Here is a 105,006-nt window from a genome sequence, read left to right on the forward strand (position 1 = left end):
CCCTTTCCTGACACACATTGGTTTCCTGCGCACCGCTCTCACCCCGCCTCCTACCCCTGCGTTAATTTCTACAGTGCGGTTTGTTTGGGGGGTAAAAAGTAAAAATAAAGAGAAAGAAAGCAGGTTTTTCTTTAAGGTCACTCTGGCAGCTGGCAGCTCCCAGGGATGCCCAGGCACCACGGTGAGGGGCACTGCCGCTGGCGGGGACCCTTGGGAACATCGTGGGGCAAGGCAGGGTGGCTGCAGCCCCTCTGCATGCATCCCTGGGGGCTGATGACATCCTAGGCACTGCTTTACCTCTAGCTTCGATTCAGCCGAGGCGGTGTCACCTCCCCAGCTGCGGCTGCCTCTGGTTTGACACCGAAGTGCCGCGGCCTGCAGGGCGACGGCCTGATTTGGGACAGCAGCAGGTGCTCTGCTCCCCTGCAGGCCGAGCTGCTGGGGGGGTTCAGAGGGTCCCGGGGCTGCCCCCCCTGTGTCAGCATTGCTGCGGCACAGGGCGCTTCCACGGGGACGCTTCCAAAAACCCCTTTCTGCCCCTCCAGGAAAGCGGGAAAAGTGCTCAATGGCCGCAGCCCGTCTTTAGAAAGTGGATTAGGGCTGGTGAATAGGGCCCGTCTCTCTAATGAAGTGCTGTTACCGCCAGGCTAATTGAGTAATGACATAATGCAGGCCCGCCGAGCTCTTTGTACGGGCCGTGACTCCGGGCCGCCGCGCACCACCACTTCCTCGCCGTGCCCCGTTGGGCCTCCGGCGCATTGTCGGCGGGCGAGGCTAATGTGCAACACCGTGGGCTTTATGGGGGCAACAGACAACGTGTCGCCAGCATAACCCTGCGTGGAAAATGCGGAGGTGGAGGGGAACCCGTATTAATTAGCTCGGGAGACGCCAATCTCTTCGCATGTGAAACGTGAGCCTTTTTATTGGGAAAAGTAAAACAGGCCTCACATTGCTCTCAGCGAGCCCAGTAAAACAGAAGGTGATCCATAAATATGTATGTTATGCCGGGTTTAAAATACTTTCTGATGATTTTCTAGGCAGATCTCCAATGAGTTACAGCACAGCATCGCTATTGTAAAGCCGCGGTCCCAGGCTGGTAGAGCCTGCGCTTACCCTCGCAGGAGGACGAGGGGTTTGTTGTGCGCGCTTTTCTCCCTCGTGCTGAGCTGTTAATCCTCGGATGGAGAAATTAAACATAACCTAACGGGGCTCGTTTTTAACCGGCCGCTGCTGCAGGGAGGATTTACAGACAGATCGCCCCTCACCCGCACGCACAGGGCATGGAGCTGGTGCCCACGAAGAGACAAGCACAGCCTGTGCCCATGCCATGGTGGTGCCGCAGCGCAGACTGCCCGCGCCCACGAGGATAAATCCATTTTCTTCCAGTCCTTCAGCCTCGCTCCCCTTTTCCAGGTCTCTCCCGCTCCCTTTCTTCGCGTTTGCCCTGCTCTTTGTTTCCCCGGGAAGACCCGCACCTCCCCAGCCCCGCGTTATCAGTTTATCATCCGATTAAAGATTAATTTGAGATTATTGCTCGTGTCAATAGCCCAGAGCCAGAAAAACAATAGCTACACCTGCAGCTTGTTTGTGAACCCGACTCCTTATGGCGAGCTGTTAATGGATGGAGGCTTTTACTGGGCCCGCGTGTTGACACGGGCTGGCTGAGCCCCAGCCTGGCCCTGCACCTGCTGCCCTTCCTGCAGCCCGGGGATGAACACACAAATCCCCCAAAGCCCCCAGGAATCTACAGGTATCTCGGCTGGGAAACCCATGGGCCGTGTTTGCTGTTGCTCGCCCCTTGTTCTGCCTCGGCTTCTTCTGCAAAACTCCTGTTGTTCCCTTCCCCAACTCAAAGCCAGTCTCCCAGCGATCGATTTTAATAGCGGGTCTTTCCCTGGCTCCTGCCCCGTCTCTGTTTGTTTATTCAGCATCGTGCACGTCCCTGAGCTGGGAACAGAAAGGGCTGAAAGGTGGTTTTGGTAACGGCATCCCCCGAGCCGATGAAGCCTGGCCTTTGCAGAGGTCGCCGCAGCCCCCTGCCCTTCTTGTCCTGCCTGTCCCCTGCACGAGAGTGCGCCGGGTCGCTCCGGCTGCTCAGAGAGCCGGGAATATTTCAAACAGTGAAACAGTGGCATGGGAAGGCTGAAGCTCTGGTCAGCCCAGTATCTCCACTGGGTCTGCCCCAGCTCTCCGGACCTTGCTGCCCTCCCTTCCCCAACCCCTCAACTCAGCATCAGGTCAGAGTGGCGGGGGGGGGGGGTGAAATAAAAATCCCATCCTCTCTGGGAAGAGAACGAATGTTGCGGTTTCCCCTTGAACCTTTGAATGGGCTCCAGCAGCCGGGGGGCCGTACGTGCTCGCTTAAAGGTCCTGCGGAGGCCCGTGGAAATGAAAAGGAGGAGTTCAAAGCTCGACGTCGGCAGCGTGCCGCCCCGCCGGGCGCGCGGAGCCAGCACAGCCCGCGCCCCGCGCCGCGCCCCGCCGGCAGGGCCCCCCCGGTACCTGGGGGAGGCTGATTGAATCCCGGCTTTTATGAGCGCTGACACCGTAATCTGTTACAGATGGTCACACAAGGTGGCCACCAAATGGTTCCTCCCGCTACGAGCAGGCTTCTCCCCCCCCCCCCCCCCCCGCCCCGACCCCAGCTCCCCGCCACCAAAACTGCAGCGGATCTACCTGGATGAAACGCCCAGGCTCCGGGCAGCAGCTTTACGGGGTGTTTATTTCCTGTGGCATTAAAATAGAAGGGGAAATAACAGGGAAAAACTGCTGGGGCTTTGCCATGAACCCTCTGGCTTCGCCATGCGGCACCAGGCAGGGACCAAGGGCAAGGGACAAGGGGACAAGGGCAGGGGACCATGCCGCAGCTGCTTCTGTGCCCCCTTGCAGCCAGGCCTGCCGCTCTGGGGATTTTCACGTGAAAATGAAATGGGAAAACCACTGCAACTCCTCGTAACACCAGCTCCTGGGTGCAATCCTTCACCAGCCCGATGGCATGCAGGTAGCAGAGCGCGGTTAGCCTGGTTTTGTGGGAAGGGCAGAGGGGACTTGTCCACGTCTGCAGGGTTTAGGATGGAGCTGAGCGCATCCTCGTCACGGTCCCAGCCCTGTGCTCCCCACGCACCCCAACACACCTCAGTGCAGAGCTCAGAAACATCTCTGCAGTAGAAAAAGGAGCAGCTGGTCGGGAGAGGAGGGGCTCAGAGCCACGACCATCACCCTGTCGGTGCCGCAGCCCGTCCAGACCCGGGCACACCCGGGAGCCACTGGGGGTCCCCAGGGCGCGGGGGCCAGGCTGCCGCCCGGGCAGGGCGAATGGAGCAGATGCAGCAGCAGCACAAGTGCCAGTGGGCTGCTCCTTTGTGATTCAGAGCAGGCAGCATTTCTTTTTTCCCCATGTTTTAAGGCTGCATTTGTGTTTGAAAGCCAGCGGGATTTGTCAGTGGGAGCCTCGGCTGTCCTCCACCCATTTTGTACCTTCTCTCTGAAAGCCTTGCGGCCCAGCCAGCCTCTGGACAAAGCCAGGAGCACAACTGGGAGCAGCAAAGCTTGCTAAAAAAAAAAAAAAAAAAGTTTTTTTTCACAACTCTCATTGCCTGCCCGACCAATATTAATCGAACCCCATTGAAACGGAGCTGGCAGGATTCCCCGGGTCGGCGCCAGCGCGAGGAAGATGCAGCAGCCTGAACAGGGAGCATCCGAGCAGGGCCGCAGCATCCCACAAGGTGCTGCCCTGCCCAAATCCCTTCTCCGAGTCAGTGGCAGCAGTGAAGGAGGGGAAAGGAGGGTGGCACAGCCCGTGCATGTGGCTAGGTGCACGCTGTGGGTCCTCGATGCCCAAAGGCAGCAACCCAGGGCTCCTGCCTGCTGAGAGAGGCGCAAAGCCAACAGCGCTGTGATCCCAGCCCGGTGCCCGCGGTTCTTCCCCGGCAGGAAGGGCTCTGCAGGCTTTGCTCCCTGGTTATCAGCCCCCTGACCCTCCTTCCCAGCTCCCGCAGGTGGTCCTTGCTCAAAATTGGGCTTTTTTTTTTTTTTTTTTAACTGTTTAGCTGCTTTTGCGAAGCCAGGATTTTATGGATGGAAAGCTGAAAGTAATTAGTGCCCTTCCCCCGCTTCCTGTTGGGAAAAGGAAGAAAAAAGCACACACGAGAACAAAACCCAAAACTTCCTGTCCTGCTTAATAATAAAGTAATGAATCGAACGCGGCTGGGAAAGTCAGTTTATACCGGGAGAGCTCTTAATTAAAGAAGGGCCAAGCAGCAGCTCTGCTCCGTTTTACAGCCACACACATCTTCCTGCTCCCTAACAGCCCCTGGGAGACGCGGGGAGCCGGACGCGGGCGCCGGGGCCAGGCCTCCAGCGCGCAGAGCTGGGGGGATGAGAGCTGGGGGTGTCTCCTTTATCCTGCTGGAACACAACGCCCCGGGGATGGCACCGAGGAAGCGCAGGGCGAAAGGACAAACTTGCAGCCCTGCGGGGAGGCAGGAGGAACGAGCGGCCGCGCTGCGCCACGTGCCCCAGATCCAGCCGTGGCTGGGCGGGTGCAAGGTTTGGAGCGGTGGCACGGCTTCGTTAAGTGAAAATCCCACAGACAGGCTCCTGGGGTGGCCTTGGAGCACCTGTCCCCCACGGCTGCGGGCAGTGCAGGGGGACAGCCCCACGGTGCGCGCCGACGGGCTCTGCGGTGACAACAGGATGCGCCACCTCCGCCGCCACACCGCCCACACCGGCTCACCGCGGCGCCTCGTGCCCTGCTCGTCCCCACGGCGGCGGCGTTGGGGAGCGCCAAGGGACAGCAGGTACCCACCCGGCCACCCGCGTGCCGTTCCACGTGGAGCCTACGGGACGCGTCACGGCCCCCCCTTGCCTCCCCCTCCGTCAGCCCGTGTCTCGGCACAGCTGCCCCCTTCCCCCAGCCCCGGCACATTTGGCAGGAACTGACTCAGCCTACCTTTTCCTTCCCCAGGAGGCAACCGCTCTGCAGACCCTGCCGTGCAAACAGCGTTGTGGTTCACCTGCAGCCGGCGGCAGGAGCGCGGTGTGGGAGCAGGAGGGCTGCCAGCACCCCGCTGGAGCTCAGCACCCCGCTCCCCAAAATGCGACCCCGGCCCGGGATGGAGCTGGAGCAATCCCCCCTTGCACCCTGCTCAGCTCCAGCCGTGCGTCCACCCAAAACACCCACGAAAGCCAGATTATAAATTAACCGTTTTATTGAATATCAATAAACTGTATATAATTATATAAAAAGTTTCATCAGTACAAAATCGTGGCACAAAAATATAAATACCAGTGTACCTTTGAAATGTAAACATCCTCTTTGTTATGATTCGGTGAAAACAAGGTCCAAAGAAAGATGCATTCAGGAGGCACCTGTCAATAACCATAAATAGCACTTTTGGCACACACCTGTCGATGGGCAGCCTCTGGACAGGCCACTATTGTATCAGCTGACAAGTGCCTGCTATTAGTCACAGTTCTCTTGAAAAGCAGTTGTTAAGAGTCATATTAACAGGTGCTTGAGTGCATAGCTGCTCTGTAAACAGGATTCTTGTTTGAAATGGCTACCAATGCCTTTTATGGACACCGTTAATCTTGTAGGCATTGCAAATTGTCATTGTGCTGGGGAGAAGCAGCTGCTTCACAACTAATGTGATACTGTATTATTGCATAGTTACACCTTCTATAGGCGGCATATATACAATCGGGGCGGGGGGGGGGGGGGCTGCGTTAACGCTCCTTGTCCTTCGTTACAAAAATATCGGGTCTTAAAAGTTACCGAGTGGTTATGGTAAAAAAACAAAAAAAAACAAAACAAACAAAAAAAAACAACACAAAACCAAGCCAACCCCCAAGGCTTCCCAGTCGCAATGCTCCACACCGGTGGCACGGCCAGGGCTGGGGGCTGGCCCTGCACGGTGCTGAGCGCCTGCAGCACCGGGCACCCAGCGGCATCGCCCGCACCGGGGGCTGCGGCTGCGCGCGGCTTCGGGCTCTCGTTTGCCACCCAAGCACGAGTCCGGTCCCGTGCCCTCGGACGTCCAAGGTGGGAGAAGGATCAGGCCTTAGGATTGCACAGGAGGCACCAGCGGAGGAGCGCGAGTCCCTTAGGGCCCGGCGGGGCTGCGCGCGGCCCGAGGCGGCGGGCAATGGCGACAGGAGGCAACTAACTCCTACAGACACTAGTTACAAGATACGAGTTGTGTGTTAGCAGGGCGCCGGGGCCTCAGCGCGTCCCAGAGCAGCCCGTCTCCTCGTGCTTGTGCAGCAGTGACATACGGGAGAAAGTCCGGGAGCAGGTTTTGCACTGGTACTTCTTTACATCTGAATGGGTCTGCAGGTGGGCGCGCAGATTAGAGCGGTCAGCGAAGGCCCGGTTGCAGTGTGTACAGGAAAAGGGCTTTTCACCTGTGAGACAAAGAGAAACGTTCCCAATTAACCAGTGCATCAACACATGGAGAATATCAAAGACCAGGGCATTCATTAGCCAAAGTTTGCGAGGAGCGGCGTGAAAAGGAATGCAGGCTGTTATTATTCGCCCGAGAGCCAGCGCTGCCCGGCCTGCATTCACTCAGAGGAAAGCCTCGGACTTGGGAATTTCCTGCTCACAGAAAAACCTCTGGTCGCAACCCCAGAAAAACGACGCCAGGAACATCTGCGAGCGGCGAGGCAGTTCGGCTTACAAATGCAGCCACGACATTGAGCTCCGGCCCTGAGCTAAGGGAGCCGTCTGCGGGGCGGCAGGGAAGCGGAGCTCTGTTAATTATATCATAGCGGCTGAAAGCCGCCGGCTCCAGGGTGAGTGCAGCTATTTCCTCCGCGCCCGCGCTCCCCCTTCTCCTTCCCGGCTCGCATTGAAAAGCCCGGCCAGGGTGAATTCCCCTCAAAGGCTCTTTTGGAGGAAACAAACGCCTATGCTCAATTTGGAAAGCACAATCGAGTCTTCCCGGCTTCCTTCAGCCGTCATCTTTAGTACGCTGAGAGGGTGTGAAATCAGTGCCAAGCGACAATTAAACTGTCCCGGTAGCGCCACAAAGGATGCTCGGGAGATGCATTGTAGGCGCGGGGCGGGCTGCAGCTGCGGCCCCGCACAACAGGTGCAGGGGGCGGCCGCCGGCACCTGCCCCACGCACCTCGCGCCCCGCAAACCTCCTGGTGCCCCGGGGAGCGCACGGAGCCCACGGTGGCGGGCTGGGTGTGCAGGCGGGGATGCTGCTGGCACGGTGGGGAGCACCCCAGTGGTGTGTCACAGCCCCGGTTCGTGAAATTCAGGGTGAGCACGTGCCGTCAGCTCAGGGCTGGCTGGCGCGGCACGGATTTACGGGCCGAGCCTTGACCCCACGCTCGGTTCCAGCCGGGAGGATATTTAAAGGACGTTTTAGAGATGTGCCGAGGGGGTTTGGGAAGCCCTTATCTTCCGAGATAACACCCCAACCGCTGATTCGCTTCGGGCTGCGGAGCGGGGAAGCCGGGGGCGATAAGGGAGGGAGGGAGAGGGGCGAGAGCCAGCATTACCGGTGTGCGTCCGGATGTGGCCCTGCAGCAGCCAGGGCCGGGAGAAGGCCTTGCCGCACATCTTGCAGACGCAGGGCAGCGTGTGGCTCCGGATGTGCATCTTGAGAGCCCCCAGGCTCACGTACTCCTTCTCGCAGTACTTGCAGCTGAAGGATTTCCTGGTCTGGGCGTCGCAGTGCAATTGTTTGTGCTTGGAGAGCCCGGCGAAGGTGGAGTAGGCCTTGGCACACTGGGCGCAGCGGAACCGCTCGGCGGCAGCGGGGGCCGAGGCTGGGCTGGGCGGCCCCGAGCTCTTGCCCTCGTCCTCCTCGCTGGAGAGCGCCGTCAGGTCCAGGGCAGGCGCCGCGCCGCCCGCTGCCTCCGCCTCGGTGCCCGGGCCGGCCGGGAAGAGGCTGGAGAGCAGCCCCGCGTCCCACACCAGCGGTGGGTAGTAGGCACCGGGGCCGAGCACCTCGGGCGGGGGGATGACGGACAGCGGGCACGTCTCGTACAGCAGCGGGGCGGCCAGCACTGTGGGGACAGGCAGCGCTCAGCGGGGTGCCCAGCCCCTGAGCGGGGCGAGGGGACCCCAACCCACCCCACGGGGGGCTCCGCACCCAGCAGAACGTGGTGCCTGAGCCCCGCTACGGGGCTGTGCAAACCCCCCTGGGGCAACGGGACCCAACCACATCCCACGGGCACCCCCACGCCCCAACCACCCCAAAGCCAAAGGAACCAGAGGGCCCCCAACCCACGCGGCGGGGCACAGCAGCCCACCCTGGGGAACACAGACCCACCCCACGGGAGCTCAGCACCCCATGGCAAGGGAGGTGGCAGAAGGGTCCCTGCCCATCCCGCCCCACATCGCGGGGACCTCACCGCACCCACCCCACGGGGGGAGCCCCCGGGGTCGGGTCCCCGCTCCCCCACCCACCCCACGGGGGGACTCCCCTGGGGCAAGAAGCACGGGAGACCCCGGAGCCCATCCCACCCGTGGCAATTAGCAAATTAACCCCCCCCAGAGGGGGGCAAAAAGCCTCCCGGCCGCTCCCCCCCGGGGACAGGAGGCGCCCCCGCGCCGTGCTGCAGCCCGAAGCCCTCGGGGGCGGCTCGGCACGGCTCGGCTCGGCTCGGCACGCACCGGTCTGGCTCTCCAGCTCGCTGTAGTTGGGCTTCTTGCTGGCCGAGAAGTGCTTCTTCACCAGGAAGGAGCGCGGCATCTTGCAGCCCCCGGTGCCGCCGCCCGCCGCGGGGCCGCCGCGCCCGTTAATATGGGATCGGGGCCGGGGGGCGGTGCGGGGCCGGGGAGGGCGGTGCGGGGCCGCCCCCGGCTCCCGGAGCCAATGGGGCGGGCGGGGAGGGAGCCCGGCAGGTGCCGGCCCCAGCCCCGGGGCCGGGCCGGGGGGAGCGGAGGGGCCGCGGGCGCCGGGACCGGGATCGGGGACCTGGGACACGCCGCTGGTGCCCGCGGGGAGGGGGTTTTGGGGTCCTCCGTGCGGGCTGCTGTGCCCCGCCGCGTGGGCTGGGGGCCCTCTGGTTCCTTTGGCTTTGGGGTGGTTGGGGCGTGGGGGTGCCCCCACTGGGATGTGGTTGGGTCCAGCCCAGGATCCCTGGGGATGCTCCCCGGGGAAGCCGGGCATCAGACCTCTGTGTCCCGTCCTGTCCCTTCCCTGCTCTCCCCTTCTCTTCCCTTCCTATCCTTTCCCTTCTGCCCTTCCCTTTTTCCCCTTTTCCCTTCCCATCCCTTCCCTTCTTCCTTTCCCCTTTTCCCTTCCCATCCCTTCCCTTTTTCCCCTCCCCTCCCCACTGCCCAGCCCCAGCTCTGCCCCCCCGGGGCCCGGCACCTGCTGGGCGCTGTTTGGCCGCAACCCGCCCCAAATGCAGAAGTGGAAGCGAAGCTGGGGGGGGGGGGGCACACACAGCTGCAGCCCCCCGCCCCATTGCTTGGAGCCGCATCCCTCCCTCCTCTGCTGCAGGACTGCCCTCGGCTTCCCGCGGGTGTTTCCCCCTGGGATTTGCCCCCGGAGGATCAATGGGGGGGGCCGGGGCCCCCCCGTGGGTGCGGCGATGGGGCTGGGGCCACTCCAAGACGTGGGGTTTTCTCTGTGGGAAACCCCTTCGTCCCGCAGGGTGGCGGATGGATGGTGGGAGCCCTCCCCAGGGCTGCACGTGGGGGAAAAAAAAAAAAAAAAAAAGGGGAAAAAAAAAAAAAAAAGGAAAAAAAAAAAAAGGAAAAAAAAAAAGGAAAAAAAAAAGGAAAAAAAAAGGAAAAAAAACCACCAAAGCCAGACAAACAAACAAACAAAAACACTTTTACCGGAGGGAAAATCCGGATCCCGGAGGACGAGCGGCAGCCGCCCCTTGCGCCCCCCCGGCCGGGGGGAGCGGCCCCGGGAGCGGGGTCCCGGCGGCGCGCCCGGGGCTCCCCCTGCTGGCGGCGCGCCCCCGCCGGGGCCCTGGAGAAAAGCCCCCGGGGCGCAGCGCTTCGGCAGGCCGCCAGCCTTGCCGGGCCGGGGGCAGCTGGCAAAGCCACGCCTGAGTTTAGCAGTCCTGACCGGGCGAGGCTAATCCCTCCCGTGCCGGTCTCAGCGGCGGCCGCGTGCCTCTGTCAGGTTGGCTGTGCCTTTGTCACACGGGCACCGGGACCCAGGCCACGCTGTTAGCGCCTGACCACGGGCAGGGGCCTTTACAAGAGGCTGTTCCCCAGGGCAAGGAGCCCAGAGGGATTTAGTGCGGGTATTCCAGATGAAGTGATGCTGATCGTGTTAGGCAATTAATACCGGCATCAATTTATCAGCAGCTTAAGGCCACCGTTTGACCAGAGACAGATTCATAAAAAAAAAAAATAGCCTAAATGCATGCTCGTCTCCTCCCCTCTTGTCCCTCTCCCTACGTGCTAATTTTGCTGGCTCCCTGTGCCAGACGCTGGGCATTTCACAGGCCAAGGCAGCCCGATTGCATTACCGCCAACAATGGGCCTTTGGGACTCAGCGCGGCCACAAGATCAGCTGCTGACGAGGTGAAAGCAGCTCCTCTGGCAGAGCACTTGGCTCTCCTGCAGTCATACTTCACGGGATTTAGGAGCCCAAACCAGCCCCTTCTGCAATAAGGCCTTTAAAATTGAGTTCCTGCACACCAAAGAGATGAATCAAGGTGGAACAACACACATGCCTCTCACCAGAATGGCTTTTAAAAAATCAATCAGCAAATACCACTAAGAGATATCCCTGCGTGTAAACAAGTTTGTATTTGTTAGGCTGATGAAGTCAGCAGCACAGACACAAAGCTCCTCAGCAGTTAAGTGGAGATCTACAGCTCGCTTTCCCTGAGTGGTTGTATGAATGACGCTCATCACAGCAGAAAAAGCAGCGCTATAAATTCCGCTGCTATCAAGCTAGGAGGTGCCAAAACATCGCTCCTCATTCGCACACAAATGTAATCAAAGTAGAATTACTGTGCATTTTCCAGCCAATCGTTTTGGTTTGTACCATGTGAAATAATTTCCAAGCAGTAAGGTGAAGGAAATCAAACCCGAGCTGTGTAGTCGGTAACAGCTCTGTACAGACAGGGCACCACCACTCTGCCTGAGCAACTAGATGGATCTCACCCAGCGGTGCTGCAAGCCAATTCTCACCTCCTCGTCACAACACAAGGACATGAACATCACAAACCTGACAGGCAGAGGAGTTAAAGCCATAGGAGTTGGAAAGATTTCCGCTAAAAAGCAAAGCCCTCCTGGACAGCCGACCTTTCCCGACTCGCCAAGGCAATCCAGGGGTTTGTTGCTCTGGCTTACAGGAACGTTAGCCTACCAGACCCCACCTGCAGTGTTCTGCCCAGCTCCAGCAGCGCTTGCTCTCAGCCAGATTAGAATCGCATGAGCTCATTTTCAGATGGGTTACTGGTTTTTATAACCCATCTGGTCCATTGTTTGGAAGATTACAGAAGAAGCTGCTACTAACAATGAACCCGTACAAAACGGCCCGTTGAGATAAAGGTGAAGTCTCTGCAACGTTTCCCAGTTCCTAGCGTGCTCTGTGCAGCTTTACACAGCCAGCAGGAGCTGCTTTTAGGGAGGTGCTAAAATGAAGTCTATGGACCAGGAGGAAGAAATGGCAAAAGCTGACATGAAGGTAGGGTTTTTATAAGTTAAATGAACTTTATTTATAACTTGTCTTCAAAAGTCAAAAACATGACAAAAGTAATTGCTCAGAAGCTTCAAACTGCTCCTTAAACATTTTGTCAGAATTGCGTGGAAGTGCACTTAGAACAGTAGCAGAAATCTAGACTCGGGCCAATCTTTATCACAAAACTTTGTTTTAGCCAGAACCCAGAAATCCCTACCCAACCACTAGCACATTGTAATCTCTTCACAGACCAAGCATTAGAAATAACCAGCCCCAAAACACAGTACTTTTCCCACACTGATGTATTTTTTTCCTAAGACTAAGATTCCAGTCACCAAGCGGATACCTCAGTGTGAGTCTATACCAGCCTTACCACGTTGGGAAAAACACACCTAAACCGAGCTAAATATATTAGAAGACACAAACTTGCTGGACACAAAGTTTAATCAAGATGTTTTAGCTGGGGTGCGTTTCATTTCTTAAGGGTAAGGCTATGCTGCAGTCTGCAGTGTGTGAAGATATTAAGTGTATCGGTCAAATAAATTAATTAGTACTCAGCTCTGTGGCGATGCAGGCCCACTGCTCCAATCAGGCATGCCAAGTTAAATTAGACCAGACATCTCAACACTACGACTCCGATTTGCAAGTTCCGTTCAGGTCTCTCACATTGCTCGATCTCAGCATCTTGATCGTGCAATTAGTGTTAAACTAAAAAGGAAGCTCTACAGTAAAAGTGTGTAACTGAGTATCAAGTATCCATTTTCTATGAATTCGAACTTTTGTTTATATTTTACTTTTTCTTCGAAAGCTATACCTCCATACTCTCTCTATGGAAAACAATCTAAGTACAGCTTCAGCCACCTTAGCGACATTTAAATGAAAACAGGAATTCAAAATACTCGTTAGAATCTGTAACGCAGAAGGCAGTGCTGTGCAAGTGCTACGGATTATAAGTTTTGCTACCAGCTTGCCTTGAGGGATGGAACAACTAGGAATATATAGATATATATGAAATTCTTAGTTTAAATAGAAGACGGATATTGAGAAAGCTTCTGAATTCCCCTATAAGCGTAAGGCTTAAGATTCCTAGAAAACCAATTTTTTTAAACACTGATTTAATAATAGGGCCAACAAATATGATTAATATTTGCTATACCAGTTGAAAGTTATGCATTTTAGCTAACACCAAAGCTCTATTTTCCAGGCTAGAAATTATGATCAAAGTATGGAACAAAATCATAATCAGGTGTAGAACTAAAATGTTTTGAACTAGTTTCTTACACAGCTGCAAACAGTTTTGCTAAGGAAGGTTGTAGTTTGAAGACGCATACTGAAGACATGTTTTCCATATAACCGAGAGGCTGCCTGTAAGAATTCAAACACTGGTAAACATGAAATCACAGGCCACTTTAAATGGGAACTGATCTGATGATGAGTTAGCACCTAGGGGTCTCACTAAAGGAAAACAGCCACAAATACACCTCTTATACTATCATTTAAGAAATGTAAACAAGATCAGGGAAGAAGAGATTTACCAGCTAGTTTATGCCAGTCAGTTTGCAGTATTTCTGGCTTTAGTCAAATGAACACAACTGGAAAAAAGCAATCAGAAGACAGGCAGATGTGAATGAAAACAGACCTGTCTCCTCCACGCTGACCTACAATTAAGTTTTGTGTGAAGCAAATAAGAAAATTAGCCTTACGTGGTTGAACAGCAGAGTCATGTTACTAAAAAACCAAGAATGATACAGAAAGATCAAATGGGGATTCAAAACTAAGATTAAAGTCTTCCACATTTCTGGATGCCTGAGTTCATCTTGGCATGGACAGGGAGAAGTGCAAGGATGCTGGCCATTTCCCTCTCATGGAAGCTTGGTTTGACAATTAGTCTTCTTTTTTATTTATCCCGCAAAGAACGCATCAAAACCTGTGCCATCATATCATCTTCATCAGCATCGTAATCCTATGAACAAAGGGTACAGAAAGTCTTTTACTGCAAGAGCCATATTGGTTAACACGACACAAGAACAGCTGTCTCCTCTGACTTGCCAGCAATCCAACTTCTCTCATGATACCATCTGCACGGATTACATTTTACAGTAGTGGCTACATAAAAAAGCTGGGTTTTAAGAGTCATCAGGCTCACGTATTCCAAGGGTGAGGAAACACGTACCACAAAAGTATCATATGAAAACCGGTGTCGTCTCTGAAGGTGCTCCATGAAGTTAGCGCTCCTGTAATTTGGATCTCCCCACGGCATTGAGGCACAAATTGGGCAAACCTTCGAGAAATAAATAAAAAAAGCCAATTAAGCCCCAACAGTTAAGTGCTTCAACATTTATACTAGAAAGGGTAGGACAAAGTGTGGAAAACCGAAGAGTGAGATTCATAACTATCACTATTCTGAACGCAAAGTGACATCAGTTACTTTGCTGGGTCATTCACAAAAGCCTCTGGTAACCCTGAATTATTTAAATTCAGATCTTAGACCTCTGAACAGGAACAGTTTAGTCTTCTCTCTACATATTGGAAATTAGAATCGATCACAGCTGTTTGCTTTAGAAGATTTCAGGCTTCATTTCTCAGTGACAGAGAAGTTTCCTTGGTCACCTTTGCAAAGATCACCTCTCTCCAATCATTTTTTTCCCTAAATAAATTTGGAATTTCAAAGAACTTTGAAGACAAATGAAAGCTTCTAATTCAATTCCAAGTTTTGCAACTACTTTTATAGGAGATACAGTATCACCAGATAAAGACTACTAGAACTAGATATATTTTTTTCAATCATTTTTTCCACAGTAGTTTTTAATACCTTATTAAGGAAGACAGCAGAGAGAAAGTTTTTTAATTACACTGTATTAATTGTATGTTTGTTATTGCATCTAGTTTACTTCGAAAGCCTACCATTTTCCAAATATGAGACGAATATGTAAAGTAGATGCAATAAGAATTGAGACTAGTCACCTTCAGAGAATGTACCGAAAAGCAAGATTAAAATTACGTAGAACTGAAAATGCATGAACAGCATCCCCACATTTGACTTTAACAGAAGCAATTATAAACATGTACTTAACTTCAAGCAGTAAGTCTCTAATTCATTGTTTCAAAGGGATTTAAGACTAGACTTCATTGCAATTCCTGCACCAAGACTTTTTATTACCACTTGTTTTGCATCCATGCTGTGCAATGTTTTGCAGTGTTCAACTAGTCCTTCTTGATCAAAGTTTTTCTCGCTGCAATACGGACAAGGAAAGGTAAAGCGATTGGGGAAGTTCCTAGTTGAGGGAGAAAAAAAAAGAAGTGATTTATTATTTCCATGGAGTTCAATGTACAAAACAATCTATCATTTTAGCAAAGTTGAAAGATTTGGGATTCACTACTCTGAAGTTATCTTACTAGCTACTAAAAATAAAAATTATTCTATGCAATTAAGACAAGCAAATTTCAAGAATCAGCCTTTTAATCCCTAATGATACCTTAAGGAACTCTTAATATCATACATTTTTACATAAAAATATTCCTTCTGCAAAGCCTACAAGCGACACGTATCACCTTCTTTTATTTTTTACTTTTTAAATGCACGGGGTACCACCCAGCATGCTAAAACAGAGATAAGCAAACTGCAGTCAGCTCCAGATTCCCTCCGTTATAAGTTACTAGCGTTAAGAGACAGAAAGACAGTTATTATTAAAGAAACGTTTCTACCAGGTACCCTGATCTTGTCTTGTGCATAGACTACATAGAAAAGGCGAAGAGTTTGCTTAGGCACAGTCAGTCACAGGATTAACGTTTTTTTTTTTGCGAAAGGATTAACAATTAACAAACAAACTGTGTGAAGAGGTAAAGTCTGCTTTTACTGCAAAACTCTACAGTTTGCATGAAAGACCGTAACGCAGTTTAAAACAACAACAAAAAAAGCTAAAAGGCCTCTTCTCAGAAGAGGGATCAAGTTTGAGACTTTATAACGATTTTTCAGCAACAGCCCTCTTTTTGTGATCTTAAGGGCGAGCGCTTCCAGAGAAGAGCAGGTTACCTGGCGTTGTGGAGTGGTTCTTTAGTCACAGCTTTCACACCCTCCATGATATAGCTCTGGTACTTTGAACAAGAAGCTGCATGGCTGCGCATCTTTGAGAGATACATCTGTGGAGGTAACAATCACACAGCAGCGTTAATTTAAGTTACTTGCACTTACTTCTACAATTCTAAGCAAAAGTAAAAAACGCATAAAGCAGCTTTCTGCAGACAGTGCTAAAGCAGGAAAAAAAAAAGACATTTCAGCTGATAAGGTGGAAAGCTTTAAGATTACAGATAAGTTAACCTGTAACTTTGCTGCCTGTAATAGTCTACCAATACAGTACTGTTTAGGACAGCCTACTTGACTTAACCCACGCTATAACATGAGAAAACGTACTTTATAAAAAGCCTGCTTACCTCATTGCTGAGGAGAAGAGACAATAAATGAAAAATAATTTGGCTTTTAGTACAGATTGTAGCACAGATTCAATTACAGGTTGAACAACTGGTAATCAACACACCACGGTTTTCTATTGGCTGCAACGATGAAAAGAACACTGCCCAGAAATTAAAAGTGAAATCAACCAAACAGTGCTGCTCTCACTTTGGTGTCTAGTTATCCTTTTCTTGTTGTTTTGCCATCAGTTAAAATGCTCTGTTCTAGACTCAGTTAGTGCTAAGTAGCCTAACTTTAGAAAGAGGAAGGAACCAACAGGAAGATGCCGTGCACGTATTTGACATGCAGGACACCAACAGCACCCCTACAGAACATAACTGCCCAAATAAGTGAAGTTGGTCTCTCAACTGTTTTAAACGAAACAAATAAGCTTCTGTTTAAGAGCTTAAGTGATCACTATCTAAAATCATATCCACTATTTCACTGTGATGGTCCTCCCACAAGCTCACAGTATCAACTTCAGAAGCAGTACTTTACTATTATTTTTATATCAACATCTCTCACTTGAAATCCACTTCCTCGGCAGGTAATACCGAACATAAAAAACTGTTGCAAGAACATCAACATTTGGGTGCTGCCAATATAAAATACCAGCAGCACTTCGCAAAACAAACAATTTGACCCAATTCCATAGAAAGCAGAAAGCGATTCACCTCCCTGGACGCAGCAGTGCTGCACAGGCACACCACACACATCTCATCCTGATGCCCTCCCGTACCTTTTTGTTGCAGCCATTACAAGTGGTTTCCGTCGCTTCGATCTGCTTTTCCAAGTCCAGAGCCCTGCTGCCGGGCGCCAGGGTGCTGCGGCAGACGCCACAGACCGGCTTTTTGGGCTTGAGGCACTCCTGCAGGCACGGCGTGCAGAACCTAGGGTGGGCAAAGGGAAAGAGAAACCAAGATGAGAAGCGGCAGGAGGAATGCTCCTGGCAGCCCAGTCCCTGCTGGCACCCAGCCCCAGGGAGGGGCAGCACCACAGCCGGTTACACTCAGCCTCCACATCCTCCAGGAGAGGAAACTACGGAAAATATTAACTAACAGTAGATTTTGGTGGTGTTGTCTCTCACGGAGGCCTTACTGCAGCCACAGGTGGGGTGAGCTGGGGATGAGCGAGCCACGCCTGCCTCAACCCCCACGGCCCCCCAGGCCGAGGCGAGGCGCTGAGGGCCCAGCCGGGAGGGCCCCAACCGACCCCGGGCCTGGGCCCGGCCCCCGACCCCTATCCCCTAGGCCTCAGCCCGGCCGCAGCCCCCCCCGGTCCCGCCCCCGGCCGCTCACACGTGTCCGCAGGGGACGCGCACGGGGCTCTCGAACACCTCGAGGCACACGGGGCAGGTGAGCCGTGCCAGCGGGTCGGGCCGCTCAGGGCCGCGGGCGGAGGGCGCGCAGGACGCCGAGGAGCCGCCGCCGCCCCCCGCCACCGCCATCTTGCCGGCGGCCGCGGCACGGCCACGCCCCTTCCGCCCTCCCGAGGCCACGCCCACTCGAGGGCGGGGCCGAGACAGGAGGGGTTAGGAGATGAGGGGGTCGGTTGCTAGGGGGCGTGGTCTGTCACTAGGGGCGTGGCCTAACCATATGGGTGCGGACAGTTGCTAGGGGTGAGGTCGGTTGCTACGGGTGCGGCCTGTTGCTAGGGGCGGGGCTTGTTGCTAGGGGCGGGTCCCGTTGCTAGGGGCCTACCCCGCCTCCCGCCTCCCCGGCCGCCCCGCCGCATGACGTCACCCGCCGGAAGTCCCCTCACAGCGGGAGGCGGGGCTTCCCTCCCCCGCCATCCACTTCCGGGGCGCTCCCCCGCCGTGGGCCGGGCCGGGCCGTGCCTGGGCCGCCCCAGCCGCCGCCTGCAGCCGCACGGCGCCGGAAGCCGCCGGGGGCGGCCCCGCGTCTGCTTCCGGGTCACGGCGCGCTTCCGGCAGAGCGGCGGCGGAGCGGAGCGGAGCGGTGAGGGACGGGCCCGCCGCGGCGCGGCGCGTGAGGGGGCGGCGGGGGCGGGCCTGGCCCTGAGGGGGCCGCGCTGAGGGGGCCGCGCTGAGGGGCGGGGGCGGCGGGGCGGCGTCCTGGGGGTGAGAGCGGCCGGGGCTGCGGGCCGGGGGTGCTGGGGCCCCGGTGCCGCCCGAGGTGCCGCCCGAGGTGCCGCCCGGCGCCGCGTTGGGTCTGAGCGGCTGGCCCTTGGGTCCCGGTGAGCCGAATCCTCAATTAACCGTTTGGCGAAGGCCCGGTGCTCGCGGGTCTATCGGGGCGCGGGGGACAAGGGCCTGCCCCGCGCCCCCTCCCGCACGCGGGGCTGAGCCGTGCGGGGCCGCGCAGACCGGGCCCCGTCGCCGCTCCTCTCGGCGGGGCTCCGACCCGGCAGCGCCGCAGCCCCGTTGTGCTCCTCGCAGGCCCCGGGCAGATCGCTGCTCGCGCCTTTCCGCAGGATTCCGAGGCTTTCCGTTGGTAATCCGCAACAAAGCCCCCGTTGCTTCACCCGCTCCGCCAGCCGCTGCGTTCGTAGCGCCGTACTGATCCCCGCCGGCCCCGTCACCGCGGCGGGTGGCCGCGTGCGGGCTGCCCCGGTGAGCGCGGTGTGCTCCCGTACGGGCAGAGGAGCAGCCCTGCGGGGGCTCCCTGCCTTGGCTGTGGTGCCTCGCCTCTCGGCCGCGTGAGCTCTGGCATGTGTGCATTGAGCAGGGCTGGGGCTGGCAGCGCCGCTGAATGTCACAGTTCACGGGGTCTCGCTAAGGCCCTTCCTTTCCTGCGGGGACTTTCCTCACCCTGAGGTCTTCTACACACAAGCAAGCTCTGTCGCTGAGTAGTTATTAACGTTGGTGACGGCAGAATTGTAGCATTTAATCCAACTCCTTGCCAGCACGAGATCCCTGCTTACCCTCAGGGCGTGTTAGCGATGTGCCAAACGAGGATTGTTCTCTGAAGCTCTCTCGTAGAGCTCTTCTTGCTAAGTAGCAGAAATGTGGTTGGTTTTGTCCACAGACTTCATCTTGTACAATCTCAGGAGGAGAGAGCTAGGGGAGAGAGACAGAACTGCTCATGGAGGGGGCTGAACTAACTTCAACTTCTGTGCTCTCCCTCTTGGTTCACGGTTGGGAAGTGCTAGGTTGGGCTTATTTAACAATGAAAGCCTGTGGTCTGCTTTTTAATCTCAGGGTTTTCGGGTAGTTGAGAGTCTGTTGGCCTGCTGCTTACCTGCCTTTGGGACGGCAGTGTGGAGAGGCTCGTTTGGGCACCAGCTTCTTCTGTGTAGTACGGGAGCTCAGTAAGGTGAAGAAGCAATTGGACCTGCAAACAGAAGCCTGTGCGGTGTTGAAGCAGGAGTGGCTTTGCTGTGTTGTGATAAAACAGCTGAAAACGGCAGTTGTAGTTGTCTTTGTTGGAAAGACTGCAATCTTTGCACCTGCTAGCGCTCAGCTGAAGCTTCGGCTGCACTTCAGTGCTCGGGGCAGCGCGTTCTGTAGGGTGGCCACAAAGCACTCGGCACAGGGATGGCCCGGGCATGCCATCAGGTGGATGAGCAGCAGTCAAAAGCCTAGAAAATGGTAGAAATAAAAAGGTGAAGTGCATTAATCTGCTCGGTCTGTGGGCTGTCCTGTGCTACTAGGGGAAAAAAAAAAAAACAACACAGATGCTTTCCCAATATGAGCAAAATGAAACTTTGTGGGATTTTGTAATCTCTGTATTGCTGTGCAGGGCAAAAAAAAAAAAAAAAAGAAAGAAAAACTGATTAAAATCATGTTTGCGTAAGTTGTTTGAACTGAAAGGGTGAGGTCAAACGAGAGAAGTCCTAAAACAAACGAACCAACAACAAACCCTCATTTTTTCCTCTCAGTCCTTTGCTGTGAGTTAGTTTTGCCTTGTCTCCCTAGCCCAAGGAATCTTCAAGCTGGACACGCGCCTACACGGACTTCCTTTCATCAGACGTTGATTTAGGTTTATTGTGCTCTGTTTTAGGCAGATGACTGGAAAAAGCAGTAGCGAATGCCAGGGAGAAGCAGGACACCAGCCTTCCTGTAGGTGCCTGCGCTTTTTCAGAGACCTGGAGAGGCTGTTCAGGGAGCTCCTGCTCTGCGAACCATTTTATAGAATCCTGTGAAGCAAATAGATGCTGGGGACATCTGGGATTTATGCAACGGTGATGACTTGTCTTTGTTTTCAATTTCTGTTCCAGAGGAGTTGCTGTTACTGAGGATTCTTAATGCCAGATAACCAGCCCACTGCCGAACAACCATGAGAGAGGCGAGGTAGCTTCCCAGGCGTGAGACAAAAACTGATTTCAATGGATACAAAATATAAAGACGATTTATTTAGGAAGTATGTACAGTTCCATGAGTGCAAACTGAGTGTCTCTGACAACAAGCAGCGTCCTATTAATGATGAGTATTTGCGAGTGGCAGCGTCCGCCTTATTTTGCCTTCCCAAAATTGATCCCTTTTATAGATTCCGGTTGATAAAATTTTATGAGATGGCTGAAAACTCACTGAGAGCTCTGAAATCCTCAAGTTTACATTCTCTCCATAATGCATTCAGCATGCTCGAGACAGTTGGAATCAATCTCTTTCTTTATCCCTGGAAAAAGGAGTTCAAAAATATTAAGGTAAGACATCTTTTGTGTGACAGTAGTGAGAACGTGATTTATTTTTCTTTTTTAAGACATTCCATGCATTTCCCTTAAGATGACTCTTTTTCCTGCACGTTAGGCTGATGTATGTGTGTGACTGTGTGTAGAGCTGGTAAACAGAAGCTGTAAGAAAGGTAAAAGGCAAAGTTTGTACTGGTGAGGCTGTCCCGACAGCAAAGTACAAGCTCTGTCTGCATTTCTAAAGTAATTATAAAATAGAAGAAGAGCTTATTTTAAGGTTTTTGCTCACCTGTCCTGTTACTGTCCCTAACATCTACTCAGAGATGCTTTTACTAGGGTGAGTGATTAAGTTGTGTTTAAGCTCACCCATAGTTTTGGTTTGATGTTGCAACAGCTATTAATGCAGCATGAGCACTAACAGTCAGTGCAGGCTTTCAAGCTGACGCTTTGCTGGGGTTCCTGTGTGTAGCTTGTCAGTTCTCAATTAATGAAATTTTGATTTTAATGCACTTTTAAATCCTTCATGCCAGGACCTCGCAGTGAGGTGTAGGAACTCGTGCATTGCTCGGCTTGACTGCTGGAAGTCAGCTACGAGTTCTCTGCTGACGATTTTCTGTTTTATCTGTGGCCTGTCCTTACGTTCTTACTCAAAGCTGCTGCAGCGTTTCCATAACGGATGCTGCAGGTGACTTGAACGTTTGAGGCTTGCAAGTTGGATAAAAACATTTTTGGTTTATTTTAGTCTTTTGCAGGTTGTGTGCGCCAGTGATGGGTATTTTTGCTTTTTTCTTAAGACGCTTTTGCAGTTTAGCAGAGAATTTGAACGTTAATGGTGCATTTCATAGATCCATAGAATGGTTTGGGTTGGAAGGGACCTTACAGATTCTCTAGTTCCAACCCCCCTGCAGTGGGCAGGGACGTTTGAGAGTCTTCTCTCTCCTAAGAGAAGGCTGTGCCTTTCTTCGCTGTATCTGTATCACTGTGCTTAAGTTCTGGCCTTTTTGGTGCTGGCTGATCCAGCCAGGGTATGTCTTGACGCGCTGCTGCTACTGGCTTCAGTTGTGCTTTATGGATCCGGTAGCAGTTCTTTACAAAGACACGACGGGCAGGCTATTCCTCCCTGTGACCCCGACCAACTCCAGCTGTTAACAGCGTACCTCAGGTATGGCAGGTGCGAAGGGAACTTCGGCTCGTGCAAACTCCTCTCCGTTTTTGGGCTTTTTTAGTGGAAACTCTTGACCTGATACTAGATTAAAGAAAACAGGCACTGGAGTTGCATAGTAATTATACACCCGCAGACACCCCCACACAGAAGAGTGCATCTGAGTATATTTAAACCTGGATAGAAGAGGGTTGCGGTGCTCTTGCAGGAATGCCGAGCTCTTGTTATCTTCAGCTGTCGCATGTCCAGGGGGAATACATTAAATCTCTGCCTTTTGGCTTTTATGCTAGACTTCTAAACAGAGACATTGCTGGTACGTATAAGAGTTAATGTACAGGATAGTGAATTAAATCGGCAAGGAGGACATTATGCTAATCAGGCTTTCAGCTTGAACGAAAGTTCTCCTACTCTGAATTTGCCTCATGCAGAATTTCCATCTGCTGAACAGGAGGGATGCAGAAATGGGAGATGCATGTGTTCTCTGTCGTCGTTCTGTTTAATTCTGTAGTATCTGTCACTGAACTATCTGAACATCTCGTCCGCTGAATTTGTAACCTAGTTTTCCTTTTATTCTCCCCCCCCACCTCCTTAGACCTACACTGGACCCTTCGTTTATTATGTGAAGTCTGCTCTAACTGAAGATGATGTAAGGCAGATTCTGAACTACATGGGCTATGTCCAAGAACTGGGAACAACGTATAAGCTCAAAGAGCAGGTTGATGCCATTCAGGTGAAAATGGTTTCATTTGAGCTCTTTTTGGCCAAAGTGGAATGTGAGCAGCTTCTTGAGATTCATTTGCAAGTGAAGGATAAAGGCTACTCGGAGATCGATGTCATAAACGAACGGAAAAACAGCAATGAAGATGTTAGAGGCTGCTCAGAAGCCATGAAGCGGCGTGCAGAGTGCAAGGAAAACTTGAACACCTCCATGGCACGCATGGTGCTTCAGAAGTCAGCAAGCGAACGGGCCTCTAAAGATTACTTCAAGCCGAAGGTGAGCAAGCCTTCTAAATCAGTAGACACATACGATAATTACTGGGAAAATAAGAAACCGCCTTTGATGAGCTCTTTGAGTCTCAGGAAAGAACCAATTCTAGTCGATGCGGAAGATGACATTAAGGACGAAATCATCCGTCCGTCACCCTCTCTCCTGACAATGTCAAGCTCCCCACATGCATGTTCTGATGAATTCTTGCCAACTTCATCTCATCACAACGGCATGTTAAGAACAAATGTCCCTTACAGCTCCTATTTTTCTGCTCAAGAGGACTTAGATTTATATACTGACCCCGATTCGAGAAGTATGTTAAATTTTAAAAGACAAGAAGCTATTAAACCTGATGTCTGGCTGCTAAGAAACGATGCCAACCCTGTTTACCACAAACGCGCCCATCTAGCCAAAGAGACAGCTTCCATCAAGTGCCAAAACTGTGGTGTACCTTGTGGCACTTCTGTTTGCCAAAAGTGTGACAATCTGTTCAACTCTAGGCAGGATTATCCAGCGGTGAAACAGAGCACCTACTCCATCAAACCGGTTCCAAACGACGGCTTGTCTCCTGCATCTGCTTTAAGAGAGAAATCTCAGTACACGTCACAGACTCAGAGTCAGGAGAGGGCTTCTCAGTTCAGTTCGAAATCCAAATCTTCAGGCACCTCACGCTGTGGCTTTTGTAACCGATCCGGAGCTGCAAACACTTGCACGTTTTGTTCAAAAGTCTCATGTGACACTTGCCTCAGTGCTTACTATTACGATCCCTGCTGTAGAAAAAGCGAGCTTCACAGATTCATGCCTAACAATCAGTTAAACTATAAGTCGGCCCAGCTGTCCCACGTAGTTTATAGATAGACTCGATCGGTCTGATTTGCAGGGGAAGGAAAAGGGGAGGGGAAAGGGCTATCACAACTTACGTTCTGACTCCACTGATGAGAAAAAAGCACTGACCTCTTACGGAAATGACATGCCCAAATATTTGGAACCATGGTTCAGTGATCGGGTGCCAGTTCTTGATTTTTGTGGCTTACCAAATGCTGCAGATACATTAGATTTCATGCTGCTATAATTTAGGTAACTCCTAAATAAATCATCGTTCCTTCTCAATTGAAATGGGGGAGAAGAGCACATTTTTCTTTAAAACTTGGCAGCTGTTGCATTTTAGAAAAGTGACATCACACCTTTCACACCATTTTAGTCATCTTGCCCAAAGGAAACCATGCGAGGCTTTAAGAAATAAGATTCTCATTTTCTGGGGGTGATGGAACTACTGCCGGTTTTTGGTAAAGTATGACTTTAAAATGTGCAAGAAATATGTGAATGGCTTGTTTTGCCAACAAGGACTATTTTTCAAAGTGTGTCTGCATTTCTTGATCTCCGAAATGCAAACACCACAGCATCTCTTCTTTTCATCTTCATGTTTCTTCCTTCTCCCCTTATGTCCCGGTTGTTTATCTCAAGCTTATATAATCCGAACAATATGTGCTTTATTTTCTAGTGTTGCCAATATCATCCTGGTTTTTACTGTATGGTATTTTAAAAAGGTGAACCTGTGTTCATGTCACTTAAATTATGCCTAGAGTGTCGTCCTTCCAGATGAGTACCGATTTTCTTCACTTTCTGTTGCACATGTATTAAGTACTGTTCTTTGTACTGTAAATAGGTAATTTGGAAACAGTTTATTTTTAATAAATATTTAATATGTTGAGTTTTTAAAAGTGGTAAAATCATTATAACTATGAAGTCTCTCTGGGTTATTTGTTCAGGTGGCGTTTTGTTTTTACTTGTACTGTATTTCACAGCTTGTTATGGTCACTGTGGCAGACTGATGTTATTGGCTCTGACCAATTTCTTTTAATCTAACATTTTTTTTTCCTTCTGATAAGGTTGCCACTAAATTAGATGGAGTCTTGTCTAAGAACTGCAAGATTTTGGTTCTTGGTGCACGCTTTTTCTTTGTGGTTATGGGAATTGTAAGTATCGATGTTATGCTTGTGTCCAAATTCACTGCAAAGTCTGTAGTGTAGTCCAGCAAGTAAAGCACTGGCCTGGTTAAAAATCAGAGCTCATTTGTGAATCCTGTTAAAGTAAACCTAACAACTATGGATGTGAATCAGATAATAGTATTTATCTGTATTATCGTAGCACATAGGAACCCTAGCTGAGAACCAGGACTCCATTGTGCTAGACTCTGTACAGTTTGACCCCCCCAAACAACACCCAGTTATGAATAGGCTTTAGTTTTTTTTCTTTACAGAAAATCCACAAGAATCCTTCTAACTTCTTTTATTCAAACTAGCTAGTTAGATCAAACTGTCAGGCAACCTAATCTGATGTGCAGAATTAAATGTGTTTAAAGTATCTGTATAAAAAAAAAACAAACTCTAGCTGAATTGTAAACTATGTAGTCCACTTTGCACTAAAATAATTCACTTAGGGTTTTTTTTAAACACTGTTAGTCTAGGCTTCTAAACTTTAAATGTTCATTGATCCCTGTGTGACAGAGACGTGCATGAATGGTCTTTTTTTCTTGATTTTTGGGGGTGGGGGGAGGGCTTGAGGTAGGTTTAGGGGGAACTATATAGGCTAATGTTGTAAAATAGCTAAAATAATTTTAGCCATAAATGGGTCTCAGAAGTATTATGGAAAATAAGGTGAAACCTGAGTCTTACAGGGGGCTAAGAACAATAAGTCACTGTACAGTTTGCACTAAGAAACAAAGCGAATGGTGTGTGTTTAGCAATCAGGGAAATTTCTGAATCAAGTGACTGCAGCTGAACGTAATGTTCTAGGCGAGCATTGCCTTGCTGACCCTGAAGGTTGGGGGTAAATATTGTTTAGGTGAATGATTTTAAGGTTTTCAAATTCTTGTATGTTTTTTTTATAAATATATATATATATAAATATAACACAAATGTAGATACATCATGTATATAATGAGGAATTTAAGAACAATTTTACTATTAAAATTCAGTCTAGGGGTGGTTTTCATTTCAGTGGTTATTTTTTGTTCATCTTCTGAAGTGTCATGCCCGTATGGCTGTTCTGCAGTGTATCTTCTAGTTCACTAGTTCAGTTTCCATATGGCTACTCACACTACAGTGAATAACTAAAACTGTGATGCCACGTAATTTTTACAGTGACTATAGCAGGGACTAGACTTGCTTTGGAAAAGAAAAGTCCTGTGTATATATGTCATGGAATACTGTATTACAAAACTGTGTTGAATTGAAGTGATACCATGCTCTATTTTTGTGTATCTTACTGTATGAGGTTGCTGTGATTGATACAGTAAAATATATATGCTAATTGAAAATGCAGGTGTTTTGCATCTGATTTGTTAAAACTAATTTATGTTTTGAAGGAATTTAAAAATAAAGAGGCCTTTAAGAAAAGGCTTAACTTTTCTTAAAGTTGAGTGCATGTAGCTGTCTGTTTCGCAACTGTGTTCTGCATGCGGAAGTGAGGTGGTGCACAGAGGTAATCTCGGGGGCCAAATGGGCAAGTGTGTCTGTATCGTGAACCTCAGCTGTGTGAAATGAGATGGACTGCCTGCAGAACGCAAAGCTTTTTTAAAAAAGGTTTATTTTTAAGCCTTAGCAGCATGCCTCTTGTTCCCTAAGAGCACGTAAGCCAGTGTCAGCAATCTGCAGCAGTCAGACTAATGTGGGGCAGCGAGCAGGTTTCACATGCCATGTGAAGCTAACCTACATTGATTTCCAGCCTTGACTCTCGATGTCACATGCAAGGTTTCTAACTAGCTTCCTGACGCAAGCTGTACCTCGCAGAAGATGCGATACTGCTGCTGTACTTTTTGGCACTTGAGCTAGACCTCCTGCCTCCTCTTTCATCCTGCTACCTCCGGAGCAGGATAATTTCTCAAGTTCCGAGCTAGATTACTTTGTCTTTTGTTCCTTGTGTTAAAAGCATGTCAGCTGAATGTCAGGTGAACGCTTAAGACGCCTCGAGCTCCATTTACACAAGTCTGCTAATCTTGCAATCTGTTGAGGTTACTGGCAGTATCAGATGTTTATAAAAATCAGGCTCCAGATAACTGCAGCATTACTGCAGGAAGTCTTACTCCTCTGTGCTTCTTGCGGTAATGCACTGCTGGTGCATATAAAACAAGATGATGCTGACATGGTCTGACATTTCCAATGACAGACCTGGGTGTCTGCTCTGTCTTTTGCTCCGAACAGAAGTTTAAAGGTTCTGTACGTTGTCAAGTAGCTTAAACTTGATGGTTTGAGCCAGCAGCTCTTTAAACTTTTCTTTTTCTGGACAGTGACTTTGGATTCCAAGCATTTAGTATGTGTTTCTAATTATGCTGCAGCAGCTTTTTAGGGAAATAGATTCTCCTTTCTAGCATTTGTTTAGAAAGGGGAGATAACCTGAGTACTGTGTTAATTGCAATGACTGAGAGAAAAGCAGGAGGTGACTACAAATTAAGATGCTGATGTACCTGGTTTGGGCTCTAATTGAGTTAGTACTTCTTTGAAGTCAGGGGGAGTTAATTAGGTCTCTTAGCACAGCCATTGCTATCTAAGCAGCAAGTGCAGCTACAAATGTTCCCGGTTGTTATTTGTGAAGGAGATTCCATGCTCCCTTCTGAAAACAATGGGATGTGGTCATATTAGTCTAAAGAGTCTGTAAGCATGTAAACGTCTTAGATCTCTTGTATAAAATTAAGTAAAATTGGGCATTGTGGTTACTTTTCATTACTTTTTTTCTCCAGTTGATAATATTCCTCTAGAAAATATTTTCTATGACTTGTCTTGCCAGTCTGAAAGTGAACGGGCTAGGAATCAGTAATTAAAGAAGCTTTCTGTACTCCTACACCCCTGCTGCAAATACCACGGAGGGCAACCTTCTGCATCGAGCTACCGCGTCGAACGAGCAGACTTAGGGCATCAGACCTTCTGCAGCGCCGAGGAAGGCAAAAGGTTAAAATGTGCGATATGGCAGCAGCTCTCTCAGCTCTACAATCCTGCAGACCTGCCGCACAATTGAAGCTCTTCCATCTGAGGAGAGGTGTAGGAGAGCCAGAGAGCAGCTGCTTTGTTTGACAGGCTTGCTGCACAGATTTCAATGTGCTAATGTGTGGAAAGCCAGGCTGTTCCTCCCAGCACCCAAAGCTCTGCGCGCTGAAAATATCTTCGCATATTTTGTGCTGTGTAATGGGCCCCTGGTTCAGAGAGGGATCTAGAGCCCTGCTACAGCAGCACCTGCGCGGCGGGCGGGGATGTCGGCGCTGGTGGGCAGCTACTGCGGCCGCAGACGGGGCTGGAGTCCCAAAAGGCAATTGCAGCACCCAGCTGCCAGGTGAGCAGCAGGAGCAGTTGACCTGTAACCAGGAATTTAGAGCACATAGCAGTGCCCAAAGTAGAGCGATCCTTTATTTTCTTTATTTTTACCCCTCTGGCTCTGCCCTGCTGCTCTCGCAGTGTGAGATAACCTGTGGGAGCCCTGGCTGTGTGGTGTTGGTTGTTCGGGGAACAGCAGCCTTGCTGCCCTGACCTCTGCAAAGGAAGGTGATCCACGGCAGTCCCTGCAAGCAGGGGAGATGCTGCCTTGCTGAGAGAGAATGGGGTGCTCCCACTTGGTTTCTGCTTTCCCACCACAGTAGTGGAGGCAGAGGGGCTCTGACAGTCCTCCTGCCGCTAAGCAGCTCCCGAAGTTGCCTGTGCTCAAAGCCAGGCATGGACTTGTACTGAACTCGGGAAGGCTTGGTGCAGAAAGAGGTGGGCAGGTGGAAATGTTCCAGAAAAAAATGAAGCAACCTGCTCTGATTTTTTTTTTTCCCCCCTCAGTATCAAGAAGAAATTTCTCTTCCAACTTGCAGAATCTGGGAAGCACTGAAGTAATTTTGCAGGGAACTTGAGATGAGGTTAGAGGTGGTTTTAGTTACTAATATTTCTTTTTGGTAGGATCCTTTCTTAATGCTGCAGATCCGGAACGCGGGTGGCGATGGTTGTGGTGCTTCGCTTCATAGTGGTTCACGCTTTGAGATGAGGATGTGAACTGCTTTCTGACCTGCGTAAATACCACCCATGTGTTTTTCTTCTCTTACACAGGGCTTTTAGTTAATTCCACGCTGAGCAATTCCCTGCCTTGAAGACAATGTCAAAGCTCCAAGCAATGCAGGATCAGACCTGCAGCAGTGTGTGGCTGACAACTTGCCTGTGGCAGCTGCTGGTGCTGTTGTGGGTGTGGGGCTGTCATGCTTCCTGCTTTAGAAATCATTCTCATGATAGTCATACTGCTCTGAGATTTTTCATCATCAACCTGCTTTAAAAAAAGAAAAAGAAAAACCAACCCACAACTGCTCATCAACTCCTTAGCGAAAAATACTGCTTTCCCCCAGAGCGCGTAGAATCTGCTTTGTAGCTTTATGTGCAACACGCTCTAATTAAACCGCCTTACCCAAAATTTTCGGAGACCAGCAATTTATCTCTAAAACCTAGCCCGTGCTGGTGAGCTGCTGTCACCTAGGCAGTGCTTGTTGCATGTCTCCCCATCGCTGCACGCGTGGAAATCCTGCCCTGCTGTTTGCCTTCCAATTAGGCAAGGCTGAGCTGCTGTAGTGACCTCGTTGTGGATCCCTGCCAGCAGCCTGTGCAAACCCCAAACCCTAATAAATTAACTGGTAATCAGAACAGATGCTACCAACCAGCAAGTCTAAAAAGGAGCAGCCTGTTCGCATGCCTTGGTGCGGTTGTACAAATCGGTGTATTCGTGGTGAGCCTGCCCACGAGGCGGCTCTGTGATGGAGGGGGGAGGCCCCTTCTGCTCCTGTGCGGCTGTCCCCAGCACCCTGAGAGCTGGGGGCGTGTGGTCCCGGAGCGGGGCCGCAGGAGCGCGTAGGAACGTAGTGACGATGCGAATCTGTGTGGTCCCTTAAAGGGTAGAGGGGAAACCTGCTGGGCACCCACATCAGGGCTCCTCTGCTTTCCTCGGTGGAGCGTAGCTGGGTGGGGATGCTGAGTGCAACCCTTGGAGAAAGCTATGTAACTATTCCTCAGCACTTCCTGACGCCAGCAGCCCCCTGACAGTGCTTTGCCCGCGTGGCTGCGATGTGTAGGCTGGGTTGTCTACCTCTGAAGCACGGGATGTTTGTTTGGCTGGGGGTTTTGGACGAGTATTTGGTTGTGCAGCGCTGTCTGTTGCAATTACATGGGGAGGGTGTGTTGTGACCCCGAAGAGTGCTGGAGGGAATCTGCAGAGAGCTGCTGGCCGCTCTCTGTGCCTGGCACGCCGAAGCAGGAGGGTGGCTGTACAGACTCACTGGCCACGGCTTGATTCGGCGGCAGAAGCAGAAGGGGACAGGGATGCCATCTGCCGCGTCACCTGTCCAAACCCCGTCTCCTCAGGCTGTGTTGCTGGGGTTGGCCGCAGCCCTTTCTGTCCTGAGCAGGCAGCTCGGCTCTGCTGCGAAACACCTCCCGGAGAGCTCGGGCTCCGTGGGGAAAAGCCGCTGGAGGTGGCTTGTTCCCCGGCCCTGGGGCATGCAATGAGGGCAGAACACCATACCCAGCACTTTGCTGTGTGCGTGGTTCCTGGGCCTGAAATACAGACCTGTTCTGGCATCTTTTCGCACAGTGTTAGATGAGAAGATACATCCTTCTGTCTGTTACAAGCCTGGCTTACGAGCTGGCTTTGGGCCACCTCAGCAGAAAGCAGTGGGCTGCCTGCATATGCTCTGCCTCTGCTATTCGGGGGGGAGCGGGGAGAGGGGCTTTGTTCCCCGCGCTGCGCCTCCCATCCAGGAGAAACCAAGTCCCTCTTAGGCCAGCTACCGTTACGTCTTTCATGTGATTGATTCTCTTACCCTCCAGACCTTACTCACAGAAGACTCTCCGAGAGGTGTTCCTGGTGCCAGGAGGGGAAGCGCGCGCGTGCCTGCTCAGTGCTCCGCTCTGCTGCCAGGCGGCGAGGAGCAGCCGTCGGTGGCACTCCGGGACCGGGGACGGACGGTGCCCGGCCCTGCTGCCACCGAGGGCATCGCACCGCCGGGCCTGACCCAGGGGAGCAGAGCCCATTTGTGTGTGCAATGGCTTCTGCAACACATGCACCCTGAGCAGCAGGCGAGGGCAGAAACGAAGCTCAATGTCACAGGAAGTCTGTTCTCTGCTACACAGGCTTTTACAGACAGTGCTTCAGCGTGGATGGTTTGTGTTGATTAGGTTTTAAGGAAACTGTTCATGCCTCCTTCCAGGGGATGTTTTACTTGCTGCCTGCCAAGGCTTTCCAGGCCCTAAGGACAGGTACTGGGAGCACGGTGCCCTCCGGTGCCCACGGTACAGCCTGTAGCTGCAGAGATGCAAAATCAGGACTTCGCCACCAGGAACTCTCTCTGCTAGGAACGATCAGACCAAGCGTTTCTTGTTTTAGTACAGCTGCAGGGTATGATTACTGTATTTTGGTCCTTGCCTCTTCCTCAGTTTGTAGTCTCAGGGCAGGATATGGGCAGTTTTCGGTGCTTGACTTAAAAATCCTCTTTTTCTTTTCATTGTACTTCATGCTGCTTTTCAACAGGCCCAAAGCCTCTCGGCAAAATGACTTGCTGAGCTCAAGTAGGGTGAAGCTGCTTACATCTTGGGAGCAAATGCTGGTTTGATGCTGATTTGATCCTGTTTTTCCTGCCTGCAGCTTATCACTCAAACTCTCCAGTGAAGGACTTTATTTCTTCAGTCAAATATTTTCCATATGACTAGGTAAGAGCTAGAGGCAGTGATTTTTTTCTGTCACTGCTTGGCACTGTGGATTTTCTCTTCAGAAATTGTATGGCCATCTGAAAAGTAGTCTTAAAAACAAGCACTGCATTTGTTCAGTGACAGGAGAAAACGACAGAGGGTATTTTTATTTCCACAGCACTTAAAATTTGTCTTTTTTTTTTCCCCACAACAAAGCTCAGAGTCAGAGAGAGGTTCATTCATCATCAGCAGACACCTTCCCTGTCACTGGAAGTCATGTCCCAGTTTCTCTGTTCGTACTCTGTGGAACGTGGTGCTTCTGCAAAGCACCAGCCTCGCTGCCGGGGGTGGCCAGATTGCATCCGCCTCCCCCAGGGGCTGCAGCCGAAAAGCTTCTCCTGCTGCACCAACGTCGTGACACCCGGCAGCTCTGCCCCAGAAGAGGCTTCAGGAAGGGGAGACGTGCTTCCAGGTCTGTGCAGACTACGTCTCCCATCCTCAGCAGGCAAAGCACTTTGAGTGGTTTTGTGATTAGGGAAAGTTGTTGGCTAGAAACCGAACTGAGACACCAAACTGGCTTATGCACTCATCGCCGAGGCACTATATTTACTATATTTTAATCACGGCGGAAAAGGTTTTATATTGAAAACAAAACCAGCACCAGAATCTTTGTGCTGGTTTTATGCTAGTGGAGCACCTTTAACTGCAATGTGTTTAAACCTGATTTGCCCAACAGGGGTAGGAAACGAGGGTACGGAATTAATACTAGATAAAAACCCAGGTGTGAAAGGCTCATTAAAACCTATCAACCCGTAGTGTAAGGAAACGTGGGAAAGAAAGAACGCCAAAGTCAAAGAGCTGTAGGAATAGTGAGATAAGGGGAGAAAGTTATTGCCCTGGCAGTCCTTTAGAGAGAAGCAGAAAAAATTGGTTTAAAAACTGAACTAGATAACAAAGTGGTGTCTAATGGCTCCACATGCAAAAGTGACTTTTCCTTTGAAATAATACAGTTTCAGATTCTAATGCAGAAGGCAAGGTAATAACAAAGGCTGTCGATAGATTTCAAAGGGAATATTAATTAGGAACAATTTGAAAGTCTGGCCAAAGATCTATTTAAATTGAAGCATTTCTGCTGGAAATTCATCTGTCATGTGTTTTCCTAAAATAAAATAACTTGATAAAGCGCTAAGTTTGGGTGTGTTCAAAGTAGCCTTTGAACATCAGAAAAAAAAATAATTAAAGGAACTCAACTCCAGAGCATGAAATGTCCAGGCTGCGCCGCTGCCCGGCCTTTGTGGCCCTCAAAGGAGAGGGGAGAAGGTGTTGGGGGTATCCGTGTGTGATATGTGGCTGGGAAGGAGGAAGACAACAATAACCATTTTTCTGGTTATGTGTCTGCCTCATGCTTGGATTTTGTGTTATGTAGCAGCTTTTGTCAGCTGCTATTTGTTGTTCCTCCAGTGTCACTTAGAGCTCTGTTTGATTTATGCCAGCTGAGAGTATTTACCACCTCATTGCCACTACAGAGGTTGTGTTTCTTGCCAGGTCATTTCACGCATGTAGACTCTCTTACAAACCCACGGAACATGGATCTCCACGTGCTTCCATTTGCATGTGGTGCTGTTTGCTTGATTTGTCAAGTGGCCATGAGGTGCTAGCAAACCGGAGCACGATATCCAGCATCCCGGTGCAACTGAGACCCACGTCCCCCTGGTGACCTCTGGAGGAGCTAAAATATTGAGAAAATGAGCCTTTGGAGTTGCTAATGAAACAGGGAGCCTTACAGAATCGTTTGGTGAAGTGACAGGCCGAAGAGGATTTTTAAATACTACGCTTTTCCTTTCCTGGACCCACAGCAAATTCCTAAAGCCTTACAGTGTGCTGATCTCTGCTGTTCTGTGAGGAAAAGCAGGCAGGTGCGTGGCGTAAAGGAGGCGCCACGAAGACCACAAGGAATCGCTGAGCTAGGAAGTACTCTTTGATCGCAGCACGTCTATTCCCTTTGAGATCACTTCATGAAACACAGACCCTTCACGCCACCCCCACAGCTCAGCCCTTATGGAATATGGTATGAAATGCTGTGCTGTGAGCTGGAGGAGTTTCCTCAGTTACGTTTAAAGGCTGTCAGCTATCCCCATTGTGACTGGGCTAGCTGCGTGTATCTTGGGTCCTGAGCTGCTCTGAGCACTGCCTGCTTAGCTGCGAGTTTGTGCCCTTTGCTTTCCAGGCTGCTATCTGATCCTAGGAAGGTCGCCCCAAGGCACGTGCTGACCCTTGGCTCCGTGTCAGAGTCTCCTCCAGGACCTTCAGCACGCTCCTCCACACGTGTCTGCGCCGCTCCCCTCTACCTCAGCCTCTTCACTGACGTTTAACTGCTGAGAACCTCAGTGGCAGGGGTGAGATGAGCTCTTCGAGGCCAGGGAAAGCGGGCAGGGAGGGAGCCCCCTGGTTACGGCACCGGCTGCTTCCCCTGGCGGGGTTGGCAGTGGGTAGGATCCAGCCCCCCGTGCACTGGGGACACCGTGGCATCCTGCCCGTGCTGGGGGGCTGAGTGGGGCTGATCTGGGGAGAGGGGCTTGGAAGCTGGGGGTTAAACCCCGGGCAGCTGCACATTAAGTAGCAGGCAGCATTCGAAGCACAGCGGCCAAGTGGGATGTGAGAAGCCAGAACACGCAGGCACCAGGAGTTGTGGGTGGCACCAAAGAGCCGAATACAAGAACAGAAGCATATTTTAATATATATTTCCATTACAGGCACAAGCACAATTTGTGAGGGGGGCAAATGCATCTCAAGAGCAACATATGTGTTATCGCATGCCTCCAGCTAAGTATACAAGCAGGGATTAATGTCTATTTAACATAAAGCTAAAAGCTTGCTGTGCAGATGGTGGGAAGTTGGGCAACAGCGTGTGCAGCTCATAGCACGGATCTATCTTAACTAAATGCCATCACCTAGCATTGTTTCTTACACGATATTACCCACCGAATCCATCCGTAACCCACTCGCAGAGCTGCCGAGCTGCCCGTTCAGCGCGGGCGGGCTGGGGAGGTGACAGGGCAGCGAGCCCGACCTCGGCGCATCTCGGTGAGGTCGCAGTGACAGTAATGAGAGACGAGGACGCAAAGCAACAGGAGGAATGAGATTGCTCTGACAAGATTTAGCCGTGCTGGCTGACTTCTACCCGATGTCGCAGGACTCTTCCCCCCACCTTGTGACGGTGCTGCGAAGGGGCACGCAGGCAGCGGTGACGCAGGCAGCGGTGACACGGGCAGCTGCAGGACACCAGGCACAGCACTGATGGGTGGGATCAGCAGGTACACAGCGTGCCTGGGAGATACCAAGGGAAAAGTGTGACTGGCATGCTGAGAAGCTCATTGTGTGAAGATTTCAGAGCCATGCACGGACAGGTAACAAGTGGACTCCTGTGCCACACTGCCTGCATAATAAATACTATTAATGCCATTTGCAGGCAGGGAAACGGGCCCAGTGAGATGACGATTTAACAAAGGTGAGAGCACTGACACTGGAAGTGCATCCTTCCAGGTTCATTTCAATAGTATGACGTACTGTAGCTGTTTTGCGGCATCCCTGCTCTAGCCAAATAACAAAGCTAAAACTTTCTGCCTGCCACTTGCTTGCCACTTCTTTAAAATTACCAGTGGCAGACCTGAGTGAAATGTCCCTGTGCTGGTTGCTTTAGGGTTTCATGTTCCTGGAGCACTCTGCAGGCAAGTCCTGTTGCTGTTACCCATGTTTTTGGGTACTTACCAGTAAATGGGTTTAATTGCAGGGTTTGCACAAGGGGCTAACGACCACCTCTGACAATGAAAGGTTTTATCTCTAGTACAAGGAAGCACAGTGAGGACTTGTACTGATCTAACTCTTCATCTGAGTAGTGGCCGGCAAAGCTTCCTATCACCCCGTGAGCTGGAAAAGAAGCACTATCACTGCTGCACAGTGGAGGTAACAAGACAGACTTTCAGTCGCTTGCCTGAAGTTACAAAACAATTTAGTAGCAGAGCTTGGAGTTCACAGACCTCCTGTTCCTGTGCTTGTGTTTGATGAGATCTGTAGCTTGCTGTACAATGGGCAGGACAATACAGAAAGCAGCTGGGAGAGAGGTCTCTGTCAAGGAAAAAGAGTTCCCAATACAGGACAAAGAATGCTGGAAAAAGCGTTTGTCTAATAGTTCTGTGAAGGTGGCAAATGTTAGAGGGAATTGGAGTGCAACTTGTAGCTCTGGAATTATGAGGGAAATCAATGTCAAGGCAATGATTTTATGTTTGTTTAGCTTCATAAATGAAAACTCCACCTTGGCTTCAGCTGGTCTAATCTCTGTGGGCTTCTGTCCCTCAAAAAGCAAATGACTTCTTACTGCCCTTTGAGACAGGATGCTTTAAGGATGCAATTCATCCAGAGACTGGAAGAGACACCCAGGAGCTGGGACTTCGGGTGGTCTAAAGCCACCCTCTCCCACTGGCTATCTCACTAGCCCATTGCCAGCTGTTTTCTTCATGTTTGGTCAATGAGGGCATTTACTTTGTTTGTTTGCACCTCAGGAACAGTATGTGAGTAGGTAAGTGATTATTTAGAGTGGTATATTTAGTCTCACATGGCCTTTTTGCACATATGATGTGCTGACAAAGGAGCAAGTCCTCCCAAGAATCGCTATTTCGTCTGCTGCCACCTAAAGCTTCTCCCCATTAGCTCAAACAGATTTGGGTGACGGTGAGGAGAGTTGTGCTGATGGCTGCGTACAAAGAACATGAAACAAGGGCAAAAGTGAGTCGTTAGCAGAGACATTTTGCAAGGTTCGCCCTTTGGTTGTGATGCTGCGCAGTGTTGTGCTGTGTACATTATTGGCAGCACAGGTAAGCGTGCCTATCTGCACATCGAAGCCCTTCTGCCCCACCCGTGGCTGTTCCTCATGCTCAAAATAGAGCTGTCTCTTAGGGAACTCCCCTTCTTGCAGCCGCCAGTGCTGGCCTGCGAGCTGGAGATAGTGTTTGCATCTGGTACTGAGCCTTTTGCTGCTCGCAGATATCCTCAGTATCAGACACAGCTGTTTGGACAGTTCTCTGAGTCATTAATCCAGGCAAACGTTGAGATAGTTTCCTCACAATTGTCTCCGTGCTGCCTTGTCCCATGAATACACCCACTGGCTAATTTTTCACCCGGCTGCAGGACGAGGCTGCTTTCAGCTCCCTGGTGATGCAAGACGTGTAGCATTCGGCCTGGGCAGCGCAACAGGCTGGCTCGTGCTCCTCGTGACGGCCCGTGTCCTGGCCGTGAGACCTTTCTGAGAGGCTGTGCTATTTCTGGTCGCCCTCAGATTTGCAGCTGTCTCCCCTTTCGCACAGAGGTTGAATTTCCACCTCCTGGGAGGTGCTGCAGTGGCCTCTCCGTGCTGCCAGCTCCGGCACATTCGCCCTGCCCCAGGCTCCTGCCCCACAGGCGGGCGGCTGCACGATGACACCTCCGAGCACTCCTTTCCCTGTCCCTCTGCAAACTGGATGTACAAGAGAGAAAAGTATTTCCATCCTCTTTGTATGAGGTTGAGCAACGTGCTTCCAAATCTCTGCACGCGTGTTGTCATTGATCCGTGTTTCTGAGGACAGCTCTGCCATTTGCCTGCAAACAACTGAGGGTCTTCCAGGCTTCGCTGCCCCCTAGGTTGCAGCTGGGCTCCATGTTCATGCTGTGGAACATGTTCCCAGCCTGTATCTGTCACTGTTAGCTAATGAAAAAGCTAAACGTCGCTTCTCTTGCAGGCTCCTCTAGCGGTGCAATTTTAATTTGCACGTTACTGACTGATTTTCTGTGTAGGCTATGATAAATAAAAATTAAATATTCAGAACAGCTCCCCAGGCAGCGAACCCAACACGTTTTGCCAATTTAAACTTTGTCTCAGAACACCCTCTTTCTCCTGAGAGAGAAGCTGAAGCAACTAGAGGTGACCAAGGAAGCAGAGTCCCAATGCTGGGAGCAAATCTGCTGCATCTCTCTCTGCTGCCAGCACAGCGGCACTGGGCTTCGTCCCCTGTGGTCCAAGTAACACCTGGGTGTGCCAGGGGCTGGTCTGAGTTACCAAGGGCATTGATCAAAATCTCTGGAAAATCTAGCTGCAGTGCTTGAAGGCAAAATCATCCACAGCTGCCTGCTCAGCACGTCTGCCAGGCTTGAACGTCGCTGCAATGGAGACTGCCGAAAGCAGCACGCTCCTGTGTGTCGGCCCCTCCAGGGCAGAGCCTCACGCTTGGTTGTAAACTTGTTAGCTGAAACCCCCAGCCTTGCGGTGGGATGGTTCGAGTGTGGTAGAAGTTCTTCCCTCTTGGCTTTGTGGTGAGTGGCTTCTCATTTGAGAGTTTTCTGTAAGACTTGGCACCTAAAAGTCATTGGAATGAAAATGGAATGTTTCACCGGGTGCTTAGATGTGCCCCTGCTGCTGGGGTGCGTGCAAATGGTGCTTACACACTGTTATCGACTCCCGACATCACATCAGTGCTCAGTGCATTAAAAGATGTTAACGTGTAACTCAATTTTATGCTGAAGGGGAACGATTTTGCTGCTCAACACCTTATTTGATTTGCTGCTCAACCCCTCAGTTTCTGACATTCCTGGATGCACATGTTGCTCTTAAATAAGGAGAGGTGAAGCAAGCAGAGGCATCGAGTGTTGGACACCTCCAATGGATAGCTGATCCATGCAAAGGCAATGCTTCCATTCTGGGGGATAACTGCTGGGTTATTCTTCCAGAGACCAATGCCACAGAAACAAGTACATGGAGGCATGACTGCAGCCCCCCCAGCAAAGTACAGAGGTGGTCTGTGCCGGGCAGTTGGTGGGGGCTGCAGTGACCCTGCAGGCTGCTACATCTGCCAGAGCAATAAACCCTCAGCACCCAGCTCCGGGGCCAAGGAGATTATTAGGGATGAATTAAATGCCATTACTAATCAGTAACAGGACTCAAAAAATTCTGTAGTCCCTGGAAGTCTGTGGATTTCAAGATAGTTTCGGTCTAATGATTGACTGCAACGACATACAGTCCTTCCTGCCTCTTAGCCAGCCAGTGCCTGAACAATGACAAGCACTCACAGAGGAGTACTGGATAACCTCACCGAATTATGGAATAAAACATTTGTACCACCAAAGCACTGAAATCCAAATAAATTCACAAATTGCCTCCCAGCCACAGTGCTGTAAAAATCCTAAACGGAAATCTGAACTCGGTCACCCCTTTGCTTCTTAAAAACAGGATAGATAAATACATGGGAAGAACCAGTAACAGTTTGGCAGTGTAGGAGGTCTGTGCAATGAACCTGGCACTTGGTGCTTCAGAGATGGATCAGTAACACGGAGAAGCCTAATAGCATTTTTATATAGCTGAAGCAGCTTGCGGATGCGTGTAGCACTTCCACAGAGCTTTCTGTTCAAAAGGCAGAAGCCAAAATCCCAGCCTTGGCCATCAAAGCAACCATCACGGACTGGATGGGCTGCTTAATTTGTTCTCTGAGCAGCACGGCCCATAAAGGATCCTGCCTGGCTGTGGTCAACCCAGCCACCAGCTGCCAGCCCGACATGTCATGGGTTGCAGGCTGGGCTCTCCGCCGCCAAATGGCGGGTGCTCGCCCTCTCCCGAGGGCTATCTTGAGCCTCTGCTGAATTCCCCACTGAGTCTGTTTCCAAATTTTCAAGAATTATTCTGTGTTTCGTACTTAAAATAGCACGCAGGTGCAGCTGGCCTGGGGGGAAGCCACCAAGTGAGGAGTGGGTGCGGGCCGTGTCCCTGCGGGGCCAGCACGGGGCCTGAGGCCCAGCAGCGCCCTACAAGTGGGTGCCTCCTGCACTGCAACAGGGGGCTGTGTTCTGGCCCTGCATAGTCACGACAACTCCATTTTACTCCATTTTACCATTTGTCTGTGGCTTTTGATGGACAAAGAGCAAGCTGTGAGGAAGGGGATAGAAATTTGAGCTTTAGGGGCAAGGTGCACAGTTTGTGCTGTCGTCTTAGGGATGCTGGTTTAGTTAGACCTGTCTGTGGTCATGCAGGTGGGCTGGACTTTTGTGTTGCTGAGGAAATTAATGGTTTATTAAAAATTCTTATTTAATTTAATACCAGATGTTTCACAAAGCACTGTTACAAACATCTCCGTGCGACTGCTTAGCAAAATCCAGTCTGATAGTGCAGAGTCCTTCCATTCTTCAGTTTGAGAATACATGCTTAGTGAAGTCTGGATTTTGGACCAACTTTATGTAACCATTTAAATATTTATCATATTAATAGCACCTTGCAATAACTCCAGAAGCACTTTTGTACTTCCTGTGTACAAACAGTGTCTTTTTACACACAGCAACAGTCTGGGAAGATGGATGGCAGCTCCCGGTTTGATTGTCAGTTAGATGTTTGTGCTCTGTTTGACAGATAGTATTTTCATGGTGATTTACTCTTCCTCATAATTAGATATAACAATTAGAATATCTTATATATTGCACTGGAATTTTCTTCTAATGATTCTGAAGCTGGATGGTTTCTCAGACACCTGTTCCAGGCAGAGCAAGAAAGGAATTAACCCTCCACCACACCAATCCGATTCTTTATTCTTTTTCTTTTCCTTTTTTCCCTTAAACCGTTTGAGTCTCCTGGTACTGGGAAACCTGCACTGTTTCCCCAGCATATTCCCTATCCCCAGTCAATGTTTGTCATCTTATCTTTCAATGTCCTTGCAGATCCGAGCAGCTGGCTTGGTATCTTTTGCTGGGTGGCAGAATCCCAGCTCCTTTGTCTCTGAAAATAGATGCTCTGCCATGTCCCTTCGATACCCCAAGGAATGTTTTTTTCAATAAATGTGAACACCATCAATGCAAATAATGGCCAGAGATGGGAGAAACACACAGAGGACTGAGCACCTGACAGCACTGGCTGTGTATCCTCTTGTCCTTGGCTCCTTAAAAACAGCTTCCCCAGCTCACTGTGGCAAAGCACATGCTGCGGTACAGGTACGAGTTCCCAGTCAGGGACTGCCACTTAGGGCAGTGCTGAGAGTCAGGGTTGATATGCGGAAGGGAGGCACGGCTGCGTGTCTGTTTTCTGCATATGGTGATTACACAAGTAAATTAGCTGTAAACACACATCTCCATAATGAATATTTGTGTGTCAATAGTCACAGTTTGCATGGAAAAGGTTGCAGTATTTGCACATACAAATGAGGTGCAGAATTATATAGTTTAAATGACTAAACACCCTGGTATGCTTACAAATTCTTGCAGTCAGTGTCTTTCAACATAGGGATGAAACCACAATGAAAGAAGTCCGACCGCAGACAGACTGGTGGTTCCTGAAGTCTTATCTTCTTATCTCCAACACTATCAGTGTTGTGCAGCCAGCATTCTGATGCGGTGCTCCCAGAGAAGGGTCCTGTATCTGGTGGTGAGCTGGCAGTTAAAAGAGGGATATGAGCTTCAGGTTGCTTCCCATCTGGACTTCAGAAATGCGAAGCTGAGGTGGGCAAGGACACAGCACTCTGAAACCTCTGATGGGAACAGCTGGGCTGCACCAACACTTCTTTACGTGGTGCAAAGGTGATACCCATGTCCTCGCTGTGCCAGCTGGGGAGCAGGAGAGCCGGGTGCATGCGGGGAGCAGCAGCCTGCCCAGAGGAGGCTGCCTGAGCAAGCAGCAGTCAGTATAACGTTTCAGTGGTGCAGCTGCAGCACAAGGCAACTTTCATAAACTTTGTCACTCAGACAGAGCTGGCTGAAAGCTTTAGGAGGTGAGCCATGTTGTATGTTGGCTGCAACACAGCTTATTGGCTTCCTCTGGGCAGGAAAATGTGGTACGTGCACACACCTGGGTGTTCAAGTGCATAGGTGTTTTCTTCCTCCACCAGTCTTCCTTGGCTGAAGGTGAGTGCAGATTTTGAAGAGCCGTGGATATCTGTTGTTTGTTTCCCTTTTCAAGTTCTTTACAAGGAAAAGGACTCACAAGGATTATTTGTTTGAAAAGTGAAATTAGCAGTGCTTGCTGCTGGGTCTGGAGGCCGATGGTGTTACAGAAGAGATCCTGCCTGCCCTGCAACCTCTGTCTGGCTCAGCAGTGAGCCCTGTGCTCACTCGCATTGCCCTGAGCTTTCTACAATTATGCTGCATTCTGTGTTCGTATGCTTAAAAGCATAAATGTTTAATTATTCAAAGAGGGTTGTTTGTTTTGATTAGCACAGGCTTACAAAAGAACGTAGAGGAAGTATCTTCCAGCAGGAAAGCTGTTTGCTCTTCATAGAAGGGGGGGGGGGGGGATTAAACAGGCATTTAGTGAGTTAAACCCTGGTCTCTTTTTGAAGTGTAGCTGGAACCAAGACCCTATATTAGTGGGATCAGCTGTGCAAAGCCTTCTCAGCTGGTGCAAATGGGCTCCGATGGATTAGGAGCAAAACTAAGGCTTGAGTACCTACAGCCTCAAGACTCAACACAAGGTAGTTCTCTTTGGGATATGACAGAAGAGTACTAAAAAACCCTTCTCTTTAGCCTTAGTCTGTGCCAAATGGGACAGAGAAGGAGAGACAGAGAAAAATGAAACAGGATTACAGTTCCAGCTCTATGATTAATGTGGGTGTTGAGAGGGGAACGGGACTCCGAACTATGTGCCTAATCGCAGGCTGTGACCTGCCTGGCCAGTCCTCTCCACTTCAAACGCTCCTTGTTGGCAGCCAAGGATATCAGTTCTGGGACAGGTGACGCTGTGTAGGTTTGACATAGCTCGTCTCCTGTTGGCTTTGTAATGCTTCCAGCATCTCTGGTAACTTTCTGTCAATTGGGCTCCTGTTCCTTTGGAGGGCTGATAGCTCAAATATTCTTCTTTTCCCTTTCTCTTTGCTTTTCCTTTTCCCTTTTCTTTTTCCAGGGGAGAAGAGGAAGAGGGAGCTTAAAAACTAAAATTGGATGCTTGAGATAACAATGGTTATACTGAAGTCTCTAGGATTCACGGCAAATAATAGGCTTTTAGTCAATCGTGATTTCTAGGAATCAACCTGTTGGTTAAATCCCAGATCAAAAGTACTCAAGACTTGCTCTGTGCCTTGACTGTTGCTGTACGAAAAGAGCATTGAAACAGTGTGCTGGGGCTGGGTTTAAGCACAGCTCACCACATGCTTCAGTTTTACAAAAAAACAAACAAAAAAACCAAACCTGTTCTGTGTACAGCCAGAATCAAAGTCCAGTTTCCTGCAGGTCTCATTTTGTCTCATCAGCTCTGTAACCCCCATCTCTCTGAGGAATCTCTTCCAGACAAGAAGGGAGGCAGGGAGCCAGGAGGGTCTGTGGGTGCTGCTGGATCGGCTGCTTGCTGCGTGGCATCTCAGCTGAGCCCTCATCCCTCTTCCAAGCAACTTCTGGGCCTTCCCCCCTGCACAAGACCAGCAGGAACTAAATTATGTCAGAGATTTCAGTCTCTCTTCCAAATCTGGGTGAGAACGGCTGATGGAATTAAATGTTTGGGGAAGGAGAGGCGCTGCTGAGAAAAGACAGAGCGAGATGTAGGTCTGTTTCCCGAGGAAACTGAGCTGAAAGAGTAGTGCAACTCTGCAGACCGACCCACAAAGTTTAGTAACGTTTGCAGTCCCCGCACACAGCATGGAGTGGGAAGTGCTTCTGTCTGTGTCTGAGCTTTTGACTGAGTCCTGTGCCTCGGGTCCATCCCGGGTAAGAGGGGGAAGGTGAGGCACGTCCCCTGGGGATGTCAGGCTCCTTGGGTTAACCGTGGCCACGCAGAGCAGTCTGCGTGATGGGGCCTCAGACTTGGCCGAGGCCTTTGCGTGTCTGGAACACAAACAACAAATAAGTTTTAGTTTATATTAATCTCAGTACATATCTGTTTACATAGCTGTTCGGTCCATAGATGTTTCTCATGAAGGCTCTTGCCAAAGCAAGTAGAGCACATATGGCAATGCTGTGCATTTCTCCAGCTTTGGGGTTCCTTTCCGCAGCGAGTTTAGGCACCAGCTCCAAGCTGACCGGCAGCCCTGACGACACTTGGAGCTCTAACAATGAGCAGTAGGCTTTTTGAAACCGTTCCCATTTATCCCTGGCAGCCAAGGGGAAGCTCTTGATGTGGAGAGAATGAACAAAGCGTGCGGCTAAGTGACGGCCGTGACTCGTCTTCTGCCGAGCAGAGACAGGTCGAGTGGTTCAGGTGGAAAACAAACCCCAGCTCCGACCGGCAAGGGGCTCGGCGCAGCGCTCCCCACCTCCTCCCCTGTCGCTCTGAGGATGTCCTTGGAGCACCTCGAGGCGCAGCATGGGGCCGGGCTGGACCCGCGGGGAGAGGTGAGGGCACCGCCGGGCACCGGGGGGACCGTCCCTGCTGGGGCTGGGGGGGAAAAGGGGGAGCCTGGGCATGCCGAGCCCACAGGGGGTGGTGGTGGGGGGGGGGGGTTGAGCTGCGCTCCCCGTGCCTCAGTTTCCCTCTGAAAGCAGCTCCGGGGCCAGCCGGTGGGGGTGCCTGGATGGGGAGGAGGGGATGGGGCTGGGGGGGTCCCAGCCCTGCGGGGTGGGAGCTGGGCAGGGCGGCTCGGGGCGGCTCGGGACGGAGCTGTCCGCAGCCCCGGTGCTGAGCCGCGGGCACGGAACCCGCCCCCCCCCCGGGACAGGGGGTCCCGCTGCCCCCAGCACCCCCCGGCAGGACACGGAGCCCCCCCAGCACCCCCTGCCCTGGGTTCGGGGCGGGGGTCGCGGTCCCCGTCGGATGGGGTCCGGCAGCCTCGGGGGCTTGGGGGTGTGTAAGTGACACAGCTTTCTGAGAGCCCCCGGGGGGGCGTGGGGCTGCCCCTCTCAGTGGGCTAGCAGAAGCCCTGGATGGCTAGCGGAGGGAGGCAGAAAGCGGGCTGGTTTGTGTGTGACCCAGGGGAAGGGCAGCCCGGGCACAGGTCAACTTTGCGATCTACGAAGCGGTTTGTGGGGGGGGCAGAGGGCTGCCTTTCCTGTAAAATCTTTGCAGTCTGTCTTTCAGATATGAGCAGTCTCTCAGCTGTGCTTTTTTGCCTTTCTGTGAGTTTTTATGCGCTGTATTTGCTAGGCAGGGAGCGGCGTCTGAGCTTCCCCTGCGCTAGGAATGGCACTGATCGATTCCTGCCACTCACTATTGAAAGAGGCTGGAGGTCAGCTGAGGTTTCAGGCTCATCAGGTTTCCTCCTCCTCTCCAAGAAAGGCTCTGACTTGTGGCACGTTGGCTGAAAAAAAGCAACTGTTGAAGGCTGGAGAGGGAAAGGGCAAAACCAACAATCACACAAAATACACTGTAGGGTTTTTCAGGCAGACAGCAGGAGTGCATGTGCTCAGGAGAGCCCAGCCGTGTCGGAGTCCTCCCGTGTGCCCAGATACCCGATGTGGACCTAGGATGTAGGCTTAGGCTCGGTTCTTCCTCTGAACACAAGAATAGGGTCTGGATGCAGAATATGAGGGCTTCCTGCTAAGGTACCTGCGGCAGCAGCTGTTTGGAGAACTTCACCTCATTTTGAAGTCTGATTAAATTGAGGGGAAAGGAGCTTTCACAGTCTGTCTCTTCTTAGAACAGAGCCTGAGCAATGGAGCTTAAATCAAATTCAGCAACAGCTTTGTATGCTCAAAGACTACGTGGCCAGGCAGTTTGATTTTAAAGGGCTGCGTCGTGCCCGCTGGGGAGCCCACGAAGAGACACTCTCGACTGAAGGCCCTCCCAGAGGAGGTAAAGATGTAGTCTTGATTGAGCAGAGTCTTGTTTTTTTTGAACCTCTTTGAGCTGTAACAAACCTCCAGCAGCTGTTTCTGTCAGAAATGAGCGTGAATGTGTTTAGTCCGTGCGCTGATGGCTGTGCAGCTTGTGATTCTCCCCGCTAACCGTGACAGCGCAGGCAGCGGCTCTGCAAGCTGCCCTCTGTCACACGCTCACCTGAGGGAGAGCAGAGCAAGGGACGGCTCTGTGCAGGCTGCCAGCAGGCAAGCTGGGCCAGCACAGGATTGTAACGTCGGCAGGGGGGCGGGTCGCACACTGTCTTGCTTCAGAAGGGTAAAGGCACAGGTAAGCAGCAACTAGGGCCGGGTGCCAGCGTCCCGCACACGTGGGCTCAGACAGTGCACCACCACCAACTTCATCTGGGGAGGAAAGGCGTTACAAGCCCCAAATGAAACAGCATGGGGAAGTCTGAGATTTGTGCAGTAGCTTTTGTGCTGGCCCTAGCTCCACTTGTGCGTGCACTGCACATAGCTAAGGTAAGTGTACAGGGGCTGGCTGGTGATTTACTTTCAGACACAAAATGACGATTTATTTCTGTAAAACTGATTTGTAGTCCCCGTGTCGATGACATCAGCATGTCTGTCAGTACTACCAGTACAAGAGATGCTGTTTGATCATTTTCTGCATTACAACAAGCGACGTGTGTTTTGCAAATAGCTCAAGTACAACCATAAAAATAAAGCCTGTCCCAAGTCATATACCAGAAACAGAAGTTCATCTCCCCTGGATTTTATTTACTTTTTACCAGCCTGTTCTCACGGGACACCCGCAGCTCCCTGCTGTACCGCGGGATGGAGACCTGCCAGGGCTCTGAAGGAAATGAAGTCCTGCAGGCTTTGCCAGTTCTCTCCTGCCTTTGCCACACGTGTGAGGAGCAGGAACAATTCCTTCCAGACTGTGCTGGGCCTTGCCCTGTCTCGTCAGCAGTGCAGCTGTGTGACCACAGGCCCTCCTTCCTCCCCGCATTCCTGATGTACGCTTTGCTGAAGGGTCGCAGGCAGGCGGTGTGCATGCGCTGTGTTCAGCATGACTGCTCCCACAGGCTGCTGGGGAAGCATGAAATATGGCCTAGAGGAGAACTGTGCATTATGAGAGTTTCAGGAGTGACTTGCTCGGCCCCAAATAAAGGTTGTTTGCAATTAGGTTAATAAAGGATATCATTCTCATGGCCAGAGCCACTCAGTCTGGAACAGGGAGGCATAAATCACGCGTCCCCGTACCACGGGCACTCTTTATCCTTTAAAGAGCACAGGAGGGCAAGGGAGTGAGCGCTGTGAAGCGCTGAGCGTCCAGGGTGCAGACGGGGAGATGAGCCCAGCCGGCCCCTTTCACCACAGCCGTTAAGTCCTCGTGTGTCCCCCCCCGGGCAAGGGGACCACCAGCACCCAGCACCTCCGCGACCCCCTCCACTGCACTCCCTCCCCCTGCACCAGCTCTGCTCCAGGGGGGTCATTCCTGGCCCCGTTCCCAGGTGCCCCTCGGCAGCCTGGGGCCGGTACGGGGTGCCTACAGGGGCGGTGGGAACAACCGGCGGCACTGAAGGCGCTGGTGTGAACACGTGCTGTAACCCCGTGCCCCAGACAGGGGGGCACCCACCCCCAGCGCGGTGTGCAGTTATCCCAAAGGCTCCCGTCTCAGCGGGCACGTCCAAAATGTGACCGGGAGCTCTGTCCGTTTTCTGTGTGTTTACAGTTAAGGGGAAAGTAACAGTCACTTCAAGAAATTCTGAAGAGAAATGTGAAAGGTGAGGAATATGTAGCAAGGCCTCCTCCTTCCTTCCCTTTCCACATTCACGGTGCGGGTCCAATAACCTGGTGGTTTTCTAATAAATTTGACCTTAGCAGCAATTAAAACGTTTTGGCATGCAAGGAAGGGAGAGGTGGGCTCTGCAGGACATTCATCACAGAAAGCACTTTGAGACTGGATTTCTGTTAGCTGTGATATTAAATATTCTGAAGCAGCTTTTTCTCCCTGGCAATTACCAATATGTGGCAGGGGGATGTTCTCTCCCTGCCCTGCTTGCTCCTGCGTGTGTAGATGAGGAGCAATTCCCATTTCCTCACAAACCTCTTAGGAAGTGGCCTGAAAAAGGGAGAAGCTGGGCGCCAGTCTTTTCTACTTCCTTGTGATGGAGAAGCCTTGTTGGAGAACTTTTCTGATTGTCCTTCTGGACATAAAAAGCTTTAATTGCAGAGACCGAAACATCAGGAACTGGCAAACCAGCACTGCAAGAACGAGGAGGGATGGACGAGGAGCTGCTGAGGAGGGAGGGCTTGTAAGGGGGGTGAGGGCTCAGAGCACTCAGATTTTTCTGCGTTTTTAACAATTTCTGCAACATCCTGTCAATTCCACCTGCTCCCTTCAGTTTAAATCTTAGATCCTCTCCTTGCCTTTCTTGCCGCCAGCTGTCTTCCACTGAAGCCCAGATTTGCCATTGCTGCTTTTTCCTAAGATAAAATGACTCACGAGGTTTTAAACAAAACCTGAGCACAAGCCCCACTGATTTTGGTATCCTTTATGAGTCACGGCACCATACAGCAAGGAGTTGAGGCCAGGGACAAGTCTTGCACCAAGCAGGTGAGGAAAGGTTGGGAAATGTTTGCAATTTTCCTGCAAGGGGTTTCCAGCACCTGTGCCCAGCAAATCGGGAATGCCAGTGAAAATCTCCAGGGAGAGCCTAAGTCTGCACTGAGCAGGCGATAAAGGGAGGGATTCGGCCTGAATGCTGGGTGTGAAAGCACACGGAGTGCTTGCAGGGGGCTCACCTCGGGGTCCTGCTGCCAGGAACCCAGCGATGGTTGAGCTCTGCAAGGAGACACAGCAAGCATCTCCCCGCCGAGGCCCCTGTGCTCCCCCCGGGTGGTTTTGTTGCCTCCCCAAAAGCAAGCAGTGCCTTCTCGATGCCCAGCCTGGCATGCCCTGCAGTGTAACCCCCGGGAGAGCAGCGTTCAGGCAGGTTTTCCTGCAGGCTGCCCGTGCAGAGGGAGCACGCTGAAGCCGCAGGGTCCTGCGGCTGAGGACACAGGAGGGGACGGTCGCCTTCAGCCTAACCCCTCGGGTTGAATCCTAGGAGCAGGTTAGGAGCTGAGCAAGCTGAAGTACTCAGAGGTGCCTTTAGTGGGGTGCAAGTGTAAAAAGATCAGGTAAGGAACTGCCTCCCTGGGTATCCAGCTCCGGCTGAGGACCGGCGTGCAGCTTCCCACCTTAACGTCAGCTGGGACGTCGCCCTGCCTGAACCCTTTGTTGTCAGCGTGGCTGACATCTGCCTGCGCAGTCACACCGACGGGTGCTTGGGCCTCCAACCCCACGGGCCAGCAGCCTCGTCCGAGCTGGCAGGTGAGAGCCAGGGTCTCGTTCCTCCATACAGCACACGCTGCTGTTACCTGAATGCTTTGCTGCACACAGAGGAAGATTGGAAAGATCCCAGGTGTGGCTGTTATTTCACCAAAGTGAAAGGTTGTGGCAGGAAGCAGTTTTGCATTGGGAAACCCAAAGAGAAGTGGTCAGACCTCCTGGCTGTGCACGCTTGTCTTCACAATGTCCGTCCAGCACCATGGGGCAGCCTTCCAGAGCCAGGCAGGAGGACGGAGCGTTTGAAGCAGGGCAGTATCTCCTTCTCATCACCCAAATCCAATAAGTGAGCCGAGGAAGGAGACAAGCGTGCCACACAGCCTCCTGAGAGCCTCTCAGAGCTTAGCAGGCTGATGTAAGAGGAGCTTAATTTAAAATCACGTTTGCATCGAGCTGTCAATCCAGTAACCTGGGCAAAGCACGTCTCAAGGGTGTGGGACTCTGCCAGCAGCACGAGGGCTTTGGCCACGTCTACACGAGAGAGCGAGCCCAAATCCATCCTGCTGTTGCTCCTTCTGCCCGCAGGGCCCCACAGCTCCCTGCGCAGCACACCCTCGCCAGGACAGTTTTGCACAGACCAGCTCCTGGCTTCCCACTGTCTCTGCTCACTGGGGGAGCAGGAACCACCCGGAGAGGCTGGGAGTTCATCCGAGCAGACTGAGAACCACCGAGGACGTTTGCAGCTCCCATTGACTGAATTATCCAGCATCCTGTAGAGCATGTAGGCACTGCTCCAGCAGGAGAGATCCAGTCATAAAAATGTTTGATTGCTCGGCACCAGAGGCCTGAGATGGTCCCACCTGCTGCCCCTCAGTGAGCCCACGTGAGCTGTACACATCCCGTGGGCTGTGTGCCCCCCTGGCCCCCCAAAACCATGAAGCAGGCCAGAGGAGCCATGGTCTGTCGGCATTTGGCAGCGCAGGGCAGTAATACACAGAGCAAGGAACTACTGGCAGGATCTCCTGGCAGTTTAACACCAATTAGTGCCCTAAAATTTACAACATTTACACTCCATGCTAATTTACTCGTTACTTCAGGTAATTACCTCCATCTGTCTGAATGCGGCCTGGGATGTGGGGTGGGCACTTCTACCTGGGTGCAGGTAACAATTGTAGTTACATGTGAGATCCACGGCAGTGGTACCGATGGAAAGAAATGCTCCATCTCCTGGGAATGTAGCTCCCAAGTAGGATTGTGGCTGGATGGAGAGGCAGGGAGGGATGGTGCTGCCTGTGCCCTTGTGCTGCAGCCCAAGTGGGACCTGGGGCTGCAGGGACTCGTGCTTGAAGCCCCTCTTCCAGTTTGGGGTAGCCTCCGTCTGGGTCTACCGTGCCGTTTGTCCCCGCTGGCTGCAGCGTGGCACCTCCCTCTTTCTTCCTCCTTCACTCTAGCGGGGTGCTTTCGGAGCCTGGGCCAACAGCGCTCTCCTCTCCCAGCCCTATTTCCCCCGCCCTGCTCTCAGGATGCAAACCCCCAGGCACCAACCCCCAGTGAAGGGGCAGCACCTTCGCAAGCACCATCCACGTGTGGTCCCTGAGCTGTGCCGGGACATTAACCGGGGAGCTGCGCTGGGTGTATGACCTTTGTTCATCCCCTTCCCACGAGGCCAGACCAGCTCCCTGCTCCAGCACGCCAGGATACGGGGCAGGAATGAGTGTCCCGTGGGCACTGCCACTTGTCAGCACGAAGCCGAGCCCAGGCTGGCCCCAGCTGCCTCCCTCTCCCAGACCCGCGGTCTCCCGGCAGGGCAGCGTCCTCGGTTCTCACCCAGCCTCGGGGGGAGAGGCAGGCCTAACGCGTGCCTTAAACATCCCAGACAGCAAGCTAACAGCTATCGAAACACATAATTACATCCTTATTTTCTCTCCCCCCTCCTTTTTCCTCCACCTGAAGGAAATACTTTTCCATTTATTTGTTATCAGTGAAGGGAGTGAATAAGTTGAAACGCATCTGCTGCTCCGCTCCACTCCCCCCTGTTAACTTCCTGAGCACTCGGGAGCCTTTAGCTCAGCTGCACGAAATAGCAGGGAAAGCAATTAGGCTGATAAACCGCCGGGATTCGGTCAGGCACCCCAAGAAAGGGACTGGCTTTTTGCTTCCTTTTTTTTTGGTATTACATTTGTTCACCTTCAAGTTCTGAGCTGCTAGCAGTGGGGCTCGGGTTATAATTATAATACAGATTATCGGTGTAATCTGTAATTAAAGAAACGGTAATCAAGTGGGATTAGCAACCCAATCTTGTTGCCAGCCCCCCAGTTGTCTTGGTGCGGTGCCCAGCATCGCAGCAGCCTCCTGCAGCCCACCCCGGGGCACCCTGGGGTGCTGGGTGCTGCCGAGCTCCCCAAAACGCTCTCACCCCTGCCTGTACCTTGCTTTGCAGATGGGAAATGTGTCCAACGCCTCCGTGTTCACCTCCACCCTGTCGGAGAGAGAAGACCTGATTTTTGGCACACTCTACTTAGTCTTCGGTAAGGAAAGGCAGCCTGTTGCACCTCTCCCCCTGCTGCCGGCAGCGCAGGGGTGTCACAAATAGGTTTTTACCCGACTTCCCTTTAGGATTTATTTCACACTCTTAAAGTAAATCACAAGATCAGGTTGTATGATTAGCAATACTTAATCATCAGCCAGTTTGACATAACAATTCAGTGGACTTTACTACAATCAAAACAGCGACTTCGTTCAAGATTCAAGAATGCACGTGAGACACCCTGCAGGGTATTATGGGGTTTCTAAACTCAGGTGCACTTACGAGATTTTCCCTGTTCTGGTGAATTGCTCACCCTTCTCCCTCGTTGGTGTCCGCCCATGGGCGAGCCGTGGTCCTTGAGGGGTCACCCTGAGAGGCCCCTCAGGGAGACTGAGGCCGCAGCCCGCTGCGATCCCTGGAGAGCTCGAGGGGCTCTTTGCTTAGGACCACTATTTACAGGATGGCGAGGTGACTGACTGTCAGTCAGTACTTTTCCATCCTGGCTGTGGTTCCCACAGGGCAATTTTTGGTCTCTTCCACCAACCACGACATTCTGGTACCTTTCAGGACGTGCAGCTCTGGTGCTTCCCGGCCTGGGCTACCACCCAGGGGTGATCGGGGAGCACCCGTTTGTGCCCACCCCCATGCCTGTTGCCCAGGACCAACAGAGGGTGGCGTGACATCAGTTTTCAGTTCAGCCAACAAGGGGCAGAAAGGTCCCCAGGACCCCTGTCCCCTGGTGCCCATGCTGTCCGTGCCCCCCACGGCCAGGCATCGCAGCCCGCAGGGGGCAAAGCCGCCACCCCTCGCCGGGCAGCCCCAGCACGTGGGGCAGGCGGCAGAGCCTGCGAGCCCTGGGGACACCCCACATGGGCTGGGTCGGGTCACCCACGCTGCGGGCACGGGGAGCCCATGGGATGCTCCTGGAGCCACTGGGGCACCAGCGGTGCCCCACGTGCTAATGCTCCCTGGAGTAAATCTGGCCAGCTGTGCTCAGTGCAGGCGCGAGCAGGGAACCAGAGCAGCTCTGCGGGGAAAAACGCCTCGTGAGGCTGGGAACAAGGGCATCTCGCTTCCCTCCTGGGACTCCAAAGCCTGGGATTTGGCCAGGTCCTGTTTCAGAAAGGAACTTTGGTGTTGGCCGCTCAGCAGCTTTGGAAGCCGGCTGTAACCACAATATTTAATTTACAGCCGAATCCATTAGGGAGAAACTCCAGTCCTACCCGAGAGCAGCAAAGATTCCCCTTCAGAGGAGACAGAAACTCTTCTCAATGAAAGCACCATTACACAGTATAAAAAAAAAAAAAAAAGAGAGGGAGAGAAAGCCCTTGTTATGAAAAATTAATTGCCACTGTTGTTTTAACCACATTAATAGCAAACAAAGAGCTTCTTTTATTTAGTCTGGATTTTCCTTGATCTTTGCAATGCCTTTCTTCTTGTTTATTTTGTTACCGTGATACTGGACAGCGCAGACCCACACTAGTGACACTGCCAGGAAGAAATTAATAAGGCGAGTGGGCCTGGGTCCTTGGCCTCACATCAGAAGAGCGATGACACAAAGCTCCCGTTATTTGTCTAGCTGGAAGGAAGCGCCCCCCGCTCCTTCCAGCTGGAAGGCCTAAATCTGGCCAGGTCCTGCACCATCATTGCCTCTGCAGGATCTCAGGAAGGGGAAAGGATCAAATTCGATGGAAAGCAGCTCCAGATGTGCTCACAGAGCTCTGCAGGTCCCACGAGCTCCCCTCCTCATCCTGCTCCGGAGGGGAAGCCCAGAGCCCTCTCCCCCCGTGGTGGATATCTCCGGGGTTTGCTTCCAAACCCCTCCAGGAGGTCCTGGCTCCTGCCCTGCCTCTGGAGGTTTGTCCCCTGGGACGAACAGGCAGGCAGGCTGGGGAAGACGAAGATGCCCGGCTGCCTGCCTGTGCCCACTCCCCTGGGACCCAGGGCCACCTCCTGCCCCGCGGTGCCGGGGAGGGGACGCCCCTTGCCCCGCACGCGCGGCACAGTTTGCCTGCCCCTTTTGCAGGCCTCGTGTCTCTCTCGGGGAACTCGCTGCTCCTGCTGGTGGCCTACCGCAAGCGGTCCACGCTGAAGCCCGCCGAGTTCTTCATCGTCAACCTGGCCGTCAGCGACCTGAGCATGACCGTGACGCTCTTCCCCTTGGCCACCCCGTCCTTCTTCGCGCACAGGTAGCTCGTGGACGTGGCTCTGCGCTGGCTGATGGAGCCGGGAGGGGTTTTCAAACCTTGTCTGGAAATGGGGATTGCCAGGGCTCGGGCTGGGACCCCAGGAAGGCTGCTGGGCGGCAGCGGGGTGCCGCAGCTCCCCAGGTGTTCGTCCCACACCGGGCTGCTTTGCTGGTCCTCATCCCACACGGTGTGGACACTCCTTGTGCTCCCAGCCCCTGTGGCGAGGACATTTGGGGACCAAACCAGGGGTGAGGTGGTGCACGTGTGTTTTTGGGGATGTCACGCAGCTGCCCCAGGCCCAGGGGAAGGGCTGGGCATAGCTGGAGGCTTTCCCTTGCAGGTGGCTGTTCAACCAGGCGATGTGCACCATCTACGCCTTCTGCGGGGTGCTGTTTGGGCTGTGCAGCCTCACCAGCCTGACGGTGCTCAGCGCGGTGTGCTGCCTGAAGGTCTGCTACCCGGCATACGGTAGGTGCTGGATGCACCAGCTGTGCCCACACCCCTCTCGGTTACCGGAACCCTTTTTCTGCCTCCTCTTATCGCTCAGATCCACCTCTCCTGGGAAAGCTCTGCCCCAGGGCAACCTGTCGATACGCTGGGTCTCCAGGGGCTTTTATCACTTGTGTGTTAACCCCTCCGTCTGCGGGGAGGTTCAGAGCCCCAGCACCCTGCTCCCTCTGCATGCATCCGGCAGTCCCTGCACCCAAAGCCTGCTTCATGGCAGGGCTCCAGTGCAACACCCCAAAAGGTGCCAAGGGTCTGTCCTTCCCATGGAGAAAAGTCCCAGCCGCTGCATCACAGGGGGTGTGCAGGCAGTGCGAAGCAGGTCGTGGGGCTTCGGACAGATGTGGGCTTGGAGCAGAGCAAAGTGCAGCATCTGGGAAGCCACACGGAAGTCTCCACATCACAAGCTCTGTCAGTGCAAGGAAATGCCGCTTCCCCGTGTCCCTGGTGGTAGAGCCATAAGCAGATGCGTTTAACTCACTGAAACAATTAATGCAGGAGGGCTGGGTTTGCGGTGCTGTAGCTCACTTTTGCAGCCCTGTTCTCACCTGGACCTCCTCTGCAGAGCTAAGGGGAGTGCAGCTCTAAGCTCAGCCCCAGCCCTTGGCTCAGGACAAGCAATGCAGAGGGTAGCCGAGAGAAGTGAGGGGACCCAGAACCCCCCTGTCCGCTCACAGCTCCTGTTTGGAGTCACTTCTTCATTCCCTCACTTCGGCTGCGAATCCTCCACCTACCACGCATCTTCAGCATCAACTTCGGATTAAAGACCGAGGATAGAAATAAAATTGGAAATGAAATCAAATAGCGCGATTTGCAGACCAGCACCCAAGGTGCACCCTGCCCTCCCTCTCTCCTGGTCCCTGCCCCGAACCTGCTCCTGGCCGGGGGCTGCTGCCGGCTGCAACGTGCTGTGTGCCCGGCACCTGCCACTGCCTCAGGGGCGATGCTGGAGCAGAGTCACCTTGGTTATGTGCCAGCACGTCTCAGGAGATAACTAAAAGGTGGAAGGAAAGATAAAGATTAAAGGGGGCCGTTAGAAGGCAGCCAGGTACCAGCGCCCTTTCCCTGCGCAGGTTCTGCTCCCGAGCTCGGCACCGAGGCGTGTTGAGCTTATCTCCCCTCGCGTGTGTATCGTGAGGAAATGGCTAATCTCAACGTATTTTTAATTGCTTGGTTTCAAAGGAAAACGTTATTCCTACAGGTGGCTGAAGATTTAGCACTTTACGCTGAGCTCTGAGGGGATCAGAGGGTTTTAGGTTTGCAGGGGGATGGGACAAAAAGGAACCGAGTCACCTCCTCCAGGCTGTAGGAGGGGAGAAGTCCTTGGAAGGACAGTGCCTGGGGCTGTTTGGGGCAGCCCCGGAGCCAGCTCCCCCTGCCCCAGGGCAGGCTGTGCCACCCTCCCATCCTCGTCCTGCCTGTGGGTGCAGCGCCCCTCCACGTGCCACCAGCGGCCACCCGACCTTCCAGCGATGCCTCTCGATGCTGAGGGGCATCTCAGCACTCACTGCACAGCTTGGGGGAGACCCCCGCGGTTCTCCCGCCTCCTCGCTCCTCTGCCCCTGTCCCCGAGCCCAGGGGTGCGGGTGGCTGCAGGTGGCAGCCCCGTGCCTGCTCCCCCTCGCCTCCCTGCCCCTCGGGACGCCCCCCTCTCGCACGCCCCTCCGCAGGTAACAAGTTCTCCCCCTCCCACGCCGGCGTGCTGCTGCTGTGTGTCTGGGCGTACGCCCTGCTCTTCGCCACGGCCCCCCTGGCCGAGTGGGGCAGCTACGGCCCCGAGCCCTACGGGACCGCCTGCTGCATCGCCTGGGAAGCCTCCAGCCGAGAGGCCACGCTCTACATCCTCGCCCTCTTCGTCTTCTGCTACCTTCTCCCCTGCCTCCTCATCCTCGCCTCCTACTCGCTGATCCTGTGGACGGTGCAGGTGTCCCGCCGAGCCGTGCGGCAGCACGTGTCCCCCCAGCGCAGAGCCGGCGGCGTGCACGGCCCCATGGTGAAGGTAGGGTGCTGCGGGGAGCCCAGCGCCAGGGGGGCCTCGCTCGGAGCTGCTGGGCAGGGTGGGGGCTCCCAGAGCTGGGACCCAAACACCTGAGCACATTGTCTTGAATGCTGGAATCAGCTTGTGCTTTATAAATGGCAGCAAAGGCAGCCCCGTGCTCCTGCACCCCACAGCAGGAGGGAGCAGCACGCACCGCGCAAATCCCGGTGTGTGACCGGGAGCACTAAACAGGAGAGGCTGATGCTGCTGCCACCCAGCACGGGGACACAAACAGAACCCCCAGGATCAGGCACATCGATGATTTTCCTGTTAGATGTGCAACAAACAACCCGCGTGTGGCTGCCGCCCGTCCCCCCCGGGCCCCAAACGCAGATGCAGGAAGGAAAGAGAAGAGCAGGCTGAGCTGTTGGTGGGACTGGCTGCACGCAGCAGCGACCAGCTGCTCCGCATGGCCCCGTGCTGGATGTCCCGCGCTGGCACCGCGCTGTCCTCGCGGGGTGGAAGGGGCTGCAGCAGCACCGTGGGGCTCTGCTGCTCCCCGTGAGTTCTCCGGGTGTTTGCATCCGTGGACAATAACAGATTTCTCCTCGTTTAAAGCCATCAGGTGGAGGAGTTTTCCTTTTAAATCACATTGGAAAAGATCATAAAAGGAGCTTGCATGAGTCATTGTTCCCCAGACTATGAGCTAATACTATAATTTACCAGGGATATGTCAAAAAAGTGGATACCCTTTAAAAAAAAAAAAAAAAAAAAGCTTGCAAGCCTGACCCTGAAGGAAATGTTTGTGCCTCCTTAGAGGAGGGGGTCTGAGCATGACCCATGTCTGGAGCCTTTTGGTCGGTCAGCACAGGTTACAGAAGGGATTTTGGGTGCTACCAGAGGCTGCTGGAGTCTGATGCTGGCCTGATCCCAGAGGCTGTTCGCAGCCAGGTCTGTGCCACGAGGGGCTGAGGCTATGCCTGCATTCCCAGGTGGGCAGGGGTGTAACCCGCCTGAAACACAGGTTTGTGTGTTCGTGCTGGGATGCGCAGGCTTGGGGCTGTGCCGTCTGACACCCTGCTGTGCAGCACGACAGCCCCAGAGAGCCAAGGAGCTTTTCCAGGGGTGCGACCAACAGCTCGGGTCCCATCGCACACAGCAGCTGTGGTCAGCCTTGGGCTGGGTTTTGGGGAGGGTCGGCACCTCAGGCATGCTGCAGGAGTCTCACAGCACCTCCACCTCCTCCTCTTGCAGCTGAGCATCGCTGTGTGCTTGGGCTTCCTGGCTGCCTGGACCCCTTACGCCGTCGTCGCCCTGTGGGCAGTCTGCGGAGGCGCCGGCCAGGTGCCAGCGCTCGCCTTCGTGCTGTCGGCCGTCTTTGCCAAGTCCTCGACGCTCTACAACCCGCTGGTGTACCTGCTCTTCAAGCCCAACTTCCACAAGATCCTCTCCAAAGACATCGTGCTGCTCCAGGCCATCCGCGCCGTCCTCTGCTGCGGCTGCCCGGGCACCGCGCTCCAGCCCTTCTCTCCCGGAGACACCAGGACCCGCTTCTCCCCGGGCTTCAGCCGCCACCGCGGGGCCTGCAGGAGCTGCAGCGACACTTTTGAATGCTTCAGCAACTACCCCAGGTGCTACAAACTGCCCCAGGGCCCCGGCCCCTCGCCCGCTCCCCTGGCCATCCTGGCCGACGGGGCCGCTGCCCAGCCGGGGCTGAAGAGCGCCGTGCAGGTCATGGTGCTGGTGACACGGAGGAGGTCAGGGCTGGGCGCTGCCAGCGTGGCAGGGGAGGTGCTGCCGTCGGGGGTCGTGAAGGATCTCCTCTGAGAGCTCAGAGCCCAGTGGTGCCCGGGCATCCTGGCCCCGGCTGCACCCGAGCCCCTCGTTGGAAGAAAAACCCAAATGTGGAAAAACCCAAACGCGACATTTCTCTCATCTCTGTATCCGACAGGTCCCCAGCATGTTCTGCAGATGACGTGACACCAACCTTGCCTCCCCTTCTGGTGTGGCTCTCGTGACTTTGAGCCTAGCATTTGCACTTGCAATATATATATATGATAATAATAACAGATCCCCAGTGCCTGGAATCTGGCCAGGGTGCAACCCCAGGCTGCAGCTTTACTGCTGTTTGCTCTCTGGGCCCTGGGCCTTAGTTTCTCCATCCTGGTGCTCTGATGACCAAGCAGGGACTTGGTTGTCTTAACAAACTGTGCCTGGCCCAGCAGGAGGGGACTGGGGGGTCGTGAGGTGCCCCCAGCCCCAGCTCCTGCAGCCGCAGCCGACCACGTCCTCTCCTGCCAGGGCGCGGGGAGCGCCCTTCAGCTACCTCACTCGGGGCTCGGAAATATCTTCATATACCTCTCAGAGACTGCTCTCTGCACGGGCTGGGTGACCCCACTCCCTCAGCTGCAATGCAAGCCCACCACCATCCGGTTAATCTCAATGGGAGCTTGCCTTTAGGGTAAGAATCTGGGGTTCAAATAATCACAGCGTGAATAATACCGGTCCCAGGTAGTGCTCCCCAGGCAGGGAATGGCGAATCTGTGGCTGAGCAACCCCTGGAGATGGGGCTGGGGCTGGAGGTGCCGCTGGGAAGCCAGGGCTTCGCACACCATCAGCACCACTGGCGGGGGAATGGCAAGCTGCCAGCTCGTGGTTGTAATTCAGAGAGCAGCGTGTGGGCAGTTCACCCCCAAGGGAAGAGGCAGGGCCAAAAAGGACTGAGAAGCTGTGAAAGGGCGCAATGCAAAGCCATTCATCGCCGCAGGAGAATCTCCCCGTGGGCTGCCCCGAGCACGGAGCTGCAGCACGTGCCCCTGGCTGGGGTGCTGGGTGCTGGTGCTGCCTTACAGGGGCTGCAACAGGCAGCGAAGGAAGGACGTGCTCACGGTGACGGGCAGAGTCAGCAGCAGAGGAGGAAAAGGTGTTGTCCCAGGCGTGCTGCCCTCCTGCAACCAGCTAGCCAGTTACTTGTGGGGGAGCTTTACGGGGTCACTGGTCAATGAAAAAAACACTCTATAACCCATTGCCACAGCTGCAGCGTTAAATCATGTTGGGCAAAATGGGGACAGCGAGCCATTCGCTGCACAAACGCCGGGAAACTGCTGCTGGCCATGGCTCTGCCTTCCAGCCGCCGGGCCCGGCACCGCACACTGGGCTCGCCCTCCTGCCTCCAGATACAGGAATTGCTGGTTTAGAGGTCGCTCCCCGAGCCGCACCACACCACTGCCTTTTCTTAGCAGTGATGCAGCAACCTCCTCCGTTGCGAGGGCCCAGAGCACTTCACAAAAGAGCCGCTGGCTGCCATGGCATGCAGGTGTGCAGAGGGGTGCGCTCCCGGGGGAGCAGAGGGCAGACACCCACCGCATTCAAGCCGCAAACTTGGTACTGCTGAACCCAGCCATTAGAAATAGGAGCTAGGCTTTTTGACCTCGGTGTTATGGCCAAGTCCCAGTGCAGGCCGTGCTTTCCGTAGGTAGCCCCATCCACAGGCAGCGTCCGCTGTGCGCGGTGCCCTCGCCATGCTCTCCTCCAGCTGCGAGCACTGATCCCAGCCCCGGGGCTGGTACAAGCTCAGAGCCGTGTGCTGAGAGGCTCACAGCACAGCAGCAATGGGCACGAGCGGGCCCGCCCCTGCTTTCTGTGTGCTATCATTATCGGATCCCGCGGCATGGCTCTAACTAGTGTACGGTAGCGTGAGTCGTGGCACTCGCTTTTGTCCTTTGGTCGTTCCCACGCAGCCGCTTTCCCTTAGCAGTTTCCCTGTTTCAGGAGTGGGCCTGTGCAAAAGGGGTCTGTGATATCTTGAAGTGTGCTCACATCCTCCCCGGTGCTGGGAAATCCTTGCACATGCGTGATGCCTGCAGGTGCACATGGTTTGGGGCAGGTGCAGGTGGTTTGGGGCAGGAGCCAAGGACTAACAGGAAGGCCGTGCTGGGACCGACACACCAAAAAGCATGGCTTTGCTTCCTACTCGTGCTATGCAAAAAAACCCAGCTGACCAAAAGTTGTGCAACGTTTGAAAAAGCTGCAAACAAACAAAGAAATATCGGGGCAGCCAGTGAAAAGAGGATGAAGCTTCAGACCCGTGTGTGCACCTCTAGGAGGGAGCTGCCACATCCAGCCCCACCTGCCCTGTGCAGAGCTGGGCACCAGCACCCCCATGCCACCGCTGCCCACCTCGGGCCCAGGCCACCCTGTCACGCCAGGAGCTCCTGAGCTCTCCGTGTCTCTGTTACCTATTCATTGCATTCCTGAGCTTGTGCATTTTTAAAATAAATTCACTCGTGCAAAACTTGAGTTTGACTTGATTCAATTACACCTTAGTAGCCGTGCTCTGGAATGAATGGAAATTTCGTTGGTGCATGTGCCACTGTGGTCCTACGGGGTGGTGGTCACAGCACACAGAGCTCTCCCTTCTGTGCTCCCACCAGAGGACACGAACACGAGGGGCTGCTGCCATCTCCTGGGGGCTCTCAGCCTCTGGGCACAGCTGCTGTGGGGCAGGGATGAGGCCGTGTCCCCATGGCCAGGACTGGTGCTCAGGGCTGGGACGAGCACAGGGTGCGAGCAGTGGCGGGTCCCTGCTGTGCTCAGCAGCCACGGTCCTGCCGCCCTGTCCTCTGCCAGTTTAAAAATGCTACAGTCTAGAAATCACCTCAAGGAGGTAGGAAAAAAAGGTTCTGCAAGTCCCCCAGGTCCTTTATTGCTGTGGGAGAACCCCAGATCACCACTTCCACCTTTAGCTTAGTGCAAGAATGCGTAATATTGCAAGCACATGATAGCAAGTGTGTTTAAAGCTACACTCACACAAGACACTCCTACCTCTGGAGATGTCCAGGTAGTGGCACAGAATAAAATCACTGTAATTACAAGCATGCACCGCAGCCAGACCGAACAGCAGGTCCCCTTCCCCTGCAGGGCCAGGGGCTGCCGCTACCTGGGTGCTGCCACCTGCAGGGACGGGCCCTGGGCATCACACAGCTGGGGCCCATCTGGATTTAGTCCATGGCCCCAGCTGGGGTGCTGCAGCAGCTGCTGCCATTATTTAAGGACCGGTGCTCCCCACCCTCTGTAACAGCAGCTCCTGGGATGGCTCTGGTGGGGCTGATGGCCGCAGCACCTCTGGGGATTGAGGTAGGGGCTGTGTTTGCTGCTGTGGTGGGGCATGGTTTGGGAGGTGGTTGCTGGTTATGGGAAATGATTTCTTAACTCTTGGGGCAGCTGAGGGCTAGTCTGTGGTTCTGGGATGGGGGGGAACTGGGGGTCTCACTGGAGACCCAGCTCCAGAGTTGGGGGTTTGGGGTGCAGGGGACTGCCTTGCTGCTCGGTGGAAGCCTGGTGCTGGTGCAGAGCGTGAGCCCTGTGCTGCTTGGTGGGGTAGAAGCTGCTGAGGCAAGTGCGGCATCTTCCTTTGCTGCCTTTCCTTGAAAGCTGCGTGAGGATGACAGGCTTTTGCTGTTTCTACACCTCTCGTGGCAGAGCTGCAGCCCGCAGTGGTTCAAGTTTGAAAGAGGGTGTCAGGGAGATGGCAAGCAGCTGGTGTGCGTCTGCGAAGCCCCCACGCTGTGGTGTCATGCTGCCTTCCCGCTCATCCCAGGGGTACATGTGCTCCTTGAGCCAGTGCCATGTCCCACCAACCTCTGCCACGTGCAGGCCCGGACCTGGCACCACGCAGCATCCAGCGGCCTGGCTGAGGCAGGAGGTGTGCGGCTTGATCCTGCCCTAGCTTCTAAAATGGCTTCCTTGGTCTGAGCCTTCAGGCTCTCACTTCCCGCGTGTCTGGGCCCTGCCCAGGCTGGGTCCCCAGCGCCACAGCCTCGATGGGTGCGTTCCTCAGCGCCAAGGGACAGCAGGCTGGGGTTTTTGTGTAAACGGAGCTGAGAACAAATGTTGTTCTGTCACCAATCCTGCTGCTCTTCAGACAGTGAGGCTTCTAAGGGAAGCTGCGGCCAGATTGTGTAAAAATCTGAACAAATCTGCCCTTTGAGTCAGGTTTCTCCTAGCACTGCTTCTGTACTTTGGCTCTCAAGGAGAGCTTCACCTCCAGAGGAGGTGGATGGTGCCTGCTGTGCTGCCTTCAAAGCCTCTCTGAGTGAAATGACCGCAGAGCTTTGCTCAGGTGCTCTGCTTATTTTTCATTTTGCCACTGACACAAACACTGAGCCTCTGGGGATGTCCCATAGCCAGCACCCATCAGCCCAGGCGCCTGCAGGCCTCAGTAAGCTGTGTGGTGTTTTCCCAAAATATGGGATTGCTGGGTGCAAGGGCATAACACACTCAGCTCCAAGGCTGTGTGGGAAACGTATGTGCCCTCAAAACTGACGTGTCTGCTCACTTATAGCTGCTGTCAGCAGCTGCTTGGGCAGGCCCCAGCCTCCCTGACAGGCCGCTGCTCCCACTTCTCCTCAGCAGCTGCTGGGTGCTCGCCTCAGGTGCCTCGTGTGTCCTGGTTCCCCTGAGGGAAGGCAAACGGGGAATCTGGTGACTGCTGGGGAAAGCCAGCAGGATTCACAATGAATGTGAAAATGAATCAGTGCCATAATGATGAAACTTCTTCCATTGGTTCCAAAAAATGGAAGGTAGTGCGGCGTTTGAGCAGTAAGACCTGCCTTTCTCTCACCGAAACTGGGAGCTGTGTGCTGTAAGTGCAGCTGCTGTTGACGTAAACCCATGCAAACTTTCCTCCTGTGTAACTGCATCACAGTGACGTCCCCGGTTGTGGCTGTGGCAGGGAGCCAGGCGTGAAGCCAGGGCAGCTGGTGGCTCTGGGTGGAGATGTGGTGTACGCTGGGGTGTTCTGCATTTTCGGGTGCTGTGGGGGGACAGGGAAGCTGCAGCTGCTGGCAGCGTGGTGCCCTGCTGGTCTTGCACCTCCTGCTTCCTGAGACTTTTTTTGTTGTATCTTTTCTGTGACAAATTACAGCATCTTGGCCTGTGGAGGCCTCCTGTTTGGGGTGGGGGATCTCCCTCACAAACTGTGCAATTGCTTAGGAGAGGTTAAGGGCGTTTAACAAGCATAGCTCAGAGCCCAGTTCTTTTTTTCTTTCCAAAGGTTAAGCTCCTGAACTGCAGATAATTACTATTGCTCTCTTCCCTTTTATGGCATCTTCTAGATGAGGCTGGAGAAACAGCCTGCAGGTGCTTTCAAGTTTAAAATAACCACACCAAGAGATGCTCATCTGAGTTAAAAATAGCATCATCATGATTAAACCACGGCAGGGAAAGCTGGAGGTGTTGCTAGCACTCGGCTGGTGACTCACTGCCAGGGCTGGGGTCTGGCACAAAGGTGGCGCAGGCTGTACGTGGTGTGTAAGCCAGGTCATCAGTGATGGTGGTGCCATCTGACTGTCACCCAGCTGCCAAGGACAGCTCACTGCTCAGGGGACAGGCGTGGTGGCAGGTCTGCAGGACAGCCCCATGTTCCAGCCTGTGGTTGGTATCGACTGTGGTGATCTTCACCCACCTGTTTCCCTCAGGGTGGATGAAAAGGGTCCCCTGCCTCCCTCAGCAATGCTGAGCCTTTTCCCATGACAGCCTCATTTCCCTGGCAGCAGGGCAAATGGAGTCCTGTTGTGTGCTCCGTGTCTCATGGGTGAGGCCAGGGAGCTTTCCCTGGCTACAGATGGGCTGGTTGCAGTGTGGTAACATGGAGCGGGTGGCTGCGTGCCATCCCAAACCCCAACAACACACTCATACGCAGTGCTGCTGTCCTGATGGGGAGACGAAGGGACAGGTAGGGCATCCCCTTTCTGCCTGCCTCACTGGCTTGCTGTACCAGTGGAGTTAGACCTGGCGAAGACCCAGGCTGGCCTGGAGGAGAGCCTCTGCAGTGGGTTGTGCCTTGCCCTGAGGGCACAGCAGCACCAGCAGATGCCCTGGCTCTTGGATCATCTGGGCACAACTGCTGTCCTCATGTGGATAATGGATTTTGGCATCAGCAGCTAAAGCATCTCATCGTAGGCTAACACAGGACTCTGAATTGGGCTGGAAGAGGTTGAGAAATAACTTCTGGGAGGCTCTGGGTTCCCTCTGCACAACTCCTTAGCTGTCAGGAGAAACAGCCACTGGGGCTATGGCCTGGCACAACTTCAGGGTCTCCATAATTAGTAACATCTGTACTTTACTTCCTGATCATTCTGTATTTAAGAAAGCAGAAACAGTACGCGCACAAATCTGCAGATGGCACCAAGTTATGGTGGGGTTAGTAGCACTTGTGGAAATAAGACTAGAGTTTCCTATTCTTCTGATAAAATAGGAAATGATCTAAAATAACTGCAAGGCAACTTAGCAAGGAGGAACCAATGTGTTTTAGAGTGTGACAGTCATTTCCCAGTTTGGATTTCTTCACTTCAAAGTCAATGTATTGATGATAAATATGAAAATCAGACACTGAAATAATGGCAAAAACTTATTGTATCTGCTCCAAAATATGAAATTTAGTGTGTATTTTGTTGAGAGAAAACAAAGCTGTCTTAATTCCAAGTTTTGACAAATGTCATAGTTTAAGTTTTAGCACAAGTTTTTTTTTAGTTGCTTTTAAATGAAACCACCCAAAATTTTCTTCAGCTTAATTGCTTCAAAGTGATTTCATTAGTTCTAGCTGTATCAGTTAATTGCTTCAACTTAATGTGTAAAATTACTCAGAAAATGATTCTTATTAGATGTCAAGGTATTCTCACTTCCTGCCAGCAGAGGGCAGGAAACGCTCAGTTTACCTTGATGGAAGTTAACCGAAGGGCTAATCCATTGGTGCAGACCTCATTCCTTCTACAGGTGACCAATTTCAGAATAACAATACAGATTAAAGCCTATTTTGCATATCAGCAGGAATATGGCATAACGCTGTGCCCAACATCGTAGCATCTAGACCATTTAACCAATGTACTTCTCCTGGCAACAAGAGAAGCTCCTGGCATCCTTCCAACCAGCTTCTGGACTGGACAGGAGTAAGGATCTACACAGGTCAGTCTGGTCCCACTGGCAGCACAGCCTTAACAGCTTCCCCATTCTGGCTTGCACATGTGTAAGTTCTTAGCTGGTACAAGACAAAGAAGGACAAGATAAATAATGCATGCTCGTCCCTTGCAAGACAAACAGCATAAACGCTACAGAAAGTCTCAAAAGTCAGCAGCCTTAGTCTGTTGGCTTTGGCAGCACAGATGAATTCTCATTAAGTGAAATTTAGCCTAGTAAATAAACAGCCTTCTTTGCACTGAATAAACATTATAATGCAGAATCTGAACACACGTTCACACCCTTCATAGCACAGTGAAATGGGTTTGTGCACCTTACTAGGTTTCTCAGTTTGAACACTTAAGACCGACGGGTAACTGAAATGTAATTACATCTGCTGTTGTCTAGAGGGTGAGGAAACTCATCTTTAAAAAACAAACAACAAAAAAACACCAACTGCAGAGTCCCCTAAAGAGAAAAACAAGCATTGACCAGAAACAAATCAATACCAGAAGATGAGTTTGTGCCTCATTCAGACTTTAACCAGTGCATGTTTCAGTTTTGGGATTAGGAGATAAATTCTTTGAACTAACAGGGAGAAAAAAAGAAGCAAATCCTGTAATGTGTTAGTCTGAAAAACTGCTCAGCACAGGTTTAGGATTCCAAATACAATCTTGAACTTTTATTCCTCCCAGCTGGTAAGCGGTTGATTAAAAAACCCCAGTAACAAAACCAGACCGAAAATAAATCTTGCTTTGAGAAACATGTCCACTTGCATGTCTGACTTACAAGCAGAACTTCAGTTTTACATTTCAACAATGAATATGCAAATAACTGATGAGGAGTTTGCATCAGTCATGATAGCAAACTCCTGTATGTGTAATCATGGCAAACGCAACGAACGCTGTCTGTTTAGATGTATGCAAATGGAGCAAATGAACTATGTCATGTAGAAAAAGTGAAATACTGATTAATTTGAAACAGCATAAGAGGAAGAATTATACTACCAAGACAATCTAATGGACACTGTTTGGCACTTCCCAACTGAGGATGATTTCATAATGTCCAATATTAAGCCTTCTATACCTGGATTTTATTTTTATAAACTCTCCTTCCCCATGTATGCATTTAGTTCATCAAACTACTGATGTGGAAAATGCTGCTTCTGCTTCAACCAGAATTCAGAAATTCCACTGGTGAATTCTGGAGCGTTAGGGGCACTTCATGAATTTGGTAAAACAAAAGCTGCTGCTCTCTAAGATTTGAAGCCACTGTGCTAACACAGAGCAACAACTAACTACAGACAAACTGAACTGTGCGGTTCCTTAAGTGAAGGAAAAAAAAAGTTAAAACTACAATTTCAAATGCAGTTCTGTACAATCGTATAATCCCCCATCCCTGCAAGTCATGCCATAATCAGTACATAATCAGATTAGACACCTCAGAATAGTTTAAAAAAATAAAACCATAAAATTGAAACCAAGAAATTTTAAATGACAAAAATACCAGTTTTAATAGGTGCTTCCTTAAGTGTGCAGCATCTGCTTTTTGTCAAGGTACTTATCTTCTCTGGTTTCATAATGTGCAAATCCCATAAGCTATAGATTTATTCCAGCCAACTTCCCTTACTAGTGCTGAAACAAATTCACAGTATAAACTGTCAAGACTCTCCATGTGAATGAGTGTGTGTATATATATACATCTATATATTTAAAAAAGTGCAACTCATCCTATTTTGCAGAGTCATACAGTGGCTTTGTACTTCACACATATACAGCAGATTTCATAATAGGAAGAAGACCTCGCATTAAACATAATGACATAGTAATGTCATTATTTCATAGCAGATGTTTCTGCTTTTTAAGAGGCTGTGTGGAGTCTGCTATGCTATAGAATCTGAAAAGTTCTTTATTCAGCCCAGTGTCTGACACTTAAGGGGTTCAGTCACTGACTAGCGATATCTAAATACGCAGAACAAGATATGCCCCAAATCGGAAAGTTCATTATTAATTTTCCAGCTATTGTGCAGTCAGACTCTTGATACTTAAATCCACTTTTTGAAGATCAAATGATAAACTCATTGCACTCCTTCCCTGGTCTGCTATAGCAGCTCTTGCTCATCATCTTCAGATCCTGAGGGTCCTTGTCGTACTTCTTCATACCATTTGTTTGTGAGGGTTTTCATCTGTATGCGCCCATGATGCAAGTCCTAAGGCACAAGAAACCCAGAACAGTTGTTATTGAGCTGCAACACTACTTGTGTGTCTGAGAGAGCGAAAGAGAAAGCCTAGTTTAGCACATTCCTCAGGAAATAATCTGTTTGTGGTCTCTAAGTGTACAAAGCCGTTCTGTTTCCTACCAGAACACATCAAGTGCTCAATCAATTAGTAATTATTTCCAGGGGTGATATTTTTGAGAGATGTTTTTTACCTGTTTTTCTAGACAGTTCTGCTTTGTGGATTTTAACAGTCAGAGTCATCTAGATGGCCTTTCTTTGAATCTCACTCTCCTCTACGTGTTCCCAGGGACAGGGGAAAGCTTGTGGCTTGCTTTGGTGATTCACATACTTATTTTTCTAGCCTTTGGTTGCCATCTGGATGGCTGCCTGCATTTTTGGCTACCAACTACAAATCAGATGCTTGCCCTAGTTTCTTGATTCATTTCTGGTTTTACTAAAAACAAACAAAAAAACCTCCTCTGGCTCTTGCAGGAAAGTGCTGAAAGCATTCTTTTGAAAATAAAGGTACAAAATAAGAAAAATTGTATGTTTGAGCAGGCTAGGAAGGTGGCACACTCTACAGAAAATGTTTAATTGCACAGCAAAAATGCTTAATTCTATGGCAAATTAGAAAAAAAGTGATATGGCCGAGAAATCTCAGGATTCTAAGGCCCGGAGTGAAAATGGCACAGTATTTACACCTCTCAGAGCCACTCAGCGTTAAATTACTTGTTCAGGTCAGGTGCCACTTTGTATTTACAGCTCCACAGTCTTCACCTCCCAGTGAAGGAGTCTAAAAAAAAAAAAAACCACGAAGGCTGCAATCCTTATTCATAGTTCCAGGAGAAAAGCTGCACTCTGCAGAAAAATCACAGCTCAAAAATTCATAGGACCATGTACAGTAAGGGGCAGCAACTTTGTGTGATAGCACTTTAAAAGCTCTGCACAGGTGGCAGTAGTTTTTCCTAGAATCAGTAGTAATTCCTGATACCCTTCATGGTAATCTGCAAGCTTAAAGGCAAGTTCAATAAATCCATGCAGCTTTTTAACTTTAATTGTGGTAGTCCTCAGGGGTGCTCACTTAATCCAACCGGCAATTTTACAGTGCAGCTTTTCATTACAGCTGTTCTGCATATGCACAAGGAAGATATTACATGGCTCTCTTTTCCTAGTGTAGAAGTTGCATGGCTGCACTTGAGTCTTGAATGGTACAGAGTGAAATGACAACCAACTCTACCACAGAGTTTCTTTTTTTCAAGAAAACAAGAAAGACTTACTTCTTGTGTGAGTCGTCTGGTGAAGAAAGGATTCAAATACTTAGCATCAAGCCACATAAACCCTTTGAGGTCCTGGCGTTTTATGTACTGGGCTTCATATTCCTCCTCTGTGAGCTCTGACAAATGTTCGGATTCTATGGTATTTCCCTAGAAATATCACAAATTGCAATAACCTGAGAAATATTGCAGTTCTTTCTTCCAGCTTGCTTTATCCGCCCCCACTCTGCTCTGTTCCTTCTCACAACCAATTCCCATGCCGGAACAAAATGGAAATTATCACCTCAGCCTACCAGGACTTATGGCTGTATGAATCTGTCCAGCTGTTGACTCCCAGAGTCACTTGGCTTCCCTTTTCATGCTGAAAGGTGAAAGGCTTCAAATATTCCATAATTCTGTACTATTGCTACGGATGGATTTCTAGTGTGCAGGTATTCCTCTTGTGAGCTGAATGATGAGTTTATATAGCAAGCAACACTTTAATGTCAACATCTCACTGAAAACAAGCCCTGTTTCAGAACATGCCATATCCCTGAGCTCTTTCTATAGACATCTACCTTTGTAAACAGAATAAACTAATTCTGAAAGCTGCAAACTTTCTTAAAGCCTTATGCCAAGAGAAGCTGTTCTTCAGACCCCACAGAATAATACCCTGTGTGTATCAATTTGATGGTTTGGGACAAAACAGGAAAATGCTCCCAGGATACTTCATATACTCCTGTCTTTAGCAGATGAGTTTTGAGCCTGGCTGTTAGTTTTCTTCAATGCTTCTGTTTAGCCAGAAACGACTTTAAAATAAAACCCAGTCGCAGAGGTGCTGTTGTTACCACGTTATCATGGCCTTTGCTTTGACTTTTTCAAAATAATTTCCATCTGCCTTTTATGATTAATTTATGACTCATAATACCCTAGCTACTTTCTGTCTGTATATGACTCTATCTATCCTGTCTCATCTGTCTTATGCTTTAAGGTTACTTTAATTTGTATGGATCAATTTATAATTAGATTGAGTTAAGATAAATTACTTTCAGGTCTTTGTCCAGTTATTTGTGTAAACACTAACCAAGCTCTGTTTTTGGGATATTTTAAAATGATACTGCTTGGCTTTTTCATACCATACGCCCATTACTTCCATCTTACTTTTTAGTAAATAGTAAAATACTAGTTTTTTCCTTGAAAATGAAAAAAAAAAATCCTCTGAATAAGACAACAACAACAAACCATCTTCTCTGTCTTGCTAAGGTTAATGTCCTTCTTGTTCCTCTTGCGTGCTTTGGAGTCCTCAATATCAATCAGTCTGATGAGGGGCATGGTTCCTCCTCCCAGCAGCAAAATTGTGAACAGCACAATGATGATTGTTGTTGTCCCAATGAGCTGTCGCTTCTCGATTGGTTCCAAGCCCAAATGAAGGCTGAGGGCGTAGGGAATTGCACCACGTAGACCTTCAGAGAGAAGAGTGAATCGATGAAGAGTGAATCAACACCATTGTTAGTCCTTAGCACCCCGATAACTCAACAGGAATCCTCCACCTTTAAAAGATTTTTACAATCCTATGCCGCACCCAGTTATCTATCATTTGGTTACCATCCTAAAATGAATAAGAGGCCTTCAGGTATTGTCTTTCAGACTGAAGCAGCTAGGTTTTTAGGAAAGTAGATTCTTGCAGAAAAGTTTTATTTGGTATCTATACTGCCCGGTCCCCTAGCACAAAGGGGAAAGAACATATCTATTGCACTTGGGTTTGAGAACGGTGCAAACATTAAGTTTTCCACAGATGGAAAACCAGTTCCTCTCAGAGTAGCCCACAAAGTGAAAGAGATTAAACATTCTTTTCCAGTCCTCCATACTTTCAGCTTTCACTTACCACTAAACCACATGATGAACATCATTTTGGGGGTGATTTTATGATCACGGAAAAAGTTGAGTAGGTAGGAAAGTGGAAAAATATTCACTGCTCTACCAAACAGAACAAGTACCTGAAAAACAAAAATCAAAGCAAAAGACTGACTGATGTGTTACAGTCACCCAGGCCTGAATTGCGTTGCATTTAGCTTGTACCAGCTAAGGTGAATAAACCCTTATCACCCACAAGTCTTATAAACAGGCGTGTTGCTAAACCAGCATAAAAATATCTCTCAGCATCAGTCAATGTGGAATTTAACATTTAAACGTTTTGCCTGCTTAACTGAAATTAAACCAGACTTGTCACTGACAGAGACCAGACACTACTTTACTTATAATAAATAAATGAAACCCAGGAGGCATTCCAGAGAGACCAAGAATTACTTTGGGTAAAAGTTTTCCTCAGTTCAGCTCCTTTAATCATTCCCTTGGCACAGCAGCTAAGAGGCTAAGATATTTCTATTGTCTCCCCATGGACCAGTTCCTCAGAGAAAAAGGCCAGAAGCCGAACAAATGGCATGTAATTCAGTTCCTCAACACTCGCCTGGGTACAGTTATAAAATACACCAAACATCCAAGCAACATTGTGAGGGGAAAAAAAAAAGTACTGTTGCTTTATTGACAGACAATCAATGAATACAATGAAAACTCTAACTCAGAAAAGCCGTTTTTCACAAGAGCATTGCTTTGTAAGCTCCACCACAAACAGACCTTACAAAGGTAAATATCCTAGAATTAGTCAGCAGGATCCTTGAAGGACTGTGCTGTTTACTTTTATGAATCACCCTAAAATTATTCAATTTGCATTATGGCTGTGAGGGCAATGCTACAGAGAAGGAAGTTTCACACCTTAGATATATATTAGATAAGGAAGTTAGGTATGTAAGTGCAATGCAGCAAGAGCAGTTCCCCGTGCTGATATCATAATCTATAACCTGTAGAGAACAATTCTTCCTTTTAGCCGTGGACTAAAATGTACTAGTATGCATTGAGGCATGTGACGGGAAATGGATTCCCATTTTCCTCTTTTCACTCTGCAAAGAGAATGTACTTTTCATGTTTCACTTAATTATAACAGCAAAAGATGTAGGGAAATCCCATGTGAAACATAATCCAAAGTATTACTACAAAAAACTACACTGAAATACAGAAAGAAAGAAAAAGAATTAAGAAAGAAGTGAAAGAGTGAATAGACATTAGAGAAGTTCTGAGTAAGGGCTACTTCTAAAGAAGGCAAGCTCAGAGTGAAGATGTGATGTGTGGACTAAATTGGTTTAATATAAACAAACTGCAAATATCTATGACAGTAAGACACAAAAGCTGTAGTCCTGGAGTGACAAAATGTAGCCGAGTTTATATTAGTTTGCATTGCTGTTTCTACAAACTGCCCCCTCACACAAATTCTTCATATGAAGCTACAGGTACGTAACTCAGGATTGTTTTCCAGGGAAATGAATTCTGGAATAAACTGGCATTTATAATAACCTTGAAATCTTTTGAGATTTATTTTAATAAATCTAGCAGGGTTCAAAACAAGTAGGGTTCTTATCCTTCTTAGTAAAAATCTGGTACGCTGAGGTTCCAAAATAACAGTAAACTGGAATTCCTTAAAGAAGGCTGATGCATACGTACACCACAGTGCTGAGAACAAAACTAATAATTTCATGCTATTAGTGAGAATTAACTTTGTGCAATATATAAAAATACAAAAATATTTTTACAAAAACCGATAAAACCCAACAAATAGTCTAAAATATTGTAAGTGTAAGGGTTTATTTTTCCCCACAAGTACCATAAAAAAGTACCAAAACAAGGTTGAAAAAAGTAAATACTTACTATGCACCAGATGACAAAGGATGTTTCAAACTTGTGAGGAAAACTAAAAATTGACAGGCCAAGAAATGCAAAAACACACGTTTCTGAAAAAGAGAAAACACATTTGAAATAAAGAATTCTGTAAAACCTTCTCTATTCCTATTACACATTATTACATATGGTACATAAAATTCATATTCATTTCCTGACCTTTGAATGCTCAAAATAAGCATGAATGCCATTATGCAAAAAAGCCAGATACTCACTGTTGGTGGACTGCACTTTAGTCTGTGTGCAGCAGGCTTTTTTCAGCTGTAAATTACTAATAATTATGAGCTAGCAAAACCTTGTGCTAAAATTTTTTCTTTATTCTAAAGACTGAGGAATTTTTTTACTTAAAGAATACAGGACAAGCTGTAGAACACGAGCTTAAAGGAGCAACCACTAACAACTTCTGCAGCTTTAAATCAGATTCTCTATAAAACTGAGATGTCAGACACAGTCCCATATATTGCATGTTGACCACTATTATAAAGTGTCCAATGTATAAATACTTTCAGTTCTTGTAAACTGTAGGAGTTCACAACTTTCGCTGTAATAAAATACTGCATTGTATGATCTACCAACCTTTGTATATTCTAGTAACGTCTAGAAGTGATGTTTGGAAATCTGAAATAGTACCGCCAATGCGCAATGACTACTTCCATCCAAACATTTCACTTCCAAAGTACCAACTTCTTAGCATTACAGAATCTCACAGTAAGGCTATTTCCTAAGCCTACTGTTCTGGTAGGTGTCCTAGCAAGGTAGATCTCTTATCATAGAGGCTGTTACAAACAGGAAGGTTTTAAACAGACAGTAGCGATAACTGAGTTATTGCAGCATAATGCATTATTGCTTATGCTTTGGATACTGGCTACTTCCATTTGCATAGCCAAAACTTGCTGTAAATGTGTAGGAAATTATCAGTGGCGTAAATTAACTCCTTTGGTGACTTGAATGAATGCATGGTTTTTAGCATTTGTAATAGATTAAGACAAAACCTGATGAGCTACTGGTGCTCAGGTAGTGAGTGGTTAAGTCTGCAGCAATGTCACTCCCCGACCATGTTCCAAATGCATCTTTCTGCAAACAATATAGAACATGTTCATGCCATCCCCTAAAAATAGGGAGTATAATACCGAATCAAGTCATTTCTTCAAAAGTTTTCCTTTGATAAACCAACGGAAAGGCTACAGGACACTGCACTGCCTGTATGACCGCTTCCAAAACCAACTTTTCAATCTGGGAAGCTATTGTTTTTGCAAGCAGCTTTTTATATCCAAAATAATTTACAGAAAAATACTGCTAAGAATCCGTCTCCTGTGACTAAAAGTGGACCAGAGGAGTCAGAGATCTCTACTTGGTTATCAATCTTGTTGCAAATCTTAGCAGGAGCCTGCAGGATGGGAGAAGGAGAAGATTTACTGTATGTTTTATCCAGGATGGCAGGAAAGGTGACTTTTGACTGCCTCCCAGACTGCACTATTAGGAAGTCTCTTAAAGGTATGTACCACTGACATATGAATATCTAGAGGAAAATTCACATCTCTCCTGCTCCCATTGGAATCATCATTTCATGCAAATCAATTTTTAAACTGTATTAGTCATATACCAAAGGTAGCACCTACCACACATGAAAGCAACAGTTCTCAGTGTCTGCTGCATTAATATCTGAGTAACCGGGGAGAGGTTATGGTGTGTATAGTGGGACATGACGATGCCAGAGAAGAGGATTGCCATGATACCTGTAGAGAAAATGCAACAGTCAACAGAAGAATAGTTTGCATGCTGAAAATACTGTTTGTATTTACACCCCATATTAACGCAAAAGCTTATGAAGCAATGACTGGGGTTTCCATTGCCACTGCTATTCATGCTGTTTTCATTACACTGGTCATATTAAATGCTAGGAGGTCCAATATAGGTCAGCTGCAACCTAGAATAAATCCCTGTTATGTCATGCTTTCCCATAAAAGTAAGGGAAATAATAAACTGATTCTTGACTGCTTTTCCTGCCTTTCACTCTCCTTAACACATAGATTAGATCAAAAAGTAATAAAAACAATTTGAGAGTAGTGAGGCAAGAGAACTGTATGATTTAGCTCTCCTAGAAAAGTGTGTCATTCTTTCCTACATGCTCATCAGCCAATCAATCGCTCCACCAGAAGCAGAATGAGACCAACAGGGCATGGGTGTGAATCCACTCCCGTAAGGTGTACCAAATGATAAAAATTAAGGAAGACTGCCTACCTACAATTTGCTATCAATCTGAGAATGAGAAAGCTAGCGAGGCTTGAGAATTCAGGGCAAAAATAACCTTTGTGGGATGATAGAGCCCACTGTGTAGGGCCTGTAAGGAATGTCACTGTGCAGAACGCGCCTTGTCTCCAGCATACAGGTCACTACACCAGCTACTACAGGTGATTTTAGAAATTAACAATAGCCACTTAATTTACCATTATAGAGTTCAATTCCCCTAATGACATGCACAGCTTGGATGGAGGTACAGCAGCTGATATCGTAGGCCAGAACAGATGTCTCAGATTTCACTGTATTCTTGCATCTTTGGGATTTTTCCATCTACCTTGCTTAACGGCTCTTGGTTATTTATGGGAAAGAAGAATCTGAATTTCAACCTATTTCTCTAACTGCTCAAGACATATCACAGGAGCTGTCAGTTGTTCACTGTTCATAGGGAGCTAGATATCTTAAAGGAAGTTTTAAGCATTTCCACAGCTGCTGCATAGACTTACACCAGAGGAGGATGTCATTTGAGATGATGGCTAGGACTGTGGAAGAATTTAGTAGCACACTTCAAGAACGACTACTGTATTCCTTGTGACAAAACTGACCAAAGTTGACAACATAACCCAGAAGAAATCAGTTGCAACATGGTGGCTTTCTATGATGGAGTTACAGCATTGGTGGATATGGGAAGAGCAACTGACATCATCTACCTTACATTCTTATCATATACACCAAGATCTTAATGAAATTAAAAATAGAACAATACCAAAAAAAAAAAGAACCAAGCAGATTCCCTAGATGTATGAATTAAACTGTTGCATCTCTTTCCACTTTCCTTTGAGAAAGAGACAGGAAGCTGATTGCCTTCAAAAACCACTTAAATCAGCAGAGGTCAGGGATGTTGGGTATCCAGGTATCCAGCAGAACTGGACCCCGGTCTTTGTACTCGATTCTGCAGGACGATGGAAAAAGTTCACCTGCAAGCCTCTTCTCCTGGCCCTCAGAAGAACTGCTACCTGGTGTCCAGAGATACATAAAATATTCATTGGTCTCAGCTAACTTCACTGAAGGACGTGCAAAAAAAACAGCTACTGGGTAGTAGGACAGCCATTACCTGAGTTAGCTAACACAGCTAAGCTCTACAGCATGCAGCTGAAATCCTACCTCTGTGTTAGGCAGAGGTAACCGGGAGAATACTGTTTGCATTGGCTAGCTAATGCTTATGAAAACTGTGATTATCTTTTCTATACCTTTATAACATTTAGTAGAGAATAAGTGCTCCCCTAAAGTAAGGCAAGGTCAGAAGTAAGAGCACAGGTTAAATGAGAAAACACGTAAAACAAAAACAGGGGCCCTCTTAGACACGCAAAAATACCTACTCAAATTTATCAGAGAAACTTGCACGTACTCATTTTGCTACTCACCTGAGAGTGAGATACCTTCTGCAAGTCCGTAAGGAAGGTAAGCAAAGATAATCATCATCCCAAACTCTAAGGAGGGTGTCTTCCTTAAATCAATGTGCTTTAGCACGTACACACGAAAACGTTATGGAAAAGGTAAGTCAAAAAAAATCCAAAGAAAAATTTAAATTGTTACCATTCCGTTACAAAACAATGATTATGCCTAATCTTAATCAGTACATACTTACTGGATAGCTACTAAAGTCTTTAAATTGTCCCATGACTCAAGTGTAGAAAGATTAGTAATTTCTTATGAGGAGTGTTTCTTATAGAACCTACCACTGGTAGAACCCTGTCAGAATGGACAGACTTAGAGACAGGAAAGTTCTGCTGATGTACCTACACAATACTGACAACAGCATGCTAAATTGTTTGTATCTACAAGGGCCATCTCCCTATACACTCAGTCTTTGAAATTTCTTCTCCAAAACTACTGTAAATAAGCCACAACAAATTGTTAAATAGTAAAGGCTTTCCTAAAAACAGGAGAGAGTTACGAAACAGCAAAGTAAAAAATAAAAGTTTTCAGTTCTCTTTTAACAAAAATAATGTATTTTTGTCTTAAATATTTAAGATACTTAAAACTTACTTCACATTTGTAAGTCAAAAGTGTGGGCATTTGTCAAGGGCTGCAAATTCAGCTTTGCATCTCATGTGTGGTTCTGCAGCACAGCTGCTAAATACAAGAAGTAGATTTTGCCTCAGATTTTGTTTAGTTATTTGCCACACTAAGCATGCAAATAAACTTTTCTGGTCAGTCACTAGACTTCTAGTTACTTTCAAATGGATGTGACAGATCTGCAGTAATATTAACAGTGAGGAGACATGTTCATTTATTCCTTGAATCATATCCTTGTCTCAACTCTGAACTTACCATCTCTGATAAAATTCAGAGGATAAAAGGCCCGTCACATGGAAGTTCACATTCCTCTTGAGTCAGGAACAGCAGCAACCTTCAATCATACTTATCTGCTGGAAACTATTAAGAAATTTCCTTTGCTACACTGAAATTTTGCATGTTTGGGGGAAATCTAACTCTGAGGCACAAATAACTGTAATTGGGCAACTAAGCAGCTTTTCTCTTGGTATCATTTAGGTATCAGTCAAAGAAACGTTAAACATCTGTCTCCCTCTTTTATTGTGATGTATGGAATAATTTAAAAGTTCATGGAATCAGGCTAATGAACCAAAAGAGAAAACATGTCAGTATTTAATCAATCTGTTCTTGTTATTTACAAACAAAATACTTCACAGTACGTCCCAGATGACATGAATAACTGTTACATGAGCCTAGAACAAAAAAGCTACCTACGGTGAATTCAATGTTAACATTAAAGCAAGCTCTCAACAAAGGTACCTGACTTAAACAAACATCCTTCCTTATCTCAGCAGAGAAGCTTCTGGGTTGTTTAGCAACCAATGCATGCAAGTGGAAAAGGCAAAATATAACTCCACGTAAAAACAAATAGAACAGTATCTGCATTCAGCTGGCTGATTACACAGGGGCAGATGAGGTGGTCTGACTCAAAAGCCCTTGGGAAAAGGAGCTTTTTTTTCTTTTAAATTAACTGTTTTATATATGTAGAAAATGAGCTGTGTTTTTGTAAAAACGGATCAGTATTGAAATGGAATTAATGCATTTTGAATTTACAAAACAATTACCGTATTTTATAACACTCCAGTGCACATAATATAAGCTACTATACAGCATTTCAGACCTTAATTATGTTCATAAAAATTTGATGCAACTTTTTCATATACACCCATGCACACTAATACAAAAACAAAATAAGCATGAGAAAATCCTCAGCCAACAAAATGATCTCTGTTAAGAAACATCCCCTAAGGAATGCTGAAGAATATGGGAGAGGAAATACTATTAGAGTGTTGAAGTTCACCAATTTCTATCTGTGTATCACCAAAATTAAAAAAGGATATTAATGCAGAAATAAGGCCGGTAAGTGTGCCAAGTGCTGCAGAGCCAAAAAACATCTTAAGAAAGTATCCCAGTGCCTGTAGAAAGGTTTGCCATCCACTTACATCTGACATATTTTCTCTTGTCAAACCTTCCGCAGTGCTGGATAAATAAAAAATAATAATAAAAAAAGAAACAGTTACAAATTCTAAGCCTGAATCCAAAAAAGACAGCTTTTGAGAACAACAACAAAAAAGACTTGTATTTCTTTGTTGCTAGTACTTTTAAAAGGCTTTTACTGTGATATATATAACAAGAGGAATGTCAAAAGATGTTAAATCAAGTCTTAGTGTAATCCCCAAAGGGAAACCTAATTCTGCCAAAAATTTGGAAATCCAGCATTGGTCTTCTGAAGCTTCTCAGAATGGTGTAAATAGGCTATGATAATGCCCAATATTACAAAACAATTTTCAAACTTTGAAAGGAAAACACATTTTGCTGTGGTAAAAACTCTGGGCATGAAAGAGAAAAGTCAGATCACGTGATCCTCTGAGAAAAACAAACGAACAAGGACACGTCTCATCAAATATTTAGGTGTGAATGAGAGACAAGAAGGTCACTGGAGAAAAACAAAGACATTCTTAAGAGGAAAGAGAATAAATCTCTTTGAATTTCAGGAATATCTTTCACAGAATTCCATGCAAAAAGGTATGGATTCTAACTAATTTTCTATCTGAATACTCTTAGTCTTCACGGTCTTCCATAAAGGGACCATGACTGTATTAAAAAGCTATTAGTTCACAGGAAAATTACTCTAACTTCTCTACCTTCTTAGCTGATCTACTACTCATATGCATGCACAGTGATATCTATTGATTTTAGCAATACTATGAAAATACGGCTATATATCTCTATTTTTTACTCTTTCAGCCACAAAGAACTATCATGGATAAATGATAAAGACATTGGATGCTCTCGTTCCTTGTGATAGCCCCAAAATAAGTTCCTATTGCATAGATGTTAATGTATCCCCCCCAGACTGAAATATGATTCCAGGTATAAGCCAATGATACAGGAGATACAGCTGCAAAATTGGCAAGATAAATATTTTTGTGCAAGCCTGAAAGGATGCATGTTGGTTTGCAGTTGCCAGGACCCTAAGATGGAAAGAGATCTGATAAACTTGCAGACTTACATAACAACCTGGGGTCAATTTGATGAGGCACTAAGGGAGCTGCAAAAAGACAACCATTTAATGTCTCCTGCCTATGCAGTTTATGCTCTGAATTGCTTTTAATAGTACAAAATTCAGCATTGTACCAGAAATACATGATTTGTTCCAAAAGCAGATTGAAGAATTCCTGTATATCTGAACAACCTATCAACAGAAAAAAGCGTGGCTGCTGTTTCCTTATATGTATTGTTCAAATGCACTTACTTGGTCAAGACGATAGAGACTGCATCATTGAGAATGCTTTCTCCAAAAACCAACATGTTAAGTACAGGATCCACATTGAGGGCATTGAAAATGGCAATAGTAGCCACAGGGTCAACTGCAGATATTAAAGAGCCGAATGCAAAACTGGGAGAGCACAAAACAAAAAAAAAAAAGAGAACTAGATGAAAGAAAAATATGTACCTATTAAACTTATATTAAAAACTAGTAACAAAGATGTTATGTCTTACAGTGTTTATACATAGTAAAATGTTATGCTCTCTTCCCATTAACAAGAACTTGAAGTGACAAAAGGGATGGTTTTGTTTTTCAAAGAGAAAAGTTGTTGTGTAGCTGGAAGAGAAGTTTGAGAAATACATAGCTCCCAGCTCTCAACAACAGTACCGACGTCTCACTCCAACTAAGTAAGAAAAAAACAATTTTACAGATACTGCCTAAACCATGTGTCATATATGCATAGTGTTACCTGTTTAGGAGCACTAAAAAGCAACATCTAAAAGGAACAGCTAAAATTTCATTACATCCAAAGATGGACAATACAGAGGCAATGAGACTGCTCAGCTGCGTAAAATCAAACACAGTAACAAATAAGGAAGATTTTTGCTGTTCATGCTTGTTTTACTTGTTATGTTTCCTGCTTGCCACTTGACTTATTTATAGATTTTAACAGAAAACTGCTGTATTTTGCTATACAATGAACAAGCAAAGAAAATCCAAAAATAATGCAAAAATGAACTCTGGGCTGGTGTCCTCCTAAGAACTTGATTAGATTCTTTGCCAAGTTCTTGAAAAATCTACATTACTGATACTGAAAAGCTCGTTATGTCTTTTAAGACACTATTTGGACGAGGAAGCTATGCCTTTTTCATATATATTAATCATGTCAACTAATCAAAGTTTACATATTTTAACTTAAAAGGTTGTTTAAAGAAAACAAACATCAGTGTGTTTCCTGGCTGGCAAAACAACTGAGCACAGGATACTATTTGGAAATACGAGCATCGTAATAGGGTTTAGAAGCATTAGATCAATTTCTTGGTGTAATACACAATATTGAATCTAAGCAATCCAAAGAGTAACCAGAAAAGCTTGCCAACTACAGTGCATTTCCCATATACAGTGTTATCTTGACGAGTGCTCCATTTCACGTACTACTCCATTTCCCCAAGAGCTTACCTGTCTGTCATGTTGAGTTTATAAATTACATCAGCCTGAAATAGGCAAAACATAAAAGAATCACAATCGATCATATTTTCCTGCTATTTTTACAAATAAAAGCATTAATCAAATCTTAAGCTCATTATCATGAAAAAACACACCATAATAATATCAGAAATGATAATAATAAAAAACATAGTAATGATATTACCCAACCTAACATTACCCTGCTACAACTCTGGTCACCCCAAAGCAGGAAAGACCAGACCAGACTGGAACAGATACAAGTAAGTAAAGTAACCAAGGCGGTCAAAGGAACGGAAATGTGTGAGGCAAAGACAAAAAGCATCAACTGTTTGGCCTAACAGAATGAAGTCTCAAAGAAGACATAATCATCTACGTCTATGTATTGGGTTAACTGATCTAAGAGGAAACACCAAAGCAGAAAAGTGAAAGAAAGCTGTCAACTGAAGGACAAGTAAATTTAACACTGGAAATAAGAAGATGGCTCTTATAGAAGGCAGGTTTTGGAACAATCTTCCAGTGGGAAGATCAAGTAAGCAAAAGAAAATAAAACTCAGCTCAAGTCTTAATTGCTTTTAACATGAAGCATGTACGGGATAATATTGCATTGCCTCTGAGGAAGCATGATAGCAGAGAACTGGACTTTGTGACCCAGGAATTCACTTTCACTATGTTTGCCTGTTCTTGAAAAATGGACTTTCAAAGAGCAAGCGGCATAAATGTAAGTGCTTCAAAGTAGTTATTCTTACCTGGCCCAGGAAATAAATTCCTCCACCTACAATGAAAGCTGATATTGCTGTGCCAAATACAGAAAATAGCGTGATGGAGCCTATGTTCTGAAAAAAATTGCCCTGGAACACAATAACACATTAAGTAAATCAGTGAAAATGGACAGAGGGAAAAGCCATGGTTCAGGTTTGCATCTAAATTAAATTCTGATTCACAGCTGTGTTCCAGAAATAATAAGGCTTCATTAGTTTATTCCAGGTATCCTAGGACATATATCCACACAATCTGCCTGAGGAGCTTGCTCTCTTGAGGACAACAGCAAAACCCTGTGATATCCAGGACGGGATGTCAGTTTGGTACTATAACAACAAACCAATCCTCAGATGAGCAATTTAATTTTCAGAAGCACTTGGACCAACCTGATGAAACTGTAAATGAATCCATCTGTTGTAGAAAGGGCATGTGAAAAAGACTTGTAAACAACCCAGCTGCTAGTCCATTTCTTTAGGTTGCAATTTTGAATAGAAAAGTCTTCAGCGATGGTACCACTCACAGTATTACTATCTCCCACTGCTCTCTCTCTCTTCCGTGGTACAGTTTAAACAGAAAGGCAGCACACAGGGTGGATGAGAACTGCTTCTGCCAGAACTAGCACTGTGAGAAATGTCCATGGGAACACAGCCTCTCAGGCAAACAGTGAAAACCCTTGCAATCTTTTTTGCCCTTCCCCTTCTTTACATAAGGAGCAACCCCACCTTTCCCACTTCTGTTCCTACTCCTTCCCATTTTGCCTCCTTCACATCAGCCCTTGTAGGGCTCCAATGAGGTAAGAAACCTCTTCAACCAAGGAAAATGACGTCTGTGCTGCACCTACCACCTTGCCAACATTCAGTTAACAATAACAAACTAAATTCCTTGCATTCTAGGTTGAAGGAGCTTATTATTTTTGCACTCTCAGTTGCCTGAGAATGAATATGGTGGAATTTAGTGCAATTATTCTAGATTTCACTACAATAACTTAAAGCAGAATCTACTCCAAACAAAACCTCAGCATTTAAAATGAGTGTCTGACATTGGCTAACCTTATGCAATGAATATCCAGATTCAAATATAATAGGTGGAAGCAAAAGCAGAAAAAACATATTTGGGCGAAACATTTCTTCTTCCTGCAAAACAAAAATGAAGCATAATTTGAAGGATATCATGATTATTGAAATAACACTGAACCTTCCCAAAGGAAATTATTAAAAAATAACAATGAAAAAATGGGAGTACCACATTTCATTTAAAAAGCTACATCTGACTGAAAATCTATACATTTTAATGTATTTCAACTGAGCAGAAAGAAAGTTTTCCTTTAGGAAAATAACTGCCAAGAAATACTAAGTCTCAAGCTAGGATTAAAATTCACTACTCAGATCGAGATTTTTCACTTTAGTAATATAAATCCTGTTTAAAACTGGCGATTCAATTCACTGTGATTTCAATCAGTTCACTGATCTAATCTGAATAAACTGTTTGATCCTATTAAACAAAATCACAATTTAAATACTGCATTAATTATTATTGCAGGAATAACGAAGAGTCCATTGCTTTGATTATGTGGATAAACTGCAGGAGGCAAAACCCTTGCTTCACTGTAGACTTCACCTCTTGGGGACACTTCTGCCAGGATTCTCCCTCCCTGGCAAAGTCTCTGTAGCTCCATGAAGAAACACGTAAGATCTCATGGCATCACACATTAATTCAGTTTGGAAGGGACCTCTGGAGGTCTCTGATCCAACCCCCTACTTTAAGCAAGGCCAACTCAGAGCAACTTAGGTTGCCCCAGGCTTTATCTAGCCAAGCGTTGAATATTGTTGTGGATGGAGATTCCCACAGCCTCTCTAGTCACATGTGTTTGGTTATCATCTCTGTTAACATTTACTTCCTCGCATAAAGTAAATCACGGAGTTCCAGGACAAGGACATCCTTCTGCACAGCAGCTTTGCTTACATTTTCTGCTGGAAGTAAAGCTCAAATCACATTTCCATTGTCTCAGTGTAAGAAATCCTGCTGCCTCAAGCACACTGGTGTTTGCAGTCTTTCCCTAAGAAGCTCTGGAGTACCAAGAAACATGCCATGCTGAATGGATTCTCTGTGAAGTGTCTGTTCTCAACCTCATAATATGTTACAGTTTTAAGTATATGCAAATAAAATACGTAAATAACTTAATTTTTAGCACAGCTATTCTGGAGAGGTGCTCCTTTCTTCCTCTGTGAAACCTACATTAGAATCTCCAGGTAAAACATGTAACTTTGCAGTGTATCAAAACACTTTTTTAAACACCTACAAAATTAACTCTAAAAAGAAGAAAAGGACTAAATCTAGCCAATAACTATATAAGAGAAATAATTGAATTGCTGTACTTTTAACTGTAACTGGTCCCACAGTGCAAGATGCATAGTACCCTCTTTTTGGGGATAAATATTGTGTAGAAAATGAATAGCAGGATCATGACATCAAATATTTGGTGTTATTATTACTAAAAAAAAAATAAAATATTTGGCATAGAGTATAAAATACTAAATTATTGGAAATTACCTCTAAAGAAAACAATATTACTAAGTCTTATTTCAAACATTTAGAGCTTGTTCTGTAATTAAAAATTAATTGCTTGAAATATACCTTCCAGTTGGCCAGCTTTTGAGCCTCTATGATTTTTATAAAAGCTCCCATAAGGATACCTAGGAGACAATGAGATAATATTATTAAAAATTCACAAAACACACCACTGTTTCCATTAACTGTTATAGACTGTCAGTCAACAAAGTTTTAAAAGTATAAACAAGGCAAAACATAAAGCAGCAGGTCTTTCATTCCTAAATCACAAAAAATGTTGGCGTCTGATATAAGATAGCTTCCGATACGTTACATAATTACATAGCTTCCGTACACAAAAGATTGTTGCTTAGGATATCTAAATAGTGAGCACGCGCATTGGCAGTACTGTGTTCGCTGTTCCTAAAGGTAAGTGGTTTAACTGCTCAGAAAGGCTTTTCATCTAAAATGCATTCAAATGAAATTTGTCCTGTCTTCCTAAAGAATCAGGAAGCTGTTAGTTAGATAACTGTGCAACAGCACGAAACAGCCATGTCATTTCAATGCTATTTGCAGCATTAACACAGCTTAAGTGAAATCAAAGACTTCTCCACAGAGGTGAATTTTGTCTCAATGAAATCATAGCACTTACTGGCAACGGAGTAGACAACAAATTCTGATCAGGGTGGGGATACTGTCACAACTATTTCCCAAATGGATTACATGGATTTTAAGTCATGCAGAAATACTAATTTAGGTATAAAAGAATTTTATCAAGGGTGCTGCAAACTCATTGGTTAGAGATTTTTGTGCTCTTTCCTCCCACACATTTTCAAACAGATAAGTCAGAAGACTCCAAATTAACAAGATTTTGTTTGGCCGTTTAGATAATTCTTAGCCTGTCATTACTTGCATCCAAGGAGTTAAGAGGAATTTGTCTTTGGTCAGATTCCAGATCTGTGTTTCTGTATATTTCTTTTTATTATTCACAGAATGAAGGCTTAATAATCAAACGCTGAGATGCAGAAGTGAAATACACTGAATAAAAGGTAAGAAGTGGCTAAGAAGTGTTAAGTGTGCTTTCCTGTAACCCATGTGTTTTTCATTCCCTCATACCATAGCTATCAAAAGAGTATTACAAATAGCATCACATGGATTACTGCTGATGGATGTGTCATACGCAGAAAGCCATGAGGCTTAAGCCTTCTTTCATACAAAAATATGTGAAGGCATTGGTTCCAGAGGATAGAAATACTTGTTCCATTAAATGCTTTATATGGAAAAGAAGAGCAAAACGTTAATGAAGGAACATCAAAGGTCTGGTGTCCTTTGAAGGAGGGTAGAATGCAGATACAGCCACTCACATGCCAGATAAACACAGGTTTCAGTACTAACAGTCAGGCTTTCTATTCTGGGATGGAAACGATGTCAGAAGTCAAGGACTATAACGTTTCTGATTTTTGCAGAGTAGCAACACTGTCTTCAACTGGCACAGACAGCACTTGTATCACTTAACAAGTTTATGTGGAAAAAAACCCAAACAAACCAACAACCAGACCCTATACATCTGAGGACACAGACTCCAAGAAGCGCACTTTCCAAGAAACTTTCAGTATTTTATGAATTAGCATTGATAAACCTTGCATAAAACTGTGTTTCGAGGGGATTTAACGGAAATGAGAATCCCTTAAATCACTTCTGCAGAAGTGAAAGGGCTCCAGCACAACTGTGAGAAATGGGACCACTGGGAGAAGGCAAAACCGGTCTGCAGGCTCTGGGCTGGGCATCGGTATCCTGTGAGCTCAAGATGCTCAAGTAAATGGCCAGTCCCAATCTGTTTTGGAAGAAGAGCTAATCTTAAGCTGATCCTAACAACAGTGTCACAAAAAGAGAAGATCCTTTCATGATATCAAAAAGTTAAATGACCAGCAATGTAAGTGCAAGGCAAGAGCAGAGGTTAAGGGAAAAGGACGAGCCGGGACTACACAACTTACATCTTTCTGTAAGACAGGCTAGTTCTGGCTGCCTATTATGCACACCTGTACTATTAAACTAAGATTACACTAAGCAAAGTCATGGAAGAGGGCTGCACAAAATAACGCATCACCACGATGGCTTAAGAGCAGCAGAATGAAACTTTGATGATGGTTTGTACAACCTGTCCCACACATTACAAATTACTTCTCTGTTATCACTAGATGGATGAAAGCAGTCTTCTTTCAGATGGTTCCATTTATTACATCAGCAAGATCAGTTCAGTGTTTTTGCCAGGGGGCTAATTGGACAGTTAAGTCCATAAAAGTTAACCTCATTCCTTAGATAACATGACACAAAGTTTCTTAGTACAAACAACTTCAGGAACAAATCTGAGAGAAAAAAATTTCTGGCAATTATTTTTACCAACAAAATTCCAGCACCTTTTAAGGATGAAGATCAAAATCTACCCTTAGAGAATGCACTCCAGCCCTGTTCACCAGGAGACTAATATGCACTAGAAATGGTAGAACAATCTTCTGAGCAGCTTAGACAATGGCAGGATAAACAGTTGTGAAAACCTTACTTATCTGCTCAGCTGCCATATTTTTTAGCCCTCAATAACTGCCCGAGAACATTTGTTTAATTTACAAGTTAAAATAGGACACACCTCACTTCTGGCACTGCTAGCAAAACTGGATACTTGAAACTCAAACTGTGCTCTTGCAGCTGTGGAGATCATTACCAGTAACAGAGGTTCACTGACCAGCAATTAGCTGGCAATTCCAATGATTATACAGATGCCATGGCCTGTCAGCAGAGCTCACAGTAGTTTAAATATGACTGAGTCAATAAACTAAATAAATAAGGCTTAAGTGACACCGGACATCTGTTAGCCTGGTTGCTACTGGGTATAACGTTCTCCTGACTTAGTGGGATTGCATTTGCTGCTATCATCTAGTCTGCTTTGGGAGGCAGCCTACAGCTACGCAATGGTTTGCACACTGAAAACTGAACTGTGCGAGTTTCTTATGCGGCTTCTGTGTGAAAACACGATGCACTGATACTCCTTACTGATCTTGAGTAATAGTGACAGCCATAGCAGGAAAACTCAGCAGTTTCATGAACAGGCTTTTGTTGGCAGTGACGGGAGCACAGAACGTATCAGCACAGCTAAAGTCCCTGCCCTGCTGCTCAGATGCCAAGAACAAGAAACGGAAAGAGAAGAATGTCTGTGCCTCTGCTGCTCCCTGCAACCCTCAGCAGGAGCAGTGACACAAACGTGCCTAACACCTCAGTGCTGCCCAATAGTTGGCCTGGGGCAGAATAATGGCAATGATAGCAAAGAAAATCCAAAACTACGCCAGCAAGAGCGAGCAGTATACTGCTGCACTTTAAATGGGGGAATTCTGTACAAAGACAAAAGATAGTGAAGAGAGTAAAGTCCTTCTGAAACCTTTCAAGACACTGGAAGACATACCAAACACATCATCTCACCTGTCAATGGCAATGTGTAAGAAGGAGAGGAAAGAGAAGTGTGTTAATAGGGAATCAAGACTTGGTTTCCATGAGGATGAAGAAGTCAGGATGATCTACAGCAGCTCCGCTCTTTCCATGTAGATAGAAGCCTAACCACACAAGAAGTCTGGTGGGTGAGGGGTGCTGCTACTATAAAGATGAGGTGTGCATGCAATACACAGGAAATCCACACCATCACCATGACAAATTTCTTAGAGGTCTATCTGTTTTTCAGCTGCACGGAAATGTCAAAATTCAAATATGACCTTGTAAGACAATCTCTCTTTGAATTTCAACACTTTCTACTATGCTGGTAATGTGATGTGGCATGCATCAAATAGAGATAACTAAAAATTCAGGGTGTTACGCCTTGGGGAAAATATGTTTTTCTTCTAAGTAACAGCTCTAAGATTTTCTCAATCTAGCACCAAAAAGATGCCAGAAGATTCCTGTTTTCCAGAAAGTGCGGGGTGCTGACAAGGACCAGAAAGCTTATTTCCTCCCATTGTGAAATGGTGTGAAAATACAGCGAAGAGGTACGACAGAAGAAGGTACCAGAAATTACAGCAGGCAAAGCCCAGGAGAAAGACAAAAATCTACCCGCCCACCACGTATTACATTCCTCCACGCTGTGTTAGGATTACCGTTAAGCATCTTTCTCTTTGTGCTGTAGTTTTAGAATGGCTGTCAGTGAAAGTGTCACTCCTAGTAGAAGCAAAAGTATCACACAGATGCTGGTAAGCAAGTTTCAGAGACAGGTGGAAAACTGTTTCCTGGGGTTAGTTAAACCAGGTTCTTTAAACATTGTTAGACATTACGTACAAAAAATAATAAATGTATTTGGCCTGATTTCCTTCTCATTTACACATTTATAAATCAGAGGCAACAGCATACAAATAAGTGAAACTATCATAACGTAAAACTGTAGGCTTAGGAATACTCCAGATTTGGTTCAAATTAGGTAAGGACGTGATTATCATTAAGAGTGGCGTTCTTTTACCTCAGGTCGTAGGAATGGCTCTTGTCATGGTACTACAGGGAAAGTAGGTATCTAGCACAGTGATAACTAAGTATCTGAAAGTCCAGGGCAAGTTTTCAAGATACAATTATATCCACAGCTTGACTAAATCCAAGTCTGGATTCAAGAATGGAGGTTTGTTGCCAAAGTACCCAGGTAGCAACATCCCTACAGTGCCCATGTGTCATTTTGCTGGGCCACTCTCTGTACATATGCTTATTTCTTGTATTTTTTCATCAATTTAATTCTTTGAATTAGTTGTTTTGTTCACTGCATCTACTTTGCCACACCTTTCTAGTGATGGCTAACACACAAAAGCACAGAATTTCACGCACAGACTACTGAGTCCCTGAATTAACACAAATCCGGTATAAAAAAGCCATGGTTACTCACCTAAAGAAACAACAGCTACACTCTCTGGTAAAAAATGAAGTCGGTATTTTATCAGTAAATGCACCAATATGATGCAGATAGCTGTGAAGGAAAAAAATAGTAGAAAGCTTAGAAGTGTTGGCAGGGAATAAAATACGCTTTTAAGTAGTATTTCTAAAATGCATGCAGGAAATCTTTTCCTAAGGATTTAGTAGAATACCACTAATGAAAATAACCAAATTTTAGGCTCCTAATTCTCAATGAAATACTTAAATTAATCTACAAATGACAGAAAATAACTAAGGCAAATTTTAGCACTTAAAATTATCTTCTAAAAATACTAATATTACTGCCTTTAGAGGCTGATTCAGCTTACAAGAAAATTTTCTCTGAACACCAGCTGTGAAAAATGACAGTCATACAGAACACACTATTTTAATGTCTTTTTTTTTTAACACTTCCATATCTTTGAAGTAAAACCTGTAAGTACACATACACATAGCCTCAATTAAAATTTCAGTGCTACACTCTTTCACACCTGACTCTCTTTGAGGAGATGGGCTTTAAGTAAACGGATAATCACAGAACCAGAAAAGTTTACACTGGAAGTGATCTCTTGATGTCATCTAGTCCAACCTCCTACTCAAAGCAGGGATAACTTTGAAGTCAAAGAAGTTGTCCATGGCCTTATCCAGTCAAGTTTGGAAATCTTCAAAAGCGAAGATATCACAACCCCTCCAAAACCTAGTTCCAGTAACAGTCTCATGGCTGCTTCCTTCTTGTTTTGGGAACCTGACAAGAGTCTACTACTCACATTTAGTGTTGCTATGAGGCTGCAGGATGGATAACTGCTTAAATATCTTGATTCACATAAACCTAGATTATTAAATTCCTACCAATTTTTATTTGAGCATTCTGCATGTTGCAACTGCAATTCTTCTCCCATGTTAATCTAGCTCAGCAAAGAGTCAGACAAAGAAACAACATCTGGCTTGCATTTCTGCAACACGTGCATTTCACTCTATTCACTACAGAATCTTTCAGCAATGGCCTAGGATATAAACTATTACTGCTCGCATTTTGTCAGAAAGCAACTGAAGCTCAAGCACAGTCAACAGCGTTTCATAGGTGGAATCAAACTGTGGCTTGCTAAACGCAGCAGAGCCTCTTTCAAACTGTGCAGTTTACAAACCTAGCCGTAACTGCAGTGACCTAGCTTCTGTGAACCGCTCTTAGGGATTCAGTTGAACCGCTCCTTCTAGTTAACAACAACAAAAAAACGCTGCAGCTGGTTCAGAACACTGCTTTAAATTGACAGGCTGAAAGGTGCGACATGTTCCACAAGAAACTCAGAGCACTGGCGTGGCTTGCTGGCTCACACCACCTATGTGCTACTGGCATCTCCATCATGATCTGCATTCACTGTGCAGCATCACAAAGTACAAAGCTCATAAATGTCACTTTTCTTTGTCCTCCTCTCCTGTGCTAGGGAATTGGAATCACACTGATGCCTGCATTCTCCCCCTTGTTATCTCATACGCCCTGCTCGTATACAAGCGTAGCATTTTATTTATGTGCATAGGAATGGAGGGAAGGATGGGCTTACAAACTGAGCAAGGTCTCAAGAAATACACCATAATATTTGCTCAGTTACTGGCATGCAAATTGTTTGTGGCCAAAACTGTGGGTTCTGAATGACAAGCAGGGACAGCTCCATTCAGGAAGACCGGCAGGACTCATTTCCCTACATTTACTCCACTTCCACACCACCAATCTTTACAATATTGATCCGTAAGTTTTCAAACACTGGTGTTTACAGCACAATACTTTAATGCAGCCTGAAACTGCTTACTTTAGGTGCTGTACTAGGAACTGCAGCAGTTCAGGAGCTAACAAGCAACTCAGACATTTGACTACCAGCTGCCAAACTGTTGGAGCAGTAACCTCATCACGTATCCCAAGCAGTTTTTGTACACTTGTCCACCAGTACTACTGAGTTTTGTATCAATTTCCTGTCCATTAAGCACAAATAATACGTGTCCAACAAAGACATTTAGGATTACTGTTAAAAGCATTCCACACTGCTACTGCCTGGGACAGATCCATAAAGTATCTGTACCCTACAGATTTCCAGCAAACTCCAATGCAAGCACAAATATGCTTTCCATTTAGCAGATCTAAGTGCCAGCTTCTTTCTACTTTTTACTTTGCTTTGACAATAAAATAAAAAGCAACCATGGCCTAAGAAGTGACTCCCACCACCAGAAATACTGTGCGGCAGCCCGGTAGATTCCTTAGCTGCTTGTCACCTATTCCTTGTGTAAGACTGCTCAGTTTGTATTTGGCAGCATGTCATCTCCTCCAGGCGCTTGCACGTATCAGGCGTAAAACGATCAGGCAAAAGGCTGGAAGAAGCACTGCTCTGGACAGGCTGTAAGAATATTCGAGTGTCCCCCTAGGGAAGAGCACCCAATATGTCGGAAGGACATATTCCCGGATCCCATGGATGCAGCAGAACAGACAGGTAAGACTTTTTGGCTCAATGGGCTATTGAAAATGAAGTAGTGTTTGAACAGATGAACAAGCCATGGGAAATTTGGGATTGGAAACTAACTCACAGTACTTCAGGGATGTTACATCTGGGGCTTGAATTTGACACAGGCAGCTCAGGACAGATCTGCTTCTGAGTCTGTCCCAGTTTAGAACATTTTAAAGGCCATTTTACAGCGCCTAACATCCAGATTTAAGAGTACTGTAGGCACATTCATGTTTGTCCTTACTACACTCTTAAATGAGATTACTATGAATGGGAATAACTACAAAGAGTAAGCTTTTATACTAGTTTCACTTTGTTCATGGAACTCCTCTGTCCTGAGGGTGATGCTCTCAAGATGCATTAAGCTATCGTACTGGCATAAACAGGCTGGAACACAGTCAAAAAATCATAGCTCTGTTCTTAATGTTCTTCTGACCTTTTAAAATCCACGAGACACGCATATTCAGAAATTTTACTTTAATCTTACAAGTTTTCTGAACGACTGCATTTCGCTTCGGTCTTTCGTTTCTGTTCAAATTCTACTATGCCACTGACCACTGGGAAAACATCAGCCCTCTTTGAAGACGAATTGGTACTGTAGAAATAAGTAAATTTTTTTTTCTCTTTTTAAATCCAACTGATTTGCAGAAGTTTCTGCACTGCTGTCAACTCCATAGCTATTATTTCCTCCATTTGCTACAGGAGTGGCTACTTAGAAGACTGGCTGACCCGTCTGGCAGAGAAAAGGCTCTTTCAGCATAGCTTGCTTTGGAGAAACCAAGCACACACACGCACGAAAGAAAACAGACAAGCAATCCTCTGTGAAAGTTTTGTTATTGTTACAGTTTTGACTACAGCATTGCTCTAAGCAGATGGTGGGAGACAGCTATATTCTACTAAAGGAAAGATGACAGCCTAGGCTGCAGAAAATTGGGTGTGCATCTGCCATTCAAAATGCCTGTGTATGTGTAACAACGTTAACTATGGCAATCTGCACGTAGCTCTCGCACTGGTAAGAACGTTAGAAACCTGACAGACAAATAGATACTGTACTTTGGTACTTGGGCAGGTAAATCCAACCCTCTGGTATCACCCTACATAACAAAGTTTCTTGAGTGATGTCTGAAGTGCTACAACCAATCAAAATTGAAATCTATCCACTACGCTCTCCTCAGAGAGAGTTCCAAGCACCGCAGGGCATTCTGACAACATCTCTCTCATACATGCACACATGCCATGTGCTTGATTAGGAACGTGAAGCCAATTGAACATGTTGTTTGCACTTTGAGATCAACGTGAAAAGGTCTGCAATGGGCCTCAGTTTCCATGGGTCTGGGGGAGGTCAGGTAATTAATTTTGTGTGTGTACACTCAACTATTCTAAACCCTTGTGCCTGTACAACCCTCCACAGACAGAAAACCAGAGGAGACATAAAACAGCATGATTCTGAAAGTCAGCCCACATCCTCACATGCAGAGTATGCTTAAGAGCGATTAAGAGACTTTCAGTTCATCATTCACCTAATACAAGAAGACTAAAAAAAATTGTCATGCCACTAGATTGCTCCTCTTGCTGTGCTTGGACTCCAGTCTGAACTGGAAGGATGGGTTTAGCAGGTGTAGGTACCACCAGCTTGGTGGTAGCAGCCAGCGTGGTGCGGAGGGTGACATTGATGGCTTCATGGGTGACATTTGCAAACCTGTCAGGACGATACAACATGTGGTTACACCAGCCGGGAGCAGCACGATAAAGAATTAGCCGAGAAACCCCACACCACACCGACTTGTGCCAACGACCAGCACATCCCGGCTGCTTCCAGAAGCGCTCTCTGACCCCGGACAAACAGCGGGGCTTCGCATTCACTGAGGTTTTTACTGCCCAGTGTCTTCGTGTGGTGCTGGCACCAAACACCCTGCACTGCAGCGAGGGGGGGCAGCGAGAGCCTGACGCAGCGACACCCAGCCTGACAGCGACCCGGGCCCACGGCCACCGGGGGCCACCGGGGGCCACTCAGGGACCACCCTCGGCCACTCAGGGCCACCCAAGGGCCCGGCCTCCCCCCGGGCTGCTCCTCGCAGCTCCCCACACCGCCCCGCAGCCCCCCGCCGCAGAGCCCAGCCCCGAGGCCCGGCAGCCGCCCGGGCCGCCCCAAGGGCCCGAGCCGGGCGCGGGGAGGCTCCCGCTGAGGGGAACGGCCCCCGCCCCCCCGCGGGCCGCCGCCGCACTCACTCCGCCATCTTGCCGCCCGCCGGCTCAAACCGTGCCACTTCCGGGAGCGGCGTGGCCGCTCTAGCCGGAGCCTCCGCCAACTCTATGGTGGGAAAAGCGTGGGGGCTGCGGGGTGGGAGGGCGCGCATGCGTGTAGGAGCGGGGAGGGAGGGGGCGTTGTCGCGCGAGAGCTGTGGGTCCGTCGCGCAGCAACGAGGTGACGTCACGGCCCGGAGCTGTGGCGTGACGTCATCGTGCCCCCCCCCTCCCCCCCAGCAGTCGCCGCCATTTTCCCCCCGCGCCTCGTCCTCCCCTCACCGCCTCCCTCAGCCGCCAGCGGGGCCCACTGCGGCCCGCCAGCAGCAAGCACAGCGCCAGGCTGGCGTCAAAACACGAGTTAAAATACCCCGTGAATTAAAATATCCTGTGAATTAAAATGCCATGTGAATAAAATGTCATGTGGTGGTTGTGAATTGAAATATCGTGAATTACAATGTCATGTGGTCGTGAATTACAACGTCATGTGGTGAATTAATATATCACGTGGTGGTGAATTAAAATATATTTAGTAAAACGTATTAAACCTGTGGTTGTCAGCCTTGCTCGGCCTAAGTTTGGGCTGCTCTCCCCCGCGGACAGCGGCCCCGAGGCAGGCGTCCCTGGGAGCCGTCCCGCTGTGGTCCCTGCCCGGCAGCGCAGCACCACACGGCCCCCCGCAGAGGGATGGGGAGAGGATCAAGAAACAGATAAAGCTTGTGGGTTAAGATAAAGGCAGTTTAACGGGACAGAAAAGGGAAGGAAAATAGTGATGAAGGAGCAAGTGATGCAGGTTACAGCTGCTCACCACCTGCCGACTGATGTCCCTGAGCAGCAGCAGCCCCCCCGGTGTTACGCTCAGCACGATGCCGTGTGCTGTGGGACATCCCCTGGGGCCAGGGTCCTGGTTCTGTCCCCCCCCAGCTCCTGCACACCCCCAGCCTCCTTGCTGGCAGGGCCATGTGAGAAGCTGGAAGATCCTCTGCTTAGCGAAAGCGCTGCTCTGCAACCGCTGCAACACTGGTGTGTTATCAGCGTTATTCTCACCCTAAATCCTAAACGCAGCACCAGCAGGAGAAAAAACAAGTTTATCCCAGCTGAAAGCAGGCCACCTGCACATCCTTTCCTACCTGGATGCCTAGATAGCTAGGCCTATGAACACTGCCCAGCTTACAGAGCCAGTTGTGAACATCTATCTAGTCAGTGAACGTTGGGGATGCTGGGGTGATAGGCACAGTACAAGGAAACAGTATGGTAGCATCGTGTGCATTTCTGTGCATTTTTGGTTTGACATTCTCACGGAAAGCGTCGGGTTTGTACAAATAGGCACACTGGTTTGTAAACCTCGGGTCATTTTGAAGGCCCTTTAGAACTCCCGCCACACACTTCACTCGAAATGAAATTGTAGTTTCGTTTCACAGACAGGCTGATACTCACGTGATCTGCGTATGTGAAAGTGAATGCCTTCAAAGAAGTATGAGCATGAGTGGGCTTAAAAAAAAACACAAAACACTAAGGTTTTGGTTACAGCTGTTTGTCTCAGGTGGGGCAGAGGTGGAGAATATCTGTTTTACTGTGGTGAGACTAAACCCACACCTCTATCTTCATGTGTAAGGCATCTTGTAATGTAGTTTTCTGGTGACCTACTTAGATATTCTTACCAGAGTTACAACCAAAACCTTTTTTTTTTTTTTTTCCTTACACTGGCTAATTACCTACAATTTGCAGTTTGCTGAACGCCACTGGCTTTAACTCACTCTCTCCATTGAGTGTGTTTGGGACAGTCTGGTGTGCCTGACTTTAGCGTAGGGATATGTGGTGTGGAGCACATAAAGCCAGCTGATGCCAGTGAAAAAGGAGGATGCCACTTTGCAAGTTGGTGCAAGCTGATTTCCAGAGGTGATGTGCACGTCCCACTCCATTTCGAAACTGGAGGTCTGTGGGCCTTAAGCACATCAGGAGCTGGGATGCTTCCTCTTTTTGATCTCAGTTTTTACAGTGCTTTGGAGTGGACCGTGGACATCAGGAAAAATGTTTCATCCATAAATAATGAAGCTTGATCCAGAATGAATTACACTTAAGCTGATGAAACACAGGAAATTTCCTGGTGAATGTTGTCTTTCTTTTTTACACAAGAGTTAAAATTCAAAATTCGCCAGTATTAGTGAAGTGCTCCAAATGTGCTGTGTCGAAACACCAGAGGGGTATGGATTGTTTCATCAGTGCAAGTCACTCTAGGTGGCTGACAGTAGGTGTTTACTGAAAGGTGAATTGTCTTTATTTCCCTTTATTTCCTGTCCTCTTCTCCCAGTCCTTGTCAGCAAATCAGCGAATGGTGGAAGATGTGGCGTCATCACAGCAGTGTAAACGAGGGCATGGCTTGAGTCCCGTGTAATCTTCACCTGTTGAAATGGCCTCTTGCAGTTGTCACCAGAGTGATATTCAACTCTGTACAAGGCTGGAGCAGAACAGAGAAAAACTTAAAACTATCTTTACTAGTCATTCACTTGAGTTTTGCTTGGCGTGGAGAGTAGGTCATCTGGCCTAAGAATGAAGGCCAGAAATTATAGCTCTGTTTTGCTTTCTCTCTTTTTCTTTTTTTTTTTTTTTTCGGTTGTTTTTGTCCCTTAAATCTCTCAACTGGCATAGCCAGGAAACTCCACACTTGTTTTGTTTTACTGGCCTTGTAGCTGTCGTGTGCTTTGAATCATGAGAGATTGATGTAGGAAAGGGATGACTGCAGACGTAACTCTTCAGGATGTGAACTGACCTCTTCACTTTGCCTGCTGGCCTAGGCCAAAGGTGGACCACAGATGAGTGCCGGGGGCCATGTGAAGGATTCAGGAAGGGACGTGGAAGAAAGGAGTCAGGGCAATAGAGGCCTGGGAGCCTACAGAGACACACACATGGGGCTGAGCCTCACAAAAGCCAGGATCTGAAGGGGGGGGGGGGGGGGGGGGGGGGGGAAAAAAAGAGGAAAAAGATGAAAGGAGGACAAAGGTCCCAGGAACACCTGCAGAAGGGACCATCAGGGTGGCTGGGGGCATCAAGGGCTGCTTGGGACTGTATGGGAGCAGGGAGCCCAAGGTCCCCGGAGGCGCCATCACTCAGCTTCTGACAACTCTTCCATCTCCATGGAAAGTAAGTGTCACCGCTCAGAGCAGCACACTATGGGTGAAATAACCATAGTTGATACCAAATTATAATATATAAAATGTTCTGTATTCAGAGATGGTGATTTTCGTGTCTTCTTGCTGACTCGTCCGCAGGAAATACCACCGCTTGCTTGTCCTGTTGTGGCTTCTGAAAAGGGGTCAGTGAGACTCCCTGTGACGGAGATAACTGCTGAACCAAACGCTGCTCTGGCATTGTTGTGCAGATAGCTTCCCATGGGCTGAGAGCGTGGTCACAACAGAAAGCAATCATTTTGGCAGGAGGCCTTTCAGCCTGCTCCTCACTCGTGGTGTTCCGATGCACGGCTATGGAGCATCTGTTGATTAATGCGTGCGCTGAATGTTTCTTTTAATAGATCCCAGGAATTTCACAGTTGTTTAAGCTCATCTAAGATGATGTGGCTGTAGGTAACACAGTGTTTAGTTTTAATTCTTAAATTATACAGAGTAGCCTAAATAGATAGCTACGTGGAACACTGAGGGCGGACACAGATGAGGAAGTGACCAGCTGTAACCTCGTGCTGGGAACGTAGGGGAAGGCTCTAATTTACAAGCACAGGACTCTATTTACGGGCACAGGACTTTGTTCTCTCTTGTGCTGTGGTACATGGAGGTTGTCAGCAATAAAGAACGGGGATATGACAGATTTACATTAGGGAGTTGCTTTAGCAGTTGAGGTAGTCTTTGTCCTTGGAGAGATCTGGGTTTGCCTTTTAGATTATCGGCAAACAATGTGCTCCCAGGCAGGTCAGTCACCTTTAATTCAGCCCCTTTCCCTGCTCTCAACAGAGAGCGCTGAGCTTCCTCCTGCCGCGCTGAGGCTGCACAGCGAGGGACTGCCAGGTGCCGGAGGGGAAGTAGCAGTGCTTTACCCAGCTTTACTATAGCACTACTCCACAAATACCTGTATGTGCCATTGCCTTTATAGCTTGGCTTTAGAGTAAAAATAAAATACCAGGAAGTAGAGAGGGGTTCAGCTCTAAGTTCACCTGAAGCCAGGTTCTGATTGTGGCGTGGAACGTGGTATAGGCCAAACACCGAGAGGAGCCTGGGGTTTCAGGGACATCAGACAAAATCAGCAATGCCAACACCAAAAAAGGCAGAAGCCTTAAATTGTCAGTGTCTGTAGCTTACACGTGAGGAAATGCCTATGGCCACAGTACCAGTGCCAACAGGGCACTTACTGCTTACAAAAGACCTGCTTTTGGCGGCTTCATCATCATCCCCCAGGATCAGTCTCATCGCAGCTCCTGAAGGTATTGGCAGGCTGATGCCAGCAGATGCGAACACTGGTGAGATGTGGCCTAAACACAACCCCTGTGCGAAAAGATCATCTCCTTCCTCTTCCTTCTCTCTGTTTTCCTGCAGTCTGGTATGAGATTGAGAAAGTAAGAAAAGATAGTGCTTTAAAAGGCATGATAACCGTTGTTATCAAACCCAGGACATCTATTTAATATACAGGCAAAGCATGCCACTGAGCAGGTAGGAAAAGAGTCAGCCATTTAATGTATTTGTTTTATTGCTTTTGGGCAGGTGGGAAAGAATCTCTTAAGCTGACTGATGAAATGTTGATTTTTTTTTAAACCCTTCACTATATAGATTTTTTGTGTCTTCTTGATGTGTCTTAGCATACAAGGTGTCTTACTCTTTTGTTCTCTAGGTATACACAGTAAGCGTATGCATGCGTGAATACATGCGTATATACACTTACACATTTAAATATAAGTAACTATACACCTAGGCAAATTCCAGCCAGGAGTTTGCAGCAGGTAATGTCTTTCCTGTTGCTTTGGTATTTGTTGTCTGAAACTATTGAATGCTTGAGCCCAGTGCTTTGTTTGCTTTTCATTTCATGTCTTTTCTGTTTTTGACGTGATAAATCCTGAGTTTACCCAGGAGGAAGCAGTGACAGAGGGAAGTACGTTGTGTGTCCTGGTGGTAGTCAGCACCCAGCAAGAAGTGTTGTCATAGCTGATGGCCAGAGGTTGAGATCAGCCTGAAATATGAACAAGTGGGATCAACCCTTGGGAAGAGGGCCCCAGAGGGCTTCAGGGGGGAATATTCCTAAGGACCCTGTCTTACCAGCTGCTGGCGACGCTAGTCAAGTGGGCCAGGGAGGCTGAGCTCCTCCCTCGCTTGGACAGGGAGGTAGGGTGGGGAGATGGGCTGGGGACCACCTTATCAAGAGGTGGCAGCTGACTTCTCCAGCCCTGCTTGCCCTCCAGGGCAATGCAGCCCACCTGTCCCCAGCCTCGCTTCCCTACTCCGACTGCAGCACCGGCTGCTCGCTCAGGCTGGCTTGCACCCTGTGGGCACCACCAACCTCTCTGCTCAGAGACAGGACACAGAGGGACTGTCCTCACTCGGTTTTGCTCTTAAGCAGTGAATATTTCCGCGTCGAGCTCTCGGGCACTCTGTGCGTTCCGGAGCTGGTGCTGCGCTCGTGTGCTGTGACTCACGCGGGCCGCCCTAGCAGCAGCTAGATGGGCTGTCGGTCTCAGGACGTGACTCTCACAACACAGACGGGTTATGCTTAGTGACAGGCTTCGGCAGGAGGCAGTTCCTATTTTCCAGATGGCTAAACTGAGGCTCAGAGAGGCTGGAGAAACGCCCCTGAAACACATAGCGAGCACATGGGTGAGCTGGGAGGAAAATCTTGCGCTGGCCGAGAGGGACCTACCCTCTGAAGCGCACTTTGTCTGGAGACCTGCAACTTCAGCCAAGGACTGGGGATAGCTTGTGCTCCCACCTATTCACCCTAGGCTCCCAGTACACGTTTCTGTTTGGCTGCTGGCACAGACAGCTCTCACTGACACCACTTTGTTATCCAAACTTTCTGGCCACGTGGGCTGGAGCCCCGTGTGGTGCAATCCCACAGCCGTGTCATCTGCCAGGCCCGGGGACACAGCCACACCGTGTCGGGCCGGCGAGTCCTGCAGGCCACCTCTCTTCTTCCCAGCGGAGGCCTCCGAGTGCTTCTGCATGCTCAGAAAATGAGGCAACAGAAGGCAGTGGTGACAAAATACTGTCCTCTTCTATTTTTTCCTGAATGTCTTCCTCAAGGCATTCTAGTTTCTTCCGCAGAGGACTGTTCACTGCTTGGTTTTATATAAGCCTTGTGAGTTCAAACCAACAGAGGCCTTCAGCAGACATCCTGAGAGACACAGAGCAGGGTGAGCCCATGCAGTCCCGCTCCCAGGCAGCCTCTCCAGAACTGCTCGGCACACAAATCGTGGAAGCTTTCAGTACCTGCAGCTTCACCCCTGGCCGTGCACAGAGCCACCCCCTGCTCTCTGCTCTGGACCCGGCTGCTGTCGGAAACCCATCGTGTGCTCAGAGAGACCGCAGGTGATGTGTCCGAATTCACCCCGGTGCCAGGCAGCAGCTGTTCCCCGTACAGGGGCCATTCATCACCCGTGAGGTGAAACCCCAACGCCAGCTGCAGGAAGCCTGGCCTGGCCCGGCCCTGCTTTTCTTCCTCCTGCAGCAGTCTGCCTCTGCCTGCCACTCCGGGGGGGGGGGGGGTTGCTTTTACTCCTAAATGCTTTTCTGTTGTTGAGGACAGTGCGTAGGTATTTTGTGGGTTGCATTCTTCCTGGCACCTAAGTTAAAAGTTCTTCCTCCTTCCTGATTACAGAGTAACCTGAAAGGCCTCCTGTCAATGGGAATTAACAAATCTTTGTGACAGCCCTGTGACAGGCAGAGTGTTTTGTTAGCTGGATTACAGTTACGGGTACCAGCCCCTGATGAGTCCAAGTATCCGTTGTACTGGTGGGAAGCATCTGCTGTGGCATGTCTACAAACAAATGGCAATGGGAAGGGAGAACAACTGTACAAACAACTGCATTTCTCGCTCACAGATGTAGCCTGGAGCTGCTGGGCACTCCCAGGACCTGTCGCCTCATGCTCTCATGCTCTCGAGCTGCCTCCAAAACCTGCCAGCCCTTGAAGAAGGTGATGGCAGGGCCTCTGCAAGAAGGATGCCGGTTTTGGCTGCAGCAGTGCGGTGGCACACAAAGGCAGCCGGGACATGGCAAGGCACCGGGGGTAGGCACTCCTTAGTGCGATCTAGAGGTGATGTGCACGCAGGCCTCCTACCAGCTGGGACCCTTGCAGGCTCTCTGGTGACAAGCCAGCCCCATTCCCCAGCCTACTCCTGCTCCTGGTGCTGCCAGGAAGGAGGAGGCCTTTGCCCACGGACCTTTGGGGTCTGTAGGACGTGGATTTGGGGGTACACCCCATTACCCTCCCCACGGCACCTCTGCTGGGGGAGAGAAGTTTCACAGCTGAGATGAAGTAGGTATCCAGTTCAGTACCCAGCAAAGTACACAGCAGAAAGACAAATACTAATTTAAATGTGCTGACTCCTGCTCTGACTGCTAGACCACACTTTCTCTCGTAGCTCCTCTCCCTCGGAGGCAGCTGGTGGTGGTTTTGTAGGCATTCCTCTGAAGCGTCTCCATAGAAGAGCTCTGCTGCTTCTGTTATCTCTGTAATCCGTCATCAGGACGGCAATGGCCCTGTTGATAAAACACAGCTCCTGTCCACACCTTCTCCACAAATCACTTTTGACACACAGCACCCAGGCCCCACTTTGCAGAGGGGCATCCCCTCCCGCAGCCGCCACCTCGATGGAGCAGCGCTGCTCCTGCGGCCGGCAGCGCCGTAAGGGGAGAGGCACGGCGCTAAGAGAGGAAAAGTGAAGAAGCAACAATAATAATGATGTGGCATTACGCGAACAGTAACCACCTCATAGGACAGAAGGGATAGGTAACAAAAAAGCAGCATATAAACCCCCCAGCTGTGGTGGGTTGACCCCTGCTGGCCCCCCAGCTGCTTGCTCACTCCCCTCCAGTGCGACGGGAGAGAATCCAGGAGGGCAAAAGTGAGAAGCAGCTTGTGGGTTGAGATGAATACTGATCGATGAGGGAAGCGAAGCCTCATGCACAAGCGAAGCAAAATAGAGAATTCGTTCACTTTCCACCAGGAGCTCAGCCATCCGCAGGGAAGCAGGGCCCAACATGCACAGTGGATATTTAGGAAGACAAATGCCACAATCCTGAATGCTCCCCTTCCTCCTGCATTCCCCAGGCATTACCCTTCCCCTTTCACAGCCGAGCACGAGGTCCTGTGGCACGGACTGTCCCCTGGGCCAGCCGGGGTCCGCTGTCCTGGCTGTGCCCCCCGCCAGCCTGCTCGTGGGGGCAGAGTGGGAGAAGGAGCGGCTCGTTGCTGTGCAGGCACTGCTAAGCAGCAGCTAAAACACTGCCGTGTTATCAGCTCTGTTTTAGGCACAAACCTAGAACACGGCATGAAGAAAACTCGCCCCGTGCCAGCCAGACCCAGCCCAAGAGCGAAGTGCTCGAGCTGACAGCGCTCAGGGAGAGGCTGGTTAGGAGAGCAAGAGCCAAGGGCAAGGGGATTAGTTCTTTACTTGGCAAGGCCGTGCTCCTTGGATCTTCCCCTCCTTCCAAGAAGAACTCAGCTCTGGCAGCCTCCTTGCACCTCTGGGATGACTCTCCCAGCAGACCCAGCCGCTCCTTTTCCCTGTCACGTCCAGCAAGCCGAGCACACCAAGGGACACAAAAAGCAAGGGGTGCTTTGGCCGTTCATCGTGCTGGTGTCCCGGTTCCTCCCAGCTCTGGGTGGAGACGAGGCTGTACCCAGCGGCTGCCCTGCCCCGAGAGATGAGGGAAGCCTGAGGGTCAGCCCTTTAGCTTGTAGTGGCTCCAGATAATCTCAGGGACACTGCCAGGAAAGTGGCTGCAGAGTCTCGGGGTTTAGGAAGTGACTACAATGTCCCTTCCCTCTGTTCTCAAAAGGTGCTGGCATAAAGTGATCGGAGCTGCTCTAAACCCAGAAATCTGCAGTGCTGGTGAGAATGTAAACAAAAAGCTGTTTGTTTAAAATACCCTTATAAACTAAACAGCTTAAATCCAGGTTGTGTACAATGAACAGCACACTACGGTAATTTTCTAAGTTTATCAGAGGGAAATATGCCCGTGGCAGAGCGAGGCCGGGTTTGTTGCTGTAACCAGGCACCGCTCCTGGCCAGCCTGCCTCTTAGCTGCGCTCAGCTGCTGCGGTAACTGCTGGGGGTTGCATAAGATCAGGAACTCTGCGAACCTGACTGAAACAGGCTGCGGTGCTCGTAACGCAGAGAGTGCATCTCTCCCCTCTGAATCATGAGGTGGTGGCTGTTTGGGGACAAAGGGCAGCCGGGCCAGCAGAGCCCGTGAGGTCATCGAAGCTGGCCGCTTGTGTGTCACGGGCCACAGAGAGCTGTCTGTAAAACCTGGTGTTGAACCCAGAGCCCGTGCTTCAGAAGGGTGGGTGCGTGGCTGACACATAACCCCCAGAAAACTCTACTGCTTTAGCTGGGTGACATCAAGAGATAAAGAATTTGTCACTTCCACGCTTGCTATTACAAAATTCAGCCTGATTTCTAACTGGAGAGTATTTCTGGCTACAGCTATGTCATGTAGTCACCCTGGTTGTTCGTAAGTAGCAAATACGAGCCCTGGCATCTTGTTTGGATTCCACTTTGGATGACTGTATGGTGCTTTACTACAGTTTCCGCTGGCTCCAGGGGAGCTGGTGACACTCAGCCTCTCCTGCCCTGCCTCGCACCACGAGCCGCGGCCCTGCGCTGGGGCTGAGCTCCCGAGCTGCTGAGTGCAGGTGTCAGAGCGGGCTCAGCCTCGTCAGGGACCGAGCCCCTTGCTTTGTGTGACCCAAAAAGCACCCTGAGCCCTGCCTTGACCCCTGGGTGTGTTGGCAGCACAGTCAGTGCCACAGTGCACTATCCCAACAGGCAGAAGAGTCCGGGGTTTGCACAAACAACCCCACTCACACCAGAAACGTGGTCTCCAGCAGGAAACACTCTGCCTGACACGACTGCTGTCCTTCCCCGTGGGCGAGCAGGACCACTGCCACACGCTGTGGGGACCAGGACTGGTGCCTTTCTCTGTGGTTTTCCTGGGCAGATGGTTTGTACACGCTCAGCAAATCCCCTGCGCTTGAAAGGTGCTGATCCATCACACGCACATATGCAACTGCTCAGCACCTCCACAACAAATCTGATGCTTCCAGAAGGCCTTGGTCCTGCAGCACGTTCGCTGCGTGACAGGCAGAAAACCACTGTGCTTTTTCCTCCCGATGCTTGCTGTGCAGGGCGGCGGGGCTGGGGCTGCCGTGCCACCCAGCCTGCTGTGTGCCTGCCGCAAATCACCCTTCTCTTCTCCCCAGGTAAAGCAGCCAGGCAGAAAAAGCACAAGTCTCCGGGGAAATGCAGAGTAAACTCACGTAGCCGGGTGGCCGCGGCTCCAAAATAAGTCACTTAGAGGTGCTTTAGGATCCCCTTGCACTGAGAGACATTAAATCAATACACTGGTATAGGCAGGGTCCTGCTTATGTCAATGTCTGATGCTTCAAAGCGTTAAATAATCACAAAAATGAACTTCCCTCTAGAGTGAGTTACGTGCCGGAGTAAGGAACTGTTTAGACCAGATAGTTGTGGCTGATGCTGGGGAAATATCCAAGGCCACTCAAGAGATACTCTGCCCTTGAAGCCTGTGGAGGAAGCAGGAAAAGGGATTTATGCACGGCCTTGCGTGAAGGGCGCTGCAGTGATAACCCTGGGAGCGTGCTCCGGGAGCAGCACCGAGCCGGCGGCGTGTGAGCGGTGGTGCTGCGAGGAGCAGGTGTGTGCCCTGCCTTTGGCAGTGGGTCAGCTTTTTGACATCAGCCCCATATTGCTGAAATCTCTCCTTTGCTTTCCTGTACGCAGCAAGCCGTGCCAGCAGCTGGGGACCCTTTCTTCCCCCTGGGCTTCTGCGAGGCTGCAAGCAGTGCTGGGGCTGGGGCTGCCTGTGCCTGTGGCTTGCAACCTCGTATTCAGCGCCCTGCCGCTTTATCTGCTACAGATAACCCCGCACTTGAGCCAGCCGGCCCTGAGTTTTGCTTTCTGCTCTGTGCTGGGGAATTTCTGGTTGCTAATTTTTCAGAGGCATTCAGCACAGCTGACTAATGCAGCGAAGCAGCCTCAGACTGCCTGAGCTTGGAGGAAGTTACACATTTGGTGTTCTAGAAAATGTATGCAAATAGCTTTTCCAAGGCGTTCTCATCACCATCCACGGTAAAAGCAATTAAACCTTCCTCAGAGTGACACTTCCATGCAAAAAACATCATACAGCACGTCGCCAAACCCAAGCACAGCCAAATAAATCATTGGAGGCAACAATTCCAGGCTCTGGACTGTTGTTCTCCAGATGAGGTATAAATCATTTGCAGCAGCCGCGGCAGCAGCTGTTTTTAGCACTGGTAAAGGCCTCTTTAGCTTGGCTTCACCTTCCCTGCTCTCAGTCATGCTCGCTCCTGCAAAGACTTGAGGATGGGATATTTATAGAACGACAGCAGGAGTCCCACTGCAAGCAGGAAAAAAATCGAGCACAGAAGTAAATCATTACGGTTTCCTCAGAATAAAATGAATGTAGTAAAGGTGCAAACGCTCCTTTTGGGAAAAATAAAAGCACGCAACACAAACGGCGTCAGGGCCAGAAGCAGGCGGTGATTAAGCCTGGAGGAGAGAGAACCCAAATGGGCAGCGTTGGTGGTTCTGGCAGCTTGCTCTGGTGGGTGC

At 48.9% G+C, this 105,006-nt stretch overlaps 5 protein-coding genes across 8 annotated transcripts; 2 read left to right on the forward strand and 3 right to left on the reverse strand.

The window, feature by feature from the left end:
- Positions 1-5,723: 5,723 nt before the first annotated feature.
- Positions 5,724-8,790, reverse strand: SNAI1 (snail family transcriptional repressor 1). Its single transcript, XM_048072602.2, has 3 exons — positions 8,633-8,790; positions 7,513-8,022; positions 5,724-6,405 (listed from the first exon to the last, which is right to left on the reverse strand). Exons 1-3 carry the CDS (start codon positions 8,709-8,711, stop codon positions 6,224-6,226), a joined length of 771 nt encoding a protein of 256 aa, XP_047928559.1. The 5' UTR covers positions 8,712-8,790; the 3' UTR covers positions 5,724-6,223.
- Positions 8,791-11,625: 2,835 nt separating this feature from the next.
- Positions 11,626-17,550, reverse strand: RNF114 (ring finger protein 114). Its single transcript, XM_048072603.2, has 6 exons — positions 17,367-17,550; positions 16,808-16,958; positions 15,652-15,758; positions 14,779-14,893; positions 13,792-13,899; positions 11,626-13,581 (listed from the first exon to the last, which is right to left on the reverse strand). Exons 1-6 carry the CDS (start codon positions 17,513-17,515, stop codon positions 13,516-13,518), a joined length of 696 nt encoding a protein of 231 aa, XP_047928560.2. The 5' UTR covers positions 17,516-17,550; the 3' UTR covers positions 11,626-13,515.
- Positions 17,551-17,866: 316 nt separating this feature from the next.
- SPATA2 (spermatogenesis associated 2) lies at positions 17,867-26,234 on the forward strand. Of its 4 annotated transcripts, none has more exons than XM_066978192.1 (3): positions 17,867-18,026; positions 20,248-20,673; positions 22,413-26,234. In XM_066978192.1, exons 2-3 carry the CDS (start codon positions 20,356-20,358, stop codon positions 23,664-23,666), a joined length of 1,572 nt encoding a protein of 523 aa, XP_066834293.1. In that variant the 5' UTR covers positions 17,867-18,026; positions 20,248-20,355; the 3' UTR covers positions 23,667-26,234. The 4 variants fall into 4 exon arrangements, with proteins under 4 accessions (XP_066834293.1, XP_066834294.1, XP_013045315.1 ...); XM_066978193.1 differs by lacking the exon at positions 17,867-18,026 and adding an exon at positions 18,240-18,264; XM_013189861.3 differs by lacking the exon at positions 17,867-18,026 and adding an exon at positions 18,680-20,089.
- Positions 26,235-40,471: 14,237 nt separating this feature from the next.
- On the forward strand, positions 40,472-60,647 carry LOC106040603 (opsin-5-like). Its single transcript, XM_066978258.1, has 6 exons — positions 40,472-43,822; positions 50,998-51,085; positions 53,111-53,273; positions 53,614-53,741; positions 55,448-55,776; positions 57,010-60,647. The coding sequence occupies exons 1-6, from the start codon at positions 43,766-43,768 to the stop codon at positions 57,580-57,582; spliced, it is 1,338 nt and encodes a 445-aa protein (XP_066834359.1). The 5' UTR covers positions 40,472-43,765; the 3' UTR covers positions 57,583-60,647.
- Positions 60,648-65,363: 4,716 nt separating this feature from the next.
- SLC9A8 (solute carrier family 9 member A8) lies at positions 65,364-93,332 on the reverse strand. Its single transcript, XM_048072582.2, has 16 exons — positions 93,178-93,332; positions 92,469-92,647; positions 88,434-88,514; positions 83,618-83,676; positions 82,033-82,116; positions 80,971-81,072; positions 80,216-80,250; positions 79,022-79,165; positions 77,607-77,745; positions 75,633-75,738; positions 73,590-73,706; positions 71,941-72,023; positions 70,067-70,178; positions 69,424-69,644; positions 68,206-68,352; positions 65,364-66,919 (listed from the first exon to the last, which is right to left on the reverse strand). Exons 1-16 carry the CDS (start codon positions 93,303-93,305, stop codon positions 66,812-66,814), a joined length of 1,845 nt encoding a protein of 614 aa, XP_047928539.1. The 5' UTR covers positions 93,306-93,332; the 3' UTR covers positions 65,364-66,811.
- Positions 93,333-105,006: the final 11,674 nt, after the last annotated feature.

The sequence above is a fragment of the Anser cygnoides genome, chromosome 16 (assembly GCF_040182565.1).
Source record: "Anser cygnoides isolate HZ-2024a breed goose chromosome 16, Taihu_goose_T2T_genome, whole genome shotgun sequence".
NCBI lineage: Eukaryota > Metazoa > Chordata > Aves > Anseriformes > Anatidae > Anser > Anser cygnoides.

Bases quoted from the DNA above. Each gene is read 5' to 3' on its own strand.
- SNAI1 (XM_048072602.2), bottom strand. From the start codon at position 8,711: ATGCCGCGCTCCTTCCTGGTGAAGAAGCACTTCTCGGCCAGCAAGAAG. The intron at 8,023-8,632 runs GTGCGTGCCGAG...CTGTCCCCACAG, and splicing joins CGAGCTGGAGAGCCAGACCG to TGCTGGCCGCCCCGCTGCTG. The intron at 6,406-7,512 runs GTAATGCTGGCT...TTTGTCTCACAG, and splicing joins CCACATCCGGACGCACACCG to GTGAAAAGCCCTTTTCCTGT.
- RNF114 (XM_048072603.2), bottom strand. From the start codon at position 17,515: ATGGCGGTGGCGGGGGGCGGCGGCGGCTCCTCGGCGTCCTGCGCGCCC. The intron at 16,959-17,366 runs GTGAGCGGCCGG...TGCCCACCCTAG, and splicing joins CGCGTCCCCTGCGGACACGT to GTTCTGCACGCCGTGCCTGC. The intron at 13,582-13,791 runs GTACGTGTTTCC...CTTTGTTCATAG, and splicing joins TTTCATATGATACTTTTGTG to GATTACGATGCTGATGAAGA.
- SPATA2 (XM_066978192.1), top strand. From the start codon at position 20,356: ATGGATACAAAATATAAAGACGATTTATTTAGGAAGTATGTACAGTTC. The intron at 20,674-22,412 runs GTAAGACATCTT...CCACCTCCTTAG, and splicing joins AGGAGTTCAAAAATATTAAG to ACCTACACTGGACCCTTCGT.
- LOC106040603 (XM_066978258.1), top strand. From the start codon at position 43,766: ATGTCCTTGGAGCACCTCGAGGCGCAGCATGGGGCCGGGCTGGACCCG. The intron at 43,823-50,997 runs GTGAGGGCACCG...CTTGCTTTGCAG, and splicing joins GGCTGGACCCGCGGGGAGAG to ATGGGAAATGTGTCCAACGC. The intron at 53,742-55,447 runs GTAGGTGCTGGA...GCCCCTCCGCAG, and splicing joins GGTCTGCTACCCGGCATACG to GTAACAAGTTCTCCCCCTCC.
- SLC9A8 (XM_048072582.2), bottom strand. From the start codon at position 93,305: ATGCGCGCCCTCCCACCCCGCAGCCCCCACGCTTTTCCCACCATAGAG. The intron at 82,117-83,617 runs GTATATTTCAAG...TTTGTTTTGCAG, and splicing joins AAAAGCTGGCCAACTGGAAG to GAAGAAGAAATGTTTCGCCC. The intron at 77,746-79,021 runs GTAAGTGCATTT...TTATTTATCCAG, and splicing joins GTCTCTATCGTCTTGACCAA to CACTGCGGAAGGTTTGACAA.